General features: G+C 39.3%; 1 protein-coding gene across 1 annotated transcript; it reads right to left on the bottom strand.

Annotated features, from left to right (window-relative positions):
• Nucleotides 1-61,620: 61,620 nt before the first annotated feature.
• LOC310963355 (cadherin-12-like) lies at nt 61,621-128,751 on the bottom strand. Its single transcript, XM_083936129.1, has 10 exons — nt 128,707-128,751; nt 110,246-110,540; nt 105,166-105,333; nt 101,559-101,746; nt 83,911-84,164; nt 78,568-78,708; nt 74,980-75,097; nt 68,710-68,827; nt 65,737-65,988; nt 61,621-62,573 (listed from the first exon to the last, which is right to left on the bottom strand). The coding sequence occupies exons 1-10, from the start codon at nt 128,734-128,736 to the stop codon at nt 62,062-62,064; spliced, it is 2,076 nt and encodes a 691-aa protein (XP_083792255.1). The 5' UTR covers nt 128,737-128,751; the 3' UTR covers nt 61,621-62,061.
• Between the last annotated feature and the right edge of the window lie 15,428 nt (nt 128,752-144,179).

The raw sequence follows: 144,179 nt of genomic DNA, 5'->3' as shown, positions 1-144,179 counted from the left end.
AACAAAAGAATATAGACTCATGTTAAGAGTTAGTAATTCTGTCTCTGACATGTCAGGAGTTTTGACAGAATCTTTAGCTCCAGAGAACCCACTGTTTTTCTTCAGTTTATCAGCTTAGGTTAAAAACATGTCCAACCACTTGACTAGGGGTAACCTCGAATCGTCGACGATTCGCTCCGAGGAGCCTGTCCCATAATGCACAAAATGTGGTTATGAAACAATTCCATTCTGGCCCTGGGGGTGCTGAATGTCTGCTTTTATATAGATGCTTGGTTTCTCCCAATTAACCATGATAAATAGCCTATTTAGGTATACATACAAGCCTATTAATAAATACTGTTGCTTAAAATGTGAAAATAACTAATGTGCTTTGAATGTACAGTATCTCCTTAGTGTGCTTGAATATCCCTCTCCCCCTCTTAGTCTAAGTTGTACTATCCAGGATGTCTTGGCTGGGCTTTAAATCTATCTGGGCGCTACTGTTTAATCATCAGCATCATTTCATTTGACTATTTGCCCATTTGTTGTATTTTATTATAGACGTTCAATCCGACAAAGTCTGACACTGCACTGTGAAAGTGAAACGACAGTTTTAAAAATACCCTCAGTTATTGTCAAAGACAGATACAAACAAAACACATTTATGTTCTAACAACAAATACTTGTAATAAGATGCTCCTATCAGAAATCACAACTCTCCTCTGCCTGACACATCTGACCGCACAGAGCTGCACTCATGTGCACCTGCTGCTGTCTGCTTCATGTCTATGGCTCGCCACCCCGATTCAGAGGGTTTCTCATGAGCAAAAAACCCAAACTGCTTGACGATTAGTCGACTATAGGCAAGACGTGACAAATCAGATTTGACTATGAAAAATGTTTGGTCGGGGACACCCCTAGTGTACTGATAGTTTTCAAAATAACTAGCACAGATTCAGGGCATCATGGTGTGGAACAAGATGAAATCAGTAGACCAGATACCAACAGGATGATTTTAAATGAAATTCATGGAATACAATGCACTAGGCCTGTTCTGTGCTCTGTAAGGCTGCAAGGAGATACTGCAGGGAACTGACTGAGAGCTGCTTTGGCTCCTTCTCATACAAATAAATCATATTTACAAGTATACTCACAAAACAGTGTCCACTATTATGAAATTAAATCCCAAACTGAAAGAATCATTGCAGTGGAAAGACTGTTGACTGCACTGGCTCTCATGAGACTTCTTTCTCTGACTAGATGAGCATAATTTTGAAAATGAACTCTTATACAGTGTGCACAGCATAATGACTATCATCAAAACAATGCCATCTGAGAGAACCAGCTGATTGAATTGCATTTTTATAATTACTTACATTAAATGATTTTTGTGTTTTACCCATTTCCATGTTGCTCTTCTCTTCTATGCAGAGTGAGCTCACACAGCTCATTGTCCCTTTCCTGCATGCTCAGCTGTGTGGTTAATTCTACTCTGGGTCTAAATCCTCCCACAGGTAATCACCATCATTTTACATAACTACAAGCATGTACTTTACAATATTGTGTGAATGAAGTACAGGGTCTAGCTTTAGAAAACAAGTATTCAGAAAATACTACCCTCAAAACACTATCAAAATATCTCATCTCAACAAGTGCAAGCCTTTTTTGTTTTATATGAAGAAACGTTTCTTCCTTTATCATAAAAAGGCCATCATTTGTTAAGTCCTTTTTTGTACAAAGCAGTTTATGTGAATAGGTGTTCAGTTTGGGAATATCACAATTGAGAACAATTCCCACATTAACTGGTGCCAAATAAATGTTTGGGCAATTAAATTAATCATTGCTTCATGAATCTAATCTTATAGTCCCATTGCATCCTAAAAGAAAATATTTTAATTGTTCTTTTTATGTTTTCATTTATTTGTAGTTGTTTTTTTTTATTTTCATAGAGGGGAATTAAAATCTGATTTAGACTTGATGTAGGCTTTTGCTAGAGCCACAGGAAAGGGAGCTCATGTACAGAGTCTTACATTTGCATTTTACATTTTATCCATTGAGCTCTCCTTCCACTCGGAAGTGACAAATGCAACAATAACACCCTACTGTTTGGAAGGAGGTCATGGCCTTGGGAATTGAAAAAAAAAACAAACCTGAATGAGATATAACAGTAAGTAATTTGACATGAAATAACGCAGAACAATAGCAAATACGTTTAACTACAGCAGCCCAAGTTCAACTGAAAGCCCATGCATGAACACATTGTACCATAATTGAAGTTTTTGAGAACTTCCATGGCCAAAAATTAACTTGAACCAAATGTTTCTGAGGCCAAATTGCTTGGGTCAAAATCACTGACAGACATGCTCAGAAATGTGCATCAGTGAATGATGCTTAAGCACCTGCCAAACTAGATGCATTTTTTTTTAAATGCTGAAATTCCACCCTAACCTTTACCAAAGTCATTGAAATTGCCTAAACTCCATTAGCTAAGCTTTGTAAATGGAAATGTTTTGCATCCAATTAATTGTAGTGCCACACTTTTAAGAGACTGTGTGTCATTACAGTGGCCAGGGGTGGATGGGGAAAGAACATTTAATGAACTTCATTAAACTCCTAATTTATTTCTAAAAAAGTATACTTTATCTTAATCATTGGATTCTAGGAAAAACACCCATTTCCTGTTTTTACTGGGAGAATGAAATGATCTGCGGGGCATGAACACTCACAACACAACTAACTGTGAGAAATGCAACTGAGAAATGGCTAGAGAATTTATCTCCTTCCACACATTTTTTTAGTACAGAACTGTCTTTATTAAATAGCATTTATGAGGGTTTCAGCTGATTAAGTGTTTGCTTGACCCTCAAAACCACAAAAATCCCAGTATTCTAATATTGTGATATTACATTTAGAGTCACAGAGAGAGTTACAGAAACCAAGCAGACATGCCTCTCCTGAGGGCTAAAATGACCTGAAACATTCCTTCTCTGTATAATTATTTGGTGGTACATTGTGATTTCTTTTCATTTTATTTCCAGGTTCATGACAGACTTGTTTGAGCCACGCATTAAAGCATCAAGAGACTAATAAGCTTTCCTTTTTTGAGCAGGCTAATATTTTTAGAGCTACAGTGCAGAAACCATATCCACCTTTTTTAAAAGCAGTTATTTTTCTGCACAGCAGGCTACTTTTCAGAAAGGAAAATTAGACGGGGGTCTTGGTGAGCCAGTTACTAATGACTTAATAGTGAGGACAAAGATAGAATTGAACTGGATGTATAATGATTGTTCACAGTTCCACACAATGGGCCTCATTTATCAAACTTGCGTGGAAACGGGCGCAGATCTGAGCGCATAAATGGTCGTAGGAAAGGACCCACGTGTGATTTATGAAACATTCGTATCTGACCAATCTCAGCGTACGAATGAGCTGAATTTGATCGTCATTAACATGTTACGCCCCTAAATATTCCTGTTTCGGAGGCCTCGCCCACTGAGGTCAAACATGGAGAGGAAGAACGCTGGTTAGAAAATAAACTTTTCCGACACACAGATCGGCATCCTGACATCCGAGATGGAGCAAAATAAAGATGTGTTTTTTGTCAGTCTTAAGAGTGGAATAAAAGGGGCCCATAAAAACGCTGTATGGAAAAGAATAACGGAGGCAGTCAACCCGAAGCAGCGCTCCACTGTGACCCGAGTGCGCGTGTGCGCACTGTTGGACAGGTGTGCCGTATTCAGCACCCCTTCCGTGAAATGCACCCCCTCGCATTATAGGTGATATTCAAAAGATCCATTCAATTCATTTTATAATTATGGCTGCAGTTTATTTCCACAGAACATACAAAAAGGTGTTGTTTTGTGTTCGCTACTATCCAAGTTTGTGATTTTAAACTCTTTAAAATAGTTTAAAGACTGTAAGTAACCAATGTTCTGACCGTTGTGGGTTACCTGTATATAAACTACTCCTATAGGTGGAAACAACAGCCTTCTGATCCAGAATATCACCTATAATGCGAGGCGGGGTGCATTTCACGGCAGGGGTGCTGATTACGGCACAACATCGGCGCTACCGGTGGGTTATTAAGTATTCCGGAAGAGGATACCTTTGTCATCTAGAAGAACCATACCAAGATGTTAATCATCTGATACCTTGTTTGATTTAATGCAATTTATCGAGGGTAGCCACGAACTGAGGAGATGACTTTGGCTCTGCAGTGCGTCTTGCTGCAGCCGCGCACCAACACATCCATTCATTATTTCATGGTCGGGGTCGCGGGGGGCTGGAGCCAAGCTGTTTTGATATTTAAAAGAATTGCGTGTGTGTGCCCCCCGGCTCCCTGGCCACCACGTTTAAAAGCGATAGCTGAGCATCACACATCACCTGTACATTTATTGAGTGGTAGTTTTTGCGATTGATGAATGTGTAATCATTCACAGATGGTGCCTTCAGACGCACATGAGTACAATAAAGCGCTCCAACCACAATTTTTATATTTTTTTTATCCGTTTTAAGAATCCGTTTTGATCTGTTCTTAATATGTGACTGCTTATGCTTAATGACAGCTGAGGTTTGTTAATTATTTTCAGCCAGATTATGCTGTGCTGCACCGCAAATCCACAGGCTGAAATTTGCGTACACGATCTCAGACCAGACGTGAGATTTGATCGTAGCTCACGCTCACGTCCAAATTGATAAATGCCGACGTTTGCCAGGAAATGGTCGTATGCACGTTTTTCTGCCGCACGTTCGTTTGATAAATGAGGCCCAATGTGTTTACCTGACAAGAACAATTTGCTATCATGTATAAGATGTATTCTTAATCATCAGAGATCAAAGCTCACTTGTTTTTTAATGCTTTGAGCTTGTTAAATATTTTTAAAGAATTTGTTAAGCCCTCTCATTCTCATTCAAATTAAACCCAGAGCTGAAAGAAATTGTATGTTTTTTTGTCAGAAGATGTAAACATTTTCAGTGTAAAAACTAATGGTAAAAAAATACACCACTGCTCAACCTGTCTCACCAGAGTATGATGATTTTCATAGCCTTGTCAAAGAAAACCAAACATTTCAGAGAATGATGGAATGTAATTTACAGACATGTAAATGTGTATCATGTAACATGTGTATCCTTACGTGCTAATATACTTAAATGAACTGTTTCACTCAGATTTGTTGAGCTAAATGCAGTCTGCACTGCTACATATCTACAGACTCTATGGTGTGTGTGTGTGTGTGTGTGTGTGTGTGTGTGTGTGTGTGTGTGTGTGTGTGTGTGTGTGTGTGTGTGTGTGTGTGTGTGTGTGTGTGTGTGTGTGTGTGTGTGTGTGTGTGTGTGTGTGTGTGTGTGTGTGTGTGTGTGTGTGTGTGTGTGTGTGTGTGTGTGTGTGTGTGTGTGATGGTATGAGAGCACTGATAATACAATGATCTCAGTATGGTCTGTATTGTGCATAGAATTTGTTCCCAAAAAATAAAATGAGCAGGTTAAGTTGACCTTCATTGTACTTGTTCATGTTAATATCACAGGGCTGAACACAGGCTACCCACTATTGCACGTCCAATGCATAATGAGACCAAGCTCTTGATATATAAGCCATATGAATTAACTGTTACGTCAGTTTCTCGCAGTGCAAGCATTGCGCTTAGTAATACAGTTTTAGCAGCTTGAGGTTTCAATAAATTTTAAAAGGGATTTTACCCTGCAGCACCATACCTAATGCATCTCTCTGAGCTACTAAAGAAATGGACATGTGGGTGATGAATCATCTGCACTTTTTTTGCTGGTTTAAATTTTCTCTTTATTGTACAATCAAGAGGGGATAATTAGTTTAACTGTGCAAAGTTGGCTAGCTTATATAGTACATAAATCACTCTCCTGTTATTCTAAAGGAGTTTGATCAGCATATTTTGAGATGTACTCCGTATTGTGATGAATCAAATTGACTGTAACATCTTCATTAAAGCTGCACCAGGCACATTATTTATGTAAAATAATACTAAAGCAGTAAAGAATATATATCGGTTCATTGCTTTATGTGCTTAATCCACTGTTTTGCCATTCGTTATTTTCTTATGAGCTACAGTGTGTCTAAAATCATCCCATCCTCACTAAATGAGACCCTGTAAACTTTTTATTTATACAGTCACTCCCATTTGTTCCATCCATCTCGAGACTTTTTTCTCACTTGTCCCTTTGCTGAAACTGATCACAGGACGACAAGTGTGCAGTTTGAATTTATATAACATTATTATATAACATTCTCATCAACAGGTTTGTATGATATCTCATGGAAAGTTATGCACAGCAATTTGTATATCTTACGAAATATGACGAAAACTGGTTTGTAGGATGTTTGAAAAAATATGACTTATCTTATTCCATTTAACACTCGGAAACAGCGACCGATTTGTGACTGTGATGGTGAAGTTTTAAGTTTATACACCAACAACTCGGTTAAGATAAGAAAGCAGGTCATGGTTTGCAATAGTGCTTCCAGGACAAGAACTCCAGTCCTCTGGGTCAAGGCTGATTAATTACTGAACAGGCCTACCGCGCACAGGCCCAGGGTCCATACAGTCAGGGGCCCTTAGTCACAAAATGTTACTGAAAAAAAGACAAAACAATCACAAATAGATGCTAAATGACCACAAACACACACAAAACAACTACAAATGTCCCAAAATGACTAAAGAGATGCCAAAAGAGAACAAAGAGATGGGCCATGGGGTCTGCTGAATCTAGCTTGGTCCCCATACTGTCTTTTTATCACATTAAGTATCTATCCTCTTCCCCTCCAGCAGATTAAAATTAGACTTATTTTCCTTGTAACTCATTGACCAAAAAAATTAGCATATACATATCTCTAAATGGTTAAATGTCTATACCGTGGGAGTCCCCCTGGTGAAATTATGCAAGGGTTGTATTTATCTCTCTAGGTCTAAGTGCCCCCAATATATTAAGTAATATTCTCAACATTACATCATTTTAATCATCACAATACAATAACATGAAAACCATTCATGATGAAAAATTCATCACTTTGAAACATCATTCAAAAAGTGTTGACCTTCCTTTTCCAGATTCGAACAAAAACTACAAAGAAAGTGAAGAAATTGTCACTGCAGTGACAAAATGTGACTGTTGATAGACAACTGTTGATATAAAAACCTGGCAACCACCTCTGTGATAGTTCCTGAGATACCCTAAATCATTTTCTCCCTGGGACTACATTTTGCCATGATGACACACGGCTGGTTTGCTCTTGTTGCCTTCAGGTGCAGATTTTGGATGGTCAAATGTATTCAGATGGTGTGGCAAAGAAACAGGCGGTGTGTGTGTATATATAAAAGGTATACAGCAGCTAGTATTGCTCTCGGCCTACTAACAAAGTTGTAAATGACACAGCTCTGCACTCACTGCAGCCAAGCTCGTATGAGTTTGCCATGCAGTCTAATAACCAAGAAGATAAAAAATCAATGTCTCCTGAATGAGAGTTCAGTCCAGCCTCCTCACTTACACTGGCTAAACCTTGAGAGCCTTGCAATTTCACATGTCAAAGGGATATCAGATTGAACGTGATGTGAGCAAGGCAGGGTCAATTCGCAACTGGAGACAAATACGTGTTGATCCATTCCCCATAGATATGAAAAGGGAGTGAAATCATGTGTCACTGCAGCTTTTCGTAATTGGTACGCAGCTTTCAACTCAAAGCACCTGGGAGCCTGGTAGTCTTCAGCCCCTTTAAAAGCTGCTACATCAGTCCCATATGAGAGGCTCTGAAGTGCATTTGGTTTCTTTATGATTCAGCGCATTTACTGGTTTCCACATTGCATTGAGGTTTATGTTTTGTAATATGCTTTTTTAATGTCTCTCCCATCATTGTCTATGTCCTACAGTGACAGTAATAATCTCAACAGGGGTGTTTCCAGGTGCCACCTCAGTAAGAGACCTGTGGGAGCGTCTTTAAGAGGTTGTAGCAGACTCTAGCTTTTAATCGAAGTGCAGATGTTTGAATGATAAGAAACTAATCGATAATCCTGAGGAATCCATTGTGACCAACAATTCATGCAAGTCAGGAAGGGGGATAAATAACTAAAACTTAGGCTAAATTTGTGCAGAAACTGGCATGGCCATTTTCAAAGGGGTCCCTTGACCTCTGACCTTAAGTATCTGAATGAAAATTGATTCTATGGGTACCCATGAATCTCCCCTTTACAGACATGCACAATGTGTGCTAATCCATGCAGACTGGTACAAAAAAGAAATCTAAATGCAAAGAGATGAAAGATATGCCTTGCTCCCAACCAGCCAACAACTAGAAGGCTATCTCAGCACAGGGTACAGAGACATGGGTAGCAGGGAGCAATTACACTCTTTAATTTGTACATTTTTTTATATGGCTACAAACCGCTTTCTGAATTTCAGTATTTTCACTTTAAATTCAGTCTTGTTGTGTGCTTTTATTCATATTTATTTTTTGACCTCTACACATATTAGCACCATCATAAATCTGGCTATGGGAAGAGACATGCTCTGAATGCACTGCTTGCCATGTAAATCAATCATTCCTGCAAGGGGTAGAAACCAACACATCAGTGCTGCAGCTGAATACTGAGCTAGAGTGCACCGCTCTATACAGAGCTCTCAAATGGGATTGTGGTGTACACAGTGGCAACAAACCATGTTAACCGTTACATACATTTTAAGGCAGAGTTTTAGTAAAAGTGACCTCAGGAAGTGCTGTATATTCAAATTAAATCAAATTACTTTAACTAAATATTAACTATTGTGCAGTACTCTGAGCGAGTCTTGCGTGACAAGGGGTCGAGTTGCAAGTTCCTCATTTGCAAAAAGTTGAGGTCCAGGTTACTTTCCAGGAAAATCCGTTATTTCCAGCATTACATGCCACCTCACAAAACTATTGTTGTGATCTGAAATGAAGACGGATTCAACATAATTAAAAAAACACGAAAGAAACACATTTCTGTCAACAATTTTTATCAGAGAAAGTTTCCAGCTCTCATGTTTGTTTTTTGTTTGTTTAAAACCGGGAGCAGGCAGCCCAAGAGTGAAAGCAATTATCCAATTAGGTTTTCTTTTTGGAAGGAGCACTTTGAGGAACTCCTTAATCCAACTAACATGCCCTCTTTTGTAGATGCAGAGCTGAAGGCTGATGGGGGATCATTGTCAATATCTCTGGCAGAAGTCACTGAGGTAGTCAAACAACTCCACAGTGGCAAAGCCCCGGGGATTTATGAGATTCATACATAAATGCTGAAAGCTTTGGGTTGGGAGGGGCTGTCTTGGTTGACACGTCTCTTCAACATTGCGTGGTAGTCTGGAACAGTGCCAAGGGAGTGGCAGACCGGGGTGGTGGTTCCCCTGTTTAAAAAGGGGGAAAAGAGGGTGTGTGCCAATTACAGGGGTATCACACTACTCAGCCTCCCTGGTAAAGTCTACTCCAAGGTGATGGAAAGGAGGATTGGTCCTATAGTTGAACCTCAGATTGAAGAGGAACAATGCGGTGAGGGGGTCACTTCTGTGGGCCATCTAACCTCTGTACACTCAGAGCGAGAGCTGTGTCCGGATCTTCGGCAGTAAGTCGAATTCGTTCCCAGTGAGGGGTTGGCCTCCGCCAGGGGTGCGCTTTGTCACCAATCCTGTTCGCGATTTTCATGGACAGGATATCGAGGCGTAGTCGTGGTGGGGTGGGGTTGCAGTTCGGTGGGCTGAGGATCTCGTCTCTGCTTTTTGCAGATGATGTGGTCCTGATGGCATCATCAGTCAGTGACCTTCAGCACTCACTGGATCGGTTCGCAGCCGACTGTGAAATGGCTGGGATGCGACCCGCCCCCGGATAAGCGGTTGAAGATGAGTGAGTGAGAGGTTTTCTTTATCAGTGGACATTGTAAAGAATCTGATAACCGCTAGTGGCTCATCAAGCATTCAATTACCATATACCATTCTTTTACCATGAAGGAATAGCAGAAGCCACACTCACAATTTCCTTTTTCAGGTCAAGGTTTGCAGGACGGGAGAAAGAAAGTGTGTGGGGGGGTGTAAACAGCCCCACAGAAAGCATCTTATATTTTTTTAATCATTGTTATGCATTTTTCTTTGCTAAATTTCGGACCGAATTAAAATGAGTCCAAAACCGATTTCGGGTCCCAAACCTTACTCTGGGAAAGATTGCATTAGATATTTACAACCAGGATAAATTATAAACAAAAAGCCCCCATACAGTTACAAAGAGCTACGTACAATGTAAATGTTTGAGGAGTTTTGGCAGGGTGGAGCAATTGCCTATTTCTTTCCAAGTTGGACCACTGTAATGTACAGAGGCTGTAAATACCACCTACCATCTGTGAATGTCTGACTTCCAGCTCTCTGTGCAATGCAACATAAGCCTGTGTCACTGAGATACCAGCTCTAAGCCAATGTATAAGAGAAATGAGGCTTGTGGTTGTTTTTAACACACTTAATACTGGCACTGCGAGAACTTTGCAGAAGTCTCTGAGCATTAAAGGAAACATGCTCCAGTGCATCCCTTCCTTTGATGATAACAATAAAAGCTCTGTGGTTCCTGGTGGACTCTTACTGTGAGTGACAGAGATGACAGTGGGTCATCCTTTCAGTTGAAACATGTTTTTCCAAATGAATGACAGAATGACAATGAAATAGTAAGTTAGTTTTCCCACTTCGATACAACACATGAACAATTTTCAGCCCCACAAGACAAAACAACCATTTGAAAAGATGTGGTGACACCTAGAAGGAAAAAAGATTGATGGATTGAAACTGCAGGTGTTGGATAAAATAACATAAAAACCATTTGCAATATTGTAGTCCAAAATAATAGGCCATGCACTAAGGCTAATACTAAGTATATAGTATGATACAAAATGAAACAACAAAATGACAGTTTTTTACTTAAATTTTGATTTTATTTTTTTTTGCCTTGATACTCCAATGTCCGCAGGGAGAAACTAATGCTTTTAAGGGTCATTTTTTTTCCACAGACATGACCCTACAGAGCCCGACTCATTGATCACTGCTCATAGGGATTTAGTATCCTGTTCAAGGACACTCTAGCTTGGACTTTTCTGTCATGGGCTTTTGAATCTGGGCCGCCTGGGTGAGAGATGGACTTACTAATTTCAAGTGGGGTTTTTTGTTGTTTTTTTCCCTTAGAATGCTCCCCAGTGTGCCTCTTTCTCTTTCAAGAGGTATAAACATATAGTTTGGGTTGAGACGGTCTCAAAGAAGAAAAAGGTTCAAGAGAGATGCAAAAAATAGATGTTTCTTCTTTGAAAGTATTTTTTAATATCCACAACAAAGAATCATACAAGTGTATTTGGATACAAAATAAAAAGATTGTCTGATGATTCTTTTTCAAACAAAAAAGATATAAACAAAACAAATGACAATACAGGATATTAGCAATAAACCTATTCACAAATTATCTGACATTTCTCATAATTTCTCTTTTCTTTTTTAAGGAGGAAGTGTGCTGTTGTTTTTTCCATCCCTTCTCATGAATTCATTGAAAAAAGTGCATATATGATAGACATACATACATGCATCATCCCTTGTGCCACTAAACTATACCTAACCCTTAAAACAATCCTTCCTATTCATTTGGAAAATATTTCTGTACATCTTCTTAAATCACCAAAGGCACATAATCTTAAATTTGCATTTGCTACACCTACATTTAGGTGTAGTAATGACATTTGGAAGTATAGGAGGGTAAGAAGAACAAAATCAGATGTATAATATAGACAAGTAGAATAACCTCATACATTATGAAAAGTCCAAATAAATAAGAAAACACAGAGTCATATACATACATGAATAATATCTAGTTTCTGAAAAATAAGTTGTGAACTTGTCTGAAATCTTTAATAAATTATCTTATTTAACAGTTCTTTCAGGGGTTTACAGAGTTATAGTTTCAAAACTATTGCAGATTGCTCACATTTGAAAATGTTAAGCCACAAGGCTAAACCTTAGCAACGCAGCACCCACAGAGTAGTGACTAATAATTGATTTATGGCCACTGGCACTGGCTAGATATTGAAGGTCTTCAAAAATGGCTGCAACATCTCTAGCATTATTTCCTTGGGTTAAAATGTTAAAACATCATATTTTTATTTTCCAGATTCATATAGTATGTATAAATTTCAGCCTTCATTCTATTACAAATACAAGCAGCACATAATTGATGTCCAATAAACTATCCTCATGAACTTTAAAGGAATCCAAAGGCCTCTTAACCAATGATATGGATGAGGTGTATTTACTGTAAGCCTCATCCAAACACGTTTTATTGTATGGTGATGAAGATCATAACCAATTCTGGATGTCCATCTCGACTTCAGAGCCAGTTTTTTTTCCTATTTCAGTTCAGCCTCATCAAAAAAATATAAACCTGTCTCCGGAGAACAAAGGATCCCCAGGTTCTTTTGATCTACCTCATTTTATTTTGCCCTCCAAACCAAATTCAAACACCATTAACATTTTAAATACCCCTCCTCATAATAACAATGAGAACTCAGAGGTTTTTACCCAAAATCAGAATCATTCAAGCTTTAAGATGTTTCAGAAAACGTGCACATTTGAAGCTTAACCCAATCATGCGAATAAATAAACAATGTATTGACAACTCAATTCAGTTTCAGCGTCTCTCTGTGCCAACAGAGAAGACTGTCGAATGTTTAGATGTGTGAATTAGGATTTTGGGCTGCATTGTAAAGACGGCCACGACTGTGTGCATTAATCGTTGTGCTCAAGCCAGAATTTTGAGTTTTTGTGAAGCCAGTCTATATCTTTAACTCCTTTATCACATCAGAACAGACCACGAGTTGAGCTTCCACTGCCAGAAAACGGATCAACAACATCTATATGTCTGCATCCATTCTGCATTCATTCATTATTTTAGATCAGTTGCATGGGCTAACCATGTGATGAAACTGGGCAACCTATATAGTTACTTTCTCACTCAGGTGATTCAATAATAATAATAATGAAAACAGGTTCCACGGCCCATTGTGTTGTTCAGCTGTGAATTTTTTCTTATCTGCATTTGAGAGCAGGTGTCTGGTTTTGATCATAGGCTGTATAAATTATGGATGTAGTCTCCGTGATGTCAACCATGGGTTTCTGAAGAGCCAAAATGAAGCTCAAAGTGGGTGACTGGAGCCATCACCATCTTGGCAGTGCATGCTCCTCATAACTCCAGCTAATCTAAAAATGTGCAAAGAGGTGGAGCGTGGTTGAAGTTGAGGTGGGCCGAACAAAACCTGGAGTTTATGCTGGCCACCTATGATGCCACCCGCTTGTCACTCAAAGCAGCACACGCTTAATCATGCAGAACTTTAAGTCTTAAAATAATTTTAATGGGTCAGTTATTTAAAGAAAATGCCCCCCCTTATAGTTGTCATGAAGCGGAGAATTAGCTATAGGGACCAAACCGTTTTTTGTACCAAGATGGAAATATTTAACATTTATTTTTGCTGTAAAGTTAGGCATTTTAACATGGGAGTCTATAAAGATTGTTCTTTATTTTTTTTTGTCTAATTTCAAGTCAGTGACAAATACTGGACAGAATTGGAGATTTTAGTTATTTCATGGCATTGACTTTTTAGGTTTGCAGCATCTCTTAGTAGGCAGGTGGTGGCTGAAGCTGGGAATTTCCAACATGAAGGAGATCATCAAGCAGGTAGTCCTGGAGCCTGCTGGGAAATAATGGTTGATTGGTCAGCAGCCTATTCACCTACACTGCAACCATGGCTCTGGCAGACATCCATCTATACCTCCAGCCATTGATGGCCTAATACCATTCCATGGTCCTATAGTGGCCCTGGAGAGAACACATGCTTGTGTGGACCAGCGTGTGGCCTGACTGTCCTGATTACAAAATCCATCGATACCGTACATACATGCTTCTGACATGAAAGGTGGTGTTTTGTTGTGAGTCAAGATTGATATAGCGGAGCAGGTTAAGATGCAGGTGCACCTTTCCCAGGGGGAGGTTTGGCTACCAGTGGGGCTCTGGCATCAGTCTCAGGATTACGTATGTATGATGGAGGGACAAAGGATTAGACATAAAGGGTTTCATTTTAGGCGTTTTTGTGATATGGAGTGAATCAAATAGTGAAAAACGAGTGAGGGGATGATGGAGCGTGAGTTTGGCCGGAGAATCGGAGCAGCGGGGGCGGTGTTGCAGTCGCTCCACCGCATTGTTGTGACGAAAAGAGAGCTGAGCTGGAAGGCAAAGCTCTCGATCTACCGGTCAATCTTCGTTCCTACCCTCACCTATGGTCATGAAAGCTGGGTCATGACTGAAAGAACGAGGTCGCGGGTACAAGCGGCCGAAATGGGTTTTCTCAGGAGGGTGGCTGGAGTCTCCCTTAGAGATAGGGTGAGAAGTTCAGCCATCCGTGAGGAACTCGGAGTAGAGCCGCTGCTCCTTAGCGTTGAAAGGAGCCAGTTGAGGTGGTTCGGGCATCTAGTAAGGATGCCCCCTGGGCGCCTCCCTAGGGAGGTGTTCCAGGCACGTCCAGCTGGGAGGAGGCCTCGGGGAAGACCCAGGACTAGGTGGAGAGATTATATCTCCACACTGGCCTGGGAACGCCTCGGCATCCCCCAGTTAGAGCTGGTTAATGTGGCCCGGGAAAGGGAAGTTTGGGGTCCCCTGCTAAAGCTGCTGCCCCTGCAACCCGACCCCGGATAAGCGGATGAAGATGAGATGAGATGAGATCTGCTTACATGTTAAACAAGTGAAATGATTCACTGTTGGGTTACAATACCACATCTGTCATCAGATCAACCATCACCCATGTCTTGAGGTGGCAGCCAGTGGGTTGGGGCACAACTTGGTTCATATTGGGCATAACACAGTAGGTTTTGGTTGTTTTTAAACACTTGTTCTCGTGTGTATAAGAGCATGCCACAAGCCACAGGCTTTTCTTTCAGTATATCGAGAGTGTGCTCTGCCACTGAGCAATTGCACTTCAGTTTCTGGTTGTAACTTCAATTCGATTGGATTACTTCAATAAAGTTGGATTTATGTTAAAAGGTAATAATGCAGACTTTAAGAAAATGCTGTTATATAGTAACACTTAGGCCACCCATCTCCAGCAGTACCTTGATACAAATACATGCCCACCAAACTACAAGAACTGGAAGGGTCATGTGCTCCCCGGCCTGTGTGTTAAAAACCCTCTTGTGATTTTTTTCTAACTTTTGCCAAAAGGGGACGTGTGAGTGCCAAGGTCCATAATCGGCACTGCCCACACTGGCTGGAGCAGGGATTTTAACAACTCATTCACACACACATCATTTTTAACTCTGTTTCTTGAATGGCTGCAGCAACAGACTGAAGGGGAACTATTAAACATTATACTAAGTAAAGAAACCAGTCTCTTGAGACATGATTTGTTATGTTTTTATAACAGAATATAAAGGTTCAGCTTTAGTGGATGTCTTAAGTTTCAAGATAAAAAATGGCCTCCCAGAAAGAGGAAGTAACAAGTATTTTAGAATATCTGTTTTTTTTATGTAGCCAAAAAATTCTGTAAAAAGATTTTTTTAACCTGTAACCAAAATATCAAAACATATATTACAATTATTCTTACACTATGGTAATACGTGTTTCTTGAGAGCTGGTGTCCCTGTATGGATTGTACACAACAAACTCCCCTCAGTGAAAGAAAGAACCGGTCCATATTTATTCAACAGGGGTATCAGATACAGCTGGAAAATCCCAGATGTATCTCCTGGCTCTCTGTTTTAAATCCACACTCTGCTTAGATGATATTCCCTGGAATCCTTCTTCAGATTGCTGTGTGACTGGGATGTCCTCTGAAGCAGCCCAATCACACTGCAAATCCATGCTCTGCACTGCCCATCTACCATATAAGATAACACCCCAAAGTGAATACTGCACCTCAACTAAGGAGCACCAAGTCTATATTTATTCACCACTGCTATCTGATAAAGGTCAGGGTTTCATATGATATCTGAGACTGCGGTTTCTTGTTTTGGACTGATGAGAAATTCTAAACAGTATTCTCTGGAAATGCCCGGTGGTATGTGGTATACAGCTAAATCCTGATAGGTGTGTGTGTGTGTGTGTGTGTGGGGGGGGGGGGGGGGGGGGGGTCTCTCTACAAGCCTGTCCCAGCAGGAGTCAATGGTCAGATGTCAAGTCCATAGTAGGGGCTTCACTTTCCATGGATGTTTGCCCTCTTCATTGTTTTCAAAGAGCACAGAGATGTGGAAGACCACCTTGATGCATGGCCTTTACTACATTCACCTAATCTTTTTCTGTAAAGTACAGTGATTTGATTTTTTTTTCTCAAATCCTGACTAAATGACTAAAAATAATAATAATAGTATACTTGCTCTATGTGGAAACACTCCTCTTTATCATCTGCTATTTAAACCCACATATAAAACTGTATCCCTGCATCTTTTAGGAAAATAAATAAGCACGGAAAATTAAAAAAAGATGCCCATGGGTAGTAAACAAGGTTGGTGTGCGTTGAAACTGTGCCAGTGAGTCAGGGGGAACATGTCCTGACATAATTGGAGACAGGAAACAGAAACAAAGGCTCAGCCTCCAGATGTGTTGACATGTGTCTTTTTTTTGCTTCTTTGTGTGTGACACTTTTTCCTCTACAATAAATTAAATATTCAACAATTTTCCATCTGTTATTTTTCAGGTTAATTGAGAGGCAGTCATCAGCATTTCCTGTTTATTTTCAAACCCTATTTCTCCACTCAAGCTGCTGAACTTGCCTCGGTGAAAGAAGTCCTTCAAAATCCATCCCCTTTACTGGGAGTGGGTTGAACAGACAGGATGTTAAACTTTTGATTTCAACTCAAAATATAAATATTTTTCTTAAAATGGCACTTGTGATCCTGGACAACACTCAACTGTGCAGTGAGACAAGCACATGGCGTCAGTCTGACAGTCATTGTGAAATGAGAGCAGGCTTGTGTGAAGGACAATCATCCGTTGCCACTTCCCCTTTAGTGAAATAAACTAACAGATGGAATATACCTTGACAGGGGTTTCAGGTTTAACTATCTGAAGGCATGCTATGGAACTCCTTGTTCTTTCTTTTTATTATCAGATAATAAGTGAAATGTTCATATTCTGACAGTACAGCTTGAACAACAACCACAATTCTGAATCTCTGGAGGTTTATACTCCTTTCATATAGCCGCCGTGCCTAAAACACAGGCATATTGGATCTGTTGTGTAGGACTAGGTGTTGATATCCCTCAATAGATTCACACTTAAGGCACCGATGAGACTCTGTGGAGTTCAAGTGAGTGATGGCATCCTTCGGGTTGTCAAGTGGGCGCCCTCTTTCACGGATGTTTCGCTGATTAGCCCACGACACCTCCAGAGGGTTCAGCAGTTAGTCCCAGCGTCCCAGGTTCACTCCCTAGATGCCATCAGCTCACTTGAAGGCCCAGGTTGGATCCTTTCTTTTTATCCACAGCCACTGGCTCCCCTTCTCAGCAGCCCTAGAGAGGTCCTTGACTGCCTGCCTGTGGGCCTTCCCTCGCACTCCCATCTCCCTGAGTAACCTGGATGTTGAGGTGGCTACAAACCCTCTGCAGCCTACTTCCACTGGGCGTACAGTCGCTTTCCAGCCTTGTTGTTGAGCATCTGCAGCGAGGTCAGCATACCTCAGCTTCTTCCGCTCGTAGGCCTCCTCCACTGCACCCTCCCAGGGCACCGTGAGCTCTATGATGTAGACGAGCTTGAGTGAGGGTGACCACAGAACAAGGTCTGGTCGCAGGTTGGTGGAGGCGATCTCAGGTGGGAAGCAAAGTTTCTTGTCCAGGTCTGCCAGCAGCTTCCAGTCCCGTGCTCTGCCCAGCTGCCCACTGTCAGCTCTGGCAGTGGCGAGGCTTGCTTGTCCCTCTCGGACAAATGGTGTTGGCTGCCAACGGGATGAAGGTGGAGGAAGGGCATTCACGCTTGTCCGTTGATTTTCCAGGACTTCTGCAAGGCACCTTAGCACCTGGTTGTGCCGCCAGGTGTATCGGCCTTGGGTGAGGCTGGTCTTGCATCCCACTAAGATGTGCTTCAGTGATGCCGGACTTGGACATAGAGGGCACGTGGGGTCTTCGCCATACTGGCTTAGATTTGCAGGAGAGGGCAACACATCATAGGCAGCCCTGATGGTAAAGCTCGCCCTGAATGCCTCCATCTCCCACAGATCTTTCCAGGAGATCTTCCTCTTCTCCACTCCTTCCCATGCCATCCACTGCCCTTGCTTTCCCTGCGCCACGGCTTGCGCGCGCCTACCTGCTTCTTCTTCCCGTCGTACCTCCTGGACCACCAGCTTGCGTCTCTCAGCTGGATTGGCCTTGCTCCAGGCCGGTGTACTGGCCCTGAGACCAAGACCACTCCTCCCCTCCTGGACTCGGCCCACGATGTCCCTGTGTCTGAGTGCTGCCTTTGCTTGCTCAGTTGCAACCAACGGGGTCCACTTCCTTCCGGTGGCCAGGATGGGTGCCGCTTGGGCTACAAATGGATCGCTCGAATCCAGTAGCATCATCTCCAGTCGAACTTTGGCGCACTTGTACTCCTCTGCTAGACTGGAAATGGGCAGGTGTAGCATCCCTTTGCCGTAGAGCCAAATGCTGGTTAGGCACCTGGGGAGGCCAAGCCACTTCCTTGCGTATGAGTTAACCAGTCTCTCCAGCTTTTCCACCTTTGAGAGCGGGACTTCATAGAGGGTTAGTGGCCACAGGAGACGCGGGAGTAGCCCATACTGCATACACCAGAGCTTCAGCTTGCCCGGAAGCATGGTTCTGTCGATGTTCTCCAGACCACTGGCTACTTCCTTCCTGAGCTGCTCTACTTGCTCTTTGTCTTTGAGGGGGGCATCATACCAACGACCTAGGCTCTTCACAGGCTTCTCGGAGACCGTTGGAATGGGTTCCTCGCCAATGTGGAAGCGGTGGTCTGACAGCCTCCCCTTGACAATGGAGATGCTCCTGGACTTGCTCGGCTTGATCTTCATGCGAGCAGATTCAATGTTTTCCTGGAGCTTTTCTAGCAGCCGTACTGTGCAAGCCTTGGTTGTGGTCAATGTTGTGAGGTCATCCATATAGGCTCTGACTGGCGGCAGCCTCAGCCCAGGTCTTATTCGCTGCCCGCCAACCACCCATCGAGAGGCCCGTATGATGATCTCCATGGCCAGGGTGAAGGCCAGCGGGGAGATGGTGCAGCCAGCCATGATTCCCAGTTCTAGATGTTGCCACGCCGTGGTGTACTCTGACGTTGTCACGCAGAGCTGGATGTCCTGGAAGTAGGCCTTGACAAGGGTGGTAAGAGCTGGAGGGACTCTGAAGTAGTCAAAGGCTGTCCACAGGAGGTTGTGAGGGACTGAGCCAAAGGCATTCGCAAGATCCAGGAATGTATATTCAACCCACAGCAGACGCATTCATTAACCATGTCTTCTTGAAATTATGTTTATAAGTACTAAGACTATACACAATTATGCTGTGGGGCAAACACAATTTCTGGATCTTTTGAATCATCATTTCAGTTGTGTTTGTTTTACTTCCATTGATAATTTTCTATTTAAAATATGTCTTGACAAAAACACTTTTAGTAAAGCCATAGGGTACCAAGTAAGCAGACCTAGGAAAATAATTAGCCAAATATTTAAGTTTTAAAAAAATGTTTTTAATACATTGTCAAGTTTAGAAATTCAATTATATTGGTGTGTCTCTTATACATCTTAAAGCCTTCTAAATTACATTACAAGAAATAACGTGAGGAAGGGAGACATAGTGTCTGCTTTTTTTGTGGGGGAAGATATGAATGTACAGATTTGTCTAAATATGAAGACGTGTCTATGAGGGTATTCACTGCTTCTGGATGACTCATGGTGATGTGAATACAAGAGTACAGTGCAACACATGTTCACACAATGAAATACAATTGATTGATCCATTATAAATGGAAAGAAGGATGTATTTATGGTCTATGCTATGGAGTTAGTTCAAACCTTAATGCTACTGGCCAATTAAAGCTTTCTCCAGAATGTACAAAAGTGAAGCTGTGTTTGTTGTTTTTACCTTTTTTGTAGGAACAGGACTGGAGCTCACTTTCATTTCACAAACTGAGGTGCATAAAAAAGTTCCTTTTTGTAGGAGAGTAATTTGTTTTGTTTAGACACCACACTGCTGCAGGACAAATGAATCACATGAAAAATGTATGGACCCTAGGTCTCTTAGAATTACCTGCCAAAATGTTTCATGACTCATAATATGCACACAGCTGAAGGGTAGGTATATTCAGCAATGGGGTGCTTCTTTGCATATAGTAGCTCAAATATTGCAAGAAAACTATTTGTTGTTAATACAAATCAATCAGTCAATTACCTAAGGGAAGTTCCAGTGAAAATTAGTTCATTCATTCATTCATCTTCAACCGCTTATCCCAGGGTCGGGGTCACGGGGGGGGCTGGAGCCGATTCAAGCTGACATCGGGCGTGAGGCAGGGTACACCCTGGACAGGACGCCAGTCTATCACAGGGCGCATAGAGACAGACAACCATTCACACCTAATGGCAATTTAGAGTCATCATTTAACCTAACACGTGCATGTCTTTGGATTGTGGGAGGAAACCGGAGAACCCACGCAGACACGGGGAGAACATGCAAACTCCACACAGAAAGGTCCAGGCCAAGATGCGAACCTGGAACCTTCTCGCTGTGAGGCGACAGTGCTAACCACTGCACACCGTGTAGCCAGTGAAAATTAGTGTCATAGAAAATTATTTTCTTGTACACCTAAACAGTTTTTACAGTTATATCTCAAGGGAAATGTTTTTTCTCCAAGATTACATATCCTTGCACCAGAAACAGCACACATTGTGAAACGGTCGTCATTTTTAAGATGTGGTTAATGTTAAGAATTGAAACAAACTACTTTGATTAGCTTTCAGATACAATAATCTTTTAGGGTAAAAAAGAAAAAAGAAAAAAGGAAAATGATATGTGACTTATGCAACTTAAAGTCTCCGCCAATCACACCCACCATTCCCCAAGATGGCCATGCACTGGTAACTGATAACAGCTTAATAATGTAGGCAAAGTCTCAATCTAACACAAACACAAGCAGTGGTGAGCAGGGCGAGGCCAGATCCAGAATTTCTCAATGAGGGAAAAGAGTAGATGTGCTTGCAGCCCCTTTTCTGATTTTTCTTTTTTTAACGTTCTATGTGTTGATTAATGACTTTAATCAATCTTTAAATATCAGACTAGTTGTTGACTTTTTTGCTCCATTTTTAACATGGGACACTGACAGTGGCCTCCTTGGTGAAAGTCTCGTATTTGTTTAAGCCATCCATCCACCCCAAACTTCTCCTTACACATACTTTTAATTCAAGCTTTATATTTGTGGTACATCAAAAACAAAACGTCCAGGACAAAATATGTTTAATTCGAAATGTAGTTGAGCATGGAGTTTAGTTGTATGGTAACATACTGTAACTTAGGAGGCAGGGCTGTCTAGATATATGTTTTCTCTGTGTTTGTATGTGCTCCTGCTATAGTACCATCCAGTTTTGGATCTTCAGCACCAGTGCACATGCTTATGCATCTTCATATGAGGACTGTTTTCACAAAATAATTAGGCCAAGAGACCCACTGTATTCTGTGGTTATTACTACTTTCTCCAGAGTAAGTCCTTCTCTACCAGGCTGGAGATATGAGATTTAAACAGCAGAGCTCCAGGGTCCTGACAAAGGACAAAAAAAGAAGAAGAGGATGGTATGTAAATCAGTTGCTAATTTTATCCAATGGAACTACATACAGTAAAAGCTTATGGTGCATGAAAAAAATCTAACAATAAATTCAAAAAAATTAGCTAAAAAATAAATTATTGCATTGTTTATTATTAATGCACATTTCCACGCCATGAACTCTGCAATCATTTCAAATTCTTCAATCTATGTTGGGCACGGAGGGGAAAGGAAATAATGGTATGAAGTGTAAATACCTCATCATCTAGAGAGAGATTGTGTTATAGTCATCTGGAAGACAAATCAATATCTAATCTCATGGAGAGTGATCAGGTGTAATTTCACCCTGTGCATTCTGTTTCTTTTTGAGAGAGTTGAGCAAGCTTTTGCCAACTTTCTTTTCATCCCAACAGCAGGAAAATCTTGTGGCCTTTCAGGTAAAAGGAGAAAAACATCTGAGGGTGAGATTCTACTTTGATGCCGACTTGCCAGCTCTGACATTCTTTTTCTTTCAGCTGATTCTTGGGGTTATGCAACTTGGACCGATCTGATCTGCGCCCAGATATTTCTCGTACTTCTCCCCACTACAGCATATCAAGCTCGCTGAGTTTTCTGATATCTCATTGCAACACCTTGATGTAGCTGAACTGCACCGCCCTCCCTGCAGTTGTGTGCAAAATTGTTTCCTGCATCCCTTGGCAGGTCAAAAAGATTAGGAGGTTGAATAGATGAGTACCCATAAATGCAGGAGATATTGCAAACAAAACCTTCTTACGGTTCATTTTAGGGATGACAGTGATTAAAGCATGCAAGGACTGAACTCTAGGGAATTTCATATGAGCATGCATTAAGGATGGGATACTACTCACACTTTAGGAACAAACACAGGGAGATTTGAAACACAAATCCAAAGCAGTGCCGTCTCTAAGACAGTATGTGGATGATGATCTCCTACAATAATAAGGTGTTGTATTATGGCATTTCTAGTTCCATCAGTAGTTTCTAGCATGAAGCTGGAAGGTCAGTGGGAAAATTCCCTGTACCAGTTACAGGAATCAAATATGACTATCTGAGCAGCAATCTCACTTTTAACCCACCTAGCACAAAACGTATTGTTTCAACTGTCACCTTTATTTCCTCAAGGGAAGCAGAGTGTGAATATCCCCTTTACAATTTCTGTGGGGGGTTACAAAAGTAAACTGCAGCTTTAAAGGGACAGGAGAGGTCACCTCAGCAACCCCCTATCACTATCTCCCTCCCCCCTCCATCCTCTCATGTGCCTCTCCTTTTCCTTCAGATATCTCCTTTCATCTTGCTTCATCACTCCATTGCACAAATGCATACCGCCACTGATGGTCTCACCTGGGGCTCGTATGTGACCTCCCTCTCCTTGTCTCGGTGTACAAGGACAGAGCCGATACAGTACAGGCAGCTCAGGGAAAACCAACAACACATCTGTCCTACATACAGCAGACACTGGAAAAGCTGTCCCCACATACAGTCAGGATGTATGATGTATTTAAATTTAACTGACTACACTGAATTGCATGTTAAGTAGTAGTAGTAGTAGTAGTTCCACATTTAACCAATTCTCATATCACCCTAAATAAAGAACAATTTCTTATTTTATATGTTATATGGGCTATGTAGAGCAAATCCATATGCCTTCAGACAGAGTAATGCAGTGTGTTATCCTACATACAGTACTGACATTACTAACATTTGGGGTTTGTTAAGTCCTTGTTAACTCCTTTGTTATTCAAAAAATTCACATAGGACACAGCACACAACATTACACTTTTAATAATAGTGCTGCTTCAACGATCCAAGTCAACTTCAATTCAAGATAACACATGGTGGACATTTCTTATCAGTTCCATAATGCTTATAGCCAATTAAATCAGGAAAAATTATCAAGGCAAGCACATCCTGTTGAGGATACGTATTGAAGCCCCTCTTTCATCATAATCTCCACCCACTTTGGAAATTAAAAATGGACTTTACTTGGTTAGGTTTAAGCAGTGACATCAGATTCAGGAAAAGATTATGGTTTGGGGGTAAAATACTAAAAAATGTAACCCAAGCTTACAGCATGTCCTCTCTGGGTGCAAGGCTGCTTTAACGTAGGGTCAGTATAGGTGGCGCCATGATCGAGTCCTGCGTAAACTAGCTGAGATCCTAGAGGTATGCAGACTGGAAGGAAACAAGGCCAGCCCAGCATCAGCATCAAATACAGTCCAGTTTGTCAAGCAGGGATGTGTGGCCAAGGGCTCTACTGCAAATGTGTGCTATCTCCTTTCACCGGGCGGCCAGTGGATGATGCTTGCGGATCTTGACTGCCAGCTTAAATATCCCCCAGAGATCACGACAACATCCTTACGCCTGACATCGTGCTATGGTCCAGCTCCACCAGATCAGTCATCATGGCGGAGCTAACTGTACCATGGGAAGAGGGAATGGAGGCGGCCTTTGAGAGGAAAAAGGAGAGGTACGCTTAGCTGGCAGCTCTGTGTGTCAAAGCAAGGTGGACAGCTCGAACTTTCCCAGTGGAAGCTGGGTGCAGAGGCTTCACCGGTGCTTCAGCAACTCTTGAGGACTCCTGGGATCACTGGCTCCACACTCAGGAAGGCTCTAAAGGAGTTAGCGGAAGAAGCGGATCTGGCTTCTGGATCTGGCTCAGAAGAAAGGACAAGGCATGGGGAAGGCAAGGATCCTAGGGTTGGCTGCAGGGGGTGGCAGGGAGATGTTCCTGTCGCTGCTCCACCACCCAGAGATGTTCCGGGAATAATGGAGCGAAACATCTGAGAAGGGTGGCTCCCGTCTGATGACCCTGCAGTCAACCTGACCTATTTGGCACTGTCAGAGTTGCGTCAAGCATAAATGCATAGCAGGTATACTTACCTGTGCTTCAATCTCTTTACATGGGACGCAAACTTTGGTCTCCAAGGTAAAAGTCCTGTGTATGTCTGACCACGACCCCAACCTTCCTCTTTTGGCAGTATTTTTGGTATTCTAATATTTACAGTTCAGGGAAACACTGATGGGTTCAACTAGGCAGTACAGTAGGGCCATACTTCTGCATATCCTTGTGACTGACAACAGCCTCATTAATATGTTAGTCACTCACCCTTGCTAATAATAAGTACATTATCGTAAATCTCTTTTCATGGAATTAGATTGATTCTTCTGCAATACAAATTTGCTCAAGGGTATAGAGCTAACCTTTTATCGTCAGTATATCAAGATTTGTCACAGAAGTGACAGTTGAAAAGTAATAAAGATACATATTGTCAATTAACCGATTTTCAAAGAATTGCTCAGCTACATCTGACATTGTGCTGGGTATACTTAAGAGTAATTTGTATGCTGGGATATGAATCAGAAAAGAAATAAAAATAAAAACAAGAACAGAGTCTGTTTGGGGAAACACTCTCACATGTACAAATAAAAAATCAACAGTGTTTCATTGAAGCTTTCAGGGACGTAAACATCTTCAGGCAAACAGAGATGCTCACAGATGATGTCACACCAAGGTAAAAGTTCAGCCTAAGGCTATTGTCTTTCCCTTTTCTATTCTATATTCTGTAGATATAATTTTAATGAGCAGTGACTGAACCTCAATTTTAAATGTCTTGTAAATTCTGCAGCTACTGGGCATCAGATACACATTTTCATAATCCTTTAATTTAAATGAAATTGACTTAGAGTCATAGAGGCACCTTGTTCACCTGAGTGTGTTCACTGATCAATAATTGAACCTGTTTGCACATTTTATAGATCAGGCTATGGTCTTTGAATATATAAAGGCCTTTGTTCTTACATTTCAAAAGTGTGCAGCATTTTAAAACCAAATGTTACATGATGTATGTAGCAAAACATGTTTTCAATGTTCAGATGTAGCTTTCACAATGAAGCTTTATTGCCCAGCTGCATTCTCATAAAGATCCCATGCTCATATTTCCATTTATGCTCTGCATACTTATAAGACTATTCATATTCTGCCTATACATAATTTGCATTTTAGAATCCCCCTGGCAACCCCTCTGACATTTGGGGATTCAGTGGAGGAATGGTTAGCTGTTAAAAAAAAAAAAAATAAAAAAAAAAATATATATATATATATATATATATGTAATGTATTTATATATATATATATATATATATATATATATATATATATATATATATATATATATATATATATATATATATATATATAAATACATTTAAATAAATAAATTTGGAGATATAGAGGCTGCAAAGTAATGATTGTTAATGTTATACAAAAATTGAACATCCGACACAACATCTGACATTGCAATTTCAAATAACTCTCTGCCAAGGTGAAAATTAAACCATTGAGGGATGGGATGTTATGTCAAAGGCTGTGGATGCAAGTTAAAGATCATTAAAATAGAAGCATTTCCCTGCCTCGTTAAACAGTTCATTAAGCAGACAGCTCAGAGGGCGGGGAGAGTGTCGGCTCCTGACTGACTGTGGTAGATCCTTGCTCTCTGTGTACTTTGCATCATTCTGCTTGATGAGAAGAACAGTGTTTTTGTGCCATTCAGCAGTTTTCTAAATAATTAAAATTGTATTTTCCTTCTCAGCCTTCAATTTATTTTTCATTAAGCACTTGTTGATTAATCTATACAGTATCACTAGCTGTGATTGTGTAGTTGCTGAAGGGATTTAAGTCATATTCTGAAGGTTTAAAACAATTAAAGATTATTTCATTAAACTTCGTAAAAATAACAACAAAAAATGGGTTTACAATCACACTTTATCTTACTGCTGTGGTGGAGGCATAAGCAATTGTCCCGTTCAAAAACTCCCTTTTGAATCAGTTCAATCAACAGCTTGGCTATCTATCACAACAGCAGCAAAGTGACGTAGCCACAACACCGGCTCATTCCAAGAGGTCTGGATAAATTCAAGTTAGAGACCGCTGAATAGGTCTGCTGTGTGGAGGGGCATAAGGGTTGCAATTGGATTGGCCGCAAGTTTGAGGGAAAGTTTTTCACACACACACCCACAGAGGAGGCTCTTTTTGATTTGTTTATTGGACTGGACAGAGCAAGTTCTCAATTATTACAATGCAATCTTCATTGTACACAGTCTGCAAATGTGGCTGGAAAAGAGTGAAAACATTTCCTGTAGATTGGCTGTTATAGCAGACACAGAACACTACATATTACCTTGACTCTCAGATGAGACGCTGCAAACAGGCGGACAAAAGTCTATTTTACCACACGCTGACTAATACATGGGAGATAGTTTTTATGTTCTTTTCTTGTCCATCCATTATCTGAAATTGCTTATCCTATTCAGTGTTGCAAGAGCTGGACAAAATCCCTGCTGACATTAGGCGAGCGGTGTGGGGTACACTTTGGTTAGGTCACCACTATCACAGGGCTCACAAAAAGACAAGTACAACCACATAGAGGCCAACCATTGACACCTGCATGCAATTTAGAGTCAACAATTAACTTAACATGCATGTTTTTAGGCTTAGAGGGATTAAATGTCTTCAGGAACGCAATTTAGTTTAACGTTTACTTATAATTTGAAAAGGTTTCTTACCCATCCGGCAATGTTTCCACTGAGCAAGCAAAAAAAGTTTGGTTACTGTGATAGGTTGTAGGTCATCTTGGTTTTAGGTCTATCCAATTGCATGCGCAGTTGATAACGCCTCTTGGAAATCAAAATAACCTGAGTGCCCACCTTTGTGTGCCACCAATAAGTCATGGCAAGAATTCAGAGTAAGATTTCACCATCTTTCCATAAAGTAGCGTTGTGGAAATAGATTCTTCAAAACAGATCAACAAACAGGATCAGCTTTTTCTCAGTGGTTTATTTTGCCAAAGCATTTTCTTTTGCAGACAAAAATATGTTCACCCCTGCGTCCTCACAAAGCCTAGAGTCTAGCAGGAATGACAACAAGCCAAATCGTGCAGAGCCTTTTAGGGGAAAGACAGGAAGCGATAAGCCTTGGTTAGGTGACGTCTTTAGACCAAACAAAAAACATGCCTTAGACATTACAATTCTGAACATTCTGAACCTCTCTCATCACAAGGTCTCTAACACAGGGTGCAGATGCACAAATATGCCATTATACCATCATGAGTTCGTTATTTGCATTATCCATTAAAAAGGTTAGACAGAGGAGACACTGAACTGTGTCTCACCTGACAATACTATGATTATGAATTACAAATATCCAAAATTCCCACAACAGTAGTCAGATAGTTATAATAACAATCTGAGGCTGTCTGTGGCAAAAACAAGCAATTTTAGTGGAAGAACAATGATGCTGTGCACTTGCCCAATTCGACTACATTGCAGCCTAGTTCACGACAGCCAGGCTGCAGTACTCTCGCTCAATACTCCACCAAATAAATAGGAAATAGGGTCCAGGGTCCAAATACCAAAATTCCTCCTTTAAGGACTAAAATTATGAGAATACGAGTATCCATGGTATATACAGGTATACAGGTTTCCAGGGATGAGTTCATTTTTCTGCACACTCAGCTATTCTGAGCAACCTCCTTTACTTTAAGCTAGAAAATAACACCCAACATCACATAGCCATATTGTGGAAATACTGTTACATATTCCTTAGGGCATTCTTTTATATAATCATCTACAAATAATTACTAATTTGATGAACATATAAAATATTGAGCTCTTTACGACTAATTAAAAATATAAAAACAAAAATAGGACAAACCAAACATGACCTGATTTGTCACGTGCAGCACATACAAGTTGCATAATGCACTTGGGTAATCTTGCTTAGACAAAGTGTGAAAACTGACAACAACGAGAGCAATGAGAGTGATGTCGCTTTCATCAAAGCGATTGCTAAATTATTCAATCAAATTAACGAAAGTGCATAAAAAATGTAAGTCTTTGACACAGTGCTGCCTCTCTGACAGACCTATCTCTTCGGAAATAACTGTGAAATGCTTCTTTGAAATAGTGAGAGGTCCATCATTATTAAAGATCTCCTGAGTATCTCTTTGAATAAAGAATTACCAAGTAAGGGACACTTAAAGTCATGTTCTGGTCTGGTCTAACAAAAATCTAATTTGTGGAAGGATATTTTGTCATGGCATTTGAAAACGAGCTCCAACAAGACACGGCTAATGTCCCTAATCTTTCTTATTCATTTCAAAGTGAGTGAACGGCTTGTTTAGTGCATCCAAGTCCAAACTAAAGCTTCCTTTTATCTCGACTACCCTGTATCTCCTGTAACAAGCTCAAATGCCAGCAGTTCTGCCACATGTTTTCCTCTTTTTCTCCTAACCTTTTAATCATTCAAGTGTTTGAATAAAATTCCTTTACTCAGATACAACCACTCAGGTGACGCTGCTTAATAACTGAACTTAGGAACTGAACTGCTGTGGTCAAACGATGGTCAAACTAGATAGCTTGAACTGACTACTGCTAGTTTGACATGTAAACACTTAATTAAAGCCTAACAGCTTTGATCTCGTGAGCAGTGCATGTGTGTTGCTGAAACTGTTGCTTTAACTTTGTAAGATTGGAGCAATCACATCGCCTACCTCAGCAGCAGGGCTCTGATGGGTCCATAGACTGTATAAGAGATAGAGGTAGCTACAGTGACGTCACCCATTAGTTAGTGGACTAGCGTTTTGAGGCCAGGTGACTGGTATCTTGTTTTTTTAAAACCGGACATGACCATTGTTGGGAAGGAGTCCTATGGTAAGCTATGTTATTCGTGTTATTCGCTATAGTGTAGGGTTGAAACAATTTAAAATGCATCAAGGCAAAATCTCTGCCTCGATGATTCATTTAATTCCTATCTCAGGCGTTCTGCAGCCTGTTCAGCGCAGGGATCGTTGTTCCACACAGACTGTTTTTGTAGATGCACACCACTACATCCAGAAAAGGCAGAGAATAAGTTTAGGATCATTTCACAGTTAAAAAAGAAGCCAAAAAGGTGTGTCCACTGCAAACTAGAACTGTTATACCACAACAGCAAGACATCGATGATTCAGTATCTGAGCCAAAAGCAGCCCGCTTCACCAAGCGCTGTTCTGTTGCCTTAGTTACGGAGAAACGGGAAGAGAATGGGAAACCTCTCCTTGTGAATGCCTCTATGATTAGTTTTTCACGACAATTGTTCTGAGCCCCTGACCTTGTTGCCAGCTACTGGTAACTTTTAAGAGAGCGACTCGCACTTCCTGATAATATCTATCTCTAATTAATTTGTCTTTGAAACCTGTTTGAGTAAACACGTGTATCACAGAGAATTTTATGCACTACTACTACTTGAATGAATTGTGAGTGTATTGCCTTCACACACACACATGCACGCTCACACACAAACAAACACACACACCCAGCCCTGTTAGGTTACCACACCAAATAGGCCTACCCCATTGGCGGATTAAGGTGTTCATGGGCCCCTAGGCTCCTGTTTGTTTGGGCCCCCCACATTATTAATCATGCTTTATCAGAAAAAAAAACCTGCAAGAACAGAAGAAGTCTGCAACCTTGAAAAATCCTGTCAATTTAAGAAATTTCACTGTTCTTTCAGTCATTGTGCTTTTCTTTTTTGTGCTCTGCTATCACATTTCCTTTCTGACATTTTGCCCCTATACTGTATAGTAACAGTAAGTGAGGTACCATTTGACAACAAAACTGAACTTATGACCCCGGCCACATGATTGGGTAAATGTGTCCTTTATCTATCCAATCAGCGACTTATTTTTTTTTCTTTTAAATGTATCTAAGGGCCCTAATAGGACGCATTTTTCCCCCATTGCAGTTAATAAAAAAGATTGTCAATCCAGGGCGCCTGCAAACCTGGGACCCCTAGGCTACAGCCTAGGCCAGCCTGTGCATTAATCCACCTCTGCTTACCCCAGACATAATGTATATTTTAGCAAATAACGCAAATTATAATACATTTTTACACAAAGTTGTAATATTTTTTTTAATCCAATTACTCGATTAACCGATGGAGTAATCGGTAGAGTACTCGATTACAAAAATATTCGATAGCTGCAGCCCTGCTATATTTGAGTCCTAATTTTGATGAAGTAAAAATACACTGTGAGAGGGAGACAGATAGCGAGAGGAAGAGATTTTGAGATTAATTTCCAGAGGAAAAAGATACATGATGTTGATTTGAATCTTCTGCGGAACCTAATGGATCCCTCCTGCTACATACTGCAGCTCCAATTAAAAATTGTAATTATGATGACCAACATATGGGTTCAGTAGAGTGCATATTCACATGTAGGGGAATAGTGTGTATGTGTATACAGGCGTAATTCAGAGACCTGCAGAGAGTCTCATGGAGCTGCAGACCCCAAGGCAATGCAGGTCAGATCTCATTAGTTGTGTGCACACTAACCCAAACACCAATTTCCTACACGAGGATATCCGCTGCAAAATCAATCTTGATGAATTATTTACTAGTAATGTTAATTGCATACAAACTATTATTTTATAGTGTGTCATATTTTCCTTGTGTTTTTCGGGTTCATACGTGTATTTTAGATTACTACTAAAACATGTTTACATTATTTCATGTCCAAATACACTTTATGTTTCTCATACTGTCTGTACTCAGCCTTTAAACAGTCATTCTAATGTGAATTAAAAGGGGTGACACAACTACACACAAATCTGTTCTCGTTTTTCAGAATACCCACATGCACACTTCATTCGTCTCGTGTCTTGATATAGTCATGGAAGATGACTTTATGTAACTTTTGGTCAAGAAGGTGCACAAACATCAGACACCTCCTTTTTTAAATTGATTGAAATGTGTCAGTTTTAATGGCATTCACATTTTGCAAGTTCCTCTGAGATTTACTGTTGATTAGGCTCATGAAGTGGTCATGTGTTAGCACCTTCTGCACACTATTCTGCTGTACCCATATGCTCTAATGCAGGCTAATATGTCGAAAAGACAATTAGGCTTCAAGATACATAGGTCTTTGGAACACACAGTCAAGGGGTGGAATTTGTTTTTATTTATAAGTATTGTTTTAGGTTGTGTGATTTTCCTCCATATGAAAAATATCGACTGGATTTACAGCGGGATTGAATGTTCAAGACGATGTCGAAAATCGGACCAGTTTCCAATGCTAATCCAGATTTTTTTCAACACTTGCAGCTGTGTTCCCCGAGGTGTTCTAGGTATTCAGGAGGACTCAGGATCAGCAGCCATGTCCACCTACAGTGCTTGGACAAAATAACAGGAATGACTTGCAATATGATGCAATCAAATACTGCAACATGTACATGTTATTATGTAACATTTGTGTTTGAATGTATTGAAGCGAGGCTTTAGATTAAGCACACTAAATGTTAAGCCTGTTTCCCTGCTTGCAATAAGATGTCCTTTCAATACAGTATACTGTATGTCTCACACATGTTCTTGGGCACAATCATATAAACAAAAGTAAGTAAGTCTGTCTTAAGCCTGTTTTATTTTTATTTTTCATGCATCCTGCCAATTGGCTCCTCTCAGGCATGCTTGCTCAATATTCTTTGCTGTCAATCATGCTTTGATCTGTTCTCATCAGCTGGCCACATCAGCTGATCACATCTATCCAATAGCACAGCGGCACACCTACATTGCTAGTTTATCATCTTGCTTTTGCAATGCCCCTCTACCTAGATTCATCAGCCTCATCAGCTCCATCAGTATCATCAGAATCATCAGCCGCCGACACTACTAGTGTCTGGACTCCATGGGGGGGATTTATGTTTTTGCTGCTCAGAGCAGATGCTCCTCAATTACAAATGTCCCTGTTGAGTTTAAGTGCCAAGACCCTTAAGTATGATGGGGTATTGGGGCCATGTATGAAAAAAAAAAAAAAATACGGACCCCGGGGAGGTTGGAACCTAATATTTTGAAAAAAAAGTCATACATTTATGAGTAAAAAGTAGCAGATTCATGAGATTAAAAGTGTCAGATCTAGAAGAAAACATTAGCAGATTTATGAAAAAAAAACTGGAAAAATGTTTTGTTTTACACTCCCTGTTGAACTACATTGCTTCAAGATCAGATGCTGCCTTTAGCTGTGTACTATGCAACAATTAAATTTGGCTGGTGTGTTTCTGCCAGCAGCTTATTTACAAGATTTGGCCAAAGATTTGTGGCAAACTAACAAAAACAGTTAGAATAAAAACAGACGGCCTTCGTCTTAACTTGTTTCAGTGATTCACTATTTGCAATGTAGCGCCCTGTGTGTATGTTTATGTAAAATAATAGCAGTGGATGAGAGACTGCATTTAGAGAGAGCAGATTGAAATATTGCTGCAGACATAGTACACAGCCAGAGGAAGCGTCTGTGGTGACCCTGAAGTGATGTAGTTTAACAGGAAAACACTAGAGGTGTAAAACAAACCACTATTTCTTTTCCCTCATAAATCTTCTACTTTTTTCTCATAGATTTGTCCATCTTTTTATTTTATTTTTATTTCATTTTCATATGTTGCCCTAACACGCCACAGCACTAAAGAAAGTTACACTGTACACTGTTACACTGTAGATCTTTCTTCTTGTATAATTTATATGTTAGAGAGAGGCTGACTTTATAGAATGTGGAACACAGTGATCAACTCCTCCTCCTTCTGACCTAATTTTACATTGATTGCTGTATTGTTGCAAAAACCATGAAGTGTTTGGCAGTTAGCAGCTGTCATGTCTGTGAATTGCTCCTGAACAGTCCAGGGAATTCATCATGGAAACATAAATAAATCTAAAAACTTCTACAATGCCACAGCAAAACCTTTAAATGACAATTATTATGAGATTGAATAAGACATCAAATCAAGGGTTGAAAATAAATGATTAAAAGATAGCAAACTGGATTCAATAAGTATCTGAAAAGCAATTTCCCAGGTGATGTGAAATGCATTGTTATCATATTCTAAAAGTATCTCAAAGACGTTATACAGAGACACACATTTCATGTGCACAATCTGTGTGGTATCTGAATGGTGTTAGAATTAGATCTGACATCCTTTGAGGTATTAAGGGGAGATGAAACACCACTTTGTGCTTAAATACCCCAAAAAACTTTAGTATTATTGACACTCAGACACCAAAATAGCAATATCTGCCTGCGTGACACAAAACGAGTGACAAGCGCTCTTCAGAATGTGCAACAAACGCTCAGAGAAGCGAATATCATAAAGGTTCTGAATCGCCATTTAAGAAATCAAGACTTATCAGGGTACGAAGTTTACAACGAAGCAATTTCCTGGATCTACCAAAACTGTTGAAGACACAGCTATTACAGCACCTGTGGGAGATTTGGGCCCAAAATCTAATTTCAATTCAATTCAATTCAATTTTATTTATAGTGTCAAATCATAACCAAAGTTATCTCAGGACACTTTACAGAGTAGGTAAAGACCCAACAATTCCCCCATAGAGTACGGTGGCAACGAAAACCTTCCCTATAACAGGCAGGAACGTCGGACAGACCCAGCTCTGTGGAGGACGGTCATCTGTCTTGACCGGTTGGGGAGGAAGAAAAGGAGAGAGAAAGAGAGAAACACAAAGATAGACAAAAGACAGAGAGACTGACACACTTCCAGAGATGCAAGCAGCCAGCGAGTAACAGTAACTATAACAATATCTATAGTAATGTGAACATGACCCACATGTTATGGCAGTCTGCATAGCAGAACAGCAGGAACACGCACATCCAAGGTGACAGAACATGAAAATGAGAATAATTATGACAAAATGATGAGTAGGGGCAGTAGCAGCTACGATACAGCAAGACATACCACTGATGGTGTTTTTATGGCTACAGATTTTATAATTTATAAAAGTAGTGACAGAATAAATGACTAATAGTTATTGAAGTAGCAGGAAGCGTCAGCAGGCACCACCACGATCAGCAGAGACCTGCACACAGGACCAGGGCAGCAGGCATCACCACCATCAGCAGGGACCAGCACACAGGACCACGGCAGCAAGCACCACCACGATCAGCAGAGACCAGCAATCAGGTCCACAGCAGCAGGCACTAACACCATCATCAGAGACCTTCATACAGGACCACAGGACCACAGCAACAGGCATCACCACCATCAGCCGAGATATGCGCGCAGGAACAGGGCAGCAGGCAGCACCCCCATCAGCAGGAACCTGATACACAGGACCAAGGCAGCAGGCACTACCACTGTCAGCAGAGACCTACACACAGGACCAGGGCAGCAGGCACCACCAGCACCAGCAGAGACTAGCACACAGGTCCACGGCAGCAGGCACCACCCCCATCAGCAGGGACCTGATATACAGGACCAAGGCGGCAGGCACTACCAAAATCAGCAGTGACCCACAGGACTACGGCAGTAGGCACCACCACGATCAGCAGAGACCTCGGAGATGACAAAGCACAAACAACTCCGGGGAAGAAGTTGAATTAATAACATGCATTGATGAGACATGAATGACAGAGTATCTCAGAGTATTAGGAAAGGTAATATTTCCCCTTGCAGACTAGGCTTATAGCAGCATCATTAAACTGAATGGACGCAGCTTTAAGAATAACAACAGCAACACAGCTGAGAGCTCGTAAGCCCTAGCTGTAAGCTTTATCAAAAAGGAAAGTTTTAAGTTTACTCTTAAATATGGGGACAGTGTCTGCCTCCCGAATAACACTTGGGAGTTGGTTCCACAAGAGAGGAGCTTGGTAGCTGAAGGCTCTGCCTCCCCTTCTACTTTTGGAGACTCTAGGAACGACAAGTAGCCCTGCATTTTCTGAGCGCAGTGATCGAGTTGGGTGATACGGTACTATGAGCTCTTTAAGATACGACGGGGCCAGACCAATAAGAGCTTTATAGGTAAGGAGAAGGATTTTAAAGTCTATTCTAGATTTTACAGGTAGCCAGTGCAGAGAAGCTAATATAGGAGAAATATGTTCTCTTTGATTTGTTTTAGTTAGTACACGAGCTGCAGCATTTTGTACCAACTGGAGACTCTTAACAGACTTATTGGAGCAGCCTGATAATAAGGAGTTGCAATAGTCCAGCCTAGAAGTAACAAATGCATGGACTAGTTTTTCTGCATCTTTCTGAGACACAATGTTCCTAATTTTTGCAATATTACGCAGGTGAAAATATGCAGTCCTTGTTGTTAGTTTTATGTGAGAATCGAAGGACATATCCTGATCAAAAATAACACCCAGATTCCTTACTGTGGTGCTAGAGGACAACACAACATCATCTAGAGTAACAATGTCTTTAGCTATTGAGTTTCGGAGGCCTTTGGGGCCAAGTACAATAACTTCAGTTTTATCTGAGTTTAACATCAGAAAATTGCAGGTCATCCAGCTTTTTATTTCCTTAATGCACATTTGAAGTTTATCTACCTGATGGGTTTCATCTGGTTTGATCGATAAATATAATTGTGTATCATCAGCATAACAATGAAAATGTATGGAGTGCTTCCTTATAATATTTCCTAAGGGAAGCATATATAAGGAGAATAGAATCGGTCCAAGGACAGAGCCCTGTGGGACTCCGTGATTAACTTTAGTGTGCATGGAGGATTTGTCGTTAACATGTACAAACTGAGATCTATCTGATAGATATGACTTAAACCAGCTCAGTGCGGTTCCTTTAATGCCGATCAGATGCTCTAGTCTGTGTAGCAGGATGTGATGGTCAATAGTGTCGAAGGCAGCACTAAGATCTAGTAAGACAAGCACAGAGACAAGTCCTTTGTCTGAAGCTATTAGAAGGTCGTTGGTAATTTTTATCAGTGCTGTCTCAGTGCTATGATTCGCTCTAAATCCTGACTGGAAATCCTCAAGTAACTCATTATTATGTAGAAAGTCGCACAACTGATTGGCAACTAATTTCTCGAGGATCTTAGAGAGAAAAGGAAGGTTAGATATAGGTCTATAGTTGGCTAGAACCTCAGGATCAAGACTGGGCTTTTTAAGAAGAGGTTTAATTACAGCTACTTTAAAAGACTGTGGTACATAACCTGCTGACAAAGACATGTTAATCATATCTAATACAGGAGTGTCAACTAAAGGTAACACTTCTTTGAGTAACCTAGTTGGAATAGAGTCTAGGAGACAAGTAGAAGGCTTTGATGCTGAAATAGTAGAGTTTAATTTGTTAAGGTCGACCGGAGAAAAGCAGTCCAAGAATATATCAGGTCGTACAGTTGTTTCTAAGGTTCCTGGGTTCGATGAAAGATTGGTGCCAAGCGAGTTGATTTTGTCTCTAATAGTGATAATTTTGTCATTAAAGAAGGTCATGAAGTCGTTACTACTGAGGGTTATAGGAATACATGGCTCAATAGAGCTTTGGCTCTCCGTCAGCCTGGCTACAGTGCTGAAAAGAAATCTAGGATTGTTCTTATTCTCCTCTATTAAAGATGAGTAATAGGCTGCTCTGGCATTACGGAGGGCCTTCCTATATGTCTTTAGACTTTCATGCCAAGCTAAGTGAGATTCCTCCAATTTAGTAGAGCGCCATTTACTTTCTAATTTTCGCGATATTTGTTTTAGTTCACGGGTTTGTGAGTTATACCACGGAGCTAACTTCCTCTGTTTTATTATCTTCTTTTTTAACGGAGCAACAGAGTCGAGTGTTTTTCTTAGTGAGCCTGCAACACTGTCAACAAAATGGTCAATTTCAGAGAGACAAGCGTTAGTGCAGGACTCTTGAATATTAGGATAAGGCATTAAAGTAAATGCAGATGGAATCGCTTCCTTAAATTTAGTTATAGCACTATCAGATAAACATCTGGTGTAGACACTTTTACCCAGTGGTGAGTAGTCCTGTAATATGAATTCAAAAGTTATTAAATAATGGTCTGATAAAATAGGATTCTGTGAAAAGACTATTAATTTGCTGTGTTGTGTGTGTGTGTGTGTGTGTGTGTGTGTGTGTGTGTGTGTGTGTGTGTGTGTGTGTGTGTGTGTGTGTGTGTGTGTGTGTGTGTGTGTGTGTGTGTGTGTGTGTGTGTGTGTGTGTGTCTGTGTGTGTGTGTGTGTGTGTGTGTGTGTGTGTGTGTATGTGTGTGTGTGTTTGTGTGTGTGTGTGTGTGTCTCATCCCTTTCTCCTTCACATATTAAAATGCAGACGTGATGTTTGTGTAAAACAGGAGGCAAATTTAGCATTGATTTGTTGACTCTGCACACTTATAATTACTGATAATTGAATATGTCTACCAGTGATAGCTGTGGATCATCTCCGAGTTACACATAGTATGTGTCCCTCTTGTAATGGCATCTCTTAATGGCTTGCAGTTTAAATAACAGAACACAAAGGGTCTGAGCAGCAACATGGCAGCATCATGGTAAATATGTGCTCTAATTCAAAGTATTGTGAAGTGGCGTAACCTTGCTATGCCTTGTGGAACAGTAGCCCTATTGCTTTAAAACACTCTTTAGATGGACCAAAAAGGGAACTCTAATGTGTTGGAAACAATGGAAATTACACAATAACACCTTCAGATCTCTGGTGCAGGTTGTGGTGACATCTAATTGGCATATTTTTACAAGTGAGCATAAAAGGCCTGGAGTCTCAGCAGTTTAGAATAAAGTGTAAACTGTTAATTTCTGTAAATAGACAAAAAATGTGTTCCACTGTTGATATGGGTTTTTGGAAAGCATCTATTCTCCAAGCTGGAAACAAATGGTAAGAAAGAAATATTGTGGTTGGTCTCAGTTCATCTGGGGCCTGTCCTGGAAGTCCGAAACCTCCCCTCTGCGGATTAAGCGGTCTTGTACTACATAACCAGGGGCCTGTTTCACAAAGCAGGTTTAGTGAAAACCTAAGTCTGTTAACTCAGAAATGAGGGAAACTCGGAGTTTCCCGTTTCACAAAGGGAGGTTATTAAACCAGAGACAGAGGGGTAACTCTAGCCTGTTTCACAAAGAGAGGTAATTTAACCTCTCGGTCAGTTACCACGGTAACATGCTCTCTGAAACTAACCTGGTCGGGACCAGGTTTTTCTCAGAAAACCTTGAGTTCCTCTCTGTCTCCGCCCTCTTTCAGCCACACACAGTGTTTGATTTCCTCATTCATTCAGTCAGCGGGCGAGTTTTGGTGTAGTATAGTTCAGTATAGTTATTGCAAAAATCAGACATTAGAAGTTATATTAGGTGGCGACTATTTCCACTACCATGGCATGTCCTTTTGATAATGATCCCGTGGATGAAGGTGCAGAATTACTGCACAGAGAATTAAATATTCGTCGGGAGATGATTATCAAACTATTGATTAAAGATGTTCTTGCATTTTCAAGCAATTCTCTTTTTGAGCGGTACGGTTTCATATCCCAGCAGATAAACTGTGTTGCGCTGCGTTTTTTTGCAAAAGGGAGTTTTTTTTATACAATGTATAAAAATCATTCAGTAGGTCTACATTAGAAGTTATATTAGGTGGTGACTATTTCACTACCATGGCATGTCCTTTTGATAACGATCCCGTGGATGAAGGTGACGCATTACCGCAAAGGGAATTAAATATTCGTCGGGAGATGATTATCAGACCGCGCATAGACATCCTTTATATACTGCAGCCATAATTACAAAATGAATGAAATGGATCTTTTGAGCAAGTTGAATGTATTTGACTTAGCGTTTCCTAAATATAATCCCAGCTTTTCTTGCAATTCATAGGTTCAAAAGTGTTTGCTTTTAGTTGGGTTACCGGTATATAAACTACTCCTATAGGTCCAAACAACAGCCTTCTGATCCAGAATATCACCTATAATGCGAGGGGGTCCATTTCACGGCAGGGGTGCTGAATACGCACATCAACGTTTCATGTCACAGTCCATCTCATCCCTCCTTACATTTCCAACATTAACAACCAGTAATGCTCTTATATCACAGCAGATATTGTGTGTTGCGCTGAGTTTTTTATACAACATATAAAACAGCCACTTATGGTAATATTTACTTTACCATGTAAAACATGCTCAAAATGAGGCGTCACCATGAGATTGTGCCGATGTTTTACCTGTTTGAACAATGTTTTTATTTTTTATCTTAAGCTGCTGCCAAGTGCGCTTCTCCCCGCGGGGTTGCACTTAAATGAAATAAACTAATAGGCTCCCACTCAAGCAGTTCTCCCTGTGATATTACTGTGATTGCAACAGGACTACATTTAAACTTATGCACTGACCCGAGCCGCAATGAAACGGACCCCTGATTTCCTTGCTGATTTCTGTATGAACAGTGGATAAGAACAGCCTGGTCCGGGGCTCATTTTAAGCCGATCCATAACCTCATCCTAACCCTAAACAAGCAGTTTTGTTGTTGTAAGTAGTTCAATAGTAACCAAATGTTTAAAACTGTCAAATGTTGTTATGCAGGATATGGCAAACCCCCCTATTCTGTCATTTAGGTGTGAGGATGTGTGGCTATTATCACAGTCTGATATCCAATTTCACTGTAAATACACTGCAAAAAAGTATTTTTTGGCCTAAAACAGTAATTTAAGTTGGTTAAACTTGAAAATATAAATTATTGACATTTGAGTCAATAATATTAGTTAGTAGAACAGAGGAAGCCAGTTGTGTGATCCAAAACAATTTGGTTGGTTGGTAATACTTATATCTTTAAATTGGAGTCCAATACAAGGGACAACAGTTAAGCAAACTCTTAATTCTTTGCTGTGAAATGCGGGAAAGCCAAATTTCCGAGTTGGCACTTGAAGTCTCACTCTCATTGTAGCTGTGCTGCCACACAGGCAAGCAACCTTTGATTTAATTAAGTTAAAATGATAAAGGAATTTTATTCTGAGATATTTTGTTACATTGTTTGATAGAGAAGGTGACCTACACATTTTCAGCATTTAAACCGAAACAGTGTTTCAGTCATTAGAAAAAGCTAATGTTAGCGGGTAACTGATTCTAGTGGCGCTAAAAAATAAAAATGGGACAGAATATTATGTTGTCAGTTTTGTCAACCCTATTCCAGTCTATCGTTTACATTTTCATTAAATTTATCAAATGTTTAAAATTAATCAAATGTTTAAAAAATGTAATGTAATGTAAATGTAATAAAAAAAAGTTGTAAAAAAGTTGCAAAAAAGTATTGCAGTGTGCAATTTTAAATTCCTCTTAAGTTATTATGCTATACTAACTTATTACTACTAACTTATCACTAATGTGGATTCTGTGTAAGAAATCAGAGTTATTACAAAATAAAATGAAAAGTTAGTACAATTTACACGGGAGTTAGCAGAAGTAAGGATTACAAAATAAATCAATATAAATGTATAAGTTAGTGTAATTTATGGGAGAGTTAGCAGAATTAAGGATTAAAAGTTAATGCAATATAAATGTAAAAGTAGGTACAACATACATTTGAGTTGACAAAAATCACAATTCAGAGTTGAGCAAACTCAGAAGCAAAACTTAAAATATAAAGTTTAATCGTCCAACTTAAAATTTTATCGAAGTTTGTTGCCTTGAAATTTTGAGTTCAACCAACGTTTCTTTTTTTTGTAGTGTAGTGATCCCTGTAAAAGTGGTAATTGTCTTTTTTTTTAGTTACTGTAGGAGTAACCTTAAAGAGAGCAATACAATGGTATCAATCTTCTCATCCATCTCATCTCTCTGCATGTGTAAACCTTCAAACACTAGAGTACTGTGTTTGGCATTTTATAAGATGAAAAGTACAAATAAGGAAAAAACTGCCCATGACAAACTACCCATGACAATAAAAAATATTACGCTGTGTAACTGTGAAAGGCTCTTTTTTCCCACATGACAGCATAATAACAACTAATGACAAATTAACAACTAATTAAAACAAGCTGACTGAAAGGTTTTGGAGCTCATTTATTAATGTTGTTAGTTTAAAAAAAGTAAAAGAAAGGTATTTTTCTTTTCAATTAATAGTTAGTCCCAGATCTTTTCAAAACCTAGAAACACCTCTGATCTGAAAGCCACCAAATACTTAATATTATTGTAACATCTATCCTCCTCATAAAGAAACTAAATTAAGCAGCAACATTAATTTTTTTTTTGTGTGCACCAATTGCTGTCACCATGGCTACAGGACAGTCCAGGCATATTGGAAATTCTTGTGCATCTCTCAGAGTCAAACTCTGTAAAAGAATGGACATTAAATGAGCTGACATTGTAATTATAGTCACAAAAAGAACAATGTAATATAAAAGCACAGTATGTTATACATTTATTTAAAACGTTTTTACCAAAAAAAAGTGTCAGCTAAAGAGCAAAAAGAGGCTTTTTGGTTTTAACAAAAACATTTCCTGTCCATTCTCATCAATTCTGTTTCCAACAGGAGCAGGAAAATAAGCTTTTATAAGCTCACTACACAACTGGCGTAACAATGGCAGACAGTTTGGTCAAACTAGAGAAGGAATTCAAGAATCCAACAGCTTTAAAGAGCTACGTATTTTTCTCAGGAGATATTGGACACCAAACTGAGACTAAAAGGAAAATCAATATTGGACTTATTCATCAGGTGGAAAGAAAGATAACTAAGAGAGATGGCTTAGTATGTCAAGGTGATATATGCCATGAAAGGGCTGCAAGTAAAGTTGCTTTAAACACACACTCACACACACACACACACACACACACACACACGCACACACATATATACACACACACATGGTATAACTCATAAAAACTTTTAAAACACATGTTTATAATTTGAGTTCACAATTTGGGGTTTACTGTCTGTACATGACACAGAGACATTTAAAGTACTGCTGCTTCAAATAAAAAAGTACAATATTTATGGGCTCTGGCTATTTTATAAAGTTATGAAGCAGGAACCACTGAAGCACACTTCACACACCTTCATTTTTTTGCGATACATGTGTTGCATAAGAGGGACAACTCAGGTCACGGTGCTCTGTGGCCTGAGCGGATTTCACAGAGTCAGTCTGTTGCTCACACCTCCATCGATAATTACTTGGCTTTAAAACTTCTTTCCGGAGCACAGAGTGAGTGGACTGTTGTTAATTCTATCCTGCATGAGCAGAGTTTCAGCGGGTGGCCCGTGGTGGATTTCACTGCAATGAGGTGGAGGTTTAAGAGAGGACAGTGATGACTCATCAGCAAATGGCTTTACAGTAGGCCATGTCAGCTGTGTTTGCTTTTCAATAGCTTTTTTATGCGTGTGTGTGTGTGTGTGTGTGTCCCTCACCATGTGTGAATGTTTGGCAGAGTCTGACTGAATGATATGGCAGTTTAAGTAGCCACTAATGTAGTTTGATAGGAACCTCACTTTAAAATATATTCTTTTGAGTGAAGGGTATCCTTTTGCATGCCTAAACTTTATTGAAGCTCAGCTTTGTAGCACTGCAAGTGAAACCACTCTCACACTCACAACCCACAAAAAGACAGTATTGAGAGTATCTCCGCAGCGGTTCGTTGTTTTTGAGTAGAATACTGCTCCCTTGCCTGTCTCGTCACTGAAATAGGGCAGCATCAGCCTGAGTTGCTTTGAACACTCTGACACGATTTCAGGAGGCATCTTAAGGGAAGCAAAATAAAAGAAAGGATCTCTCAGAGGTGTCTGGAAAAAAAGTTGAGGACTGTTGAAAGTTTATTGCTCTGGAGCCAATGCGTAACTTATTTCAGCTGCACAGCAGTTGACTGTTGTCAGTGGTTAACTGAGATGTGCAGACCTGCCCACAAGCATTGACATGAAATGATTGACACTCACTGCATAAGGGAATCTTCCCCACAGCAGTCGCAACAGTTACTGTTATTGTTTTCACCTTGTGAGTCTGTGTCAGATTTTGTCATCACAATAGTGTTGCAACTGTGCAAGATACAGTCATGAAACTTTACAGAGTGTACTTGAGATCAACATGACGGCCAAGTTCACAGATGGGTGTGGTCCGGGTAAGAGGGGGAGTTCTTCACTCTATTCTCAACAATATTTTTACAAATAGTAAGTTTGGTTATTTTTAAGTACTTGCAATAAAGTATGTGTTTTTGGTTTTGTATAAAAAAATACTCTTTTTCTTTGCAACTGTGGGAATTGACAGGTCATCAATTTGTCAAAGACTGCATGTGAATATTCCCCATGAACAATTTTTCATAACAACACAGGCAGCTCGTCATAAGTTAGCGTAGATGTGGAATTAGAATCAGTATTTATAGAACTAGAGAGTATTTCTTCATTGAAAGAATAGCAAAGAATGCCAATGAAAGGCAATGAAGAGTTTGATGTATGTCATATGGTTTGTTGATTTGATTGGTTGACGTTGATTATGATGATGGGCAGATGCTTTATCCAATCACCTCCAAGTATTTTTTGAAAGTGTCTGCCGTTTTACAAATTCTTTCCAAAGATGTTTTTTTCAAATGGTTCCGTGTAACAAACCATCTGGTGTGTCAGGTTATGGAAATATATATTTGTGCCAACACATTTTGAAATGCAAAAGGCAGTTGTCACTGGTACACTGTTTTCACCCATAACATATCTGGCAATAACTAGAGTGGTACTGAATTATACATATTTTGTTGTGCCATATGCACTCGATTGAGCTTCTTCTATTGGCAGGAGGGTTTTGAATTCTTGGCTGTTTATGAGTTTTCTGAGATGTTTCTGACTCACAAAACTCTAACATGAGGAGGACAGACTTAATTATGCTGCAGACAGTTATTAAAACTTAATTCCTTGTGCTCTTCTTTTTGAAAGCTGCATTCTCAGTGGGATTTAAACCATGATTATAATCCTGAATGAATCTTTCCCTTTATTAGGCAAATAACCGTCTGTGTTTTAATGAAATGCCACTTAGTAATGGTGTAGATAAAATTATATTGTGGGAGATGCTGTGCAGTCTATCTTAAATTTAACAGTTCAACTGGAAATGGATAGAGGTAGTGTGTAAAGTAAGAGACTGGTGGTCATGGATGACCCCACTGATCTCCATATCTTCCAAACACAGCCTCACTCTCTAGGTTCACCTATGACTGCTTTGCTGCAAGGGGCTTTATGTATAATCCACCATTTACTCCCATGCTCTAAAACCACTGGCTTACAGACACACAAAGCTCGACTTACAAAAGCAAAGCTTGTTTTCCTGTTCTGATCCACACCTAAAACACCCAGGTGGCAAGCTAAACAGGTGGGGGATGCACATAGATAAAGCCGTAATTGCTTGTTGTCTTACAATGAAAAGATTTACATTAAGCCTTGGACAGAAGAAGACAGACTAACAATATGGATTATAATTGAGAATACATTTTATGTATTGCTTTACAAAGTGGTTTAGCATAAGCTAACACAAATCCTACTGGAATTAGCTCTGCTGATGCACTTGTTTTACAGCTAAATACATTGCAGAAGCGTAAACACAAGTTAGTATGCTTGAGCATTGCTGGCAACATGTACTTAGGAGAAGATATAGCCTATGAAAAATTACAAAGTACCTCTGGCACACAAGCAATTTGATATCAATTAAAATCATTTGACTTAGAATCATTGTATGAAGGGCTTTATTAGCCATCTGTGAAAGCATATAGCAATTTGCTTTGTTGTAGCAATGTTTATGTTGAACAAACACCCAAACACAATTTAATCTGTGATTAAAACAAAAAACAACTAAAAGACTAAAATGACTAAAAGACCCACTCCAGAAGGCACTAGTATTACCAAGGGAGGATCTAATTATTCTCTCAGGACCCTGTGAAATTTGTATTTTTCTTTGGGTTCTCTCAGAAATTCAGCTGTAAGTACAAATACTGCAGTTTACTGTAAGTCACCTCTGATGTTTGATCAGGTTTAGATGTATCCCTGTCCTGATGTCATCTGGCGAATATGTTCACTCACGCACACCAATCTGTTCTCATTCCAACTTATCCAGGCTGTCCTCATTCATTGTTCATACAATTACCCACAAAAAGTAGTGCACTGTTATTTGTGTGCATTGCCAGTCACTTAGAACTGAAGAAGCCCCTTGGATGAGAGGCTTAACCATTTTTAGGGCTCCACGTCCGAGTCCGCTGGTACTGGGGGGCCTGCAAGCAGCAGTGTGGCCCCCAGTATCAGCGGTGCTGGGAACCCAATTGTTTTCGCAAGGATTATTTTTTCTGCGCTTAAGATGCAACTTGCGTTGTGCCCAATGGTTGTGCCCGTGGACCTGCAGGTCCGAATTGCATAACCTCTGCATGTCACCGGGCTGAGTTGCCTGAGGGATTGGATCCCGTTGATAACTGCTTGCTGGTCTAGTTATATTTATTTCAGCATGATTGCCAAAACCATACTTTGAAGCTCAATGGATGTCATAACAGTTAAGTGACTCAGTATTTGAATAACTAAGGTGGAGGAAGTCCATCAGCACTTTTATTTTCACTCATGGTAAAAACAAACACATCTTCTTCCATCAGGCAAAACAATGGATGGACATGCAAAAATTTGTCCTACCCATCATAAAATAGGTAAGTTATTGAGCACATTGTCATCAAAACAACCACCATACCCTGCATTGATGACATATTTTCATGTTACGCTATTTCATGTTACCCATCAAGACTCATTAGCGTTAACACTACAAAAAGAAATACCGTATGTGATCAAATGCAGCCCAGTGATTGGATCTTGGTGGTAATTTACGTTTGTATTTAGCACTGTTTACTTGTGATCCAATCCCCCAAGACACATTTTAAAATCAAGTGTAAAAAGGCTCTTAGTGATCAAGGACATCTTGAATGTCCATATACCCGTTTGCTTGACTCAAGCACAGAGGCAGTCAATCAGTCTGTCAGTGTTAGCTTGGTTTTTGAAGAATTCAAAGTGAAGCTGGCAGGTGGAATAAAGATAAAGAATTTATAGCCTTCACACAATACACACAACTGTATGGAGCAGCAACACCAGACATTTTTATCTTGATAGACTCAAAATTGGACCACAGCCAAACCAGGGAAACACCAATGATAGCACATATTTTTTCGTAAATGCTGCTTTGTCAAAGATTGAGCTTATTGACTAAGGCTACCATCTACCAATCTACTCCTATTTAGTTTATTACATACTGTAGTCACAATATCCAAATAATTTCCAACTAAGATGTCTATTTATTCAAGCCTGGTCTCATACCAACAGTCAACATTAGTTCCTTTCAACAGTTTGAGCAATCTTTAACTAAACTTAACCATGAAACCAATCAGTTCAGTCGGAGATGTGTGCATGTTATGCTAGTATCAGCATGTAGCTCTCAAGCGAAGGTAAGGAGGTAAATCCACAACCCAATATTTTTTTTTGTATTCTTAAGGCATATAACTTGAAGCAATTTACCAGACTTCATGCAGCTCCCTGTAGGCACAAAAGGCTTTATACGGTTAAATGCAATAGTGCTCCCATAGACCTGTAAACACACTTTGATGAATACAATTGGCAGTGTCACCCTTTACCAAAGGATTCAAAGCTGCCTTGAAAAAAAAGAGCAAAGACATAGCACAACATGTTCATGGGTTGTTTTTGGAACAGTCGTATGGGTCATTTTGGAAGACAGTAACGTATTTTATCCTGAGGAAACAAATACACTTTTTTAGAAAATTCCCAGATGTTGTCATCCTATCTTAGAGGCTAGTGCCTTGGGGTCTTCAGCAAAGATCTAATTTCAAACTGTCACTTTTTGTTGGCCTCAATATATATATATAAAATGAAATAGTTAGTGTCTATTCTTAAGATGATGATGCATGGACTTAATTCCTGAAGATATTTTCTGTTGCTAACACAGTACATCATAAGGATATAGCCTAGATACAGCCTAAACCTTTATTCTTGTCTTTTTCAATTCTATAACTAGACACGCACAGCATACAAGGACAGATAATCTGACTCGATATTCTGTCTTTTCTGAGAAAGATGTGTGTGTGTTTTTTTGTTTGTTCGTGTCAGTATGTACGACATTCTTTCAATCATTTGTTACTATGGCACTGATCAAATTTACTTTCTTAAAGCCCTGTTTCTTAGCTGGTTTGTTTCGTTCCTCCAGGGGGTAAAGCACTTCTTGTTTTGTATTTGTTCTTGTATGGCATGATGATGTTTAGACAATCTCTTGTGAGTGCCTTTATGTGTTTAAGTATACACTTTAGACTTTAACTGGTTTTGATTGAACACTCATCACTCATTTCAGCCCCTCATCTCAGCCCCTGTCCCAAACCTGCCTTTTTCACAATTTTAGGTAATTTTGTACCAAATTAACACTGTAAACAATGTTAAGCAACACATCTCTCTGCATTGCATTACTGCATGGCTTGACCACAATTATATCACTTGATTTATCACAGGTTGACATGTTTTGACCCTTCTCTGTAATACGTTCCCCACATCAGCGATCCAGGGAATCCCCTTATTTATGTTGCCTAGAAACAGGGACTGGGTCATCTAACCCCCAATCTCGACTCACCCTGCTCTCTCCAACCTGCTTTGGTCACATAAAAGAGAAGATCTTATTTTGAAGTTGACATTCAGAGGCAACCAATGAACCTAAACCTGCAGCATGTTTATGCATAGTTCATAGCCACTCTAGCTTTTGAGGCTCTCTGTTGTTATTTTCTCATTAGGAAGGTGTTCATTACTTATTGTCTCCAGAGTTCTTTCATTAGCTGAAAAGGTAGAAAGAAAAGCAGTCGATCTTTAGCACTCATTTACTGATATTATACTGAAGAAATTGAACAATGTTTTTCATCTTTTAAATCAAACTTCAATAAAGCTACTGAGCTCATTACAGACTGGATTGTGATTCCATCTTCACTGTCAAACTTCAATAAAACTCTTGTGCTAATTAACATGATTGTCCTCAAACATAATCATCTCACAGTAATGACTACTGAGTAAGAGCTTCTGTCAGTGTGAAGTCATATCATTCTGTTCTCTGCTTTCCTGTAATTTTGTATGGCGAGTTCTATAAAGGAAGTTTCCTGAGATATGTATGTTCAGGACTTCATACAATATATACATGTTTGCATTGTATATGCACAATATGAATGTAAGATATATCTTTCATTTCACATTTAAAAGTTGCATCATAACCAACATTAATATGAAAATAAATGTATTAGGGGGGAAAAAGGATTTATAACAACATGGACACAAACAGACCTAAAGAAACACAACAACAGGGGCTTATAAAGCAGATGACCTACTAGATATCATCCTCCCCTATCAACACTTCTTAATATTCTCCGAAATAGGAAGGGACAGCTAACTCACTGGTTTTGATGGGTGACCTTCCACAAAACAAGCTAAAGAATGTCCTGCAGCTCTTCAGGTGAAAATACATATTGGCCATTGTTAATTTAATGTCATTATTTATGTCTCAAAACCTTCAAAACATTACACATTATCAGCTACAAGAGTCCAGAGAAGGACTGTAGGGAAAGGTACTTTGTGAATGAGATGGGAACAAATAATTAGTTAGAGTGTGGAATGTTTATATCCTGTCTGACAGAGATGGCATAGATACACATTAATCAGAACCAATTAAGAACAAAGCAGTCATATAATCTTTTTCCAGGGAGAATGCGTGTGTTGAGTAAATCACCTGCATAATGAAAACTGATGAATTCCTCTTGAACTGATATACTGAAAGAAATGAACATTGTTATTAGGCAATGAACCGAAGCTTTGTCACAACAGTACTTACAAGTAATTAGAGGAGCAGTGGCAACAACAAATACTAATAATAACGGCAACATTAACTGAAGCGGTAAAAGTGTGTTGAAATATAACTTTTGCTTGGACTTGAAAGACTTAAGAACAGCTGTGCAACGAATTCACACTCACTGCATTAACGTTTGCTTTTAAGGTTTATGTCTAGACTCATTTTACGTGCACACGATCGAAAACAACCTTTTTTTCTCAATCGTTCTTAAAAAGTTTTTCGTCCACACAGACTAAACTAAAGAAATATTTGTGTCCACACAAAACCAGTGAAACTGGCTAAAAACGCTGTACTACACATGCCAGGCCTGGATGTTGCGCTGTAACTGCCACAGAAATACAACAGCCGAGAACAAGAGACGGAGAGATGCTGTTGTATAGAATCATAATACAAACACTGGAGACTTTCTCTCTAAATCTGGCGACTTCCCAAATCCTCATCCATCCTAGAGATAAATCTTTCGACTGTTTCTGGTGTTAGTGGAGACTTTTGTGGTGTGTTTTGGACTCTGATGTACGAATCACTCTGTAGTTACTGTCCTCATCGAGCACAGGGTGCTGCTGTTAGCCCCTTCCCCGTCCTAAAGCACTCACAGACGGGCACTTTCTCACTACTTTTTGTGACCTTCTTGGCAACATAATTTATAAAAAGCTACGTGCGACCAATTTAGCGACTTATTCAGACCATCAGGGAAAAGTGAGAAATATCTGGTCGGCCTAATTCATTCCCATGCATGTGTCTCAGGGTAAAGTTCAGTAAACAGTTCAGTCTGTGGGTCTGTCTCTCTCCACGCAGCAGCACTGTTGTTGTTATGTGACGCAGTGGGGGTTAGAGGTCCGAGGTGGGGAGATGAAGGCAGGGTATGCGGTTTCGCCGTCCAGACGACAACGCCACGGGAGGCGTTCTCAAATATTCCCACTCTGGGACCTGGTTACAAAAAAGACCATTTTCAGGCTGTGTGTGGATTGTTGGCCTAACCTATACTAAAAATGTGCGGTTACAGGAAAACGCATCCTCGCGTGGATGGGCCTTCAGGTAGTTTGCAGATGACACACTGTTGGCTGGGTTTGGTTAACATCTTCGCTAGACACCAACAGTTAGTTTCATCCTTTTTAAGTGATAATGAGAGTTTCATCATGTAGGTTAGAATTGCACTGTAAATGTCTGCACTTACACCTGAATGCAGTGGCCAGTTCTGGTGTTACTATATTCTTTCTTCTATTTCCTCTTTCCCCCTGGCAGTTGTTGAGTTAGAATAGTGTGCTTCTCATCAGAGAGACAAACTGACATGGGTAATGAGTTTCCTTATTTTCTTTTGCCAAGTTTCTATTTCAGCACTGTAGGTGCTCTCGGCAAAGTCATTAGAGTTGAACTTGTGCCACTATCAGCTGGTTTGCACCAGTTTTGTAAAGTCTTAAGTAAGCCAAGCAATTCACCCAGACTCATTTTTATCATCCCAAATTAAAAACAAAATACTATAGGTCATACTAACAACGATTAAAACCTATATCTGTTCCTGTACCTAAAGATAGCCTCAAGATGACCTCAAGATAAATACAGTTACAAGTATCTTTTTATGGTTCATTCTTTCTCTCAATCAATATGAAAGTAGTTGTATGTTCTGGAATGCCATATGCAACGGCTTCTTCCCGCGAACCAGCCCAATCTGGAAAAACAACAAAACAGCTTTCAAACACTTGAGTTTTTTGTGATTTAAGCTAATTATTAGCGTAGCAGTGCTCCCTGTGACACAGACAAGTCATTATCTCCCCTGGTGGAGAACAGATCCTTGTCATTATTTAGGTGCAACATGGATTTCCACTGGAGGAGTCTCAAATCTCAGGTGTTGCAAAGGTGTCAGAAGTGCGATGACACCCATGTGTGTATGTAGAAATAGAAAACTGACATTAAAGTGAGAGAAGGAAAAGTAACAAAACACCTAAATCGTGATAAGTAGACAAAAGACGAGGATTAACTAAATGACAAGAGAACAAAACATAAAAGAAACAACAACAGATGCATCAAACACCAAGAGAGATTAAATTAATGAATACACTTGGCTGTAGTAGTAGCTGGAAGGTGGGGAATACCTTCCAGCTACTACTACAGCCAAGTGTATTCATTAATTTAATTAAGGCGAACATGGTTTAAGAGTTGAATCTTTGAACAGACTGAGGCAACAAGACTTTTTAAGCACAGCCAGATTTGGCGGTGGTGTCCAACTTCGGCTATGAAGGTCAAATAGCTGGTACATCCACCCAGTATTAAGATGCAATCATGCAGATCAAAATCTGCAGCACTCTCACCTCGAGACTGGCTCATCCCTGAAGTACCAGGTAGACGGATCTGAATAATGTTTAGGTTACATTTCAGATCTATGAACAGAGAGTATATCACATGAATACTACATGACACAGGGAAGAGGATTCAAGGTGATGAAATGTGGATTCTGTGATGATAAAGGATGCTGGAATTCCACAGCAAGGAAAAAAACTAAATAAATAAAAGGTTTTACCAATAGCATTACATTTTCGATTACTGTAAATTTAAATAGCCTTGAATTCCTACTTTTCCTCCTATTTGATATAGTACATCAAATAATAATGTTTGTTAACTCTGTAACATTGGACAGGCCCCAACTATTCTTTGTATTTCAGAGACTTTAGCAGGCTCAGTTTTAGACATAGTGAAGACACTAGACGTCTGCTTCGCTCATCTGTTATGGAGCAAAATAACGCTCCAAAGTCAGGGAAAATTTTGTCTAGAGAAAAACTGTAATGGCCATTTTTTAAAAATAGTCCCTTGACCTCTGACATGATATCTCAATGAAAATAGGTTATAGGTACTGTACCCACACGTCTACCTTTTACAGAAATGTCCATTTCATGGTAATCCAGGCAGTTTGGGGAAAAACATGCAATCACTACACAGCAGTTAATTGTAGTGAGAGCATTTTTTGAAGTTTGAGCTCACTGTTTAAAATGAGCTGTAGTGACATCGAGGATAATCACAGCCAGATAATAGATGACCTTCCTGGGTATATTGACAATATGGTGGGAAATAATGGGGTTTCTGAGCTACTACCTAATCACTGAAGAATGCAATTCTTCCTGAAATCCTGAAATGTTCAAAGTTTTTTATATCAAATCACAGCATGGATTTTTTATATGGTGTTCTTTAAGGACTTGTTGTCTTACTGTGGTGTTTTGGAGGAATTTCTAACCATTTTTTATTAATTCTGGAGTGGTATAAATTTGGTGTAGCAAATGGAATCAACTCAAAAACTGCTGCAACAACCTGTGAAACATATTAGAGCATGACAATGACCTTCACAAACCCATATCATAATGTACTTAGCCCGCCTACACTTTCACCATTTATTTTAATTAACTTTGATGTCTAATTTATAACAAGAAAACCTTGTTTTCACACAATGCTGAGCTGTATCTGAAATTCATCTTCAAGTTCCCAACTTTCCGATGCTGTGTATCTCTTCTGTGTGTCATCTTCTATTGATCTGCTATCTCCACCTACAGACCCCTACCCCCCACATTGTAGAGAACGTGTATGACCCCTTTTTCTAAATAGGGAAAAAATGTAATATATTCATCGTATACCAGTTTGAATGATGAAGACATAATTACTGTCATTAAATTGCTAACCATGGACATCAAATGTCACTTCTTCACAGACAAGTAAAGCAGCCAAAGCATTAAAGCAATGCTGACTTGTTTTTGTATGAATAATGGGAATATCAGCTATTAGCGACATAATGCAACGAAGGAAATAAGCATCGCTCATTGATTTCCAATACATATCTAGATATCGCTTGTAAAATAAATTTAGATGTGGTCTGTTCAGATGATAATATGTTACACAGCAAAGGGCACAGTGAGTTAGGTCTCACTGTAGCACTCTCCAGTGAAATGATTATTACATTTGTATACTTAAAATTAATGTACTCTACACATGCTGTTCACTGTGTATTGTACTGAATCTATCAGAATGTATTCAGGCAACTTACAAGGGAAAATTGTAAATTTAAATTTTAACTTTTGGGAAAGAACAAAATATTATTAGCAAAAGGTAGCTGCGTATAAAAAGTGTTTGCAGTATGGCCCTTTTAGAGTACTATTATAGACTGCATTATTTATTCATTATTATTGATTGGATGCTAATTATTTGATTATCAACTCATAAATTTAACTATTCTATAATCCGTTGATAGTTAAATCTATAACAGTGAATCAAGTTTGATTATCTGATCATACTGTATGTTTTGTATCTTAAATCTGACTAAAACTCAGCAGCATAAATTATTGTATTTTCTTCTCAATAGACTTGAAGTGTATGTAGCAATATCAGTAAATTATATGATGTGTGTTTTAATTGTTATTTCCTCGGCCAATTTGACTAACCTGGATGGTTTGTTTCACAGAACCACCTGAGAATTCCTCATTGGAAACTGTAAGGGAAAGAGCAGGCGCTTTAAAAACATACCTGAAAATGCATTTATTTTAAATTCATGTAATGAAAGATTAGAATAAATGAATTATGTAGCATGTGATACAGGCACAACAATAATCAAAACAAGTATAATATTTAGTTTTCTCCTGTTATTTTTTTTTCTGCTGTCCCCCAAAGAGATCCATGACGGCTGATGTCACCCACATCCATCCAAGCTTATTTATATTCCCACACTGGGTTGTAAGAATATATTACCTCTGAGCTTTAGACTGATATGACAGAGAAGCTCATAGTGAGCCACGAGATATTTCTTTATACATTAATATTTTTTACACATTCAAAAACAAATTTCCTCCTAAAAGTATAATGGTTGCTTCTGGGAATTGTGTGAAGTAATTCATTATTCCATACTTCTGAACCTTGAGGGGGCATTTCTGCCATTTTGCATCTTTTGCAATAAAATGTTTTTTTCACCATCAGATTATAACCTCTCTTAGCCACTAGTGATATATCAACATCTTATCAATCGTATTATTACCAAAGCATTATATTTGGAGCCTTTTGGTCACAAACTGCCATTATCAACAACGGCAAAACATCATTTTATTCTATACATCTACATGTTTCTGATTTCTGAGGATAGCAATATCTTGGTAACGTGTACTTTGGTATTCTGTATCCGTATATTTTGATATCTGAGAGTACTGGCCATGTTTCATTTTGTATAAAGAAAATATTAAATAATCAACCTGTCCAAAATTATATGAATGGATTTGGGAATACAATGTCATAAGAAACCATCTGTCAGTATTAAACAAGATGTGAAAAGTCGTGTCATATGTCACAGACAAGTCTATTAAAATAACACTTTGGCGGCCTATGCAGCATTGGCAAAATTTGCATTCTGAGAGCTTTCTAGTGTTAATCAGTAATTTGTTTAATTTCACAGATCTGTGGTCAAATATTTTCAGGGAAACAGGATCTTCCACGCTGACTCATTTACTGTACCAGTCGTGCATAGAAGAAAGCTTCAGGCAGGGATGCTCTGCTACTTGTCTGCTTAATTCAGTACTCTTGAAGCTCTCCTTCTTACATACAAATTGGATGGCACTTACCGACCCAAGGTGAATTCACACACAAAACCCTGACACAGATAATACAGCAAACTGGTTTTCACAACATTTAAAGCCACAGTTTGCCCTTGGCTCGTTTTTCCATACATGACTTTAGCGCTGCCTACTGGATATTAACATGTACCTTTATATGGCCATAAAACCTTGTTTTCTGGGATTATTTGCTGTATTTTGTTTAGGTGCTTTATACTAAAATACCACAACTGCAGTTAGAGGAGACCTGAGAACTGCTTCAAGCATGCTCAAAGTGTACATCATTACCGTGATCCTATATTTCATGGTATTACAGAGACAACAAGCTGTGAATCCTTCATTAATTATTCATAAATTCATAACTATACTGTAAGAAGATAAATATGACTGCAGACATAACATAACACTATCCCTTATGGCTTTGTAATAGCATGGACATTTAAATCTCACCAGGCAGCACAACCTGTTATGTATTGGCTTAAAAATAGCGTGCACGCACACACACGCACACACGCACACACACACACACACACACACACACACACACACACACACACACACACACACACACACACACACACACACACACACACACACACACACACACACACACACACACACACACACACATCCTTAGGACAGTTACTGCGTAGCAAATAGTGTGTGTCTGTTAGTATTAGTAAAGCACACGAGCAGCCAATTGGATGGATAAGAGCAATGAGTTTGAGCCATGTGTACTGTACATGTTAAGACTGAACAGAGCATGTGGCCCTTAACTCAGTCAGCTGTGAACAGAGAAGCTGATTTTTCCTTAGTTTTTCTTTTTTTGTAAATAGACTTTATTTATTTTTTATCAAAATAAAACATAACCAACATACAAGCGCTCTCTGCATTCACAAAACTATCAAAACAGGAAGGAAAAGAAAATAAACCACTAACCCAACCACAATAACTTCTCACCACTGTCCTTACCCCATAAGGTAAAAATAATAATAATGATAATAATAATAATAATAATAATACTTATAATAATTATAATAATAATGATAATTAAAAGAAAAAATTATAATAAATAAAATAAAATGTAAACATACATACACATATATCATAGATCTCCCCGCCACCCCAAACTGTCGCATCAGTCACCTTAAAGACTACTATACTACAATACTGTGCCTTCAGTCATCCATGTATAGTGGAAGTAAAAATAGAAATTATACAAGTACACAAGACAAAAACAGGGTGCAAGACGTTAATATGATAAATAGGTAAATTAAATAAAAACAGAAACAATAAAATTAAATTTAAATTACCTAAACAAATCAAATCAGTACAAAAAAAGTGTACATACAAGTAGATAGTCAAATAAGATCAAAGCCTATAAGCAGGTAAAGGGAACTGGCAATAACATATATAATAACATAAATCATCCAGTTGAAGTATCCCATTCGAAAGCATATCTTCCCCTATTTACAGTGTCCCGAAGGGGCGGGGGTAAGCACCTCAGAAAGGCTGACCATGTTCCTTCAAATAGGTTATCATTCCCTTTCATTTGCGCAGTAAGTCTTTCTAAGGGTAAAACTTTAAATGTTTCTTGGTACCATTGTGTGACAGTTTAAGGTTTGTTACTTATCCACTGCTTTAAAATACATCTCCTAGCCAGGACCAAAAGTTTGTCACAGAGTTTAAAATCTGTTCTGCTCAGAGAAGATGTTTTTGAAGGCAAACTTAATATGAATAGGCCAGAATCCTTTCCTAACTTTGGGCGCACTCACACTGTCCTTCCGCACCTTTAAGTGAGACCATTTTGATTCATTCTTAGTTAATTAACTGGTAAAGACAATGTTGTCTAAAAGATAACTATTTGAAGATGTTAATGATCATATTTCCTTTTACAGCATGTGAAGAAAATAATAAACCATTAAAGTATCTCTTTTCTTTCACTGTTTTTGATCATAACAATCTCGTAAGAAACAGTGTGATGTCCCTTTTAGCAATAGGACACGAACTAGTTCATTCCAATAGAGATATAATGAATAACATGCACATTAGCATCAATTTCCCTTTGCTATTAGTCATTTGTACGAATTAATGGATCTGTAAACCGATTTAGTGGCACCCTGTCAAACACTTAACAATTACCAGCCATGTCATTATTACTTTTGAAATTTAAAGAGGGCTTAAGTAAACATGTTCTGTTCTTTGGTTTTGAAATGATTTTACACATTTATTTCACATTGAAAGGTGAGCGTTTGTAATCTTAGGCAAGAGGCACATTTTTAGACTGTGCATATCATGTTAACCTGCAGTGAAAAATATGTAGTTTAATTTCAGTATATGTTGTGTTACTGCCATATTAAAGCCCAAGAGGCTGACTGTAGGCTGGATAACAATGCCACATGCTGGGTTATTGTGGCATTCAATGTTTAATGCATCTGGTTCCACTCTTGCCATTCATGGCCCAGATCAGTAATATCAAGAGGAGTTCATGAGGATCGAGGTTTTAAAGATCAAAAATTTACATATCATTTACTGTACTAAAAAATAGAATGCATTTTATTCACTGGCTATTTTTTTAACCCTGTTCTTCAACCCTTTTGTGGCTGTTTGTATCTCTGGAAGTGTCTGTCTGTCCGTCTTTGTGTCTGTCTTTGTCTCTCTCTGTCCATCTGTTCGTCTTTTCTCTCTTCCTCTCTTCTTCTCTTCCTCCCTAACCGGTGCAGACAGATGTTCGTCCCCCACAGAGCTGGGTCTGTGCGACATTCCTGTCTGTTATAGGGAAGGTTTTCGTTGCCACTGAGTACTCAATGGGGGAATTGTTGGGTCTATGTAAATCATAAATAAGGCATTGGGTGTGGTCTATACCTACTCTGTAAAGTGTCTGGAGAAACTTTTGTTAGGATTTGGCACTGTAAATAAAATGGAATTGAATTGTAGCTTGACTTCATAGTGGCATTGGCAGTGCACATACAGTTATCGCCCCTCCTCACAAAAATGAGGTTTGATACCGATACAGTGCAATACAACCAACACTATTACACCAACTGGCGTTCAAATTGACCACATAAATAAAAACTTGCCTGACACACTGTAAACCAAAATGTCAGCATTTTAGGCTTCATAAAGATGTACTTATCTCTATTATATTGCGATGGAATTACATAGTCACCAGAAAGAAATACACCATTTTATGATACTGCAAACCACAGAAGTGTTGACATTTAACGTTTTTAGCAACCTTTTGTGTCTGTATGTGACGTAACAGTTTTTCAAATGACTCCAATGTAAAATTGTAGTTAATACTACATGTTAAGAGCTGGAAGCCAGCTGACAAAGTGCTCTGGAGGCCAGTTGACAGAGTATAACAAGCCTCAAACTCTCCTTAGGAGGAGGGGGTGGATGGTTTGGTCAAACACACCGGACTTTCATCCAGGAGACCTCAGTTCATGTCCCACGCCATGTCATAATTAACCTTAATTACATAACACACAATAAAATTAGGTTACATTGATATTAAACAGAAACGTACAATGTTATTGCTTTATTCTTGTGACAAAATTGTATCTACATCACCTATGTGTACCTAATAAACTGGCAACTTCTATAAATTTCTCATGCAAATAATCCTACATTTGTTAATTAACACTCAGTTAATGTGTTCTTACAGTGTGATGACTGCTGTGTTTACTAACATGCCACTGTCTCAAGGTTAGTCACCGCTGCTGCTGCTGCATAATTAAAAGTGTTAACAAAGGTAAGTGGCCGCAAATATATGCACACCGTGATCAGCACATTCCTGTAAAGCAAACATGTCAGCTTAGAGAGCACTCGGCAGCAGTGGTGACAGCTTTATTTCCATATGCATTATACTCTCAGAAAATACTATTAGATGCAGAATAATGCAAAGTGACTGGTATTAATTAGAGCAACTATATGTATCAAAACTACAATAACTACAGAAGTGTACAATAAAGCGGTTCATTATAAACTGAAGCATATTTCCAAAGCACACTGAGAGGCAATAACATGAGTGGTTATGTTGTGCATTCAATTATTTCAGTCTAAGCACATTGTTCAGAGCCTACAACAATAGAAGAGTTTATTCAGAAGGTGCTCTGACAACTCATCTTTGTTGAAGCATGGCAGCTTTGCTTGCAGTCTTGTTTGACTCAGAAATTTAAATGCTGTAAACATCTTGGTTCACAACCGAAAAAGTGCTCCCATCATTTGAAAGCCCTGTAAATTGTGATGTTTCTTTATGTTGCCACATCTTTCCTGTGGCAAATAAAGGTTGCTGTTGTGCATTTATTGATAAATGGCCGGTATGGAAGAGGACATTTTCATAATATTAAATCACATACTCATGGTGGAGCACTGGCAGCAAATGGCAAGAGAGGAATCTGAACAATGAGACTGGACAGTGCTGTTCACTGGGTTGATCCCGATCCAACATAAACAGTATCAATGCCATCACTTTTTTTTTGCTATGGCTTGTGGTAATAGTAGCTGTCCCTTGAGCTACTGCAAAGATTGTGCCAGTTCTCTCATGTTTATGCATAGGATGGCAGTCCCCTAACTCCCACACCCACCACTCATCCCTCTGCTGATGTCTCTGTTTGGTCTGTCTATGCTGCCTAGTACTGTACTACTAGACATGGTGAGTCATCAGTGTGAAAATGTCGTGCTTTGGGAAACACCGTGCAACAGCAGCGGGAATAGATGCTAGATGAAAACACTGGTATGCTAATGTGCTCAAAGTGAAGCACACGCACGTATAGTTGTTTAAGATGTTCACATTCATAGTTTAGCATGGTAGAATGCTAACATTTCTACTGAATAGACTACTAATGTACTGAATACACATTAATGCTGAGGATGATGGGGATGTTATGTTTTGAAGGTATTTGGTCATAAAGTATTGAAGGAAATAAAACATTCAACCTAAAAAGCACAATAGCTGAAAAGTCAGGGAATCACTAAAATGATTACAATTCATCCTGAGGAGAACATGAATGTGCACACCAATTTCAATGGTAATACATTGGAAAAAGTGGTAAGGCATTTCACTCAAAACCACAAGTGTCAACCTCATGGTACCTCTACAGGAAAAGTCACATGATCTCCAATGTCATTTGGATATATTGCCTCGAAACCTCTAATGTCTGTTCCAAATGGTCGCCACTTCCCCATGAAGATGTTGAGATATTGCATGCCTATGGTTGCAGTTACAGACCACCATAATTCAGAAATAGGAAGTTCAGTTATGTCACTGTTGGTGCAATCCCTGCTGCCTGCAAGGGTCATAGATTACCTAATGTCCATTCAAACACTTCATCGCACATTTACTGAAACTCAGCATTGATACCTCTATTGGATGTGATAGAAAAAGACAGAAAGGGGAATGACTTCACATCAATTGGTTGAGGCTCAGGCATTGTATGTCACACACTGCTTTGGCTTTCATCCAGACCTTTGATTATGTTGTCACCAGACCATGGTAAGAACGGTCTGAGCCACTCCATTCAATGCCTGGTATAGGGCAGTTTTGATACCTTACTGAAGCCTTGTTGTGACTTGTAATCTTGCAACTACCTTTCCTCTGCATTGAGATGTTTGGCCAAAGACTCAAAACACTCCCTTTAAAGTATTTGTTGATTTGTCTGAAGATGCCAGTCAACTGTAAACTTGCTGGTGGGTAGAGACCGGGGATTTCATAGTTTTTTGTTGTTCATATACGGTATAAGGGTCATTAATTTCAGTTCCTACAAATTGTCAACCAACCCAAAAGTTGTCAAGATATTCACCCTCATCCAAAAATGTCTCTCCTGGGTTAGGTGTCTTGATCCACTTAGTAACATTATACATGACTGTACAAAGTTCCTTGGTAATCTGTATGATATATCTTCTACCCTGGACCAAAGTGTTGCACCAACAAACTAGCCTTGCCAGTCCTAGCCCCACCATTAGTGTTGCTAAGAATAACAAAAAGAGAAGTAATAGGTTACTCTAAACTGATCTTTACTGAGATGTTATGCTATCTGGAACCCAAATGCTCTGTTTCCTGCTCAAAGAAGACACATCATTGCAACAGCTGTCCAGAAATATTGTATTACATTTCAACAGTTCCTGTTCCTGTACCGATCAGCTCTAGAGTGCTATTCATACTACTCGCAAGAAAACCTCAGTGCAGTATTTATTTTATCGAGCAATGGATGAACTTTAAATATTAATGGATCATGCATAATCTGAGCCAAATAAGTGAACACAGAAAGGGAGTTTGGCCAAGTGTGGTTTATTTAAGAAAACTGTTTATTACATGACTGAACTGCAGTATTTAGCCCTAATAAATTTTTTTACAACTCTAGTACAAGTCTATTCACAGGACCCACCAAACAGAAACATACATTTTTATGTGGGCCTTTTAATTACAAAATTCCTCAAGTGTCTCCAAAAATAAAAAATGCAGATTGATGACTGAGAGATAAATAGATAAATACACAGAAATCTAATAAAACTCAATCAGCCAATAAATAAATAGAACAATAAATAACATTCAAAAGATCTTTGGCCAAACTCAGGCCACTTCATTGTCCCCACAGATTTGACATAGGTCTTAGTAGATGCCTCAGCCAGTCAGAGCACAGTATGCTGACTGATTGAACTTAACCTGTGGGGCTCTAAAGAACAACACTGGATATGTGGCATGAAATAGCAATTGAAAGAACAATTATATTGAGGCACTTTAAAGGATGTTCTAGGAAATGACAACATTTCCATGTCTATGCGAATTCGCCAAGAGGAAACCAAATGAAAGACAAGAACATTCAATTGAAATTTAATTGAACTGCTGCTTGGCTCATCTAATCTTGTTACCATATTTTCCATCTTTTTTTTCTCTCTCTTTTTTTTATTTATTTTTTTTACAATTTTGGGACTGAGCATGGTAAGTACCACATAAAATAGAAAAAGGTGAGCTGAAAAAAATATGAAAACAGATAACATGGGAAGAAAACAATGGTAAAATAATGTGAGTTGCCAACGAAAAGAACTTTGTTACATATTTGCCTTTCAAGTGAATAACATCAATGTGTGTTCTCCGTGGTAATTGAGTCCGACTGAGTTTCTGACTGTTCCCCAAATATCCCTGCCAGTGTCTTAAAGCGGGGCCCCCAGTCACTGAGGTAATCATAGTCCTCCTCAAGGTCTATGACGAGGGACTCGATGGAGCTGAGTGACTCGGCCACAGAGCCATTGCCCTCGTATGCGTACGTGGCCAGGGAGTCGTAGGGTGGTGCCGAGTTGTCCACGTCATGCTCTTTCAGACGCTGGTTGATGAAATCTCTGATGTCAGCGCTGTCCTGAGAGAAAGGCGGCCTGGGACCCTTCTTCATCTCAGGTTTGACATCCCTGCGGAACAGGTTCTCTTTGACAACCTTAGGATTGCGAAGCGTCCCCATGTCAAATGCATGTGTGTCTTCCTCCCCTCCTCCTTCATCGTCATAGTGGATCACATTATCCCGGATGTCCTCTTTGGATGACATGAGCGTTTCCTTTTTCTTCTGTCGTCGCAAACCCACGTAGAGGACCACGATTACTGGTGGAATAAATCAAGAGAATTACATGTTACTACTACTGTCAACACCCCCACGATACTGCGCTTTAAACACATTTCCTGTCAGGAAAAAACAGATTCAATGTCAAAGTAAAAATTATGGCATTTAGGTTACAGTTTTTTGGGTCCATTTACCGCCCAAGTTTGAATAAAGTTACACCCAAATTTACCACGTTCCAGTTACAATTCAGAAAACCATTATATTCAAACAAGTTGTTAGCAATAACAGTTGATAACATTGCATATTATGTTGTATTGTGTGCCTACAAACACTGAAGCAACATATCCACATATATAAATGGACAGTACTGTGTGTAATACTGATATAATGAGACACGAATAAGACATAAGTATGACTAAACAGTGTGTTCCTACAGCTTTAACTACTGTTGATGTTCAGTTCAGTAACTAGATTAGAGAACAAATGGGAAACTTAATTTGCAGGCAGGTGTATAAGACATAAAAAAAGGCCAAAATAAAAAAACACAAACAAATGGAAACAAGAGGTTCAAAAAGTTTCTAAACACAACAATACCCAACACTACACGTGTAAACTACATTTACATGTGCAAATTAAGTTGAGTTATTGCACAGGGAAAAAATATTTTTTAGTCTTATTCATCCTGTGGGATTTTGGGCCTACAAACACCGTAGCAACATATCCACAGACAGAACATGGACAGTACTGTGTTTAGGACTGATTTAATGAGACACAAATAAGACAGAACTGAGAAAAAACAGTGTACTTCTACAGTGTTTAATGCTGTTGATGCCGAACGTACGTATGTTGGAATTTTGATGTGAGAGCAAACTAAAACATCTCAACAACTTTTGGATGGACTGCCAAAAGATTTTGTGCAGATTTTGTGAATTTTCCTATGACACCATAACATGCTGAGCACTTTTGGTTTGTAGTCAAATGTCAAGACAACTTTTGAATGGATTGCCATGAAATGCGTTTAATTATTAATTCACCCCCTCGGCATGAATTGTCATGACTTTGGTAATAACACTTCAGCTAGCACCACCAGCAGGTGTAAATGGTATCTTCACAAATACTTTGGTTTATAGCCATTTCCATCAGCCTCAGCTGTACTTTGTATTTAGTGCTAATTAGCAATCATTAGCATGCTTGAAAACTAACTAAGATGGTGAATATAAAAACCAGCATGTTGGCATTGCCATTGTGAGCACGGTGTCATGCTGATGTTGACGCTATATGCTGGGAGCACCACTGTGCAAAACAAGTACAGCCTTACAGAGACGCTACTGTGGAGTTCTTTAGATGTCTAGTTTACATATAAGCTACAGTATGTTGTTTAATCTATTGCATAAATACAGATAATGAGTGCTGGCAACAATCTTATAATAGATATCACAAAAACTGTAAGTACTGTCGGTAGAATATTGTGCCACTAAGTACAGTAAAATACCCAAAGTACAGTAGTTTAGTCTTGGCACGTAACCCTTCAGAGGTTGCTCGAGGTTCTTCACATTTTAGACACTGTAGTGCCACAGTGTGATACTCAACACATAATGTTACAATAAATTCCCTTCTCTCCCTTTATCCTTTCAGTGCAATCTGTCTACCTCTGTGTCCCTCTCTCTCTCTTTCTCTCTCTCTCTCTCTCGCTCTCTCACTCTCTCTCTCTCTCTCTCTCTCTCTCTCTCTCTCTCGCTCTCTGTCTCCTCTGTGAAAAATGCGTTTTTCCTTTGGGTTTTAATATACACTTGCATCTAGGCAGAAGAGCAATGGCTAGGATAAAACTGGAATCATTCACGTGAAAGAATCCAATAAATACATTCAGACTTAAAAAAAAAAAAAAATACTTAAGTGGGCCTCTTCCTTTCATCTTTGCTGGCTCTTGCTTCCTTTCTGCCTCCGATCACTCCCAGTCGATTTTATCTACCTGTGTATAGTGTGCCAGCTCCACCTAGTGGCCACTACGTAGACTCCAACAACAGTCAGTTATTGTTGGGCACACTGGTTGAACACAGCTTGTCAGTGCAGCCAATCCGCATCAGTTCGGAAGAAACAGCAATGCAGATGAAAGTCTCTGTGCTGGTGTGTTTAATTTACCTCATCATTCCTCCTCACAGGACAACTGGGTCGCCCTGGCAAATCCTGCAGAGGAACTAAGTGGCTCTCTGGAAATGTTCTCAGTGTGAGTTCTGATTTTCTCTGCCACTTTCCTTCTCAGGGACAGCATGACAGCGTCAGCCTCAGCCTTGGGGGCGAGTCGACTTGGAGCTTTGAAGACATTCTTCTCAGATGAAGTGAACACACCAACACAGCTCTACAGCACATCTCTACAATTGCTTTCATGTTCCCTCACATATAAAACAATGAAATTCAAGCTGATATTTTACATGGATAAATTCATGAAGGTAATGAAAAAGGATTTATGATGAGGCATAGATGGGATTTAATAGTGGATTCTTTTGCTAGACCATATATTAGGGAGAGATGGAGAAAGGGAAAAATAGCACAGCATAATTCAAAGGTCATGGACATCCTTGACTCCGACTGCAAAATAGGAATTTCTTTAACAACCGACCACTCCATATTCATAATTCAGAAGATGATCCCATAAACATACATTAACTTCCTCCCTGCTATGTAGATGAGTTTGGACATTAACAGCAGAGAATTAAGGAGGAGTTTTACAACCTTGACCTTGTGGGAAAGCTGTAGCTCGGTAAGCAGCCACAGGATTGGATTTAGTCTATAGAGCCAAGTGTCCCTCCCTCCAATCTTAAACGTCTCATTGAACGACCAAATTCATATGCGTCCAATAATTAACTGCGGACACACTCCTGGAGGGACGCCAGACCAAGTCTGATGGTCAGGTCAACATGTTTGGATTCAGGTGTCAAAAATTGCAAAAATAAATAAATAGGGGGAGCCCGGTGGCTAAGTGGTAGAGCATTTGCCCCATATACAGAGGCTACATACAGTATAGTCGACATATAATCATTTCTGGAAATTAATCTTTCATACCCAGTTGGAGCTGCCAAAGTGTGAAGTTATGTGGTTAGGATCAGGGCTGTAGCACTGAGGAGATACACAGTATATAACAAATCCCTCTTTCCTTTATGATTACCAATGAAGAATTTTTACAAGCCAGAAGACAACAGGTCTTACCTAAAAGGATGATGATACATAGAAGGATGGCGATCAGAGCTCCTGTGCTAAGACCCACGGGGAGAAAGATGGCCTCTGCGCTGCAAGTAAGCAGGGAACCGTCTGATTCGCAGCCGCATACACGGATGGTCAGGGTGCTAGTGCTGCTCCTAGGTGGGTAGCCATTATCATCAATCACCACAGGAAGAAAGTAGATCTCCTGCAAACGTCGTCTAAAGCCCCCCCGCTTCGTCACAATTCCAGCTGTGTTGTCTAGAGGAGGAGGAAAAAAAATCAAAAAGAAATCTCAGAAACAGTTATTGATTTTTTTTGCAAACAGTATGTGGTCTTAGATTAAAAGAATCCTTCAAATTTGCATAGAGGGGCCTGAAGCAACTATTCCTTAATCTACACAGGTTAGACTGCGTTTTGACCAAAGCTAAAGAAAATATTCCAACCAGCATAACCTCATATCAATCAACCAACCTTTTGAGCTGTACTGCAACTCTGGGGGTCCAAATATGAGAGAGATAAAACTTTTCAATGTCTGATAACTCTTCATGTTTGATATCAAATCCTTTCTAAATGGGCCTCTCGGAATGTGATGAGAAACTGTAACGTATCAAAGAGTTCTCTTATCAAAGCTCTCACCATTTTTCACCGCTTTCTTCGAAAGGGAATGATGTGGTTAGAGCCTAACCACATCATTCCCTGAAACATTGTAAAGCATTTTCCCTCTACCTGCACTGGGAGAACTATTGGGATCTGTTGTTATTTTGTTATCTGTGTGTGCAGGCAGCTGAGAAACAGCAGATTAGCAATGCAAGATAATAGATACAAAAAATAACAGGGAACAACTAGGGGAGACAGTCAGAGGTGTGAGGATGGGGAGTGAAACAGAGGTCGACAATGTATACGAGGGAGAGGGGATGTGTCAGGTTGGACCTGCCCCGTTCTGTCTGCTGCAGCTAGACTGTCTGACCCCTGTCAAGCCAGGTTTGTTCCACTGACGAAGCCTGGCGATTTTTCTTGACAGGAGGTCAGGCATTCTAGCACACCTTGCATGTTGTGCACAACTGTGAGTCTGTTTGTACTCTCTCTTCCTCTCTTGCCGAACCTGTCCGCGGTGCCCGTGGTGTTTGTGTTTCCTGTCCCTGCCTATCAGATCTCACTCTGTATCTGGAGAGTGGGCTTGCCGGGGCCCTCTGGCAGTCAGGAAACTGCAAGACGATGTGTCCAAAAGGTAAAACTGGATCAGAGGTTCGGACCTGGGCTTGTCAGGGATGGTAAATGCATTAATTTTCCTGGACTCATCCTGCCATGTCCCACTTTTCATTACTCCGTCTTTCTGGTTAGACTTCAAAGGGCCAGGTCGGAGCATACTGCAGAGCGTCATGTATGCCCTTATCACGAGACAACGTCTGACTGCTTGTGTTTAAGTTATTTTTAGCATTGAGAAATGTCACTTGTAAGCTTTGAGCAACACACTTTGAAATGGTAAATGAGTGATCTTGAGATGAGGGTGGTCCTAATTCCAGACTAACTAGTGGCATGTTGGGATTGGATTCGGCTTTTATTATTAATATCGTTAGATTATAGGTAGATATTTTTACCACTAACGAGGCAACTTGAGATTTATTTTAGTTGTTGTCATTTAGCCTTGCATTATCAGACTAATTTGCAAATGCATGTGGATCCTGAACCTTCTTGATTTCCATTGGGCATTATCACCTAGTGCAGATCAAAAATGCCTCTGGAGGCAATCTGATACACTTTGTTTATTGTCCCCATGTTAGGCTATGTTCACACTGCGGGCCTTAATGCGCAATTACTATTTATTGCTGAAATTCGATTATTTTGTTTGGCTGTTCACATTACGTCTTTAAATGTGGCCTGTCTATGGATTGCTGTGTGAACAGCTCACACTCCTGAAGTGACCCGTATGCGCAGTTGATCACTGATGACATCCCGCCACAACAGTGTTAACAGAAGCGATCATGGCAACGGATCGATTACGATAAAACCCTTCAAGTCTAGCTTGCACCAAAGTGTCACCCCAAATACTAATGAGGTCTAAAACCTTCACTCTCAATCCACTGGCTGCCTGCTTCACTGCCTCCATGTTTGTTTTGATTCTGTTCCTGGCTCCTGCCTGTGGCACACTTTTTTTTTTCAATCAACTTTATTTGTTATTAATTTACAAAACAAGCAGGTCGGAATGATGTGAAAGTCTCATTAAGTGTGACCTGGCTGTTCAGGCTGCGGTCGCATTAAAAAAAATCAGATACATAACCAATTCAGTAGCAGATTTAAAAGTGGCCTGATTCTGATTCAAAATGTCAGATTCAATGTGACTTGTGCTGATCACACTGTCAAAAGCATATCAGATATAGGTCACATATGAGTGAAAAAATCAGATTCAGGTCACTTGGAACTGCAGTGTGAACGGATTCTAATTGTACACATCACAACGCAGTGAAATTTCGTCTTTTTAAACTGAGCACCCAGGAATCAGCTTGGGGGTTCAGTGGTTTCAAGGACTGTTAGACTTGCAGTGATTAGGATCAAACGGCCAAGCTTGTCTTTAAAGAACAACCACTCTACCTCCAAAGCCACAGCCACTGACAACAGTAGATCTGAGTGACACATGCAAGTTGGGGTGGTGCTTGGTGTCATATTACAACTAAATAGTACACTACAATGTGTTTATGAACACATTTTAGGCGAGAAAAAGGCAATATTGTAAGAAAATATTGATTTATATTTAATCGTGTTGTCTAGTTTGACAGTTTGATCAGAGTTTTGTGAGCCTGGTGCTAGGTTCTGGAAATCTGGAAAGAGTCTTAAATTTCCGTAGTTTAGAAGATGAAGTTTCATAAATTGTGTTAATAGATGTGACTGGGGGATATTTCCCCAGACAATATACTCAAAAGTCAATCAGTGGTTTCACACTGTACTAAACAGAGGTGTTGTTAAAAATACAAGAACACTTACTTCCAAAGTCCCGGATGGTGAAATTCTTGTTTTTCATGTCTTCCTTTGGTGATCTGAAGGAAAACTGTTGTCCAGCAGTGGGTAGATCCTGGTCTTTTGCACTAAATGTCTGAATCACCTGTTGAAAAATGAAAATAACAATCATGTTCTTTGACTACAGAACATTCATCTCTCACTTTTTGTTTAGATTTCCCAGTGGTCCTGTCCTTATTGGGTACATTGGTTGTAGACTGGTAACACTTTCATCTACAAACGGACAGAAAACTCTCTGTGGATTTGCCCAGTTTGAAGGTTTTTGGTTTGAGAAGTTATTCTGATGTCAAATGATGGAAAATATAACTCCAACTGGTCAAAGTGTTCTGGCAGAAAGTGTGAAATGATTCAAGACTGAACAGAAGTGTCAACTAGTCGTGAACTGACTGCATGTCAGACCTGTCAGCGGTGAAACAAGGCAACCAATTGTTCTCTGTGTAGTTTTGGATACCATGGCTGAGCACTTGATTGATAAGTTGTTAAAATTTCCAGATCAACTCAAAACGTAGCATGATGGATTAATTCAAAACTGTTGGAGCTTGTTTCTGGGTCATGAACAGAAACCTGTTTTATATTGTAGTTAAAATGCAGTACATCTTCTCAAAGCACAGGCCAATTCCAATTGCCTTTTTTACTCTCAAATAACCCACAATAACACATAAGAAAAAGACCCACTTTGATAAACACCCACTCATATTTACTACAGGTGAGAATGTGCAAAAGCATTTATTGAAACATCCAGGCAAACATCCATAAACCTTTCCACCCTGCTACAGACCGCTGATTCAGCCACCTCTCTACCAGACTGCTGACGGCTTTCCTTTTTTCTTTTCCCCAAACGTCGCAGAGCTTTGTCTGAAACAGGCTGTCCTGCCAGCCCAGCTTCACACTATTGATTCCCAGCAACCAAATTAGCTCTGTGACGAGTAAAAATCTCAAGTTTCAGCTAACAATTATTGCTACTGCGTTCAAGCGTTTTTTTTCCAGTAAATCAGTTATGTCAGAAATAATGACTTATGTCATTCAAGGTGTTCCACAACGAGATGTCTTAAAATTGCATGATGTGTGAGGTGTCCCAGAGGAAGAGCAGCTGAGCTGCATACTGTATATATATTCACACACACACACACACACACACACACACACACACACACACACACACACACACACACACACACACACACACACACACACACACACACACACACACACGCACCCATCTTACAACATGGAATAGGTGTGTTTCCTCAAACGTTGTTAATATTGTAACAATTGAGGGTGGAAATTGCTAAGATTTTATTAATACCGTTGGTGGAATTGATTCTGCTAATCTGTCCCATTCTTTATTGATTCCTGATCAATTTTCTGTGTGAATAAAAGGTCAGCCTACACAGGTTTTCAGCGTCATCGTAACTGTTTTATCATCTCTGACTATGAACATAGTTTAGATGAAATTAAGAATATTTGTTTCTTTTTTATTTAGATTTTCAGGCTATTCAAAGAAAATATATCTGCTCAGCCTTCCTGTGTGGTGCTAATGTAATTATAACCCCACACTTTCTTCTTCTTGGCCATCCTCTTGATGCAGGTTTCCAAACGCACATGAGTTTGCCATCATGGTTCAGTGTCAGAAAAACATGCCGGCATGTTGATGAAAGGAATTGTTAAGCTCAGAGGCAAACGGTTCCAGTTCCAATTTCTTATCGATTCACTGGAACCGGTTCTTGAATACCATCCCTACTGGAGTACGACCTTACAGTCATTATGTTGTTTTATCTTGTTCTATTTAGTTTGGAGCATGTGATTTCAGACAAATTGTTGTGTGAAGGGACAATATCTTAAATTAGCTGTACTCAAAATACTGCAAAAAAAAGTGCGATTGTCTCCAAATGGCAATGCAGAAGCCGCTCACATGCACGTACACTGGACCGGCTACCAAAATAAACAGCAGAGAAACTTGGATTACAACACACACACACAAAGGGAAAGTGAATACATTCTCTGCTCAGGGCGCCATTACTCTACTATATCTTTACATGGCAAATATTTGTTTGCTGCTATATTAATGTTCTGAATGTTGAGTAGAGCTCCTTTAATCAAAACTGATTAATTATCCATAATCAAATCATTTAAATCATAAACATATTTGTCATATTCACCAACCTGTTCTTATCCCATTCTGTCACATATTGCCGTTTTGTCAGGCGTCACTTGTCAAGGCACTTTGTAGCCCTGCAAGTCAAACGCATGATGCTCCACTACACTCACTGTTTTAAACACGGGGAACAGGTTGCTAACATTGTGAGTTAACAAAAACTAAGTGGTTAGGTATCCCTAAAGCAATTTCAGTCAAAAGCAACTGGACTTGGTTGTTTGTCTAGGAATATGTTTCACCTCTCATCCAAGACGCTTCATCAGTTCATGTACGCAACTGACCAGGCTGAGACTGGTTCAACTAACTGGTGTGGAGATCCAGGTATTTAACCTTTCACAAGGCCGATGATGTCACTGGAACCCTTTGTGCTCCAAGTGCCAACTACCGTCTTTAGAGTGACAGTCGTTGGTGGGAAGTTGGTTTGGACTGTTAGTGCTCTATTGAGTCTTAACAACAGTCGTTGGAGTCAAAGGAGGCTATTTGTGAACAGTTGTTCTTTGAGGATAGATTGTTGAGGGCGCACTCACACTGTCCTTCCGCACCGGGCCAAAACCGTTTTTTCAGCTAAAGCCTAGTGCGTTTGAGCAGTGTGAGTGCACCCGCTCCGCGCATAACTGCGGACAGCAGGCCGTCCACGGCCCGCCTGAGAGAGGTGGGCTTTTGTAGAGCCCGTTTGCACATGTACGAGCACGAGCGTGCGCACGTGTACGAGCACGAGCACGAGGCCTACGGCGGTTCTGACGTCCTTTATGTGCGCCTGTTCGGACATAGAAAATAGAAGGAGGGACCAATTAGGACATTTAACAACAACAATGGCGGCGAAAGGTTCACGTTGGTGTGATGCGGAGGTGGAGTGTTTACTGCAGATTTTGGTCGGATGAAAATATAAAAAAAAACAGTCGACAAGACGCACAAAAACTCTGAGTTCTATGGAAAGATTTGTAAACAAAGCCACACATCGCGATGACATCAATCAATGCGTGTGACGTGTTACGGCGTGATGACGTATGGACAGCAAGAAGCATTTGCGCGAAGCCCAGTCAGTGTGAGTACAAACGGGCCTGGGGCGCGGGGGGAGAGGGAGAGGGGACAAGTACCCTAAAGCCCGGGGCGCGGTGCGGAAGGACAGTGTGAGTGCGCCCTGAATCTCCTGGGAAAGTGAGTGGGAAAGTAAGTGGTTAGGTCTTGGCAAGGAAACCGCATGGGTAGAGTTGGGTAGAGTTAGAAAAGAAACATCATGTGTGGGGTTAAAATAAGCATGTTTGTAATGTAAAGACTGTGACAGCGATATTTGACAGCCTGAGAATGACAACAGGATATAGATACTGACTAATCACATACTTCCACCACTGGTACAATGGAATTTTCTTCCTGCGGCTACAGAAAATCACATATATATATATATAAAAATCTGTGCAGGCACTTTCTAAGCCTCAGTGCTAAAGAACAAGCCATACTTTATTAATCCCTCAAGAGAAAATCAAATTCCATCATCACTATTTGGCATTAGCCTTTAAAAGCTAAAAGGTTTCTTTTATTTTCTAATTACACAATCATTATAATCTATCGTGTAAGAAATGCTCCTTTCCTTGGACTCAAAAGTGCCTCCCACCTCTTCTCAGTCATAAGTGGAACTGCGGTTGCTGCAACTTCTTATTACTGGGTGATATGATTCATGTCAAATGGCTTAAAATGTATTCTGCCTTTACACTCAGTTGCATTGTAAATTAAGCTAGATAAAAATGCCAGCTAAATACTGTAAATGTGAATGTAATTATTCCAACAGAACAAACTGATTCAGGGGGTTAGCATTTCAATGTGGCATTTAAAAAAAACAAACTGTGAATGGAAATACATTAAAGAGGAAGGAACACATTATAGCTCTGGCTTTCCTAAGTATATCTGATATGCATAATTCCTCAGCAGCAAATATTCTTGTTTTATTTTTCCTTTGTGGATTCTCTTTCTCATTTCACACTTGACCAGTTGACCAGTCAGGACTCTTGACTGAATAAATAATAAAAAATAAGGAAATATCCTGCATTTTTACTGTGCCACAGCCATTTGTTAAATGTAGTTAAATGTTTAAATGTTTCAGGTCTCTCTCCTTATTTCTCTTCCCACACATTTACATGACACTAGTCGGTCACGTCTCTTGAGGCTATGACATAGGCTATATCCTGGATACAGATGATTTTCCACAGGAGGTTATGGCACAGCATGAGATGCTCCAAAACATGAGGTTTGTATGTTTTTTCAGCAGATAATCATCTGGGGACACTGTGATGGATTTTACAAGAGAGGATCTGCAGTTCTTTATCATCCACCAGCTGTGCACAACACCTGGTGGAATCATGCTGTGGAAACACTGCAAGAAAGTGTGTATTGTGTACCGGAGGGCGAAGGGAGGGGGGGGGGGGGGGGGGGGGTAGGAGGGAAAAGAGGAGATGAGGAAGGGAGGAAGGAAGAGGAGAGAAGGTGATGCATTTGTAAAGGGGCACATATTTCATGACGATTGCAGCTGATCTGAATATAAGACAGTGGTTGTCTAGTCTTGCGCTTGTTTTCAGCTCGTTTGACCTTTTTGTTGCTTGGTGGTTTAAGCAGGATTTTAGAGTCTGATTTAAATGTTAATCCTTATTTTGACAAGGCCATTAAAATAACCTTGTTTCATCTTAGAGATATCCCCAAAGTCAAACGCTTTTAAACTCTCTGCTAAAATACTTAATCATTTCTTCTTCTTCTTCTTATACATTATTATTACTATTATTAGTTGTATTATTAATATCATTAGTAGTAGTAGTAGTAATAGTTATCAATAATATTATTATTAATCTCATTAGTCCACAAGGAAAATAGATCACATCACCGCACTGTTGAAGGCCCTACCCCGGCTACCTTTCAGAATTGGTTTTAAAGTAATTATTTTTGTTTCTAAAGCTTAAATCACCTTCTCCCCAAGTCAGATCATTTCATACGTTTATGTTCAAGCCAGATCACAAAGGTCCTCAACAGCCTTCCTTTTAAATGTTCCTTATGTGTCCCATAAAAGTACCAACGAGAGTGCCTGTTTGCATGCCCCTAAATTGTGGGACTCACTGCCTCTGGATATTAAAATGGAAAGCTCTCTCACTTTTTGTACTTTCCATAATGTGTTATGGTTACTTTAGCCTTCATAAAGGATCCATTTGCAGCTGATTGAACAGTACGGCATTCAGGGCCATTAAAAAATGTACTTAATTAGCTTAATAAAGTTACCTTTTGCATTTGGGATTTGATTTGTTGAGACTCTAGCATCACATTGGCCTCAACATACTTCCTAAATGTCTTGGCTCAATCTCAAAGGCTAAAAACATGACAAAAATCACAGCCAACTTCCTGTTAGGAAGATAGTGAAGCCTTCAAATGCTGGGCACAGCCGTTGTTTTGATTGCAATAGGCCTGAGGAGCAGCAAAACATCCTCAATATGATGAGCACTCTACAGCAATTTGATAGACTGCCAAAGAAGCTGTTTCCTCTGAACGCTAACGGCATATAGATGCTGGTTAATGGGCTAATTTACAGGCACAGGTGGTTTACAATGCACACAGGCAAATTCTCCACAGCATCTCATATATATCATCTGAAATGTACGCCAGGTTGCTGATATGCAAAGCACCGCTGTGCTTGAGGATTGCTTCTCCCACTGAATCGAACTCAACGACACAATCAGCTCAAGATTTAAATTCTTTCTGTGTGCTGAAGGGTTCTATGAAAACTGCTTGAAATAAAAGGTTATATACAAGTGACCTTGAGTCAAACAATGGAAAAAAAACCTTTTGGTAGGTATCAAAGTGAGAGCTAAATATATGTATTTACTACACCAATATGGTGCTTCAAAAAGCAGATAAACACCACTAAATTTATATCTCCACACACCTCAAGCTCAGTGTAAATATAAAACATTGAGATTAAATAAAACACTTTTAGATTTTCCAACAACCACCCTGAAGCCATATATGCTTTATGGACGACCGAACAATACTGAAATCAACATTTGTGTGCACAGAAAAGAGGTATGGAAGAGCAAATGTGAAAGTACCTGTCCCATTTTGGCATTTTCACACACAAAGGTCTCAAACGGACTGGCAAGTTCAGGTGGGAACTCGTTGATGTCCAGCACGTGGACGGTGACAGCAACCCGACTGGTCAGAACTGGACTATCTGGAGAAGAAAACACGACAGGAGTGTTTAAGTGAAGCACAAATGTACACACTGTTACATGAAAGCAGAAAATAATACAATATGGGAGTTGTTTTCACAGCACTGACATCATGTGGATATCAAAAGTACTACAACGCATAAAGTTTATTGCTGCTGCAGTAGGATGGCCAAGTGGTTAAAGAGGCTGTCATGCCCTAGTGTCCAAACAGAGTATCCTTGAGCAGACGCTTAACCGCCTAATTGCTCGCCCACTGTAAGTCGCTCTGGTTAGACATGTGTGCTAAAACACCTTTGATGTGTCTGAAACATGTTGATGCATAAATAGCACCCGGACACTTCTGTTTTATGGAACTGTTTGATTGATGATGTAAAGGAGAATTAAATAAAAACACACAGTAAATGCATCCCATGCACTGCCTACAAATAAGGCATGCCTCGCATTATGGCATATTGCTCTATAGAGAGAATATTCTCTTAACAAGTTGTTTTTTCCTCATGTTCTGTTATGGGTTTTAACAATAATATGTGCAGCCCATATTAATTACAATGTGAAAGCCCCCTTGAGAGGGACCAACTTGAATCCAGGGTTGTTTGTTACAATGTTCCCTCAGTACAGGAGCACTACAGGGACATGTTCTTTTTGTGCGGAAGCCCAAGTAAGGTAAACTTTATGGATTTGATGTGGGAATAGGCTTTTCTCTGCAGTCGGGGCTTAGTGTGCACTTGTTTGTGTGAGTGCCAGTGCATGGGTGCGTAGGTTTTTGTGTAGGTGGGTGGTTTAGAAGAACGTGGGGTGTGTGTGTGTGTGTATGTGTGTGTGTGTGTGTGTGTGTGTGTGTGTGGGGGGGGGGGGGGGGGGGTGGTGTTCTGTAGAGTTGTCTCAAGGGGATAGGAGATGCAGCCATAGCTCAGTTAGTAACCTGTCTCTGACCTTGATAGAAAAAGCAATCTTCCCACCGAAGTAAAAATGACACAGAGCATGGGATTTGCTGCTTTGCAGTGACTGAACTACAAACAGGATACCCAGCCAGCAGAAATGCTGATCTTTTCTGTCATCCAAGTCCTGAATTCTTGGGCCTCTAAAAACTTTGAATCGATGACATTTGTCAAATTTGTCTTTAAAGTCCCAGTCTTTCGAATATGAGAGTTTACCATCCCCCCACCCCCTTACCACATCTCAAAAACTCATCTCCATTACTGCCATCAGCTTGTCATCAGTGATATATGTTTTAGCCCACTAGATGGAGCAATGGTATAGTGATTATATTCAAATCTGACTTGTGTCAGCATTTCAGTCCAATAACAAATGCTCTATTTATTTTATTGAAACAGAATTCTGCATTCCTACAGCATGCTTGATTGGCCAGCCATAAAGTTGTCTGCTTTATACTGATTACACCGGATATTACTTTTTTGATTAAGCTCATTTTAATAACAAAAAAAAAAACAAGAAAGTTATCAGCCAGAAATCTATAAAATGCGCTGCAAACCAGAGATAGAAAGATTCATTGTGGTTAGCACTCTGTTAAAAGTGCAACAGTGGACAGAATAAGTAAGCACAAACTGTCTTATGTGTGAAATTGAACTCAATTCCTGTAAATAGATGATGTGTGCTTCCTCATTGCCTCCTGCCAAGGTTATTATTGCATTTAATAGATCGTCCCCTCTCTTTGACTCCTCAAAATTGCCACTGGGCTCAAATGCAAAAAAGCAAATCGTCAATCTAACCCTGGCTCTTATTTAGCACTGCTTCTGCTGTGTACTGTGTCTCAGGAGAGCAGCCAGAGACTGCTCTCATTTTGCTGCATGACTGCAGTGTCTAGCAATGACCAGACAAATCTATGAGACTTTTTGAACTGAAGTCTCCAACTCAGGTGTTGTTCTACTCATTGCAAAGTAAAGGTACCTTTGTTCAAGGAAAAGTTATCCGAAGACTCTTATAGTTGGACATTTACCTCAGAGTCATTGTACTGGTGAATAGAAGGTGTGGGTGGATAACTGTTATAAAGCATTAGCAGCAAGGACACACATTTGATGCAGAAACAGGTCAACTATGGAGAGTGCAACAAATTATTATTTATTGAAAACTTGTGTGCAGGGCCAACTGAGGCTGCTGGAGACTGTAGAAAAGTCAGAACTCTCCTCATACAAGGCATTATTACTGTGAGTTTTGAAGGTATCTTGATTCAGCATTTCTTGATGTTATTTATGGTTAAAAAGCCCAATTCCAGTCAAACAACATTCCAATGTGATAATAGAATGCACCTCAGAGGAGCCACAAGAGCTACCCAATACTCCAAACACAAAGTTCTGCCAAATCTCACTCAAGGTCAAAAGCAGATTTGAACTCATAAATTGGGACACAAACTCCAGGGTTTATCCCTACTGCACCAGTGCAACCATTATTTTTCAGAACTGCCGTAGGCCTTGTGCTTGTGCACGCTCGTACATGTGCAAACGTGCTTTACAAAAGCCCACCTCTCCCAAACGGTCCGTGGCCGGCAAGCGCGCCGCAACTAGGCACGGTACAGTTGCACTGGTCAAACAAACTAGACTTTACCCATGAAATCTGTTTGGGCACGGTACGGATGGAGAGATGAGCGCGCCCTGAGGTGATAAGCAAGGAGTGAAACATGTTGGAAAGGACAAGACAAGAAGCTATACTGCTTAATTCCTGCATAGTTATGAAGAACTGAACATGTAACGCCTTCATACTGCAAAACCCTCATCTACCTCCAACCCTTTCGGTCTACCTCATCCTCCAGTGCCTTTACGCACAAAAGCCACACAAGAATAACGCACACACATTGAAAACAGAATTAGCATGTCACTGCCATGACCTTGAGGGGAAGTGAGTAATATCAGTTTCCAGGCAACAATGACTCAAGTTTTAACAGCCCATATTTCACAGTCTGTCCTAATGAACATACAGCGTGTGTAATTTTGATTGAGCACCAGCTTGCCTCTGGGATAATGACTTTGACGGTTCTTAGCAGATTTGATGACTTGATGACGATGGATTTGCTTATTATCCGGAAATTTTCTCCACTTCCTTCATAAAAACATAATTAGCTTGATGACGTCTTAAAGCCACATATATGCATTAGAGTTCATTCCTACACAACAGGCTGCGACGCTGCTGCATCTGCTTGCTGTAAAAGCTCTACATAGTTTGAATTTTACTGCAGTGTCAGTAAAAGTTGACTCTGGCGAGAACAGTTACCTTCCAATGCCAATGTCATCAAACGTGTTAAAAAAGAGAGTTGAGGGAAGTATGCTAGAGACAATATCTTGAAGATACATCCCTCAGGAAGAGCCATCATGGTTTATAGTCACCAATAAACCTTTCCAGCAAAATGGGATTGAGTATTGACTTGAGTGAAAGTGTGTTAAATCCTTCACACAGATTATGGTGGGGGAAGGACAATGACACCTGCATTAATCACAATCGATCTTATTGTCATACTTACTAAGTTTGGTCGCCACGATGGAGATGTTGTGCTGGGCGATGCTCTCTCTGTCAAGGAGTTCGTTTGTGGAAATCGTTCCCTCCACTGGATCAATGTCAAAGTAGCTGTCTAAGTCACTCTTCCAGTCAATGGAATACCTGAAAGAAAATGTTTGTTTAATGGCATCTATTTCCAACATAACCAGAGAATTAAACCACAGTGATTTTCCCTCTAGGCTCATGTATATGAGTTAGGTGTGATATAATGTTGGCGTAGCCTTCATTACTCATTCTGAATGGTCATTTCCAGAAAATGTGCTGAGGATCGCATTTACATTCCAATCTTGTAATGGGGCGCATGTACTTTGGCCATGCTGAGCAAACGTTTTTCTTGGAAACATAAATGAATTTTAGGCACCGCTGAAACTGTATCAATCTCGCACAGCCGATGTACAACAAAGGCATAAAATGCTGGTTTGGTGTCTGAGAACAGAGGGTACAATGTCCTCTCTGAAATCCTTCTTTGGTCTTGGCCAGTTGCTCTGAATGCAAACTACGGAATACAAAAGAGATATGAAACCAAAGCGCATGCCACTGACAGCGCCATTCATCATGCCATGCTATTTGATCTTAAAAGGCTATTTTTCATTAATAATTTTATGAGCGTCCATGGAATTCCCAGAGGGGAAAATATGTTGTTGTCTTATATTCCTTTTTACTTGGAGGTCAGAGGTTGGGTGTATAATGCCTTCCTTGTGGGCACCTCCACAGGACAGATGTCTAATTTCTCTTGGGACTGAGTCTGGACTTTCCACATGAAGGACAGCCTCTCAATGCCACCATTCTGCCTTTTTTCTCCTGGCAAGCCATTTGATCTTAAAAGGGTATTTCTCATTAATATTTATAATGCTTGTTTTCTACACTATAGAGCCTCAAACCGGACATGAGTCATTAACAGAAAGAGGCCTATCATACACTAACAGACCAAAATCTTTTACTGTAATGAGAACGATAACAAATTGTAGATTTTTGTTTTACAAGCTTTGGTTCAATCAAATGTTCTGTTTCAGTTGTGATTTGTCCACGTCCTCTCTTTAACTCTGTGTGGCGCGTAGTAGCCTTGAAGTGAGCATGATCATGTCCAAATAGTTTAGTGTGAGTCTCTTTGATAAACATTATAGCCAAACTCCCATCAAGAGTCCAAAAGATCAATGGTTTAACATTTTTTCCTCAGGGCATGACTGCTTTTTTTTGGGTAGGTATTATTGGAGTCATGCTGCTACTGAAGCATACGTTTCAATGTCAGTGTGGCCCAATGGTTAGAGAGACTGCCTCATACGCAGAATATTATAAATCAAAAGAGTATGAATGTTTTGAAATTTCCTTGAGCAAGAAAACCTAAACCAACCAACTTAAACTCTAAGAAACGAAATTTCTGAATTCATGTGTGATAGAAAACATAAAACATGTTTTACTTGTAAATGGTTCAATTTCGGAGTTATCTTTAAGGAAAATTGAGCTCATCAACAGTTGTGAGAGAGAAATCACAGATCTGAAGAGTCAGTACTGAGAAGTGCAGATATGAAAATTAATTACAGCATTATCTCCTACTTTGAACAGCTGTAGTGTAAGTTCAGTCCAGAGAAGATTACACACAACACACAAGGTGATTTAAGAAAAAGTAAAGGTACAATGTGTGTTCATTTTCCCCGTTATTGACTCACTTTAGGGCTCATGTCTTCAGTGTCTTGTGGTTTGCGAATACCATTTTAGACGGAGGCCTAAAAGTTTAATCTTTAAAACTCGTTCAAACTTTAGGAAGCTCTTTAGAATCGGACAACAATGCAGTATTCATGACAGCCTTTTGTTTCCACGGCTAGATATGACTCGGCTCTATACTGCTAAATAGCAGAATCAGTTGAGACTAAAGTCTAAAAGCATAATTCCCTATGCATGATGGGTCATTGGGTCTATTGTTTTGAAGTGAAGAATGCAAGGCTGCTCTCTGACGGCACACAAATGAACAATGTCAGCTGCGGTATTGATGAATATTTAAAGTGCTGGAGACGAAGTGGAGATCGACAGGATGGAGGGTATACGCTTCCTGTTGTACAAATCTCTCCGTCTTCCTTTTTTGTTTTCTCTGGAATAGAATATTCATGATAAAACAACTTCTTTCCACGTATTTTTGTGATCCGTGTTATACTTGAGCAATACATCTTCGAAGAACCATTACCACAAAGCAATGTGCCTGAGCAAAAGTAGCTACTGTGAAATGTTTTAAAAACAAAAGGGTTCTCATACATTTTTAAGAATGCACTTCTTTAGTCTTTGCCAATGACAGTCTATTGTTATCTACCACTCAAGTGTTATATTAGTATTGTGTTTTTCTGTGGTAGCAGGTGCATAGAAACAAAGGAAGACTGAGGAGTTTACGAGAATAAATCAAATCAGTTTAAATCTATAAAACTGAGCAGTGATGTTTGAACATCCCACCTGATAACTACCAGACCAACAATCTGCAGTGCAGTGCTTTGTAAAATGATTAAGGACCCTGGGGGAATTTTGTTAGGCTATACATTTTGAACACAATATGATCAGAACACAATAAATTCATTTTAATGATTGAATTAAAACGACTTTTCTTCTTGGTGGGGCTATACTGACACAGTATACCAAGCAACAGCTCACATCAGGCTGCGATGTTGTGATTGTTCTACAGGGTAGGGGTGTGGTTTGGTGTACTGACACATTCAAATTCCAAAAGATTTGTTATAATAATGTTGATAGTAAAATAGGCCTTCCTTTGCTGGCTGCCTGCACATTCTTAACTATGGAATGTAGCCTAGATTAGCATCTAGCAACTAACCACAGCGCTTGACCAGTAACTCTGTTCTGCAGTAAGATTCCTGATATTCTCAAATGAGTCTGGCAGCTACAAAGAGCATAGGTGGATAGAAGGGCCTCCGTCTCACATCAGAGAGGGCAAGAAGACACCAATAGGTCTTAGTAGGTGTATGTGATTGATTGATTTGAGCTATTTGTTTTATAATAATTATTATATCCTTATTAGCTGCTATGTTCAATACTGAGCAAAGTTTTCCAGTGCAAACTTAGCAATAACTTTATAGCAGTAGCTTATTCAGGATGTGGGTTGAAAATTAAAAGCACAGGGAAAGCTTCTTCTGTGCAACTTTTTAATTACCACCACGGACATTGAACAAAAAAACTCCAAAACATATCCACTTCAATTTAAAGCAACACTAACAGGCAATGTGCAGTGTTATGAAGCCCCACAAAAATAATCATTACCATTAATTAAGTTATGTTAATTATCCCCATCTGCAAAATAAAATAAAAAATCACCACAAAAATATCCCATTTTACAGCTTCAAAGAACTTCATCCAACTGCAAGGAAGCTGTTAGACTTAAACTTTCCAAAAATGAGAGCCAATTATGTAATTTGCAAGAGCATAGCTGTTTCTTGAACAAACATTCTTAAGACTTAGGGGATGTCATTCAGCCAAAGGGGATAGCCTAGAGTATATAAATATATATATATATATATATATATATATATATATACACATATGTATATATGTGTATGTGTGTGTGTATATATATACAGTACCAGTCAAAGGTTTGGACATATTCACTTGAATGGAAAAGGGTGTCCAGACTTGACCTGAGTGTTACTGTCACTCAAGTCAACTTCTCTAATTGGAGATCAAAATTAGAGAACAAATTAATAATGCTTGATTTATTCTTAAATACTGTTATTTTGTATCGTTCACAATTTGATAGAATATCAGATGTGTCTATACCACGGCTGTTCTAGCATGTTTTTTTTAAATAACCAAGGCACTTCAACAAAAACCCTGCAGAGAATCTCTGGAAAATCCTTGACAACAAAGTAATGTCTAAGAAACCCACTACAAGTACTGCACTTTGGAAGAGACTGAGCCAGAATGGACCAAGATCAAACCAGAGCAGTGTGAGAAACTAGTGATGTCATTTGGGCGCAGATGTGCTGAAGTCATTCAAAGCTGTGGCCTCTACACTTCCTGTTCATTTATGAATCCTAGAGAAGAAAACATTGTTGAAATCTTCTCTTCTGACACAATGGTTCCTGTTCTCTAATTTTCCCTACTGCTTTTTTCACAAAATAAAGGTTTTTGTGGAAGTGCCTTGGTTATTTAAAAAAAACATGCTAGTACAGCAGTGGTATAGACACAGCGGATATTTTATCAAATTATGAACACTACAAAATAACAGTATAATAAGAATAAATAAACAGAATAAATCAAGAATTATAATTTGTTCTATAATATTGATCTCCAGTTAATGTTTCCTTAAAATTTTATGAAAAGAGGTGTCATAAGGTTTCTTAAAACAGGTGCTTTAAGACTGTGCTGAAAAGCTGCAGTTTTAAGGATTTTTTGTGAAGTTGACTGCCTCAGTTAGTAAAAGCTGAGATGCTATCCTTAACCATACCAAGCTATAGGGCAATATATATATATATTTTTTTTTTGACGGTTGAGATACCACTCATTTTTAGAGTGTACATATCAGGTTCTGATATGCAAATAAACAATAAAGTCTATATTAATCCTTATCTTAGATAGGGGCCAATGATAAAGTGCCACTATTGTCTCTGTTACTGTACATAATGTCAGCCAACACGTCCTGTGCTACCAAGCAATGATGCAAGCAAGATTTTATATGACAATGTCAAATGTTCTACATAGATTGATTAGTCCTCTGATGAGTAAAGCTGACAATACTCTCAAGATTAAAGCCACGATGACATTGATAAATGGCGACTGGAGACATTGATGAATGGATTATAGTTCTAAAACCTTCAATCACTGGCTGCAGTATCACAGTACTTCTCCCTTTAGCTCCTTTATCCTCGTGGGAGTAGTGAGGGTTATGTGATTCAATAGTAAAGCCTCTCAAGATGAAGATGTGCTGTCTGGGCCTTCTTCATTCAGAATTAGTGAATATTAAGAATATATAGCCCCTCTTTGAGCCTAAAGAAAAACTGGATTTTCCAATATTAACAAAAATATACTGCTTTTTATAATGATGACACCCTCTTTATAAATGTTTAAATAAAGGTTGAACTAAAACATGTTCACCACTAAACATAATCTAAAAATGTCACAAATAACCCAAATTAACCAAAACCAGACGTTTGCGGATGTGGCATTGTAGCCCAATTGGGAAAAATTTGATATTTCCATGTGGAATTTGCAGCCATTTTGGTCACTTTGATAAATGTATTTCAATATAACACCAATGTACTAAAACTTACGTGCAATTTGTATATTGTTGTCAACAGAAGGGTTGAACTTCACCTGACTGGACTGCTGCTGGCATCTAAATCCTGTGCCGTCACCGCTCCAATGATGGTCCCCGCGGGTGTGTCCTCGTACACATCCATCACATAGGAGGGCTTATTGAACACCGGGGGCTCATCCACATCCAACACGTTAATCTTTACTGTTGCTGTGTCTTTGAAGGCCCCAAAGCTTTGGAATCGTGGATCCAGATGAGCATTGGAGGCATCTACCTTAAAGGTGTATGCCTTCTTGCTTTCATAGTCCAGGTGCTACAAAAAACAGAAAAGAGTCCAGTTAAAGTTACTTTTACAGCTACAGTTTATTTTGAAATCATTGTGGTGTCATGGTACAGCACGTGCAGCCTGGTTGCCAGAAAAATGTTGGCAGTGTACTTTTCCTCAAACCCCAGAAACGTTGATATTTAACTTTTTTTGGCACCCTTTGGCATCCATATGCAGGCTTTCAAATGACTCCAATGTATAGTTACAGATGTCAAGCAAGTGCTCAGGAAGTCAGGGAGCGTAGTATAACAAGCCTCAAACTCAGCTTAGGGAGAAGGTCGGGATGAATTATCAGGTCAAACACACACCAGACTTTCAGCCGGAACTAGGGTTAGACTAACAACTTTTTCCTAAACCTGAGTCTGTATTGTCTGTATCCTGTATGAGGTGTGTACTTGACCAAATGCAGAAACTGAATATGAATATCAGTGTTGACAGCACGTTTTCCCGCAGTTTATTTTTGATAGTCTAGCATATCTAAGGATGAGTAACTGCTAGCAATTGTCAACATCAGCCTCCTGATTTCCAATAAATATCAGTATTTGGATGTTTTCCAGTGTTTGCTGCCATCACTCAAAACACATTCAAATAGTACTGTTCTCAACCGCCTGAAAGGGCAGAAATAAAGGAGCAAACTCATCTATATATATGATATCACCGGCGATAATTGCACATATTTTTGTTGTTTTTCAGCTCAAATGGCAGTCAATAGTAGGGTGGTACCTTTTTCCTGAGAGACAAACACTAGAGCCTGACCAGGTTAAAGTATCGCCCCTCAGTGTGAGTAGGTCAAGCTGCACTTTCTTGGTTCAGCAGAACAATGCCCCTTTATAAGAGCTCTCTCCCAACAACAGTTCATGTGTTCTACCTCCTCAAGCTTCTGACATATCAGCTTAGGGTCAATTAGTCAAAGGCAAGGGGTGGAATCTGCATCCTCCGCATGTCTGCTGCTGAGGTGTAAACATCCGACAGCGGTGAAACCCATGTTCGTGCCTCTGCCTCTCTCCTGCCCTCTCATGTGTGACCAACCATACTTGGCGAGCTTGCAGTCAGTCACACTCTACTTGCCTGGAGTCACATGAGAGACATTCCTTTCTGTGTATTTCAAATTGACTAACATGTAGGCTAACCACTACGGCAGCAAAGCTATCTCCCCGCCGCAGGATTCGGGCTTCTCTGGCATGTTGTTCCAAAAGACACCAAGTGAAACAGCTGGTAATAGCACAGCGACATATCCTTATGTAAAGAGACAGTCATTGTCAGAGGGGAGGTGTACTGCAGGATGTAGGAAAAAAACTTTTTTTTTTGATGCAATTGAAATATGACTAGTTCTGGATTAGTATCTGTCCAAATTAAATGCACATGAATTAGGAATCTAATTAGAGTCCGACCACTAGAAATGATCAGAGGCTGTGCAATCGTAATTTCACAGTGATAGCAGATGCTTCTCAAGCCCTATGTCTCTCCTCTATCTCCATGGTTTCACAGCCTTGCTGGTACAGCAGGTGTTGTGTAAGAAAAAAAAAGAGAGCTCTGTGAAGGCAAGCCCATCTGAAAGCAATCATTGACCATCAACCACCATGATTGGTTTGATTACAGTGCGCCAGATGCAACTGGCTAGGCACAGCTATAAGATCCTTCAACAGGAAATACACTCTGTCCCTTTCAATCTCTTTCAAGAAGTGACAACACTGTGAGAAGACCAAGCTCCCTGAAGCATAAGTCACGTATAAAAATGGAATTCATTGCAGGTGTCATTCAAATGCTGATCTCTACAATCAAACTAAAATACTTCCCACCAACTTACACACAGCCCAAAGTGCACAGCAGTCATTATTTCAGTTTATTCAGCTAAGAGCTGTAGGAAATCAGCATCAAAAGGAACTCAATGTAGCCTACTTTTCTGAGTGAGAGTAAGTTTTAAACACACAAGTAAAAGCATTAGTAATTTAATCAAATCATTCTGGTTATTTGAAATTTATATGATTCAACATTAGTAGTAAATAATATTGATAAGAGGCTTTCTTGCACGTTACATCAAACTCTGCCTGAACCGCCACATGTAGACAGCCATGCATAGCTCAGCTGAAATAAATGCACAGGTGGAGGAGGAGGAGGGAAGGCGATGCTGGGGAGGTGAACAGCAGGAGGTGTACACCAGGCCTCATTAGCCAGAGTCTCACTTGGGATGAGGAGAAGCATGCTTTCCATCTCAACATGCTGCATCACCACAGTTAGGAGAGAAGCCTAAACTCTCACCCTTTATAACTGTCTAATTTTCATGTAATCCTCTCCTACCGGAAGACAGAGCATGTTGTGGAGCGTAATGGGTAAATGCTCTTTTCACACACAGACTCTGCAGTTTTGACACAAATCTCAGAGCAAGCACAAGTGGCATCCTGGAGTTTTATTTGACAAATTACTGTGCTTTAATATTCTAAATTTAAAACAGCTGAGCATGACAAATATAATTTAGGAGCAGGTGTGTTCAGTAATTGAAAGTGACATGGGTTGATGAGATATTTCAAGATCTGAGCTATTCATGGAGCTTTTTCACAACCCCTCAGATTCATACCTTGCTATAACTCTAAATAGCTTATTCAGCTTTACAACACCGACTACATATTAGGTCAAAACTCGCTCAAAACTGCTTTGGTATGCTTTTGGCTCTTGGACGTTACAATAAAGCCAAAGCACTCTCCGTCATCAAGGGACAACCAACTAGACAGCTAAAACTAGAAAGCTTGCCACTAAAAACTAGCTAGTGCCCAGCTAGTCTTAGCTCACTCTCTCACTCAGTTTTTCCTTTCAATAAAAAATGATCAGAGGATATACATTTTAGTGAACAAACATCCTGGTAATTCAGTTTGTTTAGTTCGATATACAGTAAGTTAATACGGCAGTAGACAAATACAATCATTGTGGAAAAAAGCAGCTAAATTCTTGCTAATGGAAACTAGCTGCCCATACCCAAGTCAGAGTGGATAAACTCAACACTCCTGCCTGGAAGTGACACGCCCCCCTCAGGTGCAATCATTCAATTAATCAGATGCTATATAGGCTGCCTTCCTCCTATTGTTCCTTCTTTTTTTAACCTCAACTATATGTGTTTCATGAGTTAATTTATTTTCTTTAATTTGCACACTATTTCTGTTGCTGTTTGACTTGTTGTTAATGAGTTTCGGTTCTCTTGTTGGAGAGCTCAGAACCACACACGCGCACAGAGGTAAATGATTTGAATCTACTTTCTGTGAATGAAACCGCTCTGCTTAAAACACAACCTGCTGCTTGCTCACTCCTAAGTGCTGATATCACCGATGTCAAGTCCTGTGCTTAACATTACTATAGTACATTTCATCAAGGCAGAGTGCAGTATTCAAAAAAAGATACCTAAAATGGAGGCAGTTATACCTTTGGACTTGTTAGAATACAAAGGCCTGCAAACTTTAAAGTCTTATCTGAACTTCACCGCTTCTGTAGTCACCGCTCTCTACCTTTGTAGACCAGAATTTCCCTGTGTTAATTATTTTAATGTTAACGTGCAATGGCAGGCCACAATCAACAATGATGAGATGCTACCTCTACAAATGCAAATCAGATACCCTTCCTCTGAAAACGGTTTTATTATTGATTCTTAGTTGACCAGATGCCTTGATTAGCTATAGCTAATAAACTAATACTATCAACAAACTCAGAATTTTATCTCTATTTGCAAAAGAGTTTTTGTGCCTCCATTAAGATAATAGATTAGCATTTATTGTCTCCCTTTGTTTTGGGCATTCCAGAGATGGCGGCAGACTCCATATACACAGAATTTATAGATGCGCGCGCTCACACACACACACACACACACACACACACACACACACACACACACACACACACACACACACACACACACACACACACACACACACACACACACACACACACACACACACACACACACACACACACACACACACACACACACACACACACACACACACACACACACACACACACACACACACACACACACACACACACACACACACACATTTCATCTCTTACTGTTCAGTAGTCTTATTGTGAAGATAACTCAAATGTATGCCCGTTAGACCTCGAGGTCGATAACCTGTACCTTCTGCCTGAAGGCATACTCTTTTGCTGCGTTCCAATAGTGGTTCAACATGCCCTCGTTCACTTCCCCTCAGCACTTGCCCTCGGGGAAATGCCCACCGCCATCTTAAGCTGAAATTCCGGTGTAAAACCCTCTCAGGGTTTTTTTAGCTAAATTGGGTCATCAAATAAGCCATCCAGACAATTTTTTTCGTGTATGAACTATTAACGTAGATTTTCCGGAGAGTAGCTAACAGCCTGCCTCGGCTAACACGGATAAGCTCGGGGCGGCCTAAAAAGAACCTGGGAGGATTTTACACCGGAATTACACTTTAAGTGTTGTTCCAATAGTCTGAGAAACTGAAGTGAAGTTGGTGAGATCAACCCTTGGAGGGCTGAGTGATCGAGTCAATGATGTTCATTCCAGGGGTGGATATCCCCCACAATGCATTGCAGTTTTGCATTTGGTGGAAGAGAATACATCCATGGATAGGTGGCTGTCACAATGCGGTGAGGACTATCCTGTCTCTGGGTTTTCTGTCTTGTGAATTTCATGTTTTATTTTGAAAAGTAACTCTCCTTGTTTCAGGTCACTTGCCCTTCCTCTTGTGTCACCGGTCTGACGTTCCCCCTGATCCATGATTGTTTCCACCTGTGTTCCCCTTCCTCATGTGTATATAGTCTGTGTCTTCCCCTGTCTCGTTGCCAGAGTATTTCGTTCATCTCGTCGAATACGTCCAGCCCCAATCCACAGCCTTGTCCCAGCCTTTGAGCCTGAGTTTCGCCACTCTCGTTTTCTGTTTTTACCCTGAAGAAGAGTGATTTTGATTCTGATTGCATTTTTGTCAGCTTTGTTTTTTGGAGAAGCTAATTGTATAGTCCCTTTGTTTTCCTCCTGTTTGGAGTGACTTTGTTTTGTGTTTTTACTAGCTCAGTGCAGATTAAGTTTGGTTTTCAGCCTTTTGCGAGCTGCAGTTTCAGAATAAAAGCCAGTATAACCTGTTCACCCTCGCATCTGAGTCCTCATTCCTGCCCAGGCCTGACAGTGGCAGTAATGGACTTAAAATTCTGCGATTGCTCACTGTAAAGAAGAACAATATGTATAAATAAAGTTTTTTATCATCATTAAAAAACTCCACTATCTGATATTCTGTTCAGTTTCACTTTTCTATAAATAATCTAAGTCTGTATTCTTACATGTGTGGGTTGGTCACCTGTTTAGCAGATAGTTTCTGAAGAAAATCTCATTGATAGCTTAATATTTTACTAATAAAATGACTAGAAGAGTAAATATTTAGTCTACTTATTTTAGTTTATATATCTATACTTGACTTGTGGTGTTTCTTCTCAACATTATCTGTAAACGCATGGAATAAATGTTATTTTGCAATATAATAATCATGATACATATCACAAACAGAAGTTTCTGAATCTAAGATGATGCAGCTGTTAATAAAGTGCCAACGGTGCAGACATTCATCCATAGAAAACACCATCTCATTAAAATGAGTCTAAAGGTATTTCTGATTATTTGTAGGAAGCAGTACAGCGTTAAATCTACACCTGGTAGTGGATCCATGATAGTTTGGGCTGAAGTGAACGAGGGCAGGTGTGTTTCATTTCATCCGCCGCTCCTTCCTCCTCGCAGTTTCCAGCAGCTCTCATCGTGGCCTCCGTGTGACGCGTGCTTTTACGTAATACCAAGGGCTGAGGGAAAGTGAAGGAGGGCATTTTGAAACGCAGCTTTGGTAAGCTGATGCCCTCAGGATGAGCAGTATGTCACGTATAGCCACCAAGGGCTGTACATGACATGAAAAGTCTTGGATGACAACACACATGCCTGATGATTTTGCATGATAATTTATCAACATTCAACACATAATACCTAATTAAATCGACATGTTTATCAAGTCTGGTACACATTGTAGTATTTTTATCACGATTAAAAGCTTTTGCTTGTATAGGTACTCATTAAATTGCAGCAAAGAAAAGAGGTGACGACGGAAGAACGAATTGCAGCTCATTTTCTCAGCAGATGGAGGGGGGAGAGGCCTTGCTGACACCCATGGAACAACAGAAATATGATTAACTGTCAAGCAAATCTAACAGATGAATTAACATATTCTGGTTTGGGTGTAAAACAGTAAGGTTGAGAGCTTCACTGGTTTTTTAATGTGTCTGAGACTCACAATGGTCCAAGTGTGTCTGGGATATATGTTGTTAAATAGGAATAAAATGGGGCCAGGAGGGGCTAATGAGAAACTCTGAGTTAATGAGAAGATGTACTAATGTGTCAACGCTTGACTTGGGTAGAATCAAATCAGATCTGGAGGCCATAAGGGAAATATACCAGGAAAGAAAAACGGCCTTTTACTCTCCAACTGCAAAATTCATTTAGCATTTTTCCCCCTTCCTCGAAGATGACCTACTTTTGCGCTGTATGAGTCAGTATTACCCATATCCACAAATATATTATCCTTAAACTAGTTGCATACACCTATGCATGTTCAATTACACGTTTGAAGTGTCTCATTATAGCTTCGGTTTTTATGTACCTTTTATGGGTTACTGCGGACACAACAAGGAAGTGTATCAGCGGAGGAATTTGTAAGGAGGACAGACCGAGTTCCTCTCATGTCAGTGCTGCTGCTCTTCAACATCACAACAGAACACACTTGGAATTCTAGACATGGTGCTGCGCCCTTTGATATGTAAATGTGCACCTTCATTGCACTGGCAGTGATACTGAATGAAGGAACTTTTTTTCTTGCCAGTTGAACCTGTTATGTTCCAAGGGAATTTGTTAATTTAGAACAGGGGACTAATCAAGGCATCACAGTCTCACAGGTACTGTATTATGCTTCAACCACACTAAAAAGAAGTCCTTCAATTGTCAAATTCACGTGTGAATACTGAACAAAGGATGTGCTAGGCGACAATCTATACTGAGATATGATAAGAGGAAATCCATAAAATGAAATCTGTTTCTCACTTGATACTTCAGTCTGTTTCTGGTCCCTCCCCCACAGCTTGCTCCCTGCGCGGTAAAGAGTGTTAGTTGCAGCTGGGGTATTTTCAGCTTGCTGGTTATTTTGGGGGTGGGAGAAGCGGATGATATACATATTGAATATGTTCTCACTTTCTTTGTGTGATCAGTTCAGTATTACAATAGCACAGGTTGAATAATCCTCTCAAACCTCTGCTACGTTCCCCCAATAATATTGGGGACGGTCTTCTGCCATGGGCGAGCCTTTCCTCCTGAAGAATCATTATCACAGCACAGCAAGTCATTAGCAGGCTGATTTCATTTGTTTATGCTGAACACAGGTATTACCTGAACAGCCTGAAGATTACATAGTGTGGAAAAGCACTGCAAATGTGTGATATATTTACAATACCACTTATGAATCATTAACACCCCCTCCCATGATTTACCCTCTGAGAGTAAATCAAAGCTAAGCCAAACATGCCTAGAATATCACACATTTCTAATTGCAGCTGTGTAAGCGAACACATTTCTCCAAACAGCAACATTAGGCCATGTCTGGATGCATAATTCTAGTAAGGCCAAAACCTCCTGATCCCACATGACGGCATCCATTATATGAAAGCTAAAGATGTGCCTGTTGGGTTGCAGTAAGCGCTTATATGGTGCCTAGAAGTCATGATACCCTTTCGAAATAGTCGTTTTTTTGTTTTACTGCCTGAAATTTTTAATTTAATTTTTTTTTAATTTCTGAAAATTAATAAAAGATGAAAACTAGAAAAGCAGTGTTGGAAAAGTGATGAGTCCCTTTAGAATAACAATTATAAACATTCTCAGGTTTAACCAATCACCTTCCAAATTACACACCAAGTTAATTGGCCTCCACCTGACATCAACTGTGGTGTTTTTGATTTGACTTCAGAATAAAATCAGCTGTTCCTTGAGGATTCCACTTCTACTAGTGTATGGTAACACCAAGAATTCACCATGGTTGGAAGGATGCTTTAAAAAAAGCTCCGGGATAAAGTTGTGGATAGGCACAAGTTAGAAGAAGGATATAAAAAGATTTCAAAAGCTTTAACTTTCCCTCTGAGTACCGTTCAGAGTATTGTCCAGAAGTGAAAGGCATATGGCTCCACACAGACCTTGCCTAGATCGGGCTGCCCCTCCAAACTAGATGACTGACCCAGGAAAAGATTGATCAGGGAAGCTACCAAGGGACTTGAGGGAGTTACAAGTCTTAATGGCAGATGTTGGTCGATCTGTGCATGTGACAACAATTTCACAAGTTCTACATTTATGGCAGGATGGCAAGAAAGAAGCCTCTTCTGAAAAAATGTCACACTGAGTATTGTTAACAGTATGACAAAAAATATAGTGAAGATTCTAATGCCATGTGGCAAAAGGTTATATGGTCAGATGAGAGCAAAATTGAGCTCCAAGTGCTATGTTGGAAGAAACCAAACACAGCACACCACCCAAAATACACCATCCCTACAGTGAAGCATGGTGGTGGCAGCCCTGCCCTGAATCCTACAGAACATCTGTGGATGGACCGTAGAGTACAGTCCATCGCCGCTCACCACATAATTTGACTGAACTCCAACAGTTCTGCAGGAAGAATGGGGAAATAAAAAAAAATCACTTGAATGTTGTAAGGCAAAATGTGTATATCATGCTGAAAAATATGATGTATGATGACTTTCTATAGGCACTGTGGTTCTCACAGGGCCCAATGAGCTAAACACATCATTTATAGGATGCAATGCTACTTCAAGGTGAAAATTCCACTGAGATTACGAGAAAAGCAACTATGACTCCATGGTTTGAGATTGGCCTGACATCTCTATTGTGAATGAGTGACTTCTTTATAAGGTCATTGCAATTATTGAGTGACAGTTCAGCAACATTCTACCATGCAGAATAATGCTGAAGACCTATAGCCACCATTGTGCCATAAGCAGTTGACTGACCACTGAGTACAATGAGCTTATCATCAGCAAGGAAAAGCTTACATGCCCCAGAGAGCAATTTGATGTCCCTCTGCAGGGGGTCTTAGCACTGCACAGAGGAGATGCTCACTTTATTGTGCTGCCATCAGTCATATCGGTTTGTGTCCTCGGCTGCCTCGAAGCATCTCCATCTCCCAGTACTCACAACAGTGGAGTGCCATCTTTGAGCCTTGCCAGCAGCCCTGTCCGAGCTGCAGTGGAGTGGAGTGACTGTGAAAGACTCGCACTGCCACTCTTAATAGGACAGGGTTAGCCATGGGATGAGCCCCGAGACAATAGTTTAATCTATTACACCCACGCCTCCCTAGGCCACCAGAGAGAAGACACTTCTCACATCGACTCAAAGCACCACCTCAGCCGCCTCTTTGTCACTCTCTCTCTATCCTCTCTTTCTCTCTGTGTACTTGTTCACTCACATACAGCACATGCATAACCACACATACAGACACAAAGGTTTGCACACACACAATGCCCCCTGCTTGGTTGCTTGGGGAGGTGTTATTCATCTGTGTTGGGCACCTGGTTGTCCTGTTGTTCTGAGGTATTGTTTCCTTCTTTTCTCCTTCTTTCGACTCCTTTCACACCAGGGCCTAAAATAGCTCATTTCACCTCCCACCAGAACATTCAGCACCATAATCAATAGATTACTTTCAACTTGTGTCTGTGAGCAAGGCTCAGTTGGTATCATGCTGCCGGATAAGCTCTTAATGCTATCAGTTTTAAACTACAATATATTTTAATCACCCTGTGGCAATTTACAGATTATTATGTTTCAGACCATTTTGCAAGGTAAGGACTTACAATGTATGGACGTGTCCTCATCTAACTTGTACACTATATCAGACCAAAGCTCTTGCGTTCTTTAGTATTCAACCAACATTCCTCACTATTGTCTGGCCTTTGGTCAAGTTAGCAGCTGGTTCATTACTTTTTTTTCATGTGACCATTACTTTTTGACTGGCTGCTAGTATCTCATCAAGACTGAAAGGCAGTAACAACTTCCATTCTCTGAAACGATTTACTGTTCAAACAGCCCAGTAATGACATTTCTGATAGATAAATTAGACTGCAGTCACTGTCCGACTTTAGTGAAATTAAGTCCTTAATTGATGGCAGGAAGGATGAAAAAGGCTTCTTGCCTGAATACTGCCAATGGCTTTGACTTTAGGGAAGCCTAAGGGCCACATATGAGCTAAGGCGATCCAGGCAATATAGTCGTATTTGTTCTGTATGCAAATGTTTATCAATTCACGCTCTTGGTGATGAGCTCTTTTTTTAAATGCCATGCAACACGATAACATTTATCACTTGAATGTGCCATTCTTTAGAAGTGGGGAGAAAAGAATGACACCTTATGCAAGCTGGATTCATCATCGGCATCTTTTCTTTGCGTGTTATATGATCAAAACAAAGGATTGAAAAAATACGGTTTGCAGTGGTAAACCAATTGCACTCTTGTATAATACCTAAAACATCAAGCTGGTGTGGAATCGGTGTGATAGGACTAGAGTCAGTGATCCAACATAAAGGTTTTGTGACATTTCCAATCACCTGTCTCTGAATGTTCTGAACCCTTCACACTGTCTCTTTCTGTCTCTGTCCATGGTGCTGAAACATTTAAATGTAGTTTTTGAATTTGTCAAGAATCTCTCCCTGTCTTTCTCTCTCATTTGCTATTCCCTAGATATAAAATATACACTATATAATTTACTTCATAGTGAGCCGGAAACAGAGATTCTAGAAACTCATTCTCCATCACTGACAAGTATAGTGTCATACTGGTGTTATTTTTTCATCTATAATTTGACACAACATGTACTGTAATATGACTGTAACCAAACATTAAACCACTAACAAGGACTGGGGATATGAATGTATAGATTGTAAGAATAATATAAAAAGTTAATAGTGTAAGTCTTTCTATATCGTTTCTATCACAATTAAAAAAAAAAAAAGCAGACAAACTGCATAACAACAATATTTACATAATTTGAACGACCCTTTAAGTTCTGATCCTTGCACGCTATGTTTATTTTGTAGGTAGTAGTAGTAGAAGTATTTCTTTCGTATATGAGTATACAACAATATGCTCTACCATGTGGTGATGCTATATAAACTATTTATTTATTGAAATTACCAGAAAACATGCTATATATATATAATATACTATATATAATTACCAAGACTGCATTTAGCACTTCTTAATTGTAGATGGACTAACACTTCACCCAGGGCCTGGTCATTGGGAACAGTTGTGGTTCATATTTTCTAGGTCTTTTTCTATAGTCATAATAACCTTCTCTTAAATATTTAACCATTAAATGCTAGATTAATCTGAACAAATCACCTGCACTTCTACAATGTTTTTTGAACCCCAACAACATCATGTGGCGATGGATTTAGAGGCAATGTGAGGGGTCTGCAACATATGCACTTCATTCAATGCACTGTGACCGCTGGGGGCATCCAGTTTGTACAGTGAGGAGATAGTGCTGTATTAAAATGGCTCCTCTGTATGTGAGCCAGCAAATATTATGCCACACATGCTGCCATTAAACAATGCCTTTCCTCTAGGCCAAGAACAGCACATTTCAATTACGCATATCTGCCATCTTTACTTCTCCCAGGAGGAAGTAAATAAACATGCAAATGGACAAACAACATTTAATCTGACTACACATTATTTTACCAACACAATCCTAGGTTATAATGCTGATGCTCCCAATGTGTGGGAGTGCTATTGCTCTCCATATGCTGCATGTTTAGCAATGTAAGGATGTGGCAGGGTCCTTCCATGTTCTTTTTCATGTAAAGCATGTCGCTCTGTGTGCACACATCTGTCAGCATGTTTCCCTGGGAATTCATTGGTGGATTTACCTATTGTCTCCCATAATCCTGTGTTTTGCAGATGGGATGTGCAAACCCCCTTCTTGCCTCGGTGCCTCTTTTTTTCCTCTCCTCCCTCTATCATCAGACTGGGAAACAGATGATCATCCTTTGAACCCATTACTCAGCCTGATCCTCTTATCATAACCAACCTTCCTGAGTCTCTAATTTGGGGTCTGCCAAACTCTGCTCTGTGTACAATGTGGCTTTCGTCTCCTGCCCGGTTGTGTGTGTGTTTTTTTTTTTCAAGTCGCTTAAAGAGAGGGACGTCAAGGGAGAAAGAAAGAGACAGTGAGAGAGGCTCAGGGGTAGAGAGATGGATTGTCTGCACACATTTGCACACCTGTCTCTGGGGATATTCAACCAATCTGAAATAAGACAAGCATGTGGGCGGGTCAGTATTCTTGGAACACAGTGCGCAACTCATAAAGGCTTCATCTCCAGCTACCTACTCCCCACACCTTTCTAAGGCACAGCTCATCCTTTGTCTCCTCTCTTTCTCACTCTGTCCATGTCCTGCTAATATCACAATCCCACAGGCATTTGGTAAATTACACTGTGGGGGGGCTTGGTCAGTTAAAGGGGCTCAGAATGCCCCCCCATCAACAATGCAGTAGCTTACCACTGTAGGGAATACATCACACTGGCTCTTGTGTTATATGGCAACATATCAAACACTGCAAATAAAACAATGAGGAGGAACAATGCATCCTCACCATCCACTGAGGGTATACATGATGTAAACAAATAACTGTCTTCATTTACATCATAATTACTTGCTGTCTCATTCTGTTATTCCATTACCGTCAGTGAGAAGATCACAATGCAATGATCTATAGCCACTACTATAAGCACATTATGTACATACAGTGCACAAATACGTGATTTACACACAAAAGTTGGTATATGTTCATACACATGCACAGAGCATCCCGAGGCAGCACTTACACTGAGCAGGGAATCAATTACTCACTCAACTGCATATTTTTGGGGATCAAAGGATCACACACCTTTGTGAACTGGGGCTTGTACTAAAAATGTACCAGTTAACGAATACCTCAGCCTGAAACTTCAGAAAAAACTAAATCAGATTTACATTCCCCAAAAAAACATTTTAGACACTTACATCAGACATAGCCTGAAAGGCACTGTAATAGATAGAATTGGCTAGCTACTTTTGCATATACACCGTATCTCCAAAATTAAACATTAGGTGACAACAACTGATATATTACCACTCCTTAAAAGTATTTTGTTCAGGTGAATTTGCATGGAAGAGGCAGAATAAAATGTGGACCACTTTTTAATTTTCTAGAAGTGAATTTGTGTGTAAAGCTACAAAGTGTGGGGGAAGTGTCAAGTTAGGGTGTTAGTGGTAAATAAAATTATTATTAATACAACTAGTACTGCTTTTATGTTCAAACATTCGACATACAAAAAATCCATTTTTTACTCAATTAGGACCTTGACACTCAATTGGATGGCTGTTATCCCTGGTTATCAGCTTCATAGATATGGTTGAGAAGGACTTACAGTAGTTGCTGTTAGGACCCCTTGGTTTCCCTTATTAATGCTCTGGCGGTCCCATTGTGAAATCAAACAATACTAATATTATGTAGGAAAGTTAACACCATTTACTTTTGGTTTCACATGGGACGTTAAATATGTTCTCCCGGGTTAAAGTCCTGTGTGTGTTCAACCCATCTAACACACCAACCTTCCTCCTTACATAGACCTTTTGGTCTTTTAATAGTTTCTTCTGTTATTCATTTACATACTACTTCCTACGGTTGAGCAGTTGGAAGCAACACAGATGGGTGATCAAGCTCACCAACAGAATAGATAACAAAGCTCTACTGAGCCAACTAGAAGGTACAGTAGGGCCATACGGCCTCATATCTATGGTAGTGATTAGCAACTGACGACAGCCGCATCTTCCGCATTTTTGTGAAAAAATTAATGTTGTTCTTATAAATGTATTGCTGACATGATGGCAAAATAGATACCATTTTGGGAAAAAAAATATTCTAGAAAAGAAATCCATCTCACCCACACACACATCAGAGCATTTCTACAAAAACCTTCAATTTCTGACATTTACATTTTCTCGCTTTCTGTTTCACAGAGACATTTTGTGGCTGTTGCATTATGCAAACTTAGCATTGCTCTGCAGTTCTTATTGAACCTCAATAGCACTGACAACAAATGGCACTTAAACTCACAAACGGTGTCGACTGCCTCCTACCAAAGAGAAATGCAGGACGAAATATGAAGAAATCAACTCACTGCGCATGCAACAAAATAGCAGGTTAAAGCTGTTATGTGTGCATGTTTTTCTGCATATGTGTGAGAGTACATAAGCCATTGTGTATGCGTGCACCTGCATAGTTTGGTGTGTGGGCGAGACCTACCAGCTTCCACACATTCATATTAGTATGCTCTTTAATTGTTTGATACTGTAGCACATTAAGAGATACTGAGACAAACATCAGCCAGCTGTTCAAGTGATATTCACTTAATGTGTTTTAGTAGCATGCTGACACAAGTGTGGCAACAACAGCAACTCTGTAATGCCGTAGTGGCTCCAAATGGTAGAAATAAGTTTGCAAACTATTGAAAACTGCTCACTGCACAGTCCTGTTTACCAACCCTGCTAGACTGCAGTACTTGATGCTGTAGTACAGCACATAGATTAGAGATTATTTGTGAGCCCAGATCACTCATATTCTGATTAAAATGGCCAATTGTGGGCAAGGAGTCAGTCTAATGATGATATCATTAATGCAAATGATCTTATTAATGCACTTTATGTCCCATTGATGCCTAGCTTAATCTTAAAAGTAGGTGTTCTTTAATGATACTGAGACTGTTTTATTCTCTGCTCATGCAGCACAATGAATACATATTATCACCCACTGTCACTGAACTCAATGCTTTCAATGTCCAGAGGAGAAATAATAGCTGGCTCTTGTTCTCTACATTCAAGCATTTGGGTAGAAGAATAATATCATTTCTATTTAGTGTGTTTTGAATTTGTATTCATGTCTTTAACTAGGCATACCATAAAGATACCTGAAAATGTAATCAAATGAGACTGTGAAGAATGTAAATAGGGAGATTTTCATTTCATAAACCAAAACAACATGAATACATTATGAAAAATGACGTTTATATTGATGAAATAATTCTCTGACAGGCTTTTTTATGCAGCAGTTGTGCCCTCTATTACTATTTCCTTCTATATCATTCAAAATTGGTATGATAATTATGGAATTGTTTAGGGAAAACTGCCCTGTGGTAGATTGGAAATGAAATATCTATAAGTTATTGATCTTCTCTTAATGTCCTTAAAGATATAAAATTGTGGGGTGGCCTCCAGTAGAGCATGCATCCATTCGGACCTGCGGCCCTCTGCTACATGTCACCCCTCTCTTCCCGCTTTCATGTCTGTCAATCACTGTCTAAAAAAGGCACAAAAAATAATCCAAAATGGACATATATTATGATATTAAGTATAAATTAATGGAATGTTGGGGCAGAGGTTTGTAATTTCTTTATATATAGACAAAACTTGATAATTGATTGCTTAATAAGTCTTATTATAGTCTAGCTATTTAGTAGATTAGTACTCATTTTACTGACTGGATCACATTTCTCTTTCTAATTTTTGTCTACAGCTCTAATGTCCTCTGTCGGTTGTGGGTGCCCTCTTAAAAATGAGATGATAGATCTCAAAGGGTTTATCCTAGGAGTAATACATTTCACTAATGTCACTGCTGCTTTTGTGCCACTTGCTTTTTTGTGAAGTGATACCATGGCTCTGCAAATGCTATAGGTAGTAAAAGATGACACTAAATGAGATACTTTTGCTCTGTGGTTCATAGAAAGTGCAACCAAAGGCCAAGACTTCTTGCTGTGGGTCACTGTACATTGGATATATTAATCCATTTAGCAAAAAAAAGAACATATGGCATATTAAATGAGCCCTGACATGCTGAGCGAATGCTTTTTATAGCACAGGTGCTCAGAGAGAGAGCGAGAGCTGTGCATTTCTCTGAGCACTGCTTTAAGGCATGGGCAGCAAGGAGATAAAGTGTTAGAGCACAACATCACACACCTGAAATATCATAGCCCTTGCTTCTGCCAAGTGTCCTGATTTCAACAGTCTCTCCAGCATGAAAGAAATACTGAAGTTTAAATGCACTATTTAACAAAAAGCAGCCCTTTAGAAGTGTAGCTTTGTCCTGATTGACAACTCGGTTATACCTAACAGTACCTCAGTCATTTCTGAAAACTATGGCGTTTATATTGTCAGATTTTTTTAGGATTACACAATGTGTTGTGGTGCTGTCAAAATGTGATAAAATGTGACCCCATAGGACACTGTTTGGAATATATATTTCAAAGTAAATTTGGCGGCAGGACTGACTATCAAAACAAACAAAATGCAGACAGAGGGAGAGTGACTTCATTCTCTGCTCAGGATATACTTTATATCTTAACATAGCAAACATTTGTTTGCTGTTCTATGATGCTCTGAGTACAGCCCCTTTTAAGCAATGAAAAAATAATAAATGTTCCTGTGGCTATTCACACAGCCCTCTGCTTACCATTTTGAGAATATTAAGGTAGAAAAAAGCACCATATTATTATTATCATGCTTAAACTTAGAGGCAGAGAGAAGCAGTCCTTTATCTGGAAAACAGTTGCATTAGAGAATTTCACCTGCTTCCGAATTAATGCAAAATCAAATTGTCATCCACGTCTACCTGTTGTCTCAAGAAGTCAGTAAAATGTATCTTACACTGCATAATAAATAAAAAGTTGTTCAATGAAATAGCTATTTTTTCAAACAAAAATATAATTTTTATTAACCAACTGATTCCAGCCCTTTAACTACTTCTTAGCGATCTATGTTGAGCTACCATGAATGTAACTGAACGCTTCCAGCAAGGTTGTCACATTAAAGGTAATCAGAACACCCCCTTATTGGAAGATCTGTGATGTGAAAATCCACAGGAAGTGTTGCGTTTTATTGACAGTAGCTTACAATCAGGAAAATTCAATCATTAAAAGTGGAACAATAGGAATGAATAGGTTAATGAGACAGGTATTCGTCTAAAAATAAGAAACTCAGAGCAGCAAAGTGATGGTAATGGCCTGACACTGAAATAATTACTGCTGTTGAAATACATCACACTGAATTCACCATGAGAACCAATGTTGATGGCTAAAGTTAATTTCACCCTCCTTTATGTATTTACAGCACTACCCAGATTTTATTAGAAATCAACCTTTATTTTGGGCATGCTGTTGACGAAACTGAATAATGTAAAGTAATGAGAATTTACAATACATTTTTTTAACATTTTCATCTCAGTTTCTGAGACTTCATACCCTTTTGAGAATGATGATCCCTTCTTGGTTGTGTTCATTGGTGGTGATGTCAAACATGGTGCCTCCATCACCTGGCACAATAGTGTACTCGACTTCGGCATTTTTCCCGATGTCCAGGTCATGGGCTTTGATTCTACCGACAGCAGACCCCACTGCAGAAGACTCAGGAACTCGTAGGTGAAAGAAGCCTATAAACAAACAAACATCATGCTGGAATCATTTATTATCACTCGGTATCAGAGATAAAAATACTGAGCTCTACACATCCTCTGCCTTTTATGTAGTCTCTCACACACAAGGGTTTCTTATCCCCCCACAGACAACCAGCTGGTATGCTCTGTCTGAAGTCAGCCCTGTAGTTATGAGCATGACATTATTCAATTTTGACGTTGTTGGACATCAAGGCTTCTCAGCTCCTTGTAACTGGCTGGCTAAAACTGTACAATCCACAGGCACAAGAGCCTTGGGGCTCTGATACCCCCTACAGCAGAAACCACTGCTACAAACTTGGGAAGAAATCTATAAGCAAACAAACTAACTGTGTATTGACTGATTATCACTTACACCAGACAATAGTTGGAAAGTAATATAATACTGTTTCTGTGTCTCTCTGAGATGCTGTTCGAACAATGGCCCATAATCTGCCTGTGCCAAAGAGATGAAAACTAGTACAAATCTGATGCAAACACCTGGTGGGTTCATGGAGTTAACATAGGCTGTATAATAAAGATTAACTCCTTAAACCACTTTAAGCACCTTAAACCTGCATTATTCCTAATGTCCAGCAGGGGGAAATTCCATTGGTTGCAAGAATTGTATAGAAGTCTATGAGAAAATGACCCTAGTTCTCGCTTGATTTATTACCTCATTTTTTTATTGAGTTGATGATCTTAACCACTAGTTCCAAGTCTTCTTCAATACAGCTTGATGTTCATTTAGTAAATTATGGTCCCATTTAGGGGAAAATAGATGATAAAGAGTATGCTTTGGGGTGTGGCTGCCTTTTGATTAAGAGGTCGCCATGCTAGTGACAGTATAGAGGCCCAGCGGTACATATAGCCTACAAGGCACTGTTAAAATTAAAATAGACGTGAACTTGTTTTTTGGGGTGTTGTCTGTGTTAAAGGACTTTGACCCTCTCAAAACGTGTTTGCACTTCATCAAAGTTAATTATAACATTGTGATCAGCATTCAGTTGCACCTTGCTAACAAAGCTAAAGTCAGCTATGGCTAGCTTATTACTTAAACTTGAACTGGCAATTTTCAACCAGCTCTGGTCACTGTAGCGAACCAGAGCTTCCCCCTCACCCACCAGCAATAGTCCGCTATCTGACTCACCTCAGCTGGCAGTTTCCCTCTGTAGCATTTAGCATCGCCATATAAATGTAATAGCAGAGCACAGCTTGGAATTGATGTCATGGTAGTAACATCCATTTCTTATATACAGTATAATGTATGAGAGCTGACATGGATAATTCAGTAACAGTCAAGTGACGTTAAAAATATTCTGAGTAGTTGTTTATGCCTTTCATTCTATACTTCTTGTCAGTTCTAGAAATCTCAGGAACTCAAAGTGATTTTGAACACCTGTGTTGTCTCAAAGGTTAGACAGCATTTATTAGGGCTGAGTCATTGTGAAGGGACGAGAGACATTACCTCATGAGTCCTCATAATCACAAAGTAGTCCTTGTGCCTATCCTCAGGACAGACATCACTGTTTTGTTAATATTATTTTGACACAATCTCAGCACATTCCTATATTTAATTGAATTAATTCCTGATGCATTTCTCTGCTACATCGAATAATCAGCCAAGATCAGTTCAAGAAAAACATGATTTGTTAATTGGAATTTGATTTATTTAGCTCTTGTATGACAAATAACCATACGAAGATGATGTGCAGAAGAGAAAGGCATAGTATGAGTCTCTTAGAAGTGCCTTCTGAGGGTATAGTGCTTCTTGACACACAATGACATAAAACTTGAACATACATGTCTACAATAAGCCAGTGTGAGACACGAGGCACTCAAAAGGTAAAAAGGGATTCTGCTTGGCAGAGAGGATATTTATTTTTCTTGGTGGAGGACCAACATGAAAGGACTGATATAGACATAATACCATTCTTTGCTTAGGTCATTAGAAAATGTTGCGTTAAATGCTCTTTAAAAGAAATACATGAGGTTGTGCTACACAGTGGGATACTGTTGTGTATATTTTATTGCATCTTTTATTTGTTATTCCTCAATTTTACAATGGATCTTGAATTTATCCCTCAATGTTGAGCTTAGGATTTTGACAGGGGGAGCTGAGGCATATGGATGAATTTGGCTGCTATAATTTCAATAAATAATCAAGTACTTTCAAGGGAATGCATTCATTTTAAAAAGTCTTTGAAGGTTCATGTCCTTTCAAGGATAGAACACAGTGCTAGTGCCAACACGGGGTGAGTTGCGGGTTGAAATAAGTTAAAGAAACAGCTGTTGTATGGCACAGTCAGCGGGTTCACAAGCTTCTAGGGTAATTCAACAAAGCCACATGCAGTTACATACCATACACCCCTATTAGTCATGATCATTACAGGCATTACAGTTGCAATCACATCTGGTGCCATTAGAGATTCATTGAGGAGATTGACGGTTTTAAAATACTTAACTCTATAATAAACAAAGGGAAAAAGGATTTCTGGAATAGATGTGGTATCGATCAGCACTATTGTAAGCAAACTGACTCATCTGATGAGGTCCTCCAATATGGCTTCCACATATTTTCTCTTTATACTTGTAAGCCTTCTATAGATGTAAGAGAGAAGGTGACAAAGAGGGGATTTGGGACAGGGCAGAGGAGCAGCCGTACTTGGCCCATACCTTTCTGCTGTGACAGCATTATGGAAATATCATCTTTTCCTCGCAGCCAAAGGAGCTTGACCGTCTTGCTGCCTGTATTTACATTCTGATGAGATCCCTCTGTGTCGCATCAAAATACCTGAAGAGACTGCCTCAGTACAGAAAAGTATTTTTTTTGCCTTCCTGTCATACGCATGCTGGTTTGGAATAGGATACATTTTGCACACAATTTAATATGTATGCTTAGTATAAGTAGAGAAGCTTTCACAGATCAACGTGTTTACAGTAATGAGTATTTTTTTTTTCAGCTGGGCTTTTTATATGACCTGGTGAACTGTAAAATCAAATTAATCTGGTTTAGCAGCTTATACAAAATACCGGATGAAATACAGTGTTTAAATACACTGACTCAATCCCTGGTGCAGCACCATCGTGTTCAAACCCAATCTAAATATAGAAGGATGCCCCATGAGCAAAATAACACCAGTCCTAGTTTATTTGCCAGGAGTAGTAGATGTTGATGCAATCATACTAAATAAACAGGCCTTTGCTTACGACAGCACATAATAACAAATAATGAAATCCAATTACAGAGAGTAGACATGATGAATACCCCCTGCCCTGTTGTAATTGCACAGTGTTTATTTCGTTGTCATAAAATGTGTGACCCTGCAGGTCATGTGCATTATTATCATTAAAAATAAAAGTTTCAACATCAATTCTTTTTTCTTTTTCTTTCAATTATCTACAAAAAGGGTACTCACTTTTCGAGAACCTGGGTGGATTATCGTTGACATCACTGAGGGTGATGTTGATAGTGGTGGTCCCGGCCAGCCCTCCCAGCTGGCCCCCCATGTCCTTGGCCTGGATTAATACCTGGTACTGTTCCTTCACCTCTCGGTCCATATTAGGCAAGGCTGTCTTTATAACACCTGGTGTGCAGCAAGATTAATGGGAAACACAGATAATAAAGTAGTGATGAATAGAGAATGAAAATAGGGAGAGTGAGCGATAGAGATAGAGAAGATGAGAAAAGACAAAAGGGAAGAAGTGGTTAACATAAAACCCCTTTGAAAAATCTTTGACGCTGAATTCACAATTTGTTTCAAGATGCACGATATATTTCCACCTAAGGAGCTCCGGACCCAGGAAGAAAGTGCTCTTACCAAGGCTGGAATAGAGGTCATTTCACAAACTGGAGACACTTGACATTCAATAGGGAACTCTGGTGAAACCATATAATGATTCACTTGAGGATCAGAGACCCTGAGATCAGAGAGCGTTTGTACTGCAGATTAATAGCTAGGTCAGTGGGAGGTTGGCAGGCTAAAAGGAAGTTGGCAGCATACTATAGGTGGTTCTGCACTTTTCCCCTCTTCGTATTCCATTTAATACTGTATGTCGTGAGGATGTACCATTTGATCCACATGCCCCTTGCATACTTATGTCCAAAATCAGAGACTGCTTCTTTTTGAGAAGGAGGATATCTGTTTCTGAGATGGATGATTCTGCAACATGCATGGACATTTATACTATATACTGCTGTCACCCTCCTACATTGCTCACCTTTTTCCTCTCAGTGTTTGCTCTGCTTGCTGGTGTGTGTTTGGAGATATATGCAGTCCTAGCAGGTCAAACATTTACTTTTAACCCCCCCCCACTGTGTCACTGTATGTGTTCTGTAATGCTCTGGAATGAGCCGCATAATCAGCAACAGATTCCATCGTATCTGCCTGTGTGATATGTATGAACCTATTTTCTTATGCTTTGAACTGCCCCAGGTGGTGAGCCAACAGAAGCCCACTGCTGGCAAATAGTGGTGGCATGAATGTTTTTCAGATTTAGAGCAGTCATCACCTATACCCTGCTTTGCTGCTACTCTGCAACCTCCTTACTGCCATTTCCCCCTATGACACTGAGCGTCCACACCAGCAAAGTGAAGGTGTAAATAATATATAAATAACGCTTCAACATCAGATGGTATGTGCACAACACCAACTACTCCGTATGCTTGCAGTAAAGATTCAGAAGGCCACTGGTGCTATTTAGATAGCATTTTCCGATGATGGTGTTTCTCCTGATGCTGATACTGAAACTGTCAGTTTGTGGGTCCACCTGACATTTTGATATGTTGCAAAAAAAGTGATGGCATTTCTCCTCCCCAGCAAGCTTGCAACTACCATATTTAGAGCTGATGTACTTCAAATACTTTGGACATTTGACAGTTTATATCTGTCTAAAGCAAATCTCTTGGATGTTTATATTGTAATTTAATGGTTTGTTCTTGATCATAATAAATGCTTGATATTAATGCTGCTTCATTTAAATGTTGCGTTTGATACAACTGAGCCTTTATATCATACCTGTCAAAGAAAAAAATCCCCTCTCTTCACTGAAGAGCATGTGTCCTTTATGGCCCACTGTTGACCCTATTGACCCCTGAGTGCCCCAGGGGTCAATTCTGGGACCAGTTTTACTCTCATGATATATGCTTGCACTGGTCCACAACAGCACCCCACTAAGAAGACACATCATTCAAGACTAATGGCCTAGCAATCTTTATTTCACTGCATGATTGCCTTGCTGCAATTGCCAGGTGCACATAAAACAGGTACTTATTTTTGAGGACTTGCATATTTAAAGTAAAACATGTGAAGTTTATGAACATTACGCTGATTGAAAAACTAATTTGTCACATATATCAGCAAGGATAAGTACTTTACCTGTTTTAGGGTCAACAGAGAAGTATGGCTGGCCATGGAGGATGCTGTATACCACTCTAGCGCTGTTTCCATAGGTGGGGTCATCTGCATCTGTTGCTGTCACTTGCGTCACATACGTCCCTGGAGAAAATTGTGCAGAAGACATATTGACATTGACTTAATTTGTTGCCTCATGAGACTGCAATCCAAACTATTTGAAGTTCATCAGTTAACTGAACGATCTCACCCGACACTAATTAACGATGAATCACAACTGAGCAAGCTACAGCTAACACATAACAGTCAAAGTGGCTGATGGAGTGCAGTGAGGAGGAGTGTGCAGGAGAAAGGATGTGTCTGGGTGTTTTGTCAGTTTTCTTATTGTGTGATTTGAGTTGCACATTTGTAGGATTACTGACAGGGCATTATTTAAAAAAAATTAAGCAAGGGTGAAAATACAAACAAAAAATCATTAAAACAATGCTACCAATAGGAAAACAAAGGGCCGTGGCAAGAACAGTATTAGGATGGCATACTTCCAAACTCCTGCAGTAAGAGGGGCAAAAATAATTACATGTTGGGTGTTTGGCTCATCCTCCCTAACTAGCTGGCATTGCACACAGTGCTTATTTACCGTGTATTTAAATTCAACAGATGCAATCCAAAGCTTCCAGTCTGAGGAGAGTAACTCACAAAAAATGCCATGTCAGATTGACTATTTAATAACTCCAAGACTGGTGTTTCTTGGGCAGATGGGCATATTCTTTAGAAAGACTGACTGGCAGACAAGTTGACATGGATGCCTTAAAGACAGACGGCTCAGTGCACATATGTCCATGTATCAATCGCATACCCACATCTGCTTGGCTTTAAAACTTGCTGTGTGAATTTTTTCAACTGTGGTGAAACACTTTTATGAACAGGAGACATTGGCCAGAGGGATAGCGCTTACATGGCCATTTAAAATTCTGGTAAGCTCCTTGTTGTCTGTAAAGAACTTGCTGTATATTAAATAGGCTTTGCAGTCTGAGCAGATGGTAACAATGGCATTGAAACATTAGGTGAAGAGATTAGTGTCTCAATCCTTCCACACAAAGCCACACATCCCTGATTAGACATACCAGAGAAGGACTGCATCACGTTTTCACACCCATATGCAATAGATGCGATTACACATTAACACATTTTGAGTTCAGCACAGGAGACGAAAATCCACAGCTCCTTTGAGCTCAGATGCAGGGAAAGTTTAAAAGCCGTTAAAAATGGCAGACACCTACGCATTTCTAGGTGACAAAGCCAACAGCATTTACCCTGGGTTGAGACAATAAACAGGCTGAATAAATTACATTCCTGCAATTATGGAAATTTGGGTGTGTGAGTAAGAACTAGGTGGAAGAAATGGCTCCCAAGGTCATTGCTGACAAACACAGGAGAAGACAGAATACAGATCATGTAAAATATAGATTATCTATCTGACATGATTAAATATTCTTTATATCACAATATTCAACAAATTACTGTAATGTTACAATACAATGCAGAGGGAACAAATTAGCGAGAAAAATAAAAAAATGTTCACAAATTTTACATTAAAGAATATGAATAGAAAGAGAGAAGAATTAGTGTAATCAAAAGACTGAGAAGGATAGGAAAGGGAGTTCTGTTGACTGGAGTTGCATGACAAATGACAAATGCAAGTTTATAGACTAGGAGCAACTCACTGAAATACTTTTTTTTAATCTGATGCTTTCTTAGAATGACTTAGGAAAAAGCAAATTGCTTATAATTCTAAGGGACTCTCATGATATCTAGCCACAGATTAGTCCTCATTACCAACCATTATTGCATATTTATGTTCAGCATTTCTTTTCAATTTTTTGATGTGCCCTGCTAGAATAAAAACATGCAGGGGAATTCTAGCCAAAAGGCAAAAAGAAGGATCTAACAGCTAGTGGACCCATTCATCATGCAAGTCTTGCTTATAAAAAAATATTGATAATGACTGAAATTGGTTTGATGTTTTTTTTTGTTTACTTTTTTTGCACTCGTGGTAGATAATTTCTTACTCAAATTGTGGGGAGCTAATTAAAACTCAAAATTGTAATTTCAGCAAATACATTTCTGATATAGTGGTGCCACTTTGCATGATTAAGTATTATTTGTATTTGTTGACAGTGAAGGTTATTTAAAAACCCACGTCATAATTTCTAGTTTCAGCACACAAAAGCACTGAATGTTTTTGGATGTAAACCTGATTTGATATTGTAGCCAAGATCTTGATCACATATTCTTACATTTATTGATTACCTTTGGTGTATCTTTAGTATTTCTTTATATATTATGCTTTTATATGATATTATATTATTATATTATGTATTATACACAAACATACACACATTTCACATCATCCTAAAAGGTGATTATTTTCATGGCATTAAGTGAAGTTCTTTATAGGGAAAATATAGTGTAAAAATAAATTAAAATGATGGACCTGTCTATGTTGGGCTACTTCTTTTCTGAATTTCTGAAAACATATGAGCGCAACACATATGTTATTTCTGATATCTCTCATTAACTGTTTCTTTCTCGGGAAGTGACACAGTTAACTGCTGGAGTACCCCTTTAAAGTACCAAAGATAATGACAATTCATTTGTTTTCTGTAAGTTATCTAATGTATGATCTACTGGATTCATTCTGGGGGTGTTTTTTTAAGCTAATCTCTGCACTCTGCTAACATGGTCACACTAGATGTGTTTTGATAAACTTGAAAGCTTCTCTGGTTCAACAGTAGACTTGCAGAGCAAGCAGATTTTAGAGTTTTGAGGCTTTCATTGCCATTCAGATCAAGAAAAAACCATTCTCCCAGCAAATTACCTTGATCTGTTCTCCCTGGGGGGGAATGTATACAGACAAAGCTGTGAAATATACTCAGGGCACTCCAAGAATAACTGGTTCTCTGAAATGTCAAAATCCGGGGGGAGCAGCTTTGCCCCTGTGGCTGTACCTGTGATGCTCCTGAAACTTTTGTGTTAAAGTTCAAGCAGGGAAAACAAACCTTTTGGTGCAAATTATTCTAATCAATTAAGCAAAGGCTTCTCTATCGTTAGTAGACGAAACAAAACACAGCAGATAGTCACTGACCTACTGGGGACATCTCAGGGACACTGGCCGTATAAGGTCCCTCCAGGAATTTTGGCTCATTGTCGTTGATGTCTTGAACCTTAATTACAAATTCTGATTCAGGCTCTAGGGGCCTATTGGTTTCGATGTCAACTGCTTGGGCGCGTAGGGTGTAGTAAGGCTTCTCTTCCCTGTCAAGACTTCTTAAGGCATGGATGTCCCCTGTTGTTTGGTCAATTGTGAAAATGGAGCCAGCCCCATCTCCCGAGAGGGTGTACTTCACCGCATTGTTCCCCCTATCGAGGTCAGTGTGCAGCTGCAAGACAAAAGAGGAAAAAGACAGGTTGAGTGCAAACATTGGCTCAGATAATGATTCATTGAAAGCACTGGGGAAGAGCTGTCAAAGAACACTATTTCACAAAGACAGTCAAGGAAACTGATTGCGCATCAAAGAGGAAATTCATGTCCCAGCAAGGATCTACAAAACACTAAGTCATGAAAAAAATAAAATCATTGTAGTTTCAGAGTATTTCACAGATTAATGAGGCTAAATCTCTCATAAATAATGTATTCTCTATGTGCAATTATGCTGCAGTGATAACGCCTCAATATTGCGGACCCAATTCTGTTCAAGCTTGACAAAAATCTTGTGTCATGCGAGAGATCTTTTTTTGTTCAGCATAGATCAGACAGTGAAAAGTGGAGGTAAATACTTGTTTTCCGCAAGAACAAGTTTTAATACTTTCACCTGGCAGCACATGGCTTTGACCAGATGATTCTCTACACTGTTGCAGAACATCAGTACTCCAGCTAGAGAACATCTTTGTTTATATAGAAACAGGGCCACGGCGGCTCTCTTTGTACAGTACAAGACAAACACATTCTGGGCTAGTGGCAGAAAGCCTATTGACATAGTTATGTTTACCTCCCCGGGGAGATCACTCATACCATCCAAAGTCTTTAAAATATTTAAAGGCTCTAATGCAATGTAATCATTAACATATATGGATATGGATTTTTGCCTTCTTATCAGTGGCATGGAATTTCGACAAACACCATTGAACATGTCTTAAACAAGGACACAAGAAGGAGCACTGAGGCAGACATTGTAGCCAGCCAAATTGACTACCTTCAGGCTCCAGGGTAACATGAAGAACAGTTATTATTGTCTGTCAAAAAAAACTGTCATACTTGCACCAAGAAACCAAAATTCTACATTTTAATGATTTACGTTTGACCATTTTTATGCACTACTAAACAGAATGGACATGGACAATTTACTTAGTTGCTTTTAGATAGGAAGTGTTTTCATCTGATTGAATATTGGTGATGTTTTTTTCTGACTTACTTATAACAATATAGGTTCAGTAAACCATTACGGTCCTGTAATCACATTCTGATTGAAGAGCCAAGGATTTATGTACATATTGGTAATTTTTGTACAGTGCCAATGAAACGTTAATGGTGATGACTGCAGTTTGCGTCCCGTGAACATCCTTAAATTAATATTAACATTTTTCTTGGCCATGACCATGATCTTTTCCAATCTATCCAAATGCTTTTAGTTGCATAGTATGGGACATAGCCATGATATTTTGTAATCTTAACCATAGTGTAGCTGCCATGCACTAGTTAGACTGGCTTACTGGATGTTAGGAGCTGGGATCATTTTGGTGCCCCTTACACACCCCAGATGACAGGCTTTCTCTTTCAGTGCACTTCACTGTATTCGGGGCTCAGTGCCACCCAAGTAGATTGCAATTGGTTTAAATAAATACAAGAAAACATGTTTTTTCTAACCTCAATACCAGAATGTTAACTGGGGCAGCCAGTCTCTGCTCCAGCACTAACATAGCATTATGCACAAGCTATCGGTGGCCAGTGCGATCTTCTTCGCTGTCACATGCTGGGGCAGTGGGCTGAAGGTCGCAGACACCAACAGACTGAACAAACTGATCAGGAGGGCCGGTGATGTAGTGGGGGAGGAGCTGGACACCCTAACGACTGTGGCAGAGAGGAGGATGCTGTCCAGGCTCCAGTCTATACCGGACCAGGTCTCCCACCCTCTCTACGACACACTGGCCCAGCAGAGGAGCACCTTCAGAAGAAGACTCCTCGCACCCAGATGCACCACAGAGCGCCACAGGAAATCTTTCCCGCCTGTGGTCATTAAACTATACAATGCATCAATAGGAGAGTCTGTCACCTTCTCTCTGTAATTCAGACTCAACCACAGACAATCTTATATATTTCATTACTGTAAATATTAATTTCTGTTTTCAGTTTTTTCTAATATATGTTTAGTCTGTATAATATTTGTTGTTGTTTGTATATCTGGAGTTTTGTAACAAAAATAATATCCCCCTGGGATTATTAAAGTATTTCTGATTCTGATTCTATTTTATGGGTCTTGGAGGCAGCCTGGCCTTTTCTTTGTCATTGTATTGTATTATGTACTGCTTGGTGAAATGCTATTGTGCGTGTGTGTGTGTGTGTGTGTGTGTGTGTGTGTGTGTGTGCGCGTGTTTTCGTTTGTGAGTGTGTGTGTGTTATTTTGATAAAAGAATCCACATAATGCAATTACTGTCTAAAGTATCTTGTCAAAACATTTTGTAAAGCCATTTGATGTAATGGGGATCAGACCAGTTTTGTATTGTTTCAAATTTGGTATTTGACCTTTTGACCCTTGTATGGTATTCGAGTCAAATTGAGTTTTTACATGAAGAAAAATAGTACAAGTATATATTTTTTCTACCTGAAACTCAGTGGCCCTAGCTTATTGTATGTGATTAACACACACAAACAAAAATAATGATTGAGCACACATGCTACTATACCCCACACATTTACATCCTTTATATGTTCTTGGAGTCAGTTGGACCCATTTACAAAGAGACACACAGACACATGCACACACACATTATACATCATTTTAATCGAAGCACAGAGAAGCTGTTTGCTCTCATGTGTCCTCCACCACCTCCGGCACAAAATACAAATCACACTTCCATTTTGTGTTCCAGTAGAGACTGGTTGCAGTCATTAAACATATGCAGTATGTTATCTTTTTTGTTTGAAATTGAGATAAAGACATCATATATTAATGTTTTATGAAATACAGTTTTATTTCCAAATACGTTCCGGGTCACTTTGATCCGAAGGATACCAGAGGGTGAAGACCATACAAGGATAAATACATTTGACATATCATGACCTAAATTTGGGGAAATGCATATATATATATATATATATATATATATATATATATATATGTATACTAATACTATACTAATACTAATTTGCCTCTGTGTGCTGTTGTATGGATTGTTTTGCAAATGTATCACAATATGACTCTATGATATATCTATTTTTATTACACAACCCATATTTCGTAATATGTTGTGAATCTTAGAAATTATAATATTCAAACAAAGACATTTGGTATTTGAAAGTGTGCAAGTGAGGATACGTTGATGACTTTGCCCACACATGGAACTGTGGACTGGATGGCAGAATCAACTAAGAAAGGTAGGACATTATTCTGTTCTACTCCTTGCTGCTTGGCCGCCATGCCATTGCCTGATGAAAGGAGTGTTAGACATACTTCAGCTGGTACAGAAAAAGTTGTACAGCTGCCCTGTGCTCTCCCAACAGGGCAATCTTGTAACAGGAGAGACTTAGGAGATAAGATCCACAGTATGATGTAGCTGGACTAACTCATTTGGCATCAAAATATTTGTAATATAATAAATTTCTTCCTGAGTGGTTAGAGCAGTCGGCCCAACATATATGTCATGTTTTTGTTCCACCTGCTGCGGATATGTTGGCAATGGTTTCTTTTTGTGGATTAATCATCTTCTTTAGATTGTATGGCTCTTATTAGTTAAAGGGATATATTTGTCAACCCATGCCATTTAGACACGTTTTTGGAAATACTCGGATCTGTAATGATTGTGGATTTATCATTATGAGACATGGAATGTGGAACATGTAGGTGAAGTATAATAATTAGTTATTAGCACAAAGCCAGTAGTGTTTCAGTTTCCACTATGGGTTTAACAATAGAACTGATTTGGTGATTTATTTTGTAATGCTGACTTGTGAAGTGGAGTTAGTCACCCAAGTGCATGGGCTTTGACTTTGAAGAATCTTTGATGGCAAGTTCAGTGGGCACTGTGATGGTTTTGGTCAGGGATGGATTACTCTGCAGCGCAGGTACACCATGCCTATATCATGCCTTCCATCATCACTTTGGGGTGGGGTGAAATTGCACATCTGTGCATGAGGCTGCAGAGCAATTATTTATCACATAAACTCACTAAGATTTCAGCCATATCAATTTTTACCCTCAACAACACAATTGAGCTCCAGTGGTGTAAGTCTACATGTTTTTATCTGAAACATTAATTAACTTTAACTTGTAAAATGTAGACACACTAGGGAAATGATTGGTTTTCGTAGCCATAGATAATAAATACAAAACGCAGTGATCCAACAACTGCATCTTGAAGCTAATGAAAGGGAATTATTTCTTGTGGGTTGATTGGCTGTCAGCAGTATGGTTAAAGAGTGTTGTTGCCCTCAGGTGCTCCCCAGAAACTTTTGCTTCCAGGTTTGCCAATCTTTAATAAAACACTGCCCTATGTTTTCATCAGATGAAACAGGAATCCTGCTAAATTCCTCTAGCTGTTTTGTGTATTTCGTTCATTTATTATCCATCTTGTTTTACTCTTGTTTTGTAATCCTGTAATCTTTTGCAATCTATTTACATGATCCACGGCATCATATGTACTAGGTTAGCAGTTTTGTCCTTTAGGGAGATGAAATGACAATACCAGTGAACTCATTTTCCTACATTGTCTTATTTTAAGTCTGATGAAAGTTGTTTCTTCTTTTGCTTGTGGCGTTCCAGAGTGGCAGATGGACTGTTGCAACAGTGTAGTCATAATAGGATCCACATCTTACTTGTTAGACCTAGCCAAGAAAAACTAATTGCTGACAGAAAACAAGCATTGCAACAAGCAGAGCAAGCTTCACAGCAGTATCTGTTACAGGGCAGTTGTTTTGGATTGCATAATACTGTTTAGGTGTTCATGTTAGTTTGCATTATATGTGACCATTACTATGTACATATTATATTGAATAAACCTCAAGTTTAAAAAACTGTTCAGTCCTAAATATCATCAACGCAAAATACGTGTATTAACTGAAGCTGGATTATTATACTCTGTAATGTCGGTAGACTCTTGTTTTTTATGAACTATTGAATAAATGATCACTTTGTATTCATGATTAATGGTGTGTTTATGTTTGCTTGTTCTTTGACTTTCAAGAAAAGAAGAAAAAAAAAGAAGAATATTTTTCGAATCTGCAGCTTATTCAATACAAGCACCCAGGAGAGGCTCCTGCAAATTGATTCAGAACTGCACAATTAAAGATGAAAAGGAAATGCAAATATATGAAAGAATAGGCACATTTCCTCATTAATTATAAGTGAGTGATATTAATTTAAAAAAATTCCATTACTCCTACAAGAGTAATCAATTATTTGATAATTATTAATAGGATGAAGACAATGGCTTCTGTTAAACTACAAAACTCCCATTGAGCTCAAAAGGCAGAATCACAGCCACAACCATCAAAATGTCAAAAGAAAATAAGTGCTTTTACTAAAGAGAGGAAACATTGTCTATTCTCTTCCCGTAACAGTTTTTTTCCCCCAGTTTATAACATGAATAAACAGTAGAGACTATGTGTGCAGAATTTAAATTATGGCATCATTGATAAACTTATGTCAATATAGACAATAAGACGCAAACATACAGTTAATTAACACAAAATGTGTGGAACGACTGAATGAGAGCTGACAATATGACCATATGGACCCATATTATGGTGAGAATGTCTTTACACTCCATTTTTCAGGATAATCATAATTAGCAAGACACTCTGCTCAGGGTACCAGTTGAAATGCCAGCTATAAAAAGAAACAGGTATGGTGAGGAACTGAAACAAGATTCCTGTTACCATCCAAACTCACACCATCTGTTTGAGCAATTATGTTTGCATTAACAATCTCTCAGTGGTCCCAATTTTTTAAGTCTGTTAAACGTTTTACATTTACATTTTAGACCGTTTGTGGAATGGTTGTTTCAATGATCATGTAGCTGTTCAGTTTCTTACTTAACCTAATTTTGTCAGGATTTATGGCTTTTTATGGACATGGTTCACACACTGTAGGATTCAAAGCTGTGACGTATAATTCTCTCTAGAGCCTATATCGTTCTATCACAGTCATATCGGTATCAGCATACTGTATCTGTGTTCTGACATGTGCCAATTTCACAGAATTTATAATTGAGAAAACCTTGGAGTGATTTAAAAATGGTGTCATTAAGCTATTTCTTTTTTTTCCTATTCTTTATTTAACTGGTCAGCAATTGGCTTATATTGAACATACAGTACTATTTAGCTATTTAGTTTTAATGGTCAGAAAATAACTGGTACAGAACATGATGTTTATTTAGCCATTTCTTTTATTTTTAATTTCTCAGTGTGTAACCCGTGAAATGCTGATTAATATCAATTTGGTAAGAAATATCAACATTGAAACAAGCATTGATGTGTTTCACGACATTATATATATAAAGTTTACAGCTCAAAACAGGGCTTGAAGTTAACTTTTTTGGAATCCACTGGCCACAGTGGTTTTTTACCAGCCAAATTTTTTCGTGCCTAAAATAAAAAACGACTCAGACTCATGGTTCTTGAACTTGTACAGTATCCACATTAAAGTGCAGTTGAGTTATTAACCAACTTAATCTCATTAATGACTAAACCTACATAATGACTTACAGCTGTATCTGAGCTGGTGTGGCTGCATTTAGAATAGAAAATAACAGAAATAAAAACAGCCAATCATCTCACTGATAGGCTCATTTGTTGAGTTAACACCCAACTGCAATCCATTAGTCACTGTTTCTTTGTCACTGTAGTGTCATTAGATACCCAGGTTCAACGTTTTTTTAATTTTTAGATTAACAATAAACATTACATTTATAACAAATGACTTATAAGTTTATTTTGCTTTTCAAGATAAGACATATTCTGACTATTTTAACTGAATAACATTTAGATAAACAACAACAAACACAATCATAACAATTAACAGAAACCAAACTACATCCCACTGTAATGTGGAGGTCAGACACTGATTGAAAAACCCCTTTCACAGAGCGCAGAGCACAGACTGAGTCCTTAAAGAGGAGGAGGAGCAGTCTCTCCCCTCTGCTTCCCCTCAGTGCATCTCCTCTGTTGTGGCATCGTACACAAGCCTGTCATGAACCTTGTCATCCCTTTCTACTTTGTATTAAAACGCCTTTTTTATTTTCTTTTAATCGTCCTCCTCATCCTCTATTTGTTCTGTTGCAGCCAGCGGCCTCTTCACGGCAGCAGTATGCCGCCCCATTTTTTATTTTCTTCTTCTCGTTTTTATTTTGAAACACCAAGAAAACGGCTACCTGATTGGTCAACAGCACACAACACTCAGTGTTGTGTTGTCGTATTGGCTTCACGCCAAAGTGGCAGGTAGACTGACATTGCCAATCACAAAAGTTACCTGCATTTGGCGTGTGGGCGGTTGCCAATTTCATGCCCTGGCTCAAAAACATGTTTAAGTGTGCAGTACCTCTTCAATAAAGTTATTTGTTTAGAAAGCAGCCTTCTGAGTACCTTTGCAGAGCCATATCAGTGTACAGGCCACAAAGAAAAGTTCACCCGTTCACAATATCTGCCATCAGTAATCAGTGAAATTTTCCCTTCGAAAATCGGTATCAACCTAAAAAAAACCCATATTGGCCGGGCCCTAGTTCACTCTAAGCATTAGGCCATCTTACCCTGTCTTGGTCACTTGATAATGCAGCCAGTGCATCAGCAGTGATGTCAAAACAACTACGTCAGGCTCATTACTCATACCCTATTAGTAAGAAATACTCAACTACCGGTACAAATGGGAAGAATTATGGCTCATCTGTACTGGCTTTGGAATAGTCACTACTTAGGATAGTGCTTGTGTATACGGGGAATTATTGGCTTTGAAAGAGGGTGGTTTTCCCTGTTACTTTCAGGATTTGCGGCACATGGTCACTCATTGGCTATGCAGTAAACCAGCATATTGATTAATTTGAGTGATTTCAGAGGAGAATGTAACCAACCTCTGTAGAAAATGCTGTAATTGGATTTCTGCACCTTGGATTATGCGGAGCTCCTCTCAGGAATGCATATGGGGGCCACAACTCTTTGTTGATAGCAGCAAGCCAACATTGTTTCTTCAATGGCCCAGCAGCCTTGCACCAGCAAGTACATTCACATATCAGTAAACATTCTGAAAAGGGTTAGAACATGTTGTTTTTGTCTTTCAATGCAGTTAAACAAGATAGATCTGCTCTGTCCAGTGTTCTGAAACAAGAGGGATGGTTTTTATATGTGGTTACGTAATGGGGCCCCCCTAATTTTGCATTAATTTGACATTAATGTATAATTTATTTCGATACAACCAATCAAATCTTGACTGAAGCAGTAATGTTAGACAGTCTTCTACATAACACACGAGCAAATCACTTTGAATTACTACCCACATTAGCTTTCCTAATAAAGTCTCCTCCTTGTCTAGCTTACAAACATGAGCACACGTCTTGTCTTGCACCTTGTTTAAGGACCAATATGTCCTAGCATACAACATAAATGTGCTCCCTTATAGTGGATATCTGTCGTATATTTATTATACTTTGTGAATAAATAGATCCTGACCCATATTTAATGGCTGGTTACGCTTGAAGAAAATCAAGGGCATATTCCATCTCCCATAATAATTCATATTAAGTGCTGTTAATCAAAGCAAATCACTGTGTATTCATTGGTGTTTTGTATGCATCCCTAGCCCTACTGCTGTCTTGACTTTATTTTTATGCTACTTTTCATTATGAGGTCTGAAACTACCCTTCAATCTAACAACCATTCAACCACTCTCCTACTAACCCAGTAGTGTGATGACACAATGGCAGTATGTTGGCATATTGATATGCTGTTGATGGCTCCAAGCCCATGCATTGTCAGGCTAGTGCCATGTCATACCAAATCATGACTGCTGGTTGCATGGTAAGTTTTTGCAGGTAGTCAGTGAACTGGTGAGCTGATGATAGAAAGAAAACAGTGTGTCAAATGCTGCAGGCTTATTATAGCTGATCGATATTGGCTTGCGAACCATTTCTTTGCTGTTGACAGCATGGAGCTCGCTATCTGGGTTGTGTCATGACTCAGTCAGGTAATAGGGACGGAGGGAAAAATGCACACAGGCTGCTGTAGATATGCAACCACAGAAAATGTCTAGTGTGAGCTAGAGAGAGAGAAAAAAACGAGCGAAGACCAAATAGGATAGATTGACAGATATAGCCTAGGGTGTATAAAACAGACAGAAGCTGTTGAGTTGTTTTCACCTCTATGCCTGTATTAGCGCTATTCAAATTCAGTGCTCCGCTCATCTCAGCTGCAGTTTTAGACAGGCAAACATGGTTGTTGATACAACTGTTTCCTAGGTCAACAATCTGAGGAACTAATGCGACTAAATAGGAAGAAGTGTTATGATACATTACAAAATGTTTCCAAAAATATGTGTTTTCAAGTGAGATTATCCTTTTCCATAGCATATAACATGGTGTAAGACTGATTTTTAGACATATCACATTCATGTACTTGATTTTTATCGATGTGAGAGACCGGGGTTAAGGCTTGATTCCCATATCTCATATCACACTTGATTAAACAATACAGTGATATTGATACAACATACAGAATGCAATTTTCTACCCAGAATCACAACAATATTGCCCATCAATGTCAAGGAACAAATGGAAAATGTTGACCATGGTAGTAAGTGATACTGATTGGGACATTAGCACACCGTTTGGAAATGTGATCCAAGCAGTTCAGGAGGAAAGTCCATTACCCACGAGGACAAAATATATGAAATATATTACTTTTGGCAGAACAGATGAATGGCATCATTAGCTTTTATTTCAGATGTTCTTTTCAGAGTTTCTCGCAACATTCATCATCAACATACATTACAATTGTAAATGCCCTCAACCTCTTAATATGTTCTAATAAGTGGTGGAATCATTGGTTTGCCTCATGCATAACTTCAGGAGAGCAATCCTTTCAAATTACTTTGAATTTGACAGTGAATTACTTAAGCAACAAATTTCGAGATGAATTTACGGAGAAGATTCTAGCATTTCATAGCATAGCCTGTGAATGTTCTCATTTGTCCAGGTCATGGTAAATGTGTTTAATATACTTACACACACACATACACACATACACACAATTTTACATAAACCACACATTTACTACACTTTCTTTACAGGGATTCCAACATTCATATTGCTAAGTATAATTGCTATTAAATCACTGCATAACAATAGAATTAAGGTCAATTGAATTGCTTATGTTGTTGATTTTGTCATCTTGATATTGATGTAACAGCAGGACTAAGTTTCTGTATAGAGGGAATTTATTTCCGATTTTCAATATAAAACTTGGTGAAAACATTTCAGGATGTGTATCAGTGTTTTTTGAGCATTTCATACACATTTTAACTATACCATGATTATATTGAAAACTGATCATTTTGGTCACTTTAACTGTAATATATATTTTAACACCGCTTCGTCTTTAGCTCAGACCCCACATGCTGTCGCCTTGCTTACCTCTAGTTCACTGAAAAAGACCTCTGCACAGAACAGCACAAAGCAATCAAGTTATGAAGGCTGTGATTTTGGAGTCAGATATTAATTACCTGCTGGCTTTGCAGTCAGTCCCACTAAGGTATTTTACAACAGTGGCTATCATCACCAAAGTGCTTAAACAGGTTTGCTGCTTTACTATGGTCCTCTTCATGCATTTTACTGCTAAATTCCAAAGTGTTTATACTGGATCACATTAAACAATGTGTAACACACTTACAGTAGTTAGGCAGGTCAATTTCATACGGTCAGATGTTGGAAGTGGTGCATGCGTCTTGATGAAATGTTTTTTATGTCCTTCTTATAAGCCCTCATTGAAAGGTTAAATTGCGGGCTCCACATCAGTAATAAATCTCAGCCAGTTGTGGGGTTGGACTGAGAGGAAAAGCCATCAATAAAAAGAAAGATGGTCATTCCTTGTCAGGCAGGAAGCAATGGAATAAACACGTTGTAGGAAAAAAACGGACTGCCCTTTCCAGCAAAAGTGGTTTATTGACTCTATTTAAATGAGCGACCTTTTGTCTGCAAGTGTGTGAAACGGGGCATTGGAGCATGCCACTGCATGCCATCACATGCTCTGAATGCATTAAAGGAAAATTAGACTTTTTTCCCTTTCCTTCCATAGGTCTTAAGTGTGGCTTAATCTAAATTGATTGGATTTGTCTTTAACATTTGGTGCATGCGCTGTTACGGCAATGATTTTTGGTTTTGAACCCAATGCCTGCAGCATTGGTGATTTATTTTTTTAGATTTGTGGAACTGATTCTCTAAATTATGCAATTTCTTGCTAAGTGTATTAATTGCCTAGTCCCCCTTTTAGAGGGGTTTGCACATTGCTTTGCTATCATGTTCCCATGACTTATTTAAAAAAAAAAAACAGTTGTGTCAGGTGTCGCTCTTTGACGTGCAAATGTATTTCAAGATGGACAGAGAATTAGGGCTGTCCTTGATTTAAAGAAATTTCTAGTCTACTAACACTCTCAATCTATTAGTTGATTTCTTAATTGATAAGTCTCTTAACAAATAATTATACAACGTTTCTTGGAAATAAGTCACGGACGGCTGTGGCTCAAGCAGTAGAGTGGTTTGTCCACTAATCAGAAGATCACTGGGTGAACCCCGGCTCACCCAGTTTGCATGTCAAAGTGTCATTGGGCAAGACACTGAACCCCAAATTGCTAGAGTGCATGGATGTTCATTTGATTAAAGATTAAAATCCTGATGGGCAGATGGCACTTTGCATGGCAGCCTCTGCCATCACTTTATGAAACTGTGTGTCTGAGAAATGGTGAATTTGGCAAGCTGTGTCAAAGTGCCAGAATTCATCCGTTTACTTCATAATCACAAACTGTATTCTACAATGTGAATTCAAAACACAACCACAGCATAGTTAGTGAAACATTGCTGAGAGATGTGTTGCTTTTGATTACACATCCATCAGAAGTGAGTGATCATTATATTTGTCATGTCATTAAGTGGAGTCTGGGTCGCCACATTGCTATATTTCTTGGTAAAATATGAATAACAGCAATTCATGACTATTCTGTGCCATGATGCCAACAAGAAATTTAAAAACAAACAAAAACGCTGAACTCAGTGGCCAGTAAAATAAAGAAGAAAGAGGAAGCAGCTTAGCTTGATTTTCAACCACACCACTAATGGCAGATTTTTCTTGCAGATAATCACTACTCAGCAGAGGAAAAGGCTTCAACATTATCTAATTGTGAGTGCACAGGGCTGTTACATTTAGCCCTTTTAAGTCTTCAGGCTTTAATTGCTAATCTGAAATAATGTGGTTGTTGTCAACAGGAGATTGTCAGAAGTGTCTGGACATGGAGGCTTGTATAAAATGTGAAAATGTCGCTGTGGAAAGTATTTTCTAATCAATATGTCCTCATGGGTCCTTTGTATCTCAAGTGACAGTAATTGTTTGTATCTTTTAAAAACTGTAGCAGAAGACAGTCATGAAATGATAATGGTTATACTAATGGTCTGTTTGTTACTGGCATGGGGACTTGGGAGTTACACAGCACTGCTTCTCACTCAGAAGAGCAGCCTCACAAAAAAACTGGAACAAGAAATAGGTTGTATATTGCCTTTTTGTTGAATATCCTTGTTATACTGTTTTTTCTTTATTTACACTACAGAGCCATTGTGGTATTGTCCATTGTGCTATTTTTAAAAAATAAATTTGATTCACTCTAAGTCTTAATGGTCCAGAGACTCTTGAGTGATTGTGATTCGATGTGACCTTTCTAAACAACTGCAGCTAAGTTGCCCTTAAGTAAGACCCCAGAGTAGTTGCTTCCCTATTAATGTGTACAGTAGGGACTAATAGTAGTGCTAAACACCATGCTGAATCTTCTTATAACCTTATTTGCACCTCAGGGAGCAAAGAGGATAATTAAGTAAGTAGTGTAAGTTTCAGCTCCCAGTTTAACTGAAGGTCTCTAACGTTCCCTTCATCTTAAGTGTCTGCCACCTCAACCTGCCTGACCAAGAGACCTGCCTGAATGTATCAATTCTGCCATAAATATATTAAGGCACTGTGTGTGTGTGTGTGTGTGTGTGTGTGTAATCAATATGAATATACTGCCACTTGTTTTTCAAAGTTTTTGTTCTCAAATTAGGTTGCATGCTTTAAATGGTACACTATCAAAGTGTCTGGTATCTAGAGTCTAAAGTCTAAATTCATTCTCTTTAGTTTGTATTCATGCCATACCACCAAAGCAAATGTAAATGCAGACATGGCATATCTTTCTATTGGTGTCGCAGACGAAAATAAATGTTGCTTTGCTTGCTCTCATTAATCTGAAATAGACTTCAGCATATAAAGATGAAGATTTAGTAAGTCCTTCTGCGCAAGACTAATATTTACCTATGCCTCATGTGTGCAACACATATATCTACTGTATGTACGCACGTTTAAATATTTATGTATATAGTAATAATAATAATTTAATATAAAAAGGTTAAGTCAGACATGCACAGGTCATGAAAGCCTCACTCTGCCCAGTGTCGGGATGGAAATTGATACTAAATAATCAAATAAAGTTCTGCTTATCGGTCCAATTCTTTATCGATTCCCTTATTGCTTCCTGGTCAGTTAAAAAGTCTGGAAATGCGTAGATGAAATGGGAGAATATTTCTACACTATCCATTTTCATTTACATTTTCTTAGTTAAAGAAAAATGCTAAGTCTGCCTACCTGTCTCTAATGTTATTTAACAGGGTAATTATCCCTGGTAATGGACATTGGTTTGCAATATGCAACCAAAAAACATGCTGGCATTGATACAATGAATTGATAAGCATATTATTCAGATTCCAATTAGTCATTGATTCCCATCCCTAGCCCACTAATAGGCCTTTTCTACTTCCGGAGAACGGGCTCTTATTTGAACCTTGGTGCCATCTAGTGAACTGGTCCGCATTTTCCACCAGTCTTGCACAGAACCATTGTAATCAAGGCTGCATCACCAACAGAGGGCACAATGCACACCACTGATGTTATCACAGTGGAAGCAGTTCACACTGAAGAAAAACAGCTATTTTCATAACTTTTCAGGTGAGGAGACACATCACTTATCATTGTTTTGAGTGATCAATTCTCTACTTGTATTGCCAATTAAATGACTGAATGTTATTTTATAAATAGTTGGGGATACATTTTCAGTCATCCGAGTTGTATCACTGTTGTAAAAATGAAAGTAATTGTTGCAGCAGATCTTTTTTTCTATCCTAACAAAAGTAAAATCTACCTCTTTTAAGCTAAGTCTAAGACTCATTTAACAGAAAACAATGACACATTCACATGGACAATTACATTTTATGTTGTTTCCAAACATCTGTCATAACTACAAGCAACCACTGGCATGATCGGGCAAAAGTCATCAGTTAATAAGCACGGCAGTTGTGCCGTCTTCACCGGTACTCTGACGCTCTACACCGTCATCAGGGGTTCTCCCCTTCCTCCATCATTGTCATGCATTCTGTATGCTGTCAGAACTGACAAAATTACTGCATCTTGTTAGTAATTTGAATTCTGTTTTTAATTGCCAGCACTAATTAGTAGTGATCTGGCTGTTGAAATTAAAGTTGGAAATGATTTAAAGTGACTCTTGAATATGACTGCAGCTATAGAATCATTTTGTAATTGAGTAGTCTACTGATTATTCCATCGATTAATCGAGTAATCGGATAAAAAAAATATATTATTTTGCGTAAAAAAATGTATTATAATTATCGTTATTTTGCAAAAAAATGTATTATGTCTCTGGGGTAGGCCTGTTAGGTGTGGTAACCTTACAGGGATGGATGTGTGTGTGTGTGTGTGTGTGTGTGTGTGTGTGTGTGTGTGTGTGTGTGTGTGTGTGTTTGTGTTTGTTTGTGTGTGTGAGGGGGTGAGAGAGAGAAAGAAAGAGGTAGGTGTCGTTATGTTTAATATTCATGAAAAACTAAACATAGAGGCATTCACGAGGACAGCTACGTACTCTCTTCCTGTTTGTCTATAACTTCGGCAACCGCCTTCATTAAACCGGAACAGCGGCGCTTGACGAAGTGGCGTTATCAATGGGCTGCTTTAGGCTCAGACACTGAATGATCATCGATGTCGTGCTGTTGTGGTAGAACACTTCTAGTTAACAGAGGACACATCACACTTTTTTGGCTTCTTGTGTGAAATTATCCCAAACTTATTCTCTGCCTTTTCCGGATGTAGTGGTGTGCATCATGACATATAAGTCGTATTCACATTACTATAGATATTATTATAGTTACTGGAAGTGTGTCTTTTTCTCTGTCATTGTGTCTGTCTTTGTTTCTCTCTGTACATCTGTCCGTCTTTTCTCTCTTTCTCTCTCCGTTTTTTCCTCCCCAACCGGTCAAGACAGATGTCCGTCCTCCACAGAGCTGGGTCTGTCTGACGTTCCTGCCTGTTATAGGGAATGTTTTCGTTGCCATCGTACTCTACGGGGGAATTGTTGGGTCTCTGTAAATCATAAATAAGTCATAGAGTGTGGTCTTTACCTACTCTGTAAAGTGTCCTGAGATAACTTTTGATATTATATTTGGTACTATAAATAAAATTGAATTGAATTGGCCACTTAACGCGCAAGATTAGACGAAGATTAAATGAATCATCGAGGCAGAGATTTTGCATTGTTTCAGCCCTACTCTTATGATAGATTATATTATTAATGACATGGTCACGTTTTGGTAAAACATGACTGACACAGACGGTATGGTAGTGATGAGGTAGGCTTCGGTGGAGCCAATGACTAACGTGGTCACTATTGGTGAATGCCGTCTATGTAAAAACACATTGCCATCACTGATTGCCTTACCGTCAGTCCCTCTGTGGCACTTGTCTTGAACATGTTTTCAGGTGAGAAACTGAAGTTGCATGTCACAGCGCCAGACGAAATAGTCAATTCGCTGGAGTTGGCAGATTCAAAGGTGTGATCAGAAGATATGTTCTATATACATAGTGATTCAGAAATTTACTGGCATATGCTTTGAAACCAGTTTTGCCAAAAAAAGACAATGTATCTGCTTTTGTTGACTGTTTAGAGCAATTATTTTTATGGACAATTATAAAGTATTAATATAGCACCAAAAGGTTCACAGAATGTTACACATATTGGAGTTTTAGGATGAGGCAGAACAGCTCCCATGTGGTGTGGCCCTGTACAACTTTACTGATGATTTAAAGAGCCTTCACATGATAAGCGTTTTACACTGACTCACCACGAGGTCGGGCGCAGGGACCCAGTAAACAGCTAAATCAACGTTAGTATTAAAACAACTGTTAGCTCGTAAACTGCTTATTCGCAAACCTGGTGTGATGCTTATTAACCTCCAAGCATTAAGCTTTCTTTAGAGATCGTGAAGCGACTTGTTTGACTAATGTTACGTTAAATAGTTTGGAAAACTCAGACAAACAATACGTCCTCCATCTTTTTAGCTTCTATCTCATTGGTTGCGCTTTTGAAAGGTCAGCGGCAACTAGGTCAATGTTTAACTGATTTAAACTTTGAGCGCCATGGCAGAGAGGCAAATATAAGTGGTGCACGCTGCTACATTGGGCACTTTGTTCTCCTCCGGGGAAATGAATTGAAAGGCCGAGGCAAAACGTCTTTACCGCGTATCATGTGTAGGGGCCTTGAGAGAATCAAAGAACGTAATGTTTATTTATACTCAAATAAGTAAGGATATAGAAGGGTGAAAAACGAATTTCCTCTGCAATTAATACCGAAAGAAATTAATGCTGACAGCTAGGAAATGATCTTAGTAATAATGTTGATAATGTTTCTATTTGGAGGAAAGCTGGAGCCACCATAGCCTCAATACTTTGCAGGTCACTGAATGTTTACACTCTAGAGTGAATACATTATCACAATTAGGCATTGATGTATTATAGGGGCATTCATTGCAGAGACTCTTGGTCCATTAGAATGAATGCATGTGCCTTGAAAACAAAACTGTTTCCCTTACAGTCCTCTATGATGATACTTGATAACTCCTTAAAAGACATGTCACTGACATCCTGCCCTCCCAGTGTCCAGACATTATGTGTTTAACTTTTATCTTGTTATAGCCATAATCATTTTGAAGTTAAAGCTTTTCCCTGAAGATTGCCCTGACAAAAGGTCTGAGGATCTCATCTCCAAATGCTTTTCATATGGCAGAGAATCAGTCAATTATTTTGAAGCAGTGCAGCAGCCCAGGATTAAGTGACTTAAGAGTGCAGCAGAGAGCGGCCTCCCTCCCCCTGCTTTTAGCCTCAGAGACTTCCCCAAACAATGCGGCTTGTCAGGGCTGATTGCAGCGGCAGTGGGGCAGATAAGTCAGTCTTACTATTATCCTATGTAAGCTAGGAGTGCCAAATTACAACTTTAGCCTTAAAACACAGTTTACTCACAAATGTCTTAATCCACAGCAGAGAATAGGAAAAAAAAGATGACACTAAAAAAAGAGATGGCCGAGGTTGAGGGGGAACAAAAAGAAGTGTGTCCGAAGGGATGTGTGTATATATCTCAGTCTGGATTCCATTCAGGCTATTCAGACCCACCCTGTCTTTTTATTGCTGTCAGCATCCCCCCTGGCTCATAACTATGATGTTCTGACAGCTTTACAAGGACTGTAATTTAAATTTATTTCTACCATGCCATCGATTCTCTCACCACTTCAATGTCCTGTGTCTAGCTAGTCTAACATAGAAGCGTTGGCACAGTCCGATTAGCATGTATAGATTTTCTTCTCATGCCTGAGATCACTCATATCATAAAACACTTACAAACAAGGACAGTTTTACAACAAGAGCATTATTAGATTAAAACGGTGAGGTTTAGTTCTAGGGGCAAAATTAAATTAGGTAACCTGTGGCAGCTGTCATCACTATTTATGTTCATGTTATTTTGTTTCAAATGTGTTATTTTTGTTTCACATTGTTGATATAAATGTGTCAATAATAAACATATCTTGACATTTTATATAGTTTGTATTGCTATCAGAACCCAGAGCAGTTTTAAACTCTTTATTAGCCTTTTCTCTTATTTTATCTCCCCTGCGCTCTGCTCCCTCCATTTATCACCAATTCAATTTCTCCCAAGCTCCTTACTATGTGATTTATGACTCATCTTGAACCATAAAAAAAAATGGAAAATAAGGCTTTTTTACCTTGCCCACGTACTGCGGATCTGACCCCATGTACTCCTCCAGTACAAAGAACTGGTTCCACACCCAGCCCCTTTTGACCCGTTGAAATCCAGCTGCCCCATTCCTCATCGGGCCCACCAAACTCCTGGCATGCTCCCTCCCTGTCCTGCTCCGTCCCAGTGGTGGTGTGGGTGGGCGTAAAGAAGAGACTGAGCCTTCATTAACAAGTATCCAAAGGAACAGCAGCAGGCAGTTCCTTGTTAGCATTGGCGATCTGTGAGGTTCAGGTCCTCAAGTTAAAGTCCAGTGACGAGAGCTGAGCCACACTGAAACAACTTGTTAATGTGGTTATGGGGAATGGGTGAGGTGGGGGGCTGTGCCGGTGCCCAGAAAGCAGTTTTCTCAGGTCTGTCAGGATCCCACTCAGAGATTTATGGAGCTCATCACCTGAAGTAAAGAAAACAAAAACATAGTTTAAAAGTTTTCTTTTTGCAGAATCCCCATTACATACATTACCTACATTTATGATTCAGTGTTTTTATTCTTAGACAGTCCAAGACTCAAATGATAACCATAAAAATGGTATGGGGTGTTAATAGCTTGTTGTTCATAAATACCAATGACTTAGTGGCACTTTCTAGCTTATAGTCTTTGCTCTCATCTCCTAACGGCTTTAGTTTTTAAATGTTCAATGATGAATGATAGTACTGACATTTTTAAACATAAAAATAAGTGTTAGAATTATTTTCCCTGGTGATAGATTACCACTGCACTCGACAGCTCTCTTGGATGTATACTCTAATTAGCTAGTTTACTTTTCTCTGTAGTGATAACGATGACTTTATTTTTGGCGTCAATTACAGGCCACCACACACTGTGCCCCAGACCTGTCAGTGTTAGTGCAGGTACTTGATTGCCCATAGAGGTTGAAAGTCATATATTATTTAATGACACTTTAATGAGAGGGTGCTGGGGAGCTTTTATGTTTTGCTTCACAAAACCTCTTCTCAGCATTTTAATCAAACCCTTCAGAAAACCGCTGCAAATGGAGATAAACCTGTTTCAAACAACTTGTGCAATTGTTACATCAGTTGCAGGCAATCATCTGAAGCTAAAGCATGATGCATTGTCAGTTCATACATCAAATTGACAGGTGTGCTGTATGAGATGTCAGTGCAAAGCAGCATGCTCACAATGATTTCTTTAAGATACTTTGCTTTCAGACATCACTTTGGTGAGGAGCAGAGCAGATTTGACAACCAACGGCCACATGAGATTGTTCTGCTTGCCGCAGAATGTCATTTGACTGACATGCATTCTATGAAAGAGGCAACTCATACAGAAGATAACTAATATATAATCCAGCTCAAAGACAAGCAATTGAATATGTAATTTGTTTTCTTCCAATATGCTTTGTTTATGTCTTCACATAGTTCAGTGGAAGTACCTATGAGCTATATGATGGATGTCACATGTCAAAGCATGTCATGTTATGCTATGAGCTATTGCTTTTGCATGCACAAATAAAGTGTAGTGGGGGGGAACAAATATATTCTAATAATTCCAAGATTTCCATTTTACAACAATATAAGTAGATCAAGTTAATTTCTCATTGTTGAAACAGACCATAGTGAAATATGCATCGTTGTACTAACAAACAGGTAATGCAGTTACTAAATGCATGCTTCCCACACGTCCTGGATATCTGGACATTTAAGGACTAGTTTTCCAGTCATGGAAGAACCTGAAAAATTATTAAAATGATCTAATATCCTGTAAATTATGTATGCTGTTCTGGAACTTTCTTAAAATTGTTTTTTAGCCCCACACTTGCCTATGTAAACCTAGGTATGTATTTTGTTTGAAACTCAACTTGTTGGTAAAATAAGCCCCACAATACGAAAACTTCAAAGCGGGTTTAAAAAGATTCAAAACAGATCACACCCTTTTCATTTCAGCTGCGTCAGTCAATCGAAGGAGCTGAATAGATCATAGCCTCAAGTCTATTTTATACTGAGCTGCGACAATGTGTAAATACTAGGCCTATTGGTGAATGATATGACAGTTTGTGAGCAAATGATGTGAAAAACTCTAAAATGTCCTGGAACGGTCCTAGAAAAATATTTCTTAAGAAGTGGGAACCCTGAAATAACTTGTATTATTAGAAGAATGTAGGGGTATCAAGTTTTGTTTGGGCAATGGCCAAAATGCAGTCTCCTTGCTTCAAAACTGCAGTCCAAAAACCAATAGGTGATATCACAGTAGCTCTGTCTATTGTTAATATACAGCTTGTGACCTTTGACAATAAACAATGGTTCTAGATCTACAAGTTGGTTATCTTATTTATGTCAGGTGAGTTATATTTGGACAGGAAGCACGCTTTTTATCATTAAGATGACTAAAATGTGATTTCTTAATAAACAGTCACTCATTACACAGCCCAATGCACAGATGACAAATAAATATTATAGAAATTATAGAACCAACCTAATTTGTTAAGCCTAAGTCATTATTGTGCAAATAGCTATTGCCATGTTGTTGTTCACACCTTGTTTGCAAGCCTGACTACCATATCAACAGTCAAGCTTTCAGCTTTGGCCTTGTTATACGGCACTTAATTGCGCTGAAAACAAGAGAAGGGAACCACAAATGGTTGGAATGAAGAATGGAGCTAATGGTTTCCACACCTGGTTTATTGTTCCTCTCTCCCTCCTAATGCACTTATAAGTTGTACAGTAATGGAAGACAGCGTGCCTCTAATTTCATAACCGGGGCCCTCATTGACATCATTGTCTTTGATTAATTATACAGACTTGGAACATTGGCTTCAGAGAGAGATTGCTTCAACAAGGTTATGCCGTTCACCCAGATCCATTTATTCTCACTGTCAACACAGTATCTTAAAAGTCAAAACTGATCTGCAAAGTTCTCCGTGCAAAATTGGCAGGAACTATCTTGACACGGGTCAGACATGCCTCTCCTGCAGGTCACTCCTCATTTAGCATTGACATAATAGAAAATGACTGTTCCCATAATTCCTGCAAAATCACGCCTCTGCCACTGTACAGCCCTGGGAGGGCTTGATGCATATTTTATGAGATAAGTTCATTAGCATGTGTCGGGCTTCGGTTGTGAGCTTCGACCCGTGTGTCTACTTCAGATAACACGACGCAGCAGGCTGACAGCATTCTCACACATCACCTTCAATAATCAAAGAACATATGGCTAGCCAATCTGCTGGTGCAGATTACCACCCACAAGAGACTCCCACAAAAAGTTATTAGTCGTCAAGGCTGCCATAAACATGACAAACAAATAAGTAGGTATTGACTTCTAGAATGGAGGGGAGAAATGACTCATCTGGATCAAGTTCTTGTTTTGCATACACTTTCATTCCCTGGTAGATGTGTGGGCAGAGGTATTTTCTTTTGTTCCACCTTCTTTAACAACTGCAGAGTCTTACATTGTGCACTGTCATTGAGAGACTTGAGGAAGTCATAGTGGTTTTTAATAAGGTTATGAACTTGCCTACTCATGATTCAGACCAGAATTAATAAATCCTCAAGGCGATTTTGAATAAGGTTTTGAATAGTAAAGTATTGGGTGTTATTCACATTTGGATTAGAAGCATATAAAGGGTTTTCTTGAATGTAGAACTAAAATGGTTCTTTTGGATTAAATGTCTTCATGTGTAAATTGTGAGGATTCTTCACATGGATGATCAGTCTTTTATGTCCATTTATAGGGCTATATTTCACATTGTACAAAGTTGTAAGAATTGTTGAACGACCGTGCAACTAAAGCACGTACAAGTCCTTGTAGGGGCAGCAGTATTGCAATCCAGGGGCGAACAATACAGTAATATAATATCGATAGTTATATATCTTACAGGATTCTTTTGCGTAAACCCTGTCACAGGCTTCCATAGATCCCACTTTTATTTACTTATTTTGTTTCTACAAAAGTGGTCAACAGAACATTAAAAGTAACAGAAACTGAGAACAATAAGCCGTTAGATAATGATTATCAAATAGAAAGGTGATAGAAACGCCAAGATGAACCAAAGTAAGCTTCTGTTAACAGCAATTGTTTGGTTTTTCTTCTGAAATTAAATTATTCCAGAAGAAATACAAAAATCTTATTGTATTTTCATTGTTTGAATTTATCTGCATTCTTATGTGAGTGCATTCCCTTGTCTGAATATGAATTCCATATTCATGAGCTCAGTCAACAATCAACAATTTCCTGCTGTTAAACAAAAATAGAGTAAAATATTTCCGGGCAACATATTTGTGTCTATGCACATACATCAAAATACCAGAAGCATGATAGGTAGGATCATAATGCTTTTATCTGACTGTTATAGCATTAAAGGCTCCTTCCATAATAACAGATGTATTGAGGTTGAGCAGTGTCACCGCAATGATCTAAAGAGTGACCTCAACTGAACTACAGCCTTGGTTTATGAGAGAATTTGTGCACTAAGGCTGAGGAGATCAAGGGAAAAAAGTGTTAGTCAGTCAGGGAAATCACTGTGAAGACATTGTTTTTGCACGGCTAAGGCCAAAGAAGATCGTAATATCATTGAAACCCTTCAGGGGAAGAGTGGGAGGAAAAGTGTAGGTGGAAGCAGTGTAATGAAAATGGGAGTAACAACACAGCTGGCCAGTCAAGCTAAATTATCAAAAACACCTCATGCGTATGTTATAGCACAAATCAAAGTAATGAACAGCAAATAAAAGGGCTCTGTTAGTTTCTAATTTAAGATGCAGTTTGACTTCAAACATTCAGTTGGCTTGGCAAAAAATTGTTCCTTTTTTCTATGTCTAGGTTTGAGACTGGCACTGACTATAAGGCACCAATATGTTGTGTAGGGAACACTACATGTTTTTATTATCTTTATGGTATGCCTTGGGGGGTTGCGTGCAAGCAAAGCTTGTGCACAAATCTGTAAGGAGCACAAAACTTTGCTCCCTGAACAGTGGAAACATTAATATGATTTGATGAGTTGTCTTCCTCACTTTTTTCTTGCATCCCACACACATTATGTTTGGGGAGGACCAAAGGATGCCTTCTTCTCACATTATGTCTAGGCAGTTGTTAAACGTGTTGGTGGATCTAAATTCCTTTGGGCACTCATACTGGAAATATTAGCATAATACTGTTCCCACAAATACCTGAAACGTGGGCTTGTGAATATACCTGTTATAGTGAGACTGCATTAATGATGGGTTCTTAGCTGAAGGTAGACAGGAAAGGGGACGAGAGATTAGATTTATTTTGGAATACTGATGGGTGTTTCTCTTATTTTGTCCAGCCCATCTGTGTGCATCTTGGTTTACACAGTACAGAGGTTTTGAACACTAGCATTCCAGCCATACATAACCTTGGTGATTTGTAAGAGATGATACCACTATTGAATGCTACTAAGTTTTTAGATTTGTCCTGTTGGAGAACACCTTTATCTTTCATTGAGTTCATTAGAACACTAAGACAGTAAGCCAAAACACATTCTTTTAATAGTGACAAATGGCAACCACTACTGTTGCCAAGGCTATTTCTGTGATTAATGTGCCCTATGGTTCCTGTAAGTGCTATGTCGGCAGAACCAAGAATGGGAAGAGGTTTTGCAGAGAGTTTTTGGTCAAATTGGGGAAGCTGCTTTGGAACTGTAGTTTTACACATTTAATGTTTGACAATGTTGGACTACAGATATGTTACCCTCAAGAAATACATTTTTGTTTAAAAAGTTACTTAAAGTCATTCAGTTACAAATGATAACTCCATTTATTTAAACTATAATACACACACCGTTTTTTGGTACTGTATGCAATCCAAAACTATGGTATTTTGAAATAATGTTTCTTGAAAAAATGAAAAAGGCAGCATACAAATCCAATGCAAAGACACAGGGAGACGCATATTTGCGGAAGCGACATGAAATACGTTGTTCACCTATCCCCGTGTTGGAATATTTTAATTTGCATGAATAGTGTGACTAATGTGAGCAGGCTGAGCACAACATAAGGATGGGTATCAGGGCTAATCTGGGCATATTTTAAAGGACTAGTATCGGCTAAAATTAAACTCAGCGAAATATTATTTTCTATTTCTTTATTTTACTCTGCGGTCGTTTGACTACTAGTGATGTAACGCTGCTCTCCTTTATCACAGCCAGACTCCACTGCATATGATTTAAGCTGCATGCCAGTGGTGTGTGCAAATGTGGATGTATTTGTGTGCACAGTGCAAGTGAGTGAGTGTGGACACCTGAATTTGCAAACATTGACTCTTAACTCTCTCCTTTTCATTAACAAAGAGCACTGTACAAATATTGCAGGGAGCAACTTCACACTTTTACCTGGCCAAGACCATCGTTTTGCCAGTTAGATTGACAAACTTTGGCCATTGCACATATCAGCTGTATTTATTTAGCCTTAAGGCCAAAAAGAGACTTGTTGTCTGGTGAAAGTGCTCTCTGCAGTCTGGTGTCTGTGCTCAGTCAAAGACCTTTTGTTAGGGAAGAACCTCCACTATACCATATACAACTGTGAGGAGTTGTATTCTTCAATATAAGAGCAATACCTTGAACCAAGACCTTCAGTTTTTATATAAAGTGGCACATGAAACACAGGGTGTACCAAATGTACCAAATGTAGAAAATACATAGTTCACCAACTTTTAGGTAAAGTATTTGATTAAACTCAGATCCGGACAAAATAACTCAGCTGTTACATGCCACGTTTCAGGAATGTGTTCATCACGGAAATATTGTGACGAGTGACTGTTAGAAAACAGTCTGACAATAAAAGTAAACAGGAAAAGGTTGGGGTTGTCTCTGCGAGAAGTACAACATTTTTTGTTTTAAATGTCTGTCATTCCTTCACTCCTACATTTTGACTTTGACACGTTCCTACTGGAGACAATACCCAAACCCAAACCAATTGAGTGATTCTGCATCAACAGAGGCAACCAAGGGTGTGGGGGAATTAATGTGTAATGTGTTTAAAATCTTACAACAAGTAATATTTGACCTTGAAATGGCAGTAATGAAATGACTGGGTAGGCAACACATACATTTTAATATCAAAAATACTTTTGAACAACTGCTTTACTCAGGCCTTGGCCATTTCTTTACAGTCATTCCAGAGCTTACAACATTTGTTATTAGAAACCCCCATAGGGCTTAAATGCTCTATATTCTAATAATCCAGGGCTCAGCTGTTTTTTATTTGTCTTTGACATCAGAAGTTTTGACAGATAAATTCTCAGAGTCAGGAGACGAGCCTGATCTTATTTTTGAGCAGTGAAAGCTAGGCAACTAGCGAGATGAAATGTAGCAGCGCTGTTGCCCCTAAGGCAGCTGTAGAACACCATTGGTGCACAAGCAATTGTGATCCAGGAAGACAGTTCTCAAGCATGTACGGCTACAACTCATTTCTGACCCTGTGACTTCTGCTGACTAAAAACTGCTTTATGGGGCTCTTCTCTCAATGAGGGACTGTCAGTTCCACTCTATGTCACTTGGTACTTTTTGGCCTCATCCTTGTGTGCTTTCTCTTAAGTTTGTTGTTACTTGTCAAAGACAATCTATACTGTGAGAATATTAATTCATTGACATTAGAAGCAGCACTGCAGCAGTGTTGGTCCTCAGTATCTACACTAGATACATTTAGTAACAGTATTGCTATGTGCTTATCTGCAAGGCTGAAATATGTCTGATATAAACCTGTTGGTGAGACCTTGACAAATCAGGCGATGGGCATATTTGTTGTTATAAGAATCCTTTGACTACTCAAAAGCAACTTTTCTTACTGTCTGCCATGTTGGATCTTTCTTTAAAATGTATTTCCATCAGGGGAAGTTTTTGAACCTCGGATCACCCCTTACACGACTAGAAAAACTGAAAAACAGACTAGATTATAGATTATCAAGAAATGGCTTCATCAGTTCAATTTTATCCACTTAGGAACCCTTCATATCATCCAATACATGCACTACCTGAGTTGGTACATGTACGGTATATCACCTTGAATATAATCCAGTGACGATCAAAAATAAATTAGCTGCGTGTCCTACTGAACCAAGGTTGCCTCTCTTTTAGAAAATGAACTTTTCCCCCCTGAAGATATGGAAGGCTTAGCTGTAGAGACAAAACTGGCCTGAGGCAATAAAGAAGCACCACACTGACTCGGCTCTCCCCAGCGTGATCACGTCTGGATCCCCTGCCAACAAAGTCTATGATGCAAGAGATATGGCTCCAATGAATGGTTTTGATTAAAAAAGAAATGCATATAAATCTTCAGATCGGCACCCAGGATCTGAATTATGGATTTTCCTTCCTAACTGTAAGATGTTGTGGATAATGTATGACATATTGCATGCACACACACACACACACACACACACACACACGCACACACACAAAAGAAGAAGTAAAAAAAAAAACCCTAAAGGTGGAACAGATCGAAACTGTTGCCTGGTTCCCATTGTTTGAGTCAGCGATGCAGCTGTTCTGTGAACTGAACTGAATGACTGTACATTGCAGTAAAAGTTGTGAACGTGGAGACTTGTCAGCACTCAGCTTGACTATGAACCCACACGCCAAATTTACAGCAGGAGGAATCTTGCTTTACCTGCTACTCCAGGATTTGCCCTGCAAACTCAGATTGTTCCCTGGCCCCTGCTGCTGTAGTTGGAACTAAGAAAAGACCAACTCTAAGGATGAATTTTGAACCCTGTTGTTGTTTTACAGAGTGTGTCATTAAATTCTGCTGGAAGGCGATGCCAACTATTGACGGAGGAGGTTATAGGTGGCAAGCAGATTATAACAAGGGAGATAGCATTGAGCAAGTGGTCAAGCAGCTGTTCTTTCTAGGTGGAAAAGGAAAATAAACTTTGGATTCAACCACATGCAATTGGTCTCTCCAATGCAAAATGGCAATGGACTCCAAAAGAACACTCACTGGAGGTTTTTGTCATAATTGTTACATTAGCAGTGAGTGGTATAATCAATTAGTCAAAGATGGTGAGCCATACAACCACTTTCCATAAATTAAATGGTACTGCAGAAAGACTAATAACAATGTGAGACATTGAGGTATAAACAATTATCTAATATGCTTGAAATAAAATCCCTCCTGCAAAATTTGACACTGACACAGTGTGTGCTTAGGCCTACTTCAGGAAAAATAAGGCCTTTTTCATAGTCCAGTAACATGTCCAGAGTAGAAAAAAACATTCGAAATCATCCAAAACATCCTAGTTTATTCTTTGGAAAATAGTTTTCTTTGTGCTACAAAACGGATATATTCACAGCTGTGCAAATGTACCTTAGTGTCTTTCTCCAGGAAAACTGTCTCATTCTCTAACAATCAGCGGATGAGAGTATTTGTTGGTGATAGGTCTTCTTTGCTAAGCTGTAAAGGATTTGCGGCAGTCAACACACATTATCATTTAACTTTTTATCTACCACAAGTGTTGCCGCTAAATACATTATTCTTATTTAAAGATTAACAATACAGTCAGTTGCAACAATCATGAAGGTTATTTGATGGCCCTGAGGTTGAGAAGATACTGCAGTTGATACGGGATGAAGGTCTCTCTTTTTTTTTTTTCTTTAAAGCCAGTTTAAAATGCCTTTATTGCTGAATTTATTGCATCAGTTGCCCCCATACTTTGTGAGGTAGATGCCATTAAACATAGTACATTAAATTCAGTCATGGGTCTCTGCTTGCAACTGCATTATAACAAGGCCAAAACAAAAATTTAAAGCTGGCAAATTTCTACTGGGTTATGGATCATGGGCTTAATATTTCATAGAGTTTCACATATGCTCAACTTTAGTTTTAGGCATTATACATTTACCTTGTCTATACATTTCTATTTAAGTTGCTAGTTGTGCATCTAGAAAAGCAGTGGGCTTTTTTGCTGGCTGCTTGGTGGATGTAACCACTTCAAAGCCTTGTATTGATCCAACTTAGTGATGTTTTAGTCTTGTGGAACTGGTCCAGAACAGTTAATTGTTGTTAAATTTTCAATATCTTCTTGTCAATCATTCACTGGGTATTTTTAATGTGGAATTCTGATTTGTTTTGTTTTTTAGGTATTTTTCTTTTATGACCTTCATCAGTCATTTGCACAGCTGAAACTTTGTGAGAAAACAATTGATGTACTGCAAGTTGGCCTCTTTAATCACAGCTGAACAGCTTTTGCCTATTACAGCTGTTGTCTTCTTCTAATTACCCTGATCTAATAAGTGCATTCGCTTGCTGTGACAGACATATATCCCAAACTATTATGACTGTCATTATCCGGCTGCAACATTTTTCAGCTAACGCATTTCCCATTTTTGCTTAATTAGACATTGCTTAATGTTAACAGATAAAGCTTGGGCGAGCAAGTCAGCCTGTGTTCAGATTTACACCCAGGCTGAGCAGATGGCAATAAATTAGATATGAGAAAGAGAGAGACAGAGAGAGAGAGAGAGAGAGAGAGAGAGAGAGAGAGAGAGAGAGAGAGAGAGAGAGAGAGAGAGAGAGAGAGAGAAGAGAGAATGGGCAGTGGCCTAAACAATTACTGGATTCCTGTTTAATGGTCAAAGAAGAAATAACCTGCCATATTGGCTTTTGTGGCATTTGTGAAGGTGCCAGCCTCTATTCTAATCACCAGTTGAATAGAGATCTTTTCTCTTCCCAATCCCCCTCGTACAGCTATTTAGTTTCTCATTTGGTGCTACAGTTGTATACGTATAGCTATTATGCATAGCTGCTTTGCTATTCCATCTTATATTCAAAATTTGGATCAAAAGGGATTCTCTACACAGCCTCTGTTGTACTTACATGTTGATGCACTGAAATGGATAACTCACATTTCACACTGAGTTATAAAACCTCCTCCTGAGGCTGTTGAAGTGAAAAAAATAAGCAACATGCAAGCATGTTTTGAATAGAATTGCTCAACTGTTTATTTTGAGTATTCACAAATGTATGGATGGTAAGCTCCTCCACATTGTTATTCAGTGAAGTTAAGTAGGGCTACCATCTTCACCTCTGCAGTAGACTGAATCCTAATGGCATCTGACAGTACAGGATTTGCCATTTATGAAACTTCTGCTATGCTGTGAATCTTTCTTCATGCAGAAATCAAACGCTTACTTATATTTGCGTCCCCACCAGTTGATAATGCAGCAGCCAAAGGTAGGCTACATTTTGGTGAGGGAAAAACTGCCGTGGCCATTTTCAGGATGTTTGGCTTTAGGTATACCATCTCTGCAACACACCCTCCTTACTGAATACAGACTGACTGTAGAGTCTGTAGAGGTGCACTACATTGTGTTTGCTGCTGTAGTGTGTTCAATAAAAAGTGCATTAACGGTACATTAATGCAACTGCTTTGGGGTAAATTCTTAATGTAAACATAATTTTAAACAATATGCCAGGTGAGAATGTTCCAAGCACAACATAAAGCCTCCATTCTCCATGAATCTCTTTTATATCCAAGCAAAATATCCCTAATAAATTATGATTCAAATCAAATCAGAAATTAATTTGAATTGGGATCTTGTGAATAGAGGAAATCAGTGGCGATGCCTGGCTCTATAATGCAGTACGGACAGCTTGTTGCCATGCTGTGCCCCAATATAAAGCTGTCTCTCAACTTGAAAAGTAACAGAATAAGTTAACGCTGAATATGTTTTCCCCACTTGTGCTCAGTTGTCTCTCTGTATTTTTGTTTAGATTTTCCCCACTACATTAATGAGTACAGTTGACGGGGGGATTATCTGATTGTTTGAGACAGCTCTTAAAAGTGTGTATGTGAAACTTAATTAAGTGGCGCTGACGCTGTGGAGCCGTCACTTTTTGCGATCGGAGAACGGAGGAGAACTGAAAACAAACTAAGCCTTTTTATGTATGCACTGTTGACAAACAATGTGATGTTCATGGATATGACAATCAACACTTGACGTGGTGCAAGGCAAATGCCTGACTGAAATACAATACAATTATCATTCCCCATGTCTCAGACTTATATGGTTTTAATAGCATAGCATTCTTGAATTTGTGTTAAAGTTACATGAAAAAAAGTTAAACTGTACACAAACTGGCACCTATTTCGAATGACGGTGTCATCAAACAATGGCAGTGACAGGCTACTTGGCTGATTACATAATATTCCCCCCAGTAACAGTAACTGTACAGTAAACACGGTGTGTACATTCACATTCCTTATGATAACCTTTGTTTCTTTTTGAGCTACATGTTAAATAACTTTGGATTAACTACTATTATTATTTAAGCAAGGATGGGCAGATTATGATGAATCCATTACACATCCTTTCATAGAGATTCACCCTGAGCGTTTAACTTTACAATTTTATTCAAAATACAACCACATTAGTTTCTTTTTCAGAACAAGATTCATCACTGTGATTTTTCTATTACCACAGTAATCTAAATGCAAATTTTAACTGTCCCCTTTTCTACCAGGATGATGCTTCTGGCACAGCATATGCACTAGAATTGAGATGTGTTTCCCTTTTTTAGTCTACCTCTGTTACATTGAATTGTAATCTTGAATGAAGACTGCTTATCATGTTGACATATTTTAAAAGAAAAGATGTCCCTAATTGAAGAAAAATAAAGCCTAGAAGGGAAATTCTGACAGTGTTTGTCTATGTCTACTACAGAGCTAGACAGCCGTGTAAAACGCAAGGTTTTCTAAGGAGAAATTATTTTAACCACAAGCAGTGGAGGCAAGTGTACTAAAAAAAAAAAAGAGTATATTACAGACATCAATCCATAGCTGAGTTTTTGATTCATGGTGGTACTCTATGATAATCCAGTTGTTGATGTTTGAATGTAATCAAATTAGTCCTTAAGTCAAATAAAATGTTTAAATGTAATCCTTTGGGAATATGCTGCATTAACCATCCGGATTTAAATGAAAGATTTGCAGAGATTTCTTGCTGACATTGCTGAGGCAATGCACACTATACAGACTGTATACACACGGTGTGGTGCCACAGCTATCCAGGATGCACTGATATGGATTGGTGGCAGTGAAAGGCTTCATCATTCCTGACTTCCAACTTGCCCCTGCCATCAATTTCCCCTGCATGGATATAGTCCTGAGGGACACCTGGTGAGTTGCTTTCTCCTATCTCCGTTCTCCCTCAGCACTGTAAATACATCCGTTGCGCAGGACCTGAACATGCCTGTCCTCGTGTAACTTTAAACCCACGTGTTGGTGGTCTGATACCAATAATCTTCCTCTGCACGTTGCCACTTTGGCATTGCCGCTCAATTGTACTCCATCACTGTGGTCAGGAATGCCTGCTGTGGCCTTTTTTATCATCTCCTTTTCATTAGAAGACTGAAGGCTGAGGAATATCTGGATCCACATCATTCATTGCTTCACTACCTAGGCAACATTTGTCTAGAATGAAACTCTCATGAGTTTAAATCACAGAGTTAACCTGTAACGTAGATATAGCATATATTCCTTACTTATTATGGAATAACTAGGTTGTACGAATACATTTTGGGTGTCAAGAATTTTACCTTGATGTACAGGAAGTGTCGCAGTTTATTCAAAATTCAGAACCTGAGCCTGGCAAAAGAAAGCTGGACCCCTCCTTTCTTTCCTTTATGACAGTCTAAGGGGCTTTCTTAATGATTTGCATCCAGCTTTTCCAAATCTTCCAGTGTTTGGTTTTTGAAAAATTACCACTTTTCCTTTTTGTGTCTTACCTGTCAGTAGGAACCTATTTTTGCTCAACTTAACATGCTCAATTCCGTTTACTTTCCTAAGAATATACAAATACAACTGTTTTTTTAGACGTCTGTTGGCAGTTTTTGTGTGTGTGTGTGTGTCTGTAGTCAGCAGAAAATTAAACAGTCTTGCAGAGGAATTAAATTAAAAGTTACAAAGTAAAGATGTTTTGTGGAGGCAGCCTTGTGTTTGCCATTTTCTTTTAAAACAAAGCTGAAGTAATGCCAACACTGTGGGTGCCATCAGTGCTGGCAGATTATCTGATAAGAGACTGATTAGTGAAAGATAGGTCTCTCAATTGAGGCTAATTATACATTTTACAGTCTCTGCTGACAAACTGTGTGTGTTTTTAGAACGTCAACGTGGGTTTTATGTTTCAATTAATATTTTGGCATTAAGTGGCAAAACATAATATGTAAGGAGTAACTTAGGAGTAGAGGCAGATTTACAGTAACAAGAACTTAAGTACTATTAGATAATACATGCAAGAATACTGTTACTTATACAGTTTTTTTAATCAAACAAATAAGAAAGAAGCATTTTAGAGCAAGTGCACAATAGTGGCTTGATGGTATTTGGGTTATATAGCAGCAAGTACACAAGAGTGTCAATTGAATTCTCTTGAAAACACAATTACTAATGATGGGACTCCATTGCACCCCAGAAATAGTATAACACACTTAAAGGAGAACTGGCAATTACCCTTAGCCAAAGCCTAATGAACTGCAGATTATTCTGTGGCAGAAAAGAAACGGGCTGGAGGGAGTCCTGTCTCAGCAGTTACTGTGTTGTTGAATGTAGAATTTGTATGGTGGACTGAAGTATAGCCACACGTCTTGCTCTCAAATGCAATTGAAAGTCTTTCTTTGCCCTTGAATACACGCAGCATGATCATTTGAATGTCAAAAACGGCACACTGACATGAGAATGATGAAGGATTTTAACCCTTCTTGAAATGCCATAAGATAATTTCATGAGGTCATTTCTTGGATGCCAAGTACCAATGCAAATAGCCTTGTACAGAATGGATATTTTTGAATTGTAAACTATAAAAGCAGCATGGAGAAGCATACACAATAGCTCTCACAGTGGGTTAGGGTTAGGGGTTTAGGTTTATATTATTCACCACAGAACATGCATTAAGGTTTTGCTAGCATTTTACAGAACTCCATAAATCTATTTTGCCAAACCCTTGTTGAGCTTTTCTCCATAAAGAAGGGGAATGGATCTACACACATTTTAATAATTGCTGATGATAATTATGTTTGAGGGCATATCTGCTGTACTGCTGTACAAGAAGTTGTTTTGGATTCACATGTACCTCATCAGACATCCCTTATTCCCTTTCATCTGCTGTCAATTCTCTATTTTCTTTGAATAGCCAGCTGTACAAAAACACATTCTGGGGAGCAGAGGAAAACAATTGTTAAAAAAGTAGTTGCATGTTTAATAATGAAATACAAGATTGCATGCATTGTTCTCCAATATTTATGCAAAGAGTAGCAGAGTTTCCCTATAACTGTACAGGCTTGGAAGGCCACCAAGTCAACAGGAACCCCTACCAGGCCAGAACAATCGTTTTTTAATGCCAGAAAAATTGCCATATATCCACTGTAGTGTTTCGCCTAAAGACCATTTTAATGGAACTCCATTGCTAGGCAACAGCCTTAATTCTTGTTAACTTCCTGTCAGATGATGTCATTCACATACACTGCGACAGG

The sequence above is a fragment of the Echiichthys vipera genome, assembly GCF_963691815.1.
Source record: "Echiichthys vipera genome assembly, chromosome: 21".
Lineage (NCBI taxonomy): Eukaryota > Metazoa > Chordata > Actinopteri > Perciformes > Trachinidae > Echiichthys > Echiichthys vipera.
This window is presented reverse-complemented; position numbering and strand designations above follow the sequence as displayed.

Bases quoted from the DNA above. Each gene is read 5' to 3' on its own strand.
- LOC310963355 (XM_083936129.1), bottom strand. From the start codon at position 128,736: ATGGGGTCAGATCCGCAGTACGTGGGCAAG. The intron at 84,165-101,558 runs GTATGAAGTCTC...TGTTTTTTGTAG, and splicing joins GGATCATCATTCTCAAAAGG to CACCTGGACTATGAAAGCAA. The intron at 75,098-78,567 runs GTATGACAATAA...TTCTCCAGATAG, and splicing joins GTGGCGACCAAACTTAGTAA to TCCAGTTCTGACCAGTCGGG.